The following is a 106,317-nucleotide window of genomic DNA, read 5'->3' as shown; positions in this document are numbered from 1 at the left end:
CTTAAAGCTCTTTTAAAAGATATAAAAACTACTTATTTTAACACAAAATACAAGCAAGCAAATAACATGGGAATTCCTATACACGCAAGCAAATAATTGAGTTATTTTTACGTCACACTGTTTCTACTTAAAAACATTCTAATTATAGAATCACATTTCTAATAATTTAATTACATGTTACTCTTTATTAACAATAGGAATTTTAAAATCACAGGTAATTATTCAACTGTGTCTCTCAAACACTTAAATCTCTATTAAAAGATATAATATCTACTTATTTTAACACAAAATACAAGCAAGCAAATCACCTGGGAAGTCCTATACACGCAAGCAAATAACTGAGTTATTTTTACGTCACAATGTTTCAACTTAAAATCATTCTAATTATAGCATCCCGTTTCTCATACTTTAATTACCTGTTACGCTTTCTTAACCATCAGAAGTTTAACCAACGTAAATTAAGTTATAGACAATACTGGTTTAATCTCTTGGCAAAGAGTGTGATGACCTGTTTACCTACCAGAAAAAAACCTGTTTGTACGGGGGCCTTGGCAAAATAGTACTTCCTTCTCTACTAACATGGGGTAAAGTTCATAACTTTCAGCCCTCCCCCCGGGAAGTTCGGGGGATTAAGTCATCCTAAAAGACATACTTATTATATTTTCGAACATGCTGAACAAAATGGCTATCTCAAAATTTTGATCAGGTGACTTTGGGAAAAAAATGAGCGTGGGAGGGGGCCTAGTTGCCCTCCATTTTTTTTGGTCACTTAAAAAGGGCACTAGAACTTTCAATTTTCATTCCAATGAGCCCTTCCACGATATTCTAGGACAATTGGTTCAATACGATCACCCCTGGGGAAAAAAAAAAAAAAAAAACAAACAAACAAATAAACACGCACCCGTGATCTTTATTCTGGCAAAAAATGCAAAATTCCACATTTTTGTAGATGGGAGCTTTAAACCTCTTCAGTAGGGTTCTGTGATACGCTGAATATGATGGTGTGATTTTCATTAAGGTTCTATAACTTTTAGGGGGTCTTTCCCCCCTTTTTTGAAAATCAGCCAAATTTTCTCAGGCACCTAACTTTTGATGGGTAGGATTAAACTTGATGAAACTTATATGTTTGAAATCAGCATTAAAATGTGATTCTTTTGATGTGTCTATTTGTATCAAAATACCGTTTTCTAGAGTTTCGGTTACCATTGAGCCGGGTCGCTCCTTACTTACAGTTCGTTACCACGAACTGTTTGATAATCTTTACGATTTTTCTTCTGAGTAGGTCTGGATTTTCAACCTTACCATGAGAGCTATAAATAGTAGACTCCATACCTGTAATAATTTCTTATGTATTTACATGTTCTTACACGAGCGTTCCCCTCGTTTACGAGGGGAACGTTTACATGAACGAAAAATTTCAATAGATAAGTTCCTGAAATTCGAAAAAAAAGACCACTTTGATTCTACTTTGGCCCTCCATATCTTTGAAAATCCCAAACATTTAGTTCTTTTTGAGGAGACAACTTTTGTATCAACTGTAAACGGCCTACCGCAATCTTTTAAAGAGGTATTTTGCATTAAAAAAATATATAAACAGGAAATTGGATATAAACAGGGACAAAGGAAATATTTCCTTAAGCCTAATTTATAACAGCTGTATTTAAAAAGACTCAATCAATATTTTCACCCAGTCTAGTTTAAGACAACCTGTCCTCATATCTAATGAAAATCAAAGTTGCAGAATGGTTAAGTCTATTACCAGGCAAAGAATTCTTATTCAATCCTATTGGTGAATTTTCTTGCCTTTATTTCTGACTGTTTTTTTTATTCAGTATTTATTCTGCTCTTGTTTGGTTCATTTCAAAAGGTTATATTTTTTTTTTTTTTTTTTTTTTTTTTTTTAGCACTGAGGACGACTTAGCGGAGGTCCTTTTCGAAATATTTGTTTGTTCTTCGTCTTCATAATTTGCCACTGGCTGATAAAATCCTCATTTTATAACCTATTTGATTTGATTTTTCATTTATTATATCCTTTCCTCTTTTGGTTTCATACGACTTGTATAAAGGATACAATAAACTTCAATCTGTAATTGAATCAGCCCTCTCTGAAATTTTAACGAATATCAATTCTACATTAAGTGGCCAAGGATAAAAAAATTCTTAGAAGGCATACGGTTCTTTACTCAGGCGAGCAAAGACCTTGATCACCCATATAAAATATAAAAATTCATTTCTGTATAAGAGTTTAATTTTTCAAAGCTATTGGTAAAATTTTTCCAGCATCCAAAGTTTATGTATGACCACTTTTTCTAAGAGAAAAAAAAAACTAAAAACTAACATTCTTTAATTTGAAACATTAAAAATGTATCCTTCAAAAATTGCAAAACTCTAGCAATTGTCAGCAAAAGAAAGCACTGGTTACAATCTTGAACTTGAAAGAGAAATTTTATTAGAAACAGGTTTATCTTCAGAGGCGAGAATTATATACTTGTGCGAATTATTCTATCTTTTAATTCGTTTCCGACAAATTTATGATAAGAAAAGTTGTCTTCATGCAAGTTATTACACAATAATCATAACTAATAATAGAACACGTTGACGAAGGTTCACAATTATCGGCAAAGTGTTTATGTGACAAAGCCATTCTATTCAAAATAGTCTAAATATCATATAACAAGGCTTTTGGGGTTGAAACAAACCCCAGAGAATAGGGGCAAGGGTTTTAAGTTGTGCCCAGGGGGTATTAACCCTTGACGGGCCACTATAGGAACGAATGCCAGGAAAAATCTCCAACGCTTCCCATGTAATCTCTAGGTCTGACTACTGACGAAAAAATTTTTTTTTTAATGATTTATTCAAAATTGTCAATTTTAGACCATGTTGTAAAAATACGACATTAGCCTCTCGAGTATATAAAAATGGGGCATTTTCACTTGGTGTGGAAGGCTTTAAAACAATTGTTTTTGGCAGTAAGGCACAGTGGATGGTCACATTTTTCTCATTCAAAAGTGGTATATCCCAATTTGCACTCTTTGTAGCAGCTCTACTTTTCGGTCTTTTTTGGCCAGTGATCAAGTTCATTGGCTTGAGCAGATCTTGCCGGTCGGATTCGATTGCAACTTCGAATGGGGCTGGGACTTGCTTCAACATCTGTGGATGGTCTAGCATGTTTACGTTGGGGCATCACACGCGCCGAGGCAAACAACCCTGCAGCAACTTCAGACCTGAAGGCTCCCAAGATCATCGGTTCGTCTGTCCTTGAAGTCAGCGCTTTGACGACTGACCTGAAAAGAAGCCAGCTATTGCAGACTGCTGTGTCAATAAGCCACCAGAAGATTCTCATATACCATTTTCGTGTCCGAAGATGAGTTCGGCACATCTCCACCAGCATGTCTGCTAAATCTACGCCACCCATATGACGGTTGTACTCATAAACAATGGCTGGCCTTGAAACTTCAACCCTCGATTTATCCTTAACTTTCCAGCGTCTGCACGTATCCTGTGGCGTTATTCCTGCATACGTTGAAGCCAAGCAAACCGTGTTGTTATCTAACCATTTCACTACAATAACGCCCGAATGAATGTCAGTCCTGTAATCTGACGTTCCTCTCTCTCGTTTCTTCATTTCACCATCTGTGAGGAGCGGGCAGCCCTTCAGTCGCGCTTTGTTCAACGTACCAATACAAGGGAATCCTTTAGTTTTGAGAAAACTCATTAGTTTCAAGCTCGAAAACCAGTTGTCAAAGTAAATTTTGTAGTTCATTGTCTCTGGCAAGGTACTCATCAGACGTAAAACTATGTTGCCTCCGACTCCAAGATCTGGCTCTATGACGGCCATCTATATTTTTCTTGGACTTTCGATTTCTTCTTTGATTTTCCAGTACTTGCTGTTACCGGTTGCTGTTGCTGACTAAAGGGTGGAGTTTCCCCCGAGTCATCGTCACTGGGTTCAGTGTTAGCCTCCACGTCATCCTTTTCCAAGAAGAAGTGGAGATTGCCCAGTATAGGCAACAAGTCTGCATCAGCATCATCGGTAAGATCTTCTGGAGACAGGAAGTCTGGATCATCGTCATCATCATCGTCGGACAAGTCAGAAAAAATGTCTTCTCGAATGTCAAAAATATACTTGGCCGCGTCTTCTGCGTCAATTCGGCAATTTTGAGCTCGTTTTTTTAGTCTGTCGTAAGATTCCGCCATCTAAAGAGAAAACAAAAATTAGTTATTCGTTTCACAATTTTGAGCCACGATCGTCCGATGTTGTATTTTTACAACAGGAGGAACTCTATCTTGCTACTGATCCAAATTCTTGCACATTTTGTGAATTTCAACTACAGTAATTCTAAACGGTATATATTTTATACGCATAAGACATGCAAGGAATCTCCCGCCTTTTCTTTTTATTTCCAGTTTCTAGCTTAGAAATTGTATACCTTTTTATTCGTTTTTCTTACCCCTTGGTTTGGTCACTCACTGCTTAGGCCACATGTCACACAACAGCTCCCCAAAGGCATCAATCGACTGCCATCTTTCAGCCCCATCGAAAGATGTTGATAAAAGCAGTATTTTTTTTACAGCAAGATGGCAGTCCAAGCTCGAAAAGTACAGTGTTGTTTTTTTACAACAATTGCCTCTATAGGGTTAAAGATTTTAATGGAAGGGATAGTTTCTTAACTTCAGAAGAGGCTCAGTCTTTCTCCCTGAAAAAGACTATGTCAGCATAAAATGAAGAGAAATTAATCAAAAAAAACTTTTTGCACAAAATATGTTTTTCAAAAAAAAGTAAAGAACTCCATTAAAAAAAAAAAAAAGAATCAAATAATCTACAAGGCATACAACTACCACAAATCAGTATCAATAAATAAATGAAACCCAAAACAAACAGAAATTAAAATAAGTCAAACTCAAAATGCGTAGAAATTAATTTGAGTAGGTTTCTAAACCCTATGCATTTTAAAAGCCGGAATATGATTTTTACTGTAATGAAAAAATACTTTTAGATGTTTTCATTTTTATAACTTTAAGAAATAAAAAATTAATTAAGATTTAAAGGAATAAATTTCAGCATATGTATATTAAACTGACAGTGCACATTTTTTTCAGTAAATTCATTTAATTTTTCTTCAGTAAAGTACAAATTATACTCAGGATTTTAGAAAGCGTTGGGCTTAGAACCCTACTCAGATTAATTTCTGCTCGTTCTGAGTTTGACTTATTTTAATTTCTGCTTTTTTTGGGTTTCATATATTTATTGATACTGATTTTTGGTAGTTGCATGCTTGGTAGATTATTGGATTCTATTTTTGTTCATTTTAGTTTACTGGAGTTCTTTAGAAAGCATATGGTATAGAACCCTACTCAAATTAATTTCTGCTCGTTTTGAGTTTGACTTAGTGTAATTTCTGTTGTTTTGGATTTTATTTATTTATTGATACTGATTTTTGGTAGTTGTATGCTTGGTAGATTATTTGATTCTATTTTTGTTCATTTTAGTTTCGTGGAGTTCTTTATTTTTTTTTTTGAAAAACTTACTTTGTCTAAAAAGTTTTTTTTGATTAATCCATTAAAAGGGTATTTATTTTCATTTGATAATCTACAGAACCCCATAATACAATTGTGTTTCTTATGTCCCCTCTTGTAATTACTGTGTTTTTATCTCTTTTCAAGTTTCGGAGGATTTTAATTTCTTCCTTTGATTGAGTTGAAAATGACAATGATGGCTTATAATCAAGAATACTCTTTACGATTTTTCTTCTGAGTAGGTCTGGATTTTCAACCTTACCATGAGAGCTATAAATAGCGGACTCAATACCTGTAACAATTTCTAATGTATTTACATGTGCTTACACGAGTGTTCCCCTCGTTTACGAGGGGAACGTTTACATGAACGCAAAATTTCAATAGATAAGTTCCTGAAATTCAAAAAAAGACCCCTTTGATTCTACTTTGGCCCTCCATATCTTTGAAAATCCCAAACATTTAGTTCTTTTTGAGGAGACAACTTTTGTATCAACTGTAAACCACCTACCGCAATCTTTTAAAGAGGTATTTAAGATTAAAAAAATATATAAACAGGAATTTGGATATAAACAGGGACAAAGGAAATGTTTCCTTAAGCCTAATTTATAACAGCTGTATTTAAAAAGACATCATCAATATTTTCACCCAGTCTAATTTAAGACAACCTGTCCTCATATCTAATGAAAATCGAAGTTGCAGAATGGTTAAGTCTATTGGCAGGCAAAGAACTCTTATTCAATCCTATTGGTGAATTTTCTTGCCTTTATTTCTGACTGTTTTTTTTATTCAGTATTTATTCTGCTCTTGTTTGGTTCATTTCGAAAGGTTAGATTTTTTTTTTTTTTTTTTTTTTTTTTTTTTGCATTGAGGATGACTTAGCGGAGGTCCTTTTCGAAATATTTGTTTGTTCTTCGTCTTCATAATTTGCCACTGGCTGATAAAATCCTCATTTTTTCACCTATTTGATTTGATTTTTCATTTATTATATCCTTTCCTCTTTTGGTTTCATACGACTTGTATAAAGGATACAATAAACTTCAATTTGTAATTGAATCAGCCCTCTTTGAAATTTTAACGAATATCAATTCTACATTAAGTGGCCAAAGAGAAAAAAAAATTCTTAGAAGGCATACGGTTCTTTACTCAGGCGAGCAAAGCCCTTGATCACCCATATAAAATATAAAAATTCATTTCTGTATAAGAGTTTAATTTTTCAAAGCTATTGGTAAAATTTTTCCAGCATCCAAAGTTTATGCATGACCACTTTTTTCTAAGAGAAAAAAAAAACTAAAAACTAACATTCTTTAATTTGAAACATTCAAAATGTATCCTTCAAAAATTGCAAAACTCTAGCAATTGTCAGCAAAAGAAAGCACTGGTTACAATCTTGAACTTGAAAGAGAAATTTTATTAGAAGCATGTTTATCTTCAGAGGCGAGAATTATATACTTGTGCGAATTATTCTATCTTTTAATTCGTTTCCGACAAATTTATGGTAAGAAAAGTTTTCTTCATGCAAGTTATTACACAATAATCATAGCTAATATAAGAACACGTTGACGAAGGTTCACAATTATCGGCAAAGTGTTTATGTGACAAAGCCATTCTATTCAAAATAGTCTAAATATCATATAACAAGGCTTTTGGGGTTGAAACAAACCCCAGAGAATAGGGGCAAGGGTTTTAAGTTGTGCCCAGGGGGTATTAAAGATTTTAATGGAAGGGATGGTTTCTTAACTTCAGAAGAGGCTCAGTCTTTCTCCCTGAAAAAGACTATGTCAATATAAAATAAACAGAAATTAATCAAAAAAAACTTTTTGCACAAAATAGGTTTTTCAAAAAAAAGTAAAGAACTCCATTAAAAAAAAAAAAAAGAATCAAATAATCTACCAAGCATACAACTACCACAAATCAGTATCAATAAATAAATGAAACCCAAAACAAACAGAAATTAAAATAAGTCAAACTCAAAATGGGCAGAAATTAATCTGAGTAGGTTTCTAAACCCTATGCATTTTAAAAGCCGGAATATGATTTTTACTGTAATGAAAAAATACTTTTAGATGTTTTCATTTTTATAACCTTAAGAAATCAAAGACTAATTAAGATTTTAAGGAATAAATATCAGCATATGTATATTAAACAGACAATGCACATTTTTTTCAGTAAATTCATTTAATTTTTTTTCAGTAAAGTACAAATTATATTCTGGCTTATAGAAAGCATAGAGTTTAGAACCCTACTCAAATTAATTTCTGCTCGTTTCGAGTTTGACTTAGTTTAATTTCTGTTTGTTTTGGGTTTTATTTATTTATTGATACTGATTTTTTGTAGTTGTATGCTTGGTAGATTATTGGATTCTATTTTTGTTCATTTTAGTTTCATGGAGTTCTTTAGAAAGCATAGGGTTTAGAACCTTACTCAAATTAATTTCTGCTCGTTTTGAGTTTGACTTAGTGTAATTTCTGTTTGTTTTGGGTTTTATTTATTTATTGATACTGATTTTTGGTAGTTGTAGGCTTGGTAGATTATTTGATTCTATTTTTGTTCATTTTAGTTTCATGGAGTTCTTTATTTTTTTTTTTGAAAAACTTACTTTGTCTAAAAAGTTTTTTTGATTAATCAATTAAAAGGGTATTTATTTTCATTTTATAATCTGAAGAATCCATAATACAATTGTGTTTCTTATGTCCCCTCTTGTAATTACTGTGTTTTTATCTCTTTTCAAGTTTCGGAGGATTTTAATTTCTTCCTTTGATTGAGTTGAAAACGACAATGATGGCTTATAATCAAGAATACTCTTTACGATTTTTCTTCTGAGTAGGTCTGGATTTTCAACCTTACCATGAGAGCTATAAATAGCGGACTCAGTACCTGGAACAATTTCTAATGTATTTACATGTGCTTACACGAGCGTTCCCCTCGTTTACGAGGGGAACGTTTACATGAACGCAAAATTTCAATAGATAAGTTCCTGAAATTCGAAAAAAAAGACCACTTTGATTCTACTTTGGCCCTCCATATCTTTGAAAATCCCAAACATTTAGTTCTTTTTGAGGCGAAAACTTTTGTATCAACTGTAAACGGCCTACCGCAATCTTTTAAAGAGGTATTTAAGATTAAAAAAATATATAAACAGGAACTTCGATATAGACAGGGACAAAGGAAATATTTCCTTAAGCCTAATTTATAACAGCTGTATTTAAAAAGACTCAATCAATATTTTCACCCAGTCTAATTTAAGACAACCTGTCCTCATATCTAATGAAAATCGAAGTTGCAGAATGGTTAAGTCTATTGCCAGGCAAAGAATTCTTATTCAATCCTATTGGTGAATTTTCCTGCCTTTATTTCTGACTGTTTTTTTTTATTCAGTATTTATTCTGCTCTTGTTTGGTTCATTTCGAAAGGTTAGATTTTGTTTGTTTGTTTTTTTTTTTGTTTTTTTAGCACTGAGGACGATTTATTATATCCTTTCCTCTTTTGGTTTCATACGACTTGTATAAAGCATACAATAAACTTCAATCTGTAATTGAATCAGCCATCTCTGAAATTTTAACGAATATCAATTCTACATTAAGTGGCCAAGGATAAAAAAAATTCTTAGAAGGCATACGGTTCTTTACTCAGACGAGCGAAGCCTTTGATCACCCATATAAAATATAAAAGTTCATTTCTGTTTAAGAGTTCAATTTTTCAAAGCTATTAGTAAAATTTTTCCAGCATCCAAAGGTTATGTATGACCACTTTTTTCTAAGAGAAAAAAAAAACTCAAAACTAACATTTTTTAATTTGAAACATTAAAAATGTATCCTTCAAAAATTGCAAAACTCTAGCAATTGTCAGCAAAAGAAAGCACTGGTTACAATCTTGAACTTGAAGGAGAAATTTTATTAGAAGCATGTTTATCTTCAGAAGCGAGAATTATATACTTGTGCGAATTATTCTATCTTTTAATTCGTTTCCGACAAATTTATGGTAAGAAAAGTTGTCTTCACGCAAGTTATTACACAATAATCATAACTAATAATCGAACACGTGGACGAAAGTTCACAATTATCGGCAAAGTGTTTATATGACAATCATTTGATGGCACAGGTAGGGTCAAAAGTAGTGATCTATATAAAGGCGCTACGGAGGATTGCATAATACGGACAAACACTCTATATTATGGACCTATAAAGCGAGCAAACACGGTATATTATTGGACCTATAATGTGACCAAACAGGTTTCTGTGTCAACACCCATTTTCTGGGCCAATCAGAGAGAGCGGATACAGAGGGTACTTAATATACGGTAACTTGATTATCATAGCTATAGCAATCAGATTTAATACATGCCAGACGGGTTTCTGAGGTTAACAGCATAGCTGGTTAACAGCCGAGCTTTCGGCTATTAGTATTCAACAAAAGGTTGAATAATTGCATACGGTATTATATACCAAAAAATTGTATTATTTGCGTAAAACTAACTCAATTTGTGAAAAAGGTACTCCATTGGCATAACTCTGCTCTGAATGATCCTAATACTTGTTGAATGCTACTGAGAACTTGTATCATTTGCGTAAAACTAATTCAATTTGCGAAAAAAGGTATTCCATTGGCATCACTCTGCTCTGAATGATCTTAATTGGTGATTGAAGAATAGGGGTGAAACAGAGCTCGATATTTATTTTAATTGTATTGTAAGAAAGTGGTAAAAAAGGGTTAAAGTGCTTTCCAATTAAGGTAAGTCCGAAGGGGGTGCTAACCCTTACACAATTTAATATAAATTTACAATAACATCATTGGTATCAATCTACGGAAACGATTACTGTTGACAAGGTGATCATGGGACTTAACTTGGCTGAACTTCTTGGCTTCCATAACTAAAAGCTCTTGTGAACTAGGTTGGGTTTAAAAAAAGTCTGGATGGTCCTGATGGTTTGGGAGATGTGGTCTCCCCATCAGGTTAGTCTATTCTTCCGTCCCTAGTTAAACATAGGAGAAATCCTACTCCGGTTTCCTCATCCTGGTAGTCAGGTGGAAACGGCCGGAATTGCCTATCCCAATTCTTGCTAGGCCAAACCGCAGAGGGTGCCATTAGGAAGTGGAGACCTGCTTGGTTAAATATATCTCCACGCAACGTCCAAATGCAAGTCAATACAAAGAGTCCAACCCATACTACGGCATCCCCGGCAATCATTGCGTTGAAGGTTTCATCAGTGCCTTCTCCGAGAAAGAGACGCACCAACCAGAGACGCGCCGGAGAGCGAAGCAGACTTTTTTACCAAGTTCTAGATTGTACGCTTAAGAAAGTCCCAAAACGAGACCTCATCTTTATTGGAGGCGACTTTAACGCCAGAATTGGGAGAAAAGTATCCTATGCTGAGTCTGCCATTGGCAACTTCGGTCTTGGAGCTATATGTAGCAGGGGATCAAGACTTCTTCACTTTGCCATGACGAATGATTTGGTCATTACAAATACCTTATTCAAACACAAGCCCAGCCACAGAGCCACATGGCACTCAAGAGATGGTAGAGCAAACAGCCAGATTGATTACATCCTCATATCCTGCTGTTGGGAATCAATGGGAACGAATAGTAGGTTGTATATTGGAGCAGATTCCGGCTAGAAGCATGGATCGGATCATCTTCTAGTCAAGTTAGATCTAAAGTTACGACTTGCAGCACGCCCCAAGAGGAAACCTCCACGAAGATTTGATACCAATCGCTTCGATGATCCTAACATACGACAGGCATTGTGCTTAGAGTTGTCTAACCGCTTTAAAGCTCTCCAAGTGCAAGCGAACGACGAGCAAACTCAAAGTTTGGATGAAAAGTGTTTGACCATACGCAATACAATCCACAAGGCTGCAGAAGCTACGATAAGAAACCGTAAAATACTATCCAAAAAATGGATGTCAAAACGCACAATTCAGTTGACTGAACAAAAGCAACAGATATCGGACAGAAAATCGGAGTTTTTCAAACCCTTGAGAAGAGAATACCACCAGTCGGCTAAGAATGATAAGAGCCAGTATTGGGAGAAAAATCGCTGAGGACATGGAAGTCGCTGCCTCTAGATCTGACACCAGGAAGATGTATCAGCTCCTAAAATCAATCAGGAGTAAATCAAATAAGCCTACTAGTACATCTGTCGAAGAGGAAAACGACAAGTCACTCTCGAATAATACCGAAATAATAAATCGCTGGAAGAAGCACTTTGACAAACTACTTAACCAGCACCAACTCTCCACAGCAATAGATGATAATCAATGCTGCCATAATCCAAGTCGTAGCCCTAATGGCCTGCAGGAACCAAACTCTCCCAGCAGTATTTAGAATGACGTGAATGTGGCTATCCCCACGTAAAATGAAGTTCAACAAGCAATCAATTGCCTTAAAAGCAGTAAAGCCCCTGGTCCTAATGTCCTTCCGGCTGAACTTTACAAGTATGGAGGGGCAGCACTCGTCAGCAGGATTCATAAACTAACTTGTCGTATATCGGAAGAAGAGATGGTTCCACAGAATTGGGCAGGCTCTATCATCCTTCCAGTCTTCAAAAAGGGCTAAAGACCAAATTCAGTAATTATCGCGGGATCTGTTTCATCTGCATTGCTGCAAAAGTATATGCCATAGTGTTACATAATCATTTTTGTATCCAGCGCAGCGTAAAGACAAGGCCCAATCAAGCGGGATTCCGCCCAGGCATGGGAACAATTGACCAACTATTCCTTTTAATACAAACCCTTGAACACAGGGAAAAACACCAGAAACCAACAGTGTCTCAATTCATAGATTTTATTACAGCTTTTGATTCGGTTCTAAGGGATGGAATAAGGAAAGCCATGACAGAGGATGGAGTACCAGGAAAGATAGTCAGGCTTATCCAAGCATACTACCAGCATACACGAGCCCAAACTCAAATCGGTGGAGAACTCTCCTAGATGTTCCAAATTGATTTTGGTGTCCGACAGGGATGTATATTGTCTCCCGTCTTATTTAATTTCGTGATCGACTAGATTATGACCAGAGCAATGACGATTTTTTCAGACGTTGAAGTAAGTCCCAATGTTGTGATCACCAATCTGGAATACGCCGACGATATTTGCTTGTTAGCTGAATATCGTCCAGAAGCCCAATCTATGCTATCGAAGTTGGCTGAAGAATCCTCTCTGGTCGGCCTGAGAATAAGCTCCCTGAAGACAAAAGTCATGGCGTCCGGTATATCATCTCAAGACCCCCCAATTTTACTAGAACAGTCGCCCATAGACGAGATACATGAATTTAAAGATCCTAGGCTCTCTGGTAGACCCAATAGGAAGTTGTACATCAGAATTAGAGTCAAAAATCACTTTAGCAGCCGGAGTCTTTACCCAGCTAAATCACTCTCTCTATGCAACCAGCAAAATTTTCGTCTGGACACAAGAATAAGGATTTACCAGGCCCTTGTTCGGTTTCTCTTACTATACGGCGGTCAGACATGGACTATAAAAGCATCCGACATTCAAGCCCTCAACGTATTTGACAATTCATGTTTAAGGAGAATCATTGGCACTAAACTCCGTGATCGTGTCAGCAATGTCGAACTCCGCAAAATCTGCTATCAGCGTTCTCATTTGGCAACTATAATTAAACAAAGAAGACTCCGATGGTTCGGCCATACACTTCGCCGCCCACACCACGCCTTTGTCAAAAAAGCCCTCAGATATACACCTCTTTCGGGATGGAAAAAGCGAAATGGGGGACAAAAGAAAACGTGGCTTGCCTGTATCAAGGCTGACCTAGACCCAATCGGTGGCTTCAAGAAGTATGGACAAAGATGGGAAAAGTCCTGGCTCGATTTGATTGAGCAAATCGCAAACGACCGAGACTCTTGGCTTACTACAATGACGAAGCTACTGGACGCCAGGGAGAGTGGAGATACTTGACTCCTGCTACAAGTACAAGTAAGTAAGTACTTTTTGGCTGTGTTCTGTATAGATTATTTCGGAGACCACACTGCCTTTCCATGACGATAAAATAAAAGTTCAAAATAGGGATAAAATCCTTTTCAATAGACAGTGTACAGAAAATTCACAAAAAATACCAGATATTTCGGTCACATATACAGTGACCGTCATCATTAGTAAAACTGTACCGTATATTAAGTACCCTCTGTATCCGCTCTCTCTCTGATTGGCCCAGAAAATGGGTGTTGACACAGAAACCTGTTTGGTCGTATTATAGGTCCAATAATATACCGTGTTTGCTCGCTTTATAGGTCCATAATATAGAGTGTTTGTCCGTATTATGCAATCCCCCGTAGCGCCTTTATATAGATCACTACTTTTGACCCTACCTGTGCCATCAAATGATTGTCACATAAACACTTTGCCGATAATTGTGAACCTTCGTCAACGTGTTCGATTATTGGTTATGATTATTGTGTAATAACTTGCATGAAGACAACTTTTCTTACCATAAATTTGTCGGAAACGAATTAAAAGATAGAATAATTCGCACAAGTATATAATTCTCGCTTCTGAAGATAAACATGCTTCTAATAAAATTTCTCTTTCAAGGTCAAGATTTTAACCAGTGCTTTCTTTTGCTGACAATTGCTAGAGTTTTGCAATTTTTGAAGGATACATTTTTAATGTTTCAAATTAAAAAATGTTAGTTTTTAGCTTTTTTCTCTCTTAGAAAAAAGTGGTCATACATAAACTTTGGATGCTGGAAAGATTTTACCAATAGCTTTGAAAAATTAAACTCTTATACACAAATGAATTTTTATATTTTATATGGGTGATCAAGGGCTTCGCTTTCCTGAGTAAAGAACCGTATGCCTTCTAAGAATTTTTGTTTATCCTTGGCCACTTAATGTAGAATTGATATTCGTTAAAATTTCAGAGAGGGCTGATTCAATTACAGATTGAAGTTTATTGTATCCTTTATACAAGTCATATGAAACCAAAAGAGGAAAGGATATAATAAATGAAAAATCAAATCAAATAGGTGAAAAAACGAGGATTTTCTCAGCCAGTGGCAAATTATGAAGACGAAGAACAAACAAATATTTCGAAAAGGACCTCCGCTAAGTCGTCCTCAGTGCTAAAAAAAAAAAAAAAAAAAAAAAAAAAAAAAAAAAATCTAGCCTTTCGAAATGAACCAAATAAGAACACAATAAATACTGAATAAAAAAAAAAACAGTCAGAAATAAAGGCAAGAAAATTCACCAATAGGATTGAATAAGAATTCTTTGCCTGGTAATAGACTTAACCATTCTGCAACTTCGATTTTCATTAGATATGAGGACAGGTTGTCTTAAACTAGACTGGGTGAAAATATTGATTGAGTCTTTTTAAATACAGCTGTTATAAATTAGGCTTAAGGAAATAATTCCTTTGTCCCTGTCTATATCGAAGTTCCTGTTTATATATTTTTTTAATCTTAAATACCTCTTTAAAAGATTGCGGTAGGCCGTTTACAGTTGATTAAAAAAAAAACAACAAGTTTTTTAAACTGAAAGTAAGGAGCGACATTAAACTTAAAACGAACAGAAATTATTCCGTATATGAAAGGGCTGTCCCTCCTCAACGCCTCGCTCTTTACGCTAAAGTTTTTTATTGTTTTAAAAAATAAAGTTGTGAGACAGAGTCAAACTTTAGCGTAAAGAGCGAGGCGTTGAGGAGGGGACAGCCCCTTTCATATACGGAATAATTTTTGTTCGTTTTAAGTTTTAATGTCGCTCCTTACTTTCAGTTTAAAAAACTTGTTTTTTTTTTAATTTAATTTCTGATCGTTTTTTATTTAATGCAGCTTTTATTTGCATAAAAATTTTACTTTTCTTTTGCTAAATGGATGTCTTTACAAATTAACTTACGTAACTAACTTCTATATTCGTATATTTTTCTTCTGGCAAAAAATACAAAGTTGCAGATTTTTGCATATATGAGCTTGAAACCTATGTAATAGGGTTTTCTGATACGCTGAATCTGACGGTGTGATTTTCATTAAAATTCTTTAACTTGTAGGGGATATTTCCCCCCTCTTTAAAAAATCGAGTAAATTTTCTCAGGTTCGTAGCCTTTGATGAGTAATACTAAACTTAATAAAATTTATATATTTAGAATCAGCATTATAAACACATTCTTTTAATACATTTATTGACATCAAAATTCCGTTTTTAAAAGTTTCGACTACTATTGAGCCGTATCGCTTGTTTTTTTATTGTTTTTCTTTTGTTACGTATATGTTATTACGTATATGAGGGGGTTCTCCCCTTAGTCAATACCACGCTCTTTACGTTAAAAGTTAAAAAAAAAGTTTTGATTCACAAACCCCTGAATCACAAAGGCCGTTTAATTAGAATAGATAGCTCTTTTGAAAGCACTAAAAAAAACTGTAGCGTAAAGAGCGAGGTATTGACTTGGGGGAGAACCCCCTCACTTACGTTATAATTTCTGTTCGTTTTAAGTTCTAATATTCCTTCTTACATTTCAGTTGAAAAAACTTGAATTTTTTTATTTAATTTCTGATCGTTTTTTAAATAATGCTTTGAAATCCGGCGCCCCCTTCATAAAAATGTCCCTTACCCCAAAGAAACATCCTCCACGGAAACTTCCCCCATGAAAATTCCTTCATGAACAGATCCTCCAGCATAACCCCCGACCCACCCTTCCCTCCCACTACCAGAAAAAAAAACCTCCTGAAAACATCTTCATACTTACTAATAACCAATACTATATGTTAACATTGGGTAAAGTTCATAAATATTAGCCATTCCTCTGGGAACTTCGGGAGGTCAAGTCACCTTAAAAGACATAGTTATCATATTTTCGATCATGCTGAACAAAATTGCTATCTCAAAATTTTGATCGGGTGACTTTAGGAAAAAAATAACCGTGAGAGGGGGCCTAGTTACCCTCCATTTTTTTTGGTCACTTAAAAAGGGCACTAGAACTTTTAATTTCTGTTCCAATGAGCCCCCTCACGATATTCTAGGACCACTGGGTCGATATGATTACCCCTGGGGAAAAAAAAACAACAAACAAACAAACAAATAAACACGCATCCGTGATCTTTCTTCTGGCAAAAAATGTAAAATTCCACATTTTTGTAGATAGGAGCTTGAAACCTCTACAGTAGGGTTCTCTGATACGCTGAATATGATGGTGTGATTTTCATTAAGGTTCTATAACTTTTAGGGGGTCTTTTCCCCCTTTTTTGAAAATCAGCCAAATTTTCTCAGGCGTTTAACTTTTGATGGGTAGCACTAAACTTGATGAAAGTTATATATTTGAAATCAACATTGAAATCTGATTCTTTTCATATATCTATTGGTATCAAAAACCCGTTTTCTAGAGTTTCGGTTACCATTGAGCCGGGTCGCTCCTTACTTACAGTTCGTTACCACGAACTGTTTGATACAAAAGTTTTCGCCTCAAAAAGAACTAAATGTTTGGGATTTTCAAAGATATGGAGGGTCAAAGTAGAATCAAAGTGGTCTTTTTTTTCAAATCTCAGGAACTTATCTATTGAAATTTTGCGTTCATGTAAACGTTCCCCTCGTAAACGAGGGGAATGCTCGTGTAGGCACATGTAAATACATAAGAAATTATTACAGGTATGGAGTCCGCTATTTATAGCTCTCATGGTAAGGTTGAAAATCCAGAAAACTCAGAGGAAAAATCGTAAAGAGTATTCTTGATTATAAGCCATCATTGTCGTTTTCAACTCAATCAAAGGAAGAAATTAAAATCCTCCGAAACTTGAAAAGAGATAAAAACACAGTAATTACAAGAGGAGACAAAGGAAACACAATTGTATTATGGATTATGCAGATTATCAAATGAAAATAAATACCCTTTTAATGGATTATTCAAAAAAACTTTTTAGACAAAGTAAGTTTAAAAAAAAAAAAATAAATAAAGAACTCCATGAAACTAAAATGAACAAAAATACAATCAAATAATCTACCAAGCATACAACTACCAAAAATCAGTATCAATAAATAAATGAAACCCAAAACAAACAGAAATTAAACTAAGTCAAACTCAAAACGAGCAGAAATTAATTTGAGTAGGGTTCTAAACCCTATGCTTTCTAAAAGCCAGAATATAATTTGTACTTTATTAAACAAAATGTGCATTGTCTGTTTAATATACATATGCTGATATTTATTCCTTAAAATCTTAATTAGTTTTTGATTTCTTAAAGTTATAAAAATGAAAACATTTAAAATAATTTTTTCATTACAGTAAGAATCATATTCCGGCTTTTAGAATGCATAGGGTTTAAAACCTTACTCAAACTAATTTCTGCTCGTTTTGAGTTTGACTTATTTTAATTTCTGTTCGTTTTGGGTTTCATTTATTCTTGATGCTGATTTGTGGTAGTTGTATGCTTGGTAGATTATTTGATTCTATTTTTGTTAATTTTTTGTTTAATGGAGTTCTTTACTTTTTTTTGAAAGACCTATTTTGTGTAAATAGTTTTTTTTGATTAATTTCTTTTCATTTTATATTGACATAGTCTTTTTCAGGGAGAAAGACTGAGCCTCTTCTGAAGCTAAGAAACCATCCCTTCCATTAAAATCTTTAATACCCCCTGGGCACAACTTAAAACCCTTGCCCCTAATCTCTGGGGTTTGTTTCAACCTCAAAAGCCTTGTTATATGATATTTAGACTATTTTGAATAGAATGGCTATCTCAAAATTTCTATTAGTCACATTTCGGGACAATATGAAGTGCGTGTAGGGGGGAGTGGGTAGCTGCCCTCTGATCCCTTTGACTCTCAAAAAGAGCACTAGAGCACCTGATTACCAAATTCAATGAGCCCCCTTTGAAGTTTATATGACAAAACTCTCCATAAGAAACCTATATGTCCCCAGGGCATAACTTACAACCCTTGCCCCGAGGGCTGGGGGGATTTTCTTATCCTCAAAGACATAATCTCCCGACCTTTCTGATAGGCTTAACCAAATGGGTATATCAAAATTTTGATTGGAAGTGTTTGGGGAAATGACAGGTGTGGAGGGAGACATTTGCCCTCTGATCACTTTCGACTAATAAAAAAGGCACTAGTCCTCTCAATTTCCAATCGAATGAATCCTTTTTGAAGCTTCTACAACAAAACTTTCTATAAAAACGATAAATACCCCAAAGGCATAACTTATGACCCTTGTCCTGAGGGCTATGGGGGGGAGGGTTGTCATCGTCAAATACATAATTTCCTGACCTTTCAACTACGTTGAACAAAATAGCCATATCAAAATATTGATCGGAAATCTTAGGGGAAATGATGGGCGTGGGGGGATTAAGGGATGAATTCCTCTGATTAATTTCGACTATTAAAAACGGCAATAGCCCTCTCAATTTCAAGTCGAAAGAGCCCTTTTTAAAGTTTTTACGATAACACTTTCTATATGACATTATATGCCCCCAGGGCATGACTTACAACCTTAACCCTGAGGGCTGTGGGGGGTTTTCATAGTCAAAAAAATAATATCCAGACCCTTCAAATATGTTAAATAAAATTCCTATATCAAAATGTCAATCGGAAGTGTTTTGGGAAATGATGGGTATGGGCGGAGGGACATTCGCCCTCCGATCGCTTTCAACTACTAATAAGGGCACTAGCCCTCTCAATTCCCAATTGAATGAGTCCTATTTGAAGCTTCTACGACAACGGTGGCAAAGACCTATTTTCCAGAAATTTAAACTACGTTGAAAAAAATGTCCATCTCAAAATTTTTATTGAATGTGTTTAGGGAAATGGTGGGCGTAAGAGGGGCGTTAGTTGCCCTCCAATCACTGTCAAATATTAAAAAGGGCACTAGCCCTTTGAATTTCCAACCGAATGAGCTCTTTTTGAAGTTTCTACGACAAAGCTTTCTATAAAAAACCTTATATGCCCCCAGGGCATAACTTACAACCCTTGCGAACAGGGCTTTGGGGGGAGTGTCATCCTCAAAGACATAATTTCTGGACTTTTAAACTATGTTGAACAAAATGGCTGTCTCAAAATTATTATTGTTTTTTTTTGGGGAAATGGTGGGCCTGGGAGGGGTGTTAGTTTTCCTAAAATCAATTTTGACCATTAAAAAGGGCACTAGCTCTTCGAAGTTTTGAAGTTTTCGAAGTTTCTATGACTCTCTATGCCCCAGGGCATAAATTATCACTTTTTTCCTGTGGGGTGTGGGGGGGGGGGTTATATATTCTCAAACACATAATATCCAGAACTTTCAACTACGTTGAAAAAATCGTTATCTCAAACTTTTGATTGGATGTGTTTGGGGAAATGATGAGCTTGAGAAGGGGGCTAGTTGCCCTCCATTCACTTTCGACTATTAAAAATGGCACTAGTCCCTTCAATTTCCAATTGGATGAGCCTTTTTGAAGTTTCTACGACAAAATTTTCTATAAGAAACCTTATATGCCCCTAGGGCATACCTTAAAACCATTGACTTTAAGGATGTGGGTGGAGGGGTTGTCATCCTCAAAAACTTAATTTCCAGAACTTTCAACTATGTTGAACAGAATGGCTATCTCAAAATTTTGATTGGATGTGTTTAAGGAAATGGTGGGTGTGAGAGGGGGGTTAGTGGCCCTTCAATCACTTTTTACTATTAAAAAGGGCACTAGCCCTTTCAATTTCGAATCGAAAGAGCCCTTTTTGAAGTGTACAAAAATACCTTCTATAAAAACTTTATATGCCCCCAGGGCATAGCTTAAAACTCTTGCCCTGGGGGGTTTGTGGGGGTTTGCCATCCTCAAAATCATAATTTCCAGAACTTTCAACTACGTTGAAGAAAATGCCTATCTCAAATTTTTAATTGGATATGTTTGGGGAAATAGTGGGCGTGAGAGGGTTGTTAGTTGCTCTCCAGTCACTTTCGACTATTGAAAAGGGCACTAGCCCTTTCAATTTCCAATCAAGTGTGCTTTTTTTGAAGTTTTTACAACAACACTTTCTATAAAAACCTTATATGTCCCCAGAGTACAACTTAAAACACTTGTCCTGAGGGCTCTGAGGGGGTTATTATCCTAAGAGACCTAATTTCCAGAACTTTTAACTACGTTGAACAAAATGAATATCTCAAAATTTTGATTGCTTGTGTTTGGGGAAATGGTGGTCGTGAGAGGGGGTTTAGTTGCCCTCCAACTACTTTCAACTATTAAAAAGGGCACTAGCCCTTTTAATTTCCAATCGAGTGAGCCCTTTCTGAAGTCTTAGGACAACGCTTTCTATAAGAACCTGATATGCTCCCAGGGCATAACGTACAAACCTTGCCCTGAGGGCTGTGGGGGGAGTTTCATCCTCAAAGACACAATTTCCGGACCTTTAAACTATGTTGAACAATCATTTCAAATCATTTTCAACTCCGTACAATCATTTTCAACTATTAAAAGGGCACTATCCCTTTCAATATCCAATCGAATGAGGTTCCTTTGTAAAGTTTCTACGAGAACGCGTTCTATAAAAACCTTATATCCCCTAGAGCATAACTTACAACCCTTGCCCTGAGGGGCTTGGGGTGGTTGTCATCCTCAAAGACCTAATTTCCAGAACCTTCAACTACGTTGAACAAAACGTCTATCTCAAAATTTTGATTGTATATGTTTGGGGAAACAGTGATCGTGAAAGGGGGGTTAGTTGCCCTCCAATCACTGTCGACTGATAAAAATGGCACTAGCCCTTTGAAATTTCCTATCGAATGAGCCCTTTTTCAAGTTTCTACTACAGAGCTTTCAATAAAAAACCTTATATGCCCCCAGAGCATAACTTATAACCCTTTTCCTAAAGACTGTGGGGGTAGTATCCTGCTCAAAGAAATAATTTCCAGAACTTGAAAAAAATGGCTATCTGAAAATTTTGATTGGATGTGTTTGGGGAAATGGCGGACCTCCGCTAAGTCGTCCTCAGTGCTAAAAAAAAAAAAAAAAAAAAAAAAAAAAAAAAAAAAAATCTAACCTTCCAAAATGAACCAAACAAGAGCAGAATAAATACTGAATAAAAAAAACAGTCAGAAATAAAGGCAAGAAAATTCACCAATAGGATTGAATAAGAATTCTTCGCCTGGTAATAGACTTAACCATTCTGCAACTTTGATTTTCATTAGATTAAATAAACAAAACAAGTTTTTTTAACTGAAAGTAAGGAGCGACATTAAAACTTAAAACGAACAGAAATTATTCCGTATATGAAAGGGGCTGTCCCCTCCTCAACGCCTCGCTCTTTACGCTAAAGTTTTTCATTGTTTAAAAAAAAATTGAGTTGTGAGAAAGTAGATTTTCTCAATTTTATCAGGCATATCTGAAAAAGTTCGATGATAGAGAATTCATTCAATCTGATACTTAGAATTCTTTAATGTTATCTGATATATCCGACGAAAGAAGTTGATAGAAAAAGTTTATTCACTCTGATAGTCAGATTTTATCAATGTTATCCCAATTTTATCCCATGTATCTGACAATAGATGTTGATACAGAATCTAATCACTCTGACACTTAGGTTTTGATAATGTTAACTGAAATTTCCGACAAAGGATGTTGATAAAGAATCTATTTGCTCTGATACTTAGATTTTATCAATTTTATCCCGACCTATCCGAAAAAGGATGGTAATAAAGAATTTATTCACTCTGATTCTTAGATTTTCTCAATTTTATCAAACATATCTGACAAAGTACGATGATAAAGAATTCATTTAATCTGACACTTAGATTTCGTGAATGTTATCTGACGTATCCGACGAAAGAAGTTGATAGAAAAAATTTATACACTCTGATGGTTAGATTTGGTCGGTTTTATCAAATGCATCTGTCAAAAGACATTGATAAAGAATTTATTCACTCTGATAGAATTTGTTAGTGTTAAGGAAAACCTGCTACTTCTGACAGAAAACTTGTTATCATAAACGAAAAATTGTTACTTCTATGACGAAAAAATAGGTACCATTAGAAAAAATTTGCTACTGTTAAGAAAACAACTATCAATTCCAAGATAAATTTGAGTTTGTTAAATAAAAGTTTGTTAGTATTAATGGAAAATGTTTATTCTTTGAAGAGAAAATTTGTTAGTCATAAGGAAAACTTGTTACTTCTGACAGAAAACTTGTTATCATAACGACAAAATTGTTACTTGTAAGAAAAATATGGTATCATTGACAGAAAACTTGTTACTTCTAACACATAACTTGGTATAAGTGACGAAAAGTTGTTGCTTCTATGACAAATTTGTTATCTTTGATGGAAAACTTGGTGTTATTAGAAGAAACTTGCTACTGTTAAGAAAATACCATTACTTCCAAGAGAAATTTGAGTGTGTTAGGTAAATGTTCGTTACTACTAAGGAAAAAGTTGTTACTCCGATGAGAAAATTTGTTAGTGTTCAGGAAAATTTGCTACTTCTGACAGAAAACCTGTTATCATAAATGAAAAAAATTGTTACTTCTATAAAAATTTGGTATCTTTGAGATAAAACCTTCTACTTTTAACAGAAAAGTTGTTATCATTAAAAATTGTCACTTTTAAGAGAAATTTGTTATCTTTGATGGAAAACTTGGTGCTATTAGAAGAAATTTGTTACTGCTAAGAAAAAAAGCAAAAGAAAACTATTACTTCTAAGGGAAATTTAAGTTTGTTAAGTAGAAGTTTATTAGTATTAAGGAATAAGATGTTACTTCGATGGAGAAAATTGATTAATGATAAGAAGAACTTGCTACTTCTGACAGAAAACTTGTTATCATAACGAAAAAATTGTTACTTGTAAGAAAAATATGGTATCATTGAAAGAAAACTTGTTACTTCTAACAGATAACTTGTTATTAGTGACGAAAAATTGTTACTTCTATGAGAAATTTGTTATCTTTTACGGAAAACTTGGTGTTGTTAGAAGAAAATAGTTACTGTTAAGAAAATACCTATTACTTCCAAGAGAAATTTGAGTGTGTTAAGTAAACGTTTGTTAGTATTAAAGAAAAAGTTATTACTCCGATGAGAAAATTTGTTAGTGTTGAGTACAACTTGCTACTTCTGACAGAAAACTTGTTATAATATATGAAAAAATTCTTACTTCTATCAAAAATTTGGTATCTGTGATAGATAACCTTCTATTTCTAACAGAAAAGATGTTATCATTGACAAAATTTGTCACTTTTAAGAGAAATTAGTTATATTTGATGGCAAACTTGGTGCTATTAGAAAGAAACTTGTTACTGCTAAGAAAAAAACTGTTACTTCTAGGGGAAATTTAAGTGTGTTAAGTAAAAGTTTATTAGTATTAAGGAACAAGTTGTTACTTCGATGAAGAAAATTGGCTAGTGATAAGGAAAACTTGCTACTTCTGACAAAAAACTTGTTATCATAACAAAAAAATTGTTACTTGTGAGAAAAATATGGTATCATTGACAGAAAACTTGTTACTTCTAACTGATAACTAGTTCTCATAGTCAAAACATTGTTATTTCAATGAGAAATGTGTTATCTTTGACAGGAAGCATTGTGCTATTAGAAGAAATTTGTTACTGTTAAGAAAATGCCCGTTACTTCTTAGAGAAATTTGAGTATGTTAAGTAAAAACAAGAAGAAAACAAGTTGAATAATTTCTGTTCAAAAAAACTCAGTCCAAAAAAAGTGCTACTACAAACAATATTTTTCTAATAGTAAAAGTCCCGACTAACATTTCTATATCATTCTCATTTTAACTTTAGAAAATATTAAATGTGAGTTTTTTATGTTTTAAGTATGTTTCATGTCATTCTGACATGTAAAAAAAATTGAAAAAATATATTAAAACAAATTATAAAAAATGTTAAAAAAAACTTCAAAAAAAGTATAAGAAAAATGGGGGGAGGGGGCCCCTTGGAGGTTGGGGCCCCGGAGGTTGGGAGGAGGCCCTTGGACGTTGAGGTCCTTGGTGTTTAGGGTCGTTGGTGGTTAATGTCCTTGATGGTTCAAAGCCATAATCATCTCACAAGTTGATTTCTAAAGATTTCTAAGGATTGTTCTGAATTTCTCTATTAAAATTCTTTTCTTGGCATCTACATCTTTATTAGTTTGAACTTCTTAGCATATCCCAATCCTAAACCGCATGTTATATTGGCAACACTGCTCATATTGTAGTTGTGTATTATACAGGACACAGCCAAGAATTACAGCTAAGTCAAGTGCCATGATCACCTTATCAACAGTAATCGTTTCTTTAGATTGATATCAATGATGCTATTCCAAATTTATATTAAATTGCGTAAGAGTTAGCACCTCCTTCGGGCTTACCTTAACTGGTAAGCATTTTAACCCTTTTTTACCACTTTCATACAATCTGATTAAAATAAATCTCGAGCTCTGTTTCACCCCTATTCTTTAATCACCAATTAAGATCATTCAGAGCAGAGTTATGCCAATGGAATACCTTTTTTCGCAAATTGAATTAGTTTTACACAAATGATACAAGTTTTTGGTATATAATACCGTATGCAATAATTAAACCTTCCGTTGAATGCTAATAGCCGAAAGCTTGGCTGTTGACCTCAGAAACCCGTCTGGCATGTATTAAATCTGATTGCTATAGCTATGATAATCAAGTTACCGTATATTAAGTACCCTCTGTATTCGTTCTCTCTGATTGGCCCAGAAAATGGGTGTTGACACAGAAACCTGTTTGGTCGCATTATAGGTCCAATAATATACCGTGTTTGCTCGCTTTATAGGTCCATGATATAGAGTGTTTGTCCGTATTATGCAATCCCCCGTAGCACCTTTATATAGATCACTACTGTCAAATTCTTTCATTTTTACATACATCGGAAACAAATTAAAGGTCTTATTTTTACAGGCAAAGCAGCATAATGTTACTTGGGCATGCTACAATTTTTGAACTCACAACGTAGACTAGGTTCGAGTTTATGTTTTAGAGCAAAGTAATGGAGGATTAGCTTGCATACATGGTGGATTTTAAAAGTAACAAGTGGCTGGTTCTTAGAAATAGAAGAAATAACGTTATTTTTACTGTTTCTTTTTTAAGGCAAAATTCGGCTTGGGACACACCAGTTAAATTTTTGAGGGGTTGACAAATACGGTGTTGAAGCCAAAAAAACAAAATCAACAAGTTGCATGAATTTTTATATCATTTCTTTTGGCAAATCTGACCAAAGATTGCTGCAATGCGTAAAAATATCCAAGGAAATTCTATGTCTAAGCTAGACCAAATTATTTCGTTGGGGTGGGTTTCACAGTTTTTTAGATTATGAAAATCTTCCTAGATTAAGAACTTCTGAAGGGTTACGCTAAACTTCAAATTTTTCACACGTTTGAAATCAACATAAAAAATCATCACTCATCATACACTGTGTAATAAATGAGAGTGTAAAATTTTTTAGTTTCACAACAAAAAATGTCACGATGCTTTTTTTTTTTTCATAGTTTGTTTTATCAAGAAGCAATAGCGTTGGATTAAGCTGAGTGTTCACATATCTACTTTTGGCATAATCTAAGACAGAAAAAATAAAAGAAAAAATAATTTAAGACACAGAATAATCTCAGACACTAATAAGGACTCAGAATAAATAAAAGAAGAAAAGACCTGTTCTAAATCTGCTTCGACGTAAAATTCAGTATCATTTTCCGTGGTTTCATCAGGGTCTTCAGTCATATCTTCAGCGTCAAGGTCAGAAGCATCATTCCAACTTTCAACTTCTAAATCATCCTCGGTAGAATCTGCTGTAAAACCATCTGCAGGGGGTATGTTAGAACAGTCTAATGTCGAATTCACGCCAAGCACAGCATTAAAAGCATATGCCCAAATGTTGAAATATATGTGTTTTTCCATTGCTTTTCGACGACAACGCCGTAGCTAAAATGAAATCGTACAAATTTATAAAAGTGAACCAGGCGTTGGCCGCATTATACTTTGTGAGAAAGAGCAGTTAAGATCTATGAAGGAAGAAGATCCAATTTTGGTGAAAGTTTCAGAAATGATATTGACGTCGTACCTTCAATGATTCAAAAATGTACAACGTGTTGGGCAGAGTGAAGAAAACATTCAATTATTGTACTTTCTGTTCTTCATGAAAATGAAGAAAATGGAAAAATATAGATATATAAAACAGAATTAAGCCCCAAAAATTGACAATTTATATTACTAAATGTCAAACTTTTAATTAAAAAAAGCGAAGTTTCATCTTTTAGAATACGTTTTTGACAAAATTCTAGCTAATACTTCGGGTTCCACCAGTGTCAGCGGTTTAAAATATTATGAAAACCTTACCTACATTTTGCAAAAATTTTCAAAAACAAGACTTGCACAAGAACCACGATGTCCCAAGCTGAACTTAAAGGAAGAACAAAAAGACCAACATATTCAATGGGGTCACAAAGGCTTTGGAATGAGTGTGTCTATCTTAAACATTCTCATCGGATTAGTCAAAACTGTTTTCAATTAAAACGCTTGAACAACCTACGAAATCTATTTATAGCAAGAGGTTGCCTGATACAAATTTTTCAAGTACTAATCCATTTTCCCCTTATGTTTCAGTGGAAACCAAATTAATGGATATGCAACAGTCGGCAGTCCTTGGCCCTTTCTACTGTCATTGTCAAGTATATCTGTATCCAGTTCAGTTGCTGTCAGTGCTCAAGTGCAGGTTTAAAGAAGCTATAACAATAAGTCGTTCAAAAATGAAGTCAGTTATGATTTTTGCTTATAGTGGTTTAGCTTAAAAAAAAATTCTTTAACAAGCATCAAAAAAAGAAAAGAAATAAGATGAACAAGTAAAATATTCTGATTGATAAACACCGAAACAATTTTATAAGGGCCAAATTGATGAAAATGTAATAAACCTTTTCTTTTCTGGTTACCAATATAGTTGACAATTTGTAACACATATACTAGGCCTACTTAATGTACTATCACTTTCGTTGCTATTTCGTTGTGCAGTCTTCATACTACACACATATACGGTTCTTCATTTAGTATTTTTATGTAGGGATTTATAGGGCGTCAAAAGAAAAATTATCCTGACAGCTAGACAGCTAGATATTCAAACGTATTCAAAATATTGTATTCATACATATTATGATTGTAAACAAGGATATTTAAACACTAAAATAACCTGCAATTTAGGCTTCTGGGATTTAGTGACTATTAAAAATTGCAGGGCAATTTTATTTTCGAAAATTATCTGCAGCGAGACTAAAAAAAAGAAAAAAAAAATTAACTTCGACCACTATTGTGAACACTGGATAATAAAGGCCGTGAATGGTGGTACTTAAAAAAAAATTAGATTCTCTATAAATTTCGTTTAAAGGGTGTAAAACTACAGAAACTTTCGCACAGCCTGGATTCACGCCTTCATTCACGGCTTCATTTATATGATGTTTTCCTTTCGGGTTCTACTAATAACCTTTTAGGAATGATAGATATTGTGTGTTTTCTATGGCATGGAGAGTGAGAGCAGCATGTATACGGTATTTCCATTAGAGCCGTGACGAGGATATGCTGCGCATAAAGGTTGTCAGATAGTTTGGAGTCTCCACTCTGCCATAAGCTCCTTCCTCCGCTCCTATCTCCGATTGAAAGGAACTTGCAAATAAAACATGTTCGAATCTGTCAAACAAGATTTTTGACCTGAAAAAATGACGTAGATAGGTCGTGACTTAGGGAAAATTCGTTTAGGGCCTTAGTTTTTGAAAAAAAATCGCATAAATGATGTCACATTTATATGCATTTAAAGAGCAGCCTACTCATCATTATATCATCATTTTTTGTATCTATGAGGCAAGCAAAATTACAAAAGATGGCGAATGATTCTGAGCAGTTAAACCAAAAAGTATGGAAAAAGCGACAGCGAGAATCACATTAAATTGTAAAAGAAAATGTGGCACAGCGAAACTTGCGGTTAGAAGACACATAAAAATTCTAATGTAATGAAGGAACGTGTTATTTTAGTGTGTGTGAAGGATAAGCAGGAAGGAGTGAAAGACGTCAAAGATGCCATGCGAAATTATATAAGGTGATGAATTAATCCAAATAGCTAAAACAAAGGCACGGGAGAATGCCTAAGGTAATGTTGGACGATAAGAAGCAAATAAAGAATCACATTAAATTGCAAACAATAACGTTGCACAACAAAACTGTGTATAGAAGACAAATCAAAATTAAAATGAAATGAAGGAAGGTTTTACTTTAGCGTCTATGAATCATAAATAGGAAGGAGATATGGGAAAACATGGAATCGATTGAAAAGATAAAACTCTCCTATACTAAGGTTATGCAGATGATTTGTGTGTCCTAGTTAAATATTTTAGGAACATAAATGATGTTTGAGGGTTTTTAAGAGTTCATGGTGTAAAAATAAGTTTGAAAATTAATGATAAGGACACTAAGGCGCCTGGACTAGGAATAAATAAAGTTGACATGATAATATTGCGTTAAGAAAACATTGATCAACTGGACATCTTCCCTTTCCGTGGGTAATATTATGAGTAAAGATGGTGGATGCACTGAGGATGTTAAAAGTAGAATAGCCAAGGCCTAAGGCGTTCTTTCACAGTTGAAAAAACAATTCCCTACACATGCGTTTTGGGTACCCGTTTAACCGACAGTATTTCGAACAGTAAGCTATAGAAAACAAACGATTCTATCCAATTTTAAGGGCTGGATTGGTTCGATGGCTGTAATGGTTGGTATGCCTAGGACACGCTTTGACGATGAAGGATGACAGATTGCCAAAGATCATCCTTTTCCACAGTCCCTCTAGGGTCAAAAGAGGGTAAAGAGGGAAGCTTTAAATAGATTGGGATGGAGAACAAGTGTGAACAGCTGTATTGGCCTCAGGCGGCTTCGTGCTGCAGTAAATATTCAGTAATAGTAGTAGTAATAGCAGTAGTAATAATGAATCTATTTGGATTTGCATCATATACAAATTTTAAATGTGAAATAAACCCTTTAGATACTAATATCTTTGCGTTTTGTCGACAGAGAAGATGGCCAAAGAGATAATGACAAATTCAACAAAGCCAAACCACAACTTCAAGCGTTCTCAGAGACCTATACTAATTACAACGGCACTGAAGAACCCATGCAGTAGATGAAACACCTTTCAAGGAAAAGTTGCAAAAGACACACTACATAAAATCCAAGCTAAAGCCTCGCCCAAAAAGATTCAAATTTGGGAGCGAGATGGTAAATCGGGCAAATTCAGCCAAATTGTTATGTTCAAAGGATCTATTATTTATAGATATTAAAGAATTTTTTGTTGCTAATGCAATCATGGGCGCTCATATGGAAGAGAGAGGGGGCAGAGGGAGGCTCCATCCCCCCTCCCCTGGTTGAATGATGCTGCCTTATATTTTATATTTTTGTTGTGAGGTTTCTATTATACAGCATTAGAATTGTCGATTTGACTAGCTAAGCCCCCCCCTAAAATCCAGCTTATGGGCGCCAATGAATGCAATTATAAAAAATTTAAAACTTTTGCACGGCCAAGGTATATAAAGTTTACGCCAAAAATGGTTTTTCAGCATGCACCATATGGCGAAGTAATCAAATTTTACGTCTACGATTTCCTTAGATCATACAGTTTGCATTGGAATCCTCATCAAGCATAACATTCATATTGTTGAAAAACCTTGGATAACAGTTAAATAACGTGAAGACATGACAGTAAGAAGAAACGGAAGAAATTAAACGATACAATAGTTAAAAAAACACTAGTGCTACCCATGATTGGACAACGAAATTGGAAATACTATCTCTAATTATGGGCAATTATGTAGCAAAAATTATTCGTTAATTACCTATTTGCGGAGCAGGTTTATGTGGGAAGTTTAATCAGGCATATACACATACATGTATTTCGAAGGAGGGGGGGGGTAAGTTTAAAATAGAAATTAATTTATATTAAATATTTAAGGAGCTACAGGAAACAATCTATTGATATTGAGATACGGGCAGGGGTACAAAGGTTAGGCAATTGGAGGAGATTTCCCAGACCGATGAGTCTATACTTATTTTTGTCATTCAAAACGAAAAAGAAAAAAAATGCAGCCAAATTTTTTCGCGAAGTTTATCAGGATTATTATAATGAAACAAGAGATTACATAAGAAAAGTTGTGGAGGGGTTCAAGTTCCAGCTAAGCCCTAGCAACCAGATCCTAGCAGACCCTAGCAACCATCATGTATTATTGGTCATTGATCTATTATGTAAACCTGAATGTTACGTAATACTATAGGAGATGTTATTGTTTACCTAAGCAACTTTATTGAGGATGACGTAATTTTGCGTATCCACGACACTTGTTTTGTTAGAGCTTACGCAATATTTGGTGTACTTACCTCAGTATTGGAAAAGAGTTCAGAGTGTCAACATCATGAATATTGATTTTTGTTCTTAGCGTATTTTTTAGTAATGGATACCTATACTTTGTTGGAAGTTGAAGGTGCTAGCAGCGGTGAAATGAAATCAAGAGTACCCAATGTTGCAGTTGAAATTACAAGGGGTTTTCGGGTAACCCTTGAATGGAATGAGAGGTTTGCTAGATATTTGATACCATTGAGCAAATTCAAGTTGGAAGAACAATTATGTTTTGCAGCAAAAGTGAATATAATGCATATATAGATACTACAAGATGGATTAATATCATCTGTGGAATATATTGAAGGCAACGATTTGATTCAGTATGTGAAAAAGGAGTGACATCATTACTATTCAATTTTTTAAAATAAAAATGTTTCAAAATTGAAAATATTTTTCTTGTTTGATACTTTAGATGGTTACCGGTCATCTCTATAGGGAACCAATAGGCAACGAGAGAGTACTCGAGATAGAAATAATCTTCATTCTTTGGCTTTGTTAGTCTATAATCACCAGTGAGAGTGTCAGGATTAAAAGATAGATGGATTTGAGAAAAAAATCATGCGGAATCTTTTGACTTTGGAAAAATGTTTGAATCTAAATTATCCTTTTCAAGAATTATCAGTGCAAAGGAAAATATTCTCGCAAAGTATACTTAACGATACAATGAAAGACACGTCTCCATCTTTGGGTTATTGTGTGCGAATTATACGTTGCGGACACAATGCATTTACTAAATTTATTGACATACTAATCGGAACAAAACAAAATGGTATTGTGGATTTTCTTTTCAACACTATCTAGAAATTCTTTTAATACAGTCATTTTTTTTATTGAGTTGCAACAACAAAGAAGTCGAAAAATTTCAACCAAACAGGTTTTGTGATTTCACTCGATTACTCTTCCAATTTCTCTAGAAATAAAAAGAACATTCCTTTTATCGTTCGCAAGTCAGTTTCTTTTTGGAATGTGAAAAAGGAGTGACATCATTACTATTCGATTTTTGAAAATAAAACTGTTTCGAAATTGAAAATGTTTTTCTTGTTTGATATTTTAGATGGTTACCGGTCATCTCTATAGGGAACCAATAGGCAACGAGAGAGTACTCGAGATAGAAATAATCTTCATTCTTTGGCTTTGTTAGTCTATAATCACCGGTGAGAGTGTCAGGATTAAAAAATGGATGGATTTGAGGAAACAATCATGCGGAATCTTTTGACTTTGGAAAAATGTTTGAATCTAAATTATCCTTTTGAAGAGTTATCAGTGCAAAGGAAAATATTCTCGCAAAGTATGCTTAACGATACAATGAAAGACACGTCTCCATCTTTGGATTATTGTATGTGACTTATACGTCGCGGACAAAATGCATTTACTAAATTTATTGACATACTAATCGAAACAAAACAAAATTGTATTGTGGATTTGCTTTTCAACACTATCTCGAAATTCTTTTAATACAGTCATTTTTTTAATGAGTTGCAACAACAAAGAAGTCGAAAAATTTCGACCAAACAGGTTTTGTGACTTCACTCGATTACTCTTCCAATTTCTCTAGAAATAAAAAGAACATTCCTTTTATCGTTCGCAAGTCAGTTTCTTTTTGGAAGTGAGACAGTCAACAGTATAAAATGCTCTACACATGTCCACTATGTTTGTATTCATTGTGTAACTGGATGCTCTGGGAGAGCTGCACTATTATGGATGAATATGACGAAAAGTGTAGATTACGTAATCCATGTAAATTGCATAGAGGATATACAGTGCAAATTAAAGACAGTAATTCCTGCTTGGGAGATGTTTGTGACTCTCAAACTAGAAGTTTGCTAAGCTCCAATTGTCACTATAATAAATGTGATCAATGAGAAAATACTTACCTTGTCATGATTGGAAAAAATGCTAAACGTGATTTCAGTTTATTTTTAGGAGACTGGTATTGCCTTGGTTTTAAATTGTTTTGGGAGGAACAACCAGGTCTATGCTTCAATTGCTGGAATAATAAGAAAGTCTGGTTTTTACGGCATTGCTGTGAAGACAATGGCTATTATGATTATAAACCTACTGAATTCTCTGTGGCTGTTACAGAAATTGATTCTTCATATGGGGATGTCGTGTGTGACATTACTTCAAATAATTAAATTGAAACATGTGAATTTTATAATATGAACCAGAATAGTATCATTGACTTTACCAAGAGATATAGTAAAAGTGAAGTTTCATTATATTGTAGAAAATGCGACCCTGAATTTGCATGCCAAGATCAGAACAAGTTGAAGCCCAAACAAGATCTGACCAAGTTGAATGAGATACCGCTTCTTATCTTTGTCGATGACCACCTACACGTGGAAAAATAAATCTAAAATACGAAGACAATTATTGTACATATATATTTTATTAATAAACAAATTCACAAACATTCTTAAAACAATTTATTCTTAGGGCACTAAAACCAATATTATACATGTAGGAAAGGATATTTTCTACTATGTAGTCATTCAATCGAGGATTGTTTATATAAATGCTGAGAATTCACTGCAATTATATCCACGAAATCAAAAAATGAAAATAGTAGTGCATAATCGTGTATTCGCATCCTAGTAGTCCCCCTCTTCAAATTCTGTATCGTACTGCAAAATTGAAACACCAATCTTTAAATGTTCATTAGTCCTGTCAAAAATATATATTGCTTTAAGTGTAAAAGGATATTGCCCCTTTAAAAAGTTAAAATCTAATTTAGAAAACTGTGCCCCCTCCCCACCTCCATTAACCGCCAAATTGTCCAAAAGTGTCTTACTGATGCCATTTTGTAGGGGTTTATGGCCTACGACAAGGATCGCATACTTGAAGCACTCTAGGACCGTATTGAAAAAAAAAGTGTTGTACACATTTACAACCCCTCAAATCTGCATTATAATTTACAACCCCCTTCCCCTACCACCTCTTAAAACAAATCCATTTTTAAATTTGGTTACATTTACATCTTAAATTTCAATAAATAAAACCACTTAACCACTCTATTTTTCATTATAAATATCTATTTCATTTAAAATGCTACCCTCCCACTGTGAAAAAGACATCCTCTAAATTATGTGAATCTGAATGAAGTTTTTGTATTTCCATTTGCATATAATGCGGGTACACTTCACCCAGACTTTTCATTTAAATAAATAAAAAATCGTGCGGAGGATGCTTTACTGCTATTCTTCCCCCCTCCCTGCCTCCCTAATTTGTCTTTAAAGAAGGGCTCGAATCTTGCCTACATATGAGTGCAATATGTTTATTGGATCCGAATAGATACTACCAGCTTTAAGGGTGTTGAATGGGTCGCCAAATTCAGCCCTAAGGATATAAACATTGCAAAAAGCGGAATTACACAGATAAAAATCAAGCAATATAGGGGGTGAGCCGCTTCCACATTGTCCTACTCCCTCCTAATCGTCTAGTAGCCTCTCAACGTTGCTGGGTGGAACTTGCTCAAGCACAAGATCTAAAAATTCGGCGTCAATGCCGGGATTTGCTACAAATGCATCTAGATCAAAGTTGGGGAACCTAAACTATCTGGGTTCACCCCCTCACAAAATAAATTTACCCCGCCTGTTCATTTTCCTTGGTGCCCTTACTGACATAGAGACTGTCACAGAATACTGGTGGAAATGACAGGACAAGAGTCTTCATGCCATTGTTGTAGGTCCTTTGCACTGGTGGTGGTGATAATGTCGCGAGCTGAGCCTAAAAAATAATAACAACTTATTTTCACTTTGAAAAAGTTACAATTTTAACCTTTAAGTAAAGGAATATATAATTAGTTTGCAACTTTTTGAGGGTCAAAGCCCCTCCGAGAATTATCCACTTATTAGCCCGAAAACAAAACCGATAGCTCTATTTTTTAGGGCCAGGGGAAACAACTTCCCACTCCCGGCACTATCGACTTATTAAGCTGAAAACATAGCCTATAGCTCTATTTTTAAGAAGCAACCCCCTCCAAGAACTATCCACGTATTAGCCTAAAAAACCTATAGCTCTATTTAATAGGACAAGAAGAGACCCTTCCCCTCTTCCAGGAGTATCCATTTATTAATCCAAAAAAAAATCTGTATCTCTATTTTTGAGGACAAACCTCTTCACAATAGCATTGAATAAGGTTTTACTCTCTTTTGAAATTTTGTTATGAGTCTTAAATAATTGTACTTATGGGGGGGTCCATTTTCAGGGTAGTCGCTCCTTCACCAAGGAAATCTTTCAGAAATTGGTCAGCCCTGTCCATTTGCGTTGGTTCTTCGCCAAAGAGATCGTTCAATAATTGGCCAATCCAACCAAAATCATTTTCGGAAACTTGTAAAAAAGAATAAAATTTATTTTCCCTTGAAACATATATGATTTCATCCATTTGCATGGATGTAAATGGATACATATATATGTGTCCATTTGCAGGGTAGTCTCTCCTTCACCAAGGAAATCTTTCAAAAATTGGTCCACCCTGTCCATTTCTTCGCCAAAGAAATCGTTCAATAATTGGCCAATCCAACGAAAATCATTTTCGGAAACCTGTAAAAAAGAATAACATTTATTTTCCATTGAAACACATATGATATCATCCATTTGCATGGATGGAAATGGATGCATATATATGTATCCATTTGCAGGGTAGTCACTCCTTTGCCAAGGAAATTTTTCAAAAATTGGTCAGCCCTGTCTATTTGCGTTGGTTCTTCGCCAAAGAATTCGTTCAATAATTGGCCAATCCAACCAAAATCATTTTTGGAAACTTATAAAAAGAAATACAATTTATTTTCCCTTGAAACACATATGATTTCATCCTTTAAAAAGAATAATATTAATCTGAGGCACAAAGCTCTCGCCCTTGAGTTGACGAAAATATTAACATCCATTTTTCTCTTGAACTGGTATATTTAACCGAAAAAGGAATGTATTATTTTCATTGTGATGAAAAACCTATCACTATAGGATGGGCAACGCCCTCTAACCCCCTCTCAAAGGCAGCCAACAATAGTTCTTCCGATATCCCACTATTTTGGCACTCCACCTTGCTTGAAACATATAAAAAAAAGACTTTTTTGTAGGCATAATTCGTAGGCATAATTTTTTCTTACGGTAGGATTCACCCTCTGCGCAATTTTACCGTGCGTGATGGGTAATGAAGGCCCAGCATCTTAGCCATGGGTCTGGGGGGCGCAGAAGTGGGTGTATTCTCGCCTTGCAATGATGGTGGTGAAGTGGTCACATCCTCAACTTGTAGTGTTGCCAGTGAAGCCCCCGCGAGTTCACGGCTTTGTCGAGGGAACACAGAAGTGCCAATATTATCATTCACCTTCGCCTTCTTGGTGGGGAACCCCTTCCTGGCTAGGCATTTACTGAAATAAGGAATAAATTTTTGTTCTCAATAACTTGACTCTAGTTTAAACATGTTCCCAGTAAATTTGACGCGAATAAGCCTTTTAATTTTCCAAATAATTGCCCTCAAAATTCATAGTTTCAATATGTATTATGTCCCCCTTAAATTTAAGTCGAATAACTGTTTAATTTTTTCAAATAAATGCCCTCAAAGTCTTGGTTTCAACATGCATTATGTTCCTCTTAAATTTAACTCGAACAACTGTTTTAGTTTTCCAAATAATTACCGTCAAAAATCATAGTTTCAACAAATTCTCAACTAAATTCGCTTCTAATAGTCAACGCAGGGCCACCCACGTCCTTAACACATCATCAAACTTCCTGATTCCCCATTACATTCACTTCTAATATCCCACGCAGAGCCAAAAATATAGTACTTATATACCAACAAAATGAGCGCATATCCCCTCTTGTTTACGGTATATAACCTTACTCTACAATTCATTATTATACTCAAAAAGACTCTTGTTTAGCTAATTGTATTTAGCATTAAAAAAAAATATTATCCACCCCTTGCATAAATAAGTTACATTTATGTGAGCATTTTACGCTAGTTATTAAAACCGTCAAAAGCCGAAATGTAATTGGTCAAAAACCGACTAATCTAGTTCACGATAGCAGATGCCAAACACACCCTTATTCAAAAACTATTAATGGGTAAGATTTGCTATGCAGAATAGGTCCCAAATTACGCAATTCAGTAATACTAGGGTGACTGTGGAACCTTTTGACGCGCGCGATAATTTAGCTTGAAGCTAAATACCTCTAGATTATTTTACCAGCTGCATCTGACATTACATTACTGTGATTTTGGTAGTAAAGCATATTTGACGTGGTTATTATATAGCCCACAGAGCTATGAAATGGCGGGAGGGGTTACGTTTTTACTTGTTAATTTTATATGGAATTTTATATCAGCTCCACTTTAAGTATGCTCACCATATTTTTTGGGAGAAGAGAGAGGGGTAACCTCTAGTCTTAGTGTGCAAAGAATCTTACCTGTAATTAGGCTCGGATAATTTTCTTCTTAGAAAATCTTCTGTCACAACTTATTTCGAAAGCTAGACCGATGAATTTTTACGCTTGCATGCAAAGTTTATACTCTAATGGGACAAAAGAATTACCCAGGACCACTACCCGGTAAGGGAACAGACATGACTGAGTATCGAAAAATATCAGGTGTTCGTTACATATTTGAAGATCAATACATGATTACATAACGGAACCCTTTGCTGCAAACACAGAAAATCAATAAAAGATCATATAACGGGGAACCTTCGTGTGTTAGCAGCAATGAAAATAAATTTGAAGATCATCGTAATTTTCAAATAAATTTGAAAATAGTCTCGTGTAAGCCCCACGAAAAAACCTGTCATCTAAATAAGCAGACACTGGAGTAAGGAGTACCATGATCAGTTTTTTAGATATGGGGGGGGGGGGTTCTACACCTGATTAGCGTTTTGAGGGGAAAACGTCTCGAAAACAAGGAATCTCGAAGAAAAAAATCTCCTGTAGTAATAGAAATCAATAGATCAGGCGTAGATAATAGATCTGTTAATGCCTCACAGGATCTTTTTACTAGGGCTATGCATAAGTAAACAGTTAACTATTATGTAACAACCAGTGTACGCGATAGATCAAAAATCAATAACACCTTCCGGTTGCTAGGGCCTATTTGGATCTGGTTACTAGGCCCCGTCCAGAACTGGAACCCCTCCACTACTAAGAAAAGACACTCTGTCAATGTACAACAGCCATCGCTGTTTGTAGGGAATATAAACTACAATTACTTTAATATTTCGATACGTAGCCTGAAAAAAAACACACAGCCACAAAATAATCAATAACAATTAAAATTTTATTTACAATTACATTTCTTACTAATTTCCAATAATCTAGACAGTGCTTTACCTTCATTGTGCAGACATAGCTGAAATACAGGAGTGATAATATGATTTCATAAACTTTTCTGTTGGACAAAATCTTCCCTAAAGTAAAATTTGAAAACTAAAGAGTTCCGTTAGATTCAAAAGAACTGAAAAACCTGCATATCTTTTTAACCAAATGAATGATATGTTAAAATCAAAATCCTCAATGTATCTACTTTTCAATTTCCACAGCTGTTTGTTTTAAAGACTTAACCAATTGGGCTTCTGAACAAATTAAATTGGCTTCATAAACAATTATCAATCACAGACTATTGCTAAATCCTGCAGATAATGACCAATTTCCAAATCAACGCCTGTTTATTAAAAAGTCCAACCATTTTCAATTAATAATAAATGGGACGCCTTGATGTTTATATAAGACAAGCTCTTCATTCACTTCACTGAATAATAATAATTATGTATCATGCATTTTCTACGATATAAAAAAAGCATTTGACACTCTAAATCATTCCATTTTGTTTGGAAAACTGAATAAATCTGGGATTCGTGGAAAGGCATTGGATTTAATAAAGTCATATCTACGTAATCGCGGATTCCAGGTAGACCTACGAGGCCATCTGTCTAAGACTAACTCCCTGGATGATATTTGAGTGCCCCAGGGGTCTATACTTGGACCGTTACTATTTTGATATATATAAATGATCTCCCTAACCGTCTATCCTATAAGGATAGCCTAGAACTTATTTTTGCAGATGACACAGTGGTATCTGTTGAATCTAAAACCCTTTCATTTTTGATCGAGAACCTGGGGTCTGAAATGAATTCAGTTATCCAGTGGTTTTCTTGTAATCGTCTAGTTCTCAATTTGTCTAAGACAGAATTTATGGTTTTTGGGAGATCTAAGCAACGAGTTTCTAAGGTTGGGATTGATGAGTTAGTTGTTTCTGGGTGTAGAATTAGACGGGTTAAGACATATAGATATTTGGGGATTATTCTTGATGAGCTTTTATGTTTCCGTAGTCATTCTGACCATCCCCGTATAAAATTAGCCCAAAATTTAGGATGTTTACTTTGATTAAAGTATGTTTTTTCCTTTTTCAATTATTAAAATTCTTTATCATTCTTTAATAGAATCATACCTTAGATATTGTCCCATTATTTACCTAAATGCATTTCCTAATCATTTTAAACACCTCCAGACATTGCAAAATAAATCCGTAAGAATCCTTGGTACTTTCTTTCATCGTCCTGCACGACTTCAAAATCTTTGTGAAACAAAAACTTTATTTTTATTTCTTCATATATTAAACCTTAATCAACTTAGGGAATTACAAATATCGCTCTGGCATTATGATATTCATTCTCCGGGGAGTTATTTTTATGAATCACAAATTCTTGTTACCCCTATTCGCTCACTCGCTTCTTCGTCGGCTCGTTTTGGAGCGTATGGAATCCCTTGGGTTATTTAGGAAAGAGATCAGTTTTCAGTAAGATATCTAATCCTTTATATAGTAAATAGGCTTAAATCGAATAGTAAGTTTAAAAATCTTAATAGCCGATCATTGTTAAAGACTAACTACGTAGAATATATTATTAACCTTTGATGACGGGGTGATTCTTCTTGATAATTTGTTTCTTAGTATTATTTTTAGATTGTGCCGTGCTGGGGTAGCCTCCTTTGTCCTTATCCTTCTATATGTTATGATGTTTTTTGGTTTATCTTCCTTATCTTTATTTTTGGTGTATTTGAACTCATTGTAATAATTGTTGGCCTCCCATTCGAGTTTAGCTCCCTGTTGGCTTTATTTAATTATTTGTGTTGTTTATATTTGTATCAAATACAATTTATCTATCTATCTTCATTCCTGATTGAATAAATATGAAGGAAAAAAGACATAACGCTAGTTTTATAAGTTGTTGGCAATTATCAGCAAATGAAATAAACTATGCATAGCATAAAATATTTTTTTTATGCTCAAAACAGGAGGGAATACCTCACATTTCTTGAACAGATTTATAAAGTGAGAATGATTTCTAATTTACTGTTTATTCACTAGCTACTTATGCTGTGGTATATTTCCTTTAAAGAAGGTAGGGGAAACCTGACATAACTGAAAAAATATTTTTGTATATGTTACTCGACGACTAACTAACATAGCTAAATGTAAACTACCTTACCAAATTAAGCTGAATTATTCGGCTACACATCGCAGTTCTTACAATTTTCTTATCATTTAAGTCCTTGAAAAAAAAACTGCTCCTATAAAACTATTGAAGGTCTTAATATAAAAATCTTAAACTCACTCTTTTCTTTTAGGCATAACAAAATGTCTTTTGCAGTAATGTATATTGTCTAAAAAGCTAATACCTTACCTCAACAGTAACATTCCATGCTTGAGCACCATCGTCTCGCAGGCAAGACAAGGTACGGTTATGTTTTGCAGCCTTTTTCATCATACGCCTTGTACATTGCCGGGCAGTATTTCTAACAATCAGGGGCCAGGGTGCGTTGTGAATTATCCCGTTTTTGTTAGTTACCATAGACTGGAAAAGAAGATTGAAACATCAAATGAGATGGATATTTTATTATATTAAACTCTCTAGATGCATGATTTTCCTGAGGCAATTTTTGCAGAATGAGAGATATTATTACCATATCTAAACTTAGCATACGAGTCAATACGGTAAATTTATGACAGGTACTACATAAACCTTCAGAGAAATTATATTTTGATATGTTTTTGCAATAAATATATCTTTAATTTCCCCTCCAGAGCACAATTAATAAACTTCAAAACGACGTGAATAAGGTGTTGACTATAATTTCTTTAAGCTACTTTTTCTTATATTTAAGCTCGAAACACAAGTTTTCACGATTGTTTTTTATGAATATCTCGTTTTCTTCAGGTGAAGAGGACATGTGTGCTCTCCATGCGTGCATTTCATACTTTATTTTAACATTCTTTCATGTGGTCCGTTGAGAGACTTGGTAGGGTGTTGACGAATTGAAGCTGTAGGGTTAGTAGAACAAGTTAAAACTTCTGTAGTGTTTCATTGACGGTGGAAAATAAAAGTAACTAGGGTGCTACATTTTTCTGTGTGCTTTTAACGTTGACATTTTGTCTAAAATTAAGCAGGAAAAATAAAATACTGCAAGTTACCCTAGACATTCCAGAGTATATTCTGGCTGAGTTGCGTTAATTTTTTTCCCTCGTTTTGGCTATTTTTTTGGAAAAATATACTTTGGCTTTACCTCAATTTTGCCGGCTACTTTTTCGCCAAACGAGATATAACTTCTTCCAAACACAAGTAATTCAATATTTGGCACTGCTCTAAAAATTCTCTTTGATGTGAACGTTTTCTTCGAAAATGAAATTCCAACGAGTAGCTGAAAAAGAAATTAAAATTTTAATGTAAAGGAATTTATGTATATGAAAGGAAATAGAAATGAAACTTTAATCTCACAATTAGTGTCTCTAACTTAGCATTACATTTAAGACACATGTCACGTGAGTGGCAATGAAAATTGAATAATAATCAAATTGAAGCATATGTCTATGGTATTAACCAGTGTACTTAGGGGTTTCAGTTTTTGGTACCGGCACAGATTGATTGACCACTATCATTGGCGTGTCCAGCTTGTATAATTATCCTTTCACCCATAAGCTCATAAATTTTCAAAATAGGTCAGTACTAGAAGATGTTAAGAAAGACACTTCAAAATATGAGGTAAAAGAGGTTCTTCTACTATTTTGTCCTTCCTCTGGGAAAAATAAAGTTTCTTTCACCCTCCCTCCCCAAAAAAATCCCGACATTGTTAACGACAAAGATGGTATTAAATAGTAGGACTTTTTTTCGCCCAATGACTGGTAAAGATGAACTTCGTTCTGCGGATTTATGGAAAAGAAGCGAAAAATTACTGAAACAAGGTCCTTACCTTAGACCTTGGATCCTGCAGAGCCAGGAATGGCTCATAGGGCGTCTACGAAGCCTCGCCAGACATCTCGGAACTGAGCTGCAGCCGTGATATCCTCCCACCGTGATTGAAGAGACAGCTCCGCACTTCTCAGGTCCCGGTTGTACTGCCGTCGTAGGGTGTGTCTTTGTCGACCTCTTTTCTGCCTCCCCTCGGGGCACCACTCACATATTGTTTTTGGGAGTCGATCCTCTGGCATACGAAGGACGTGACCAAGATACGTCCATCTCCTACGCATCAAAAGGTCAGTAACTAATGGCTGACCGGTTCGCCGACAGACTTCTATGTTGGTGACCTTTTCCTGCCACGATATGTTCAGGATCCTTCTAAGGCACATGTTCTCAGAAGCTAGGACATGTTTCTCCAGTTGAATGTTTAATTTCCAGCATTCGCTAGCATAGAGGAGAATGGACATCAAATTGTTATTTAGGAGTCTTAGCTTTAAGCGCAGAGAGTATTTACTACTGCGCCAAACTAGTTTCAAATTATTAAAAACCGATGTCGTCTGTCCAATTCTCCTCTTAATTTCATTAGCTATTTCACCATCATATTCAATCCAGCTCCTAAGATACTTAAATTCTTTGACCTGGTCAATTGCTTTACCTTTGCATTTTTAGTATCAGCGGGGTGTCCGATGTGGCCATGCTCTTTGTCTTACTGACATTCACCGGAAGTCCCCCTTTCTCGGCCTTTCATCTATGGCGTGGAGTAGCCATTGCAGTCGCTGTTTCGCTTCTTCGAGAAGAACAACGTCATCTGCGAAGTCCAGATCCGAGATCTGCCGGCTGCTAATCTTCACTCCACAGCCTAAAGACTGCAGTAGAATATAGTCCATTACAATGACAAACAGGAACAGGGATAGTACACAACCTTGTTTGACTCTAGACATTATCTTGAAGAAACGCGTGTCCCCATTTTCTGTGCGAACGCAGCATTCTCTATCTTCATAAAGTGTCATTATCATTTTGACTAGTTTATGAGGTACTCCGTAATAATTTAGAATCTTCCATAAAGTATCTCGGTAGAGCAGGTACTTCTTTTTGTTCCATTCTCTTGACTCTTCCATCATCAGGCTTAGAATGAAAGTAAGGTCAGAGCAAGACCTACCAGGTTGAAACCCGTGTTGCTCTTCTCTGAGGTGTGAATCTAGGGCTGTTCTTAGGCGTTCTAGTATGACTGTGGCTAGTATTTTGCTAGGCACAGACGTTAGGTTGATGCCCCTCATGGTGTCACAGACTAGCGCATCGCCTTTCTTGAAGAGTTTTACTAGTATACCTTTGGTCTAGTCTTTTGGAGCTTTTTCACTATTCCAGATGGCCACTAGCAGAGCAGTCCAAACGGTTATGCAGGCACGAAGGGACACCTTCAGTATCTCTGCCGTGATCCCATCTACTCCAGGTGCCTGTCCGTTTTTCAGCTTTTTCACAGCTGTCGTGACTTCTTCAGTGCTTGGGGGGTCAGCACTTACGTTAATTTGTAAAAACTGTTTGTCAGATACTACTTCTGGATCGTCAGGTCTCGGTCTATTTAAGACTTTCTCAAAATGCGAGGCCCATCTCTCGTCAGATTCCAGTGGGTCCGAGATTACGCCCTCATTTTCATCTTTTAGAAGGGATGTTCAGATTGTTTTCTTTTCGACTATCTCATTCGTTAGTCGATACACCATTTTCGAGTCTCCTTTCTTAGCAGCTTCTTCTGCAAGTGCTGCTTTTTCCTCGATAACTTTTCTTTTCTCTTTCCTTGCACTCCTTTTAACCGCCTTATCCACTTCTTTGTAACAGAGCTGTAACTGGGCTTTTTGTTCATGGCTCAACGTGTTTAGGATAAGCGTCCGGGTCTCCTTGCGTTTACGGATACATTTCCAGGTGTCATCCGATATCCATTTTTCTTTCTTTCTTTTCTTGAAGCCAAGACTGGCCTTCGCGAATTCATGGTATGCACTTTTCACTGAGGTCCATATGTTTTCAACACTAGAGTCTTCAGCTTCATCGAGCCGGTTTAACGCTTTAAATTTGTTATGTAGTGATATGCAGAAGCTTCTGCGGATATCACGATCTTTCAACTTATCAGTGTCGAACTGTTTGTGTGTTGTGGCGTCGGTTTTCGGCTTCTGAGCTTTCAGTTTAATTGTTACTTCGGCTATCATCAAGATGTGATCTGAATTCACGTCCGTTCCTTGAAATCCCCTCACGTCGAGCAGGCTACTTCTCCAGCGCCTTGATATGAGGAAATGATCGATTTGGTTTTTTGTCCGTTCGTCGAGGGACACCCACGAGTACTTGGGAATCATTTTATGTTCGAACATACTGCCGCCTATCACCAAGTCGTTGCTTAGGGCATAGTCAATTAGGACTGCACCGTTTTCATTCATGTCTCCGATGCCATGTGGGCCCAGAGCTTCAGGGGAGTACTGACGATCTGCACCGACTTTAGCATTTAGATCACCAAAAACACAGATTAAATCGTGTATGGGAACGTCTTTGGTGACCAATTGTAGCATGTTGTAGAAAGCATCTTTTTCATCATCATCAGCTTCGTTGGTCGGAGCATAGCAGGCGATGATAGTCATTTTGTATCATTAGATACGAAACAAGCTATCAATATACGTTCGCTAACTGGTGTCCAGTTCGCCATTGCTTTGAGTGCAAGTGGTGACATCATAATTCCTACACCAGCGTGGTGGACGGAAGGGTGACCGCTAAATGCCATTGCATACCTATCATCAAATTTCTTTAATCCATTTCCCGTCCACCTTATTTCGGTGAGAACGAGTATATCGGTGAGGTATTGTCTCATCTCTTTGATAACTTGTTCTGTCTTGGATATCTGGTTCATCGTTCTCACATTCCAAAAACCCATCTTTAGCTGTTGTTTCGCAGTCAAAAATTGGTGCCGGGGGCATGCAGGGGTCGTTATCTGGGGGGGGGGGTGATCCATCCAAGGCTGTTGTAGGCGTTTCAGTTGCTGGTGTTTTTCCTCTGAGGGTTGCCCCTCAGGGTCCCGGGTGTGGTTTGAAAACCCACAGCCCAACCCACCTCATTTAACAGACTTGGGACCGTCATATTCCCCCAACCTCAGTGACGCAAGGTTCTTTACATGGTACTGGGAAATAAGTTTTAAAGACGCAAACAATAGTCCAGTAAAAGTACGATTTTAGCGGGAAAAATTGCAACAAAAGGATTTTTACACCGAAATGTTCAGAAAAAATTGCTGAACAACATACCCTAGATCCACTAAAATCGCCCGCCGGGAAAACCTTCTGGGGCTGCTTAAAGAGGGTGGAAGGGAGCAAAAAAATAGTTTTTTCCAGTTTTGACATTTAGGAAGGTTTTTTTTACACTAAAATATTTATAAGAAATCGCTGAACAACATATCCAAAATCTGCTAAAACTCATTCGCAAATATAAAGGAAATAGCTTCTCTTACGAAGTGTTAGAAAGATCAGATCAATGGAAGCCTGAAATACTTCAAACAGCAATACAGGAAAATCTCGAACGGCAATTTAAAGGAGCAGAGAAGTACCCCACTCGTTTTTGCTTCGCTAATCGTTGGAAACCTGGTTATTCGATGAGAATCAACCGTGTGAAGACCAGACCGCAGAAAAAGGGAAACTATAGGCAAAGACGCATAGAAACTTGAAAAATCATTCTTATTGTCGGCTTCTTTTACAGTTGCAAAACAAAACTTTAACAAGTCTATATGTAAATCAGAGTTTTGATAATCATCATTTTTAGACTACATAATATTGAGAATCATCATTTCATTAATGAGCACTACAAAAGAGCACAACCCCCGTTATTGCAAAACACTAAAATTCTTCTTCTTCTAGACATGCTGGTTCAGAGTTATTACAGCTTGTTCCCATGCACTCTCCGCAAGCAAGTGTGTAGGGTATGCAATTCTTACAGCAAGTGCATCTGGCCATATCGTAACCTGATTTACATTTGCAGCGGGTAATTTGAAGAAGACTCTGGGGAGCTGGTTTCTTCTCTGTCAATACTGGGATGTAACTATCAGCGGACAATCACCATCCCCAGTTCTCCAGTTTCATCGCAGCAGCCTCACTTTTATATTCCATTACCTGCAAATACACGCGAAAAGAATGGAACTTCGTAGCTGAGGGTGTGGGAGGCATTTTATCAGGGCAAACAAATGCGGAAGAGGAAGCGAGCTTGGCCATGAACAGACGATGTCTCAAGGACAAGAGAGTTTCTTCAGGCCTTCCTTCATAAATTCTTAAAAGAGCTTGTTCACCAGCTACAACGAGCTCGTCTTTCGTAGCCTTCGAGTCCAAAAAGACCTTAGCGGCCTCACGGAAAGACGGATCTTACCGGTACAATGACAGTCCGACAGATTTAGCCATTCCTCGTAATCTCGAAGTGGTGTCACAGCCTAGGAACGCGTGCAGAAATAGAATTGTACCACATATGTCCCTTAGTTTTTCTTTGATGGAGCAAATATTCTATAGCTTATGTTCGTTTGAAGCTTTCGTCTCGGATATGAAATACAGGCCTTTGTGGGTGGCAGTGACATGATAGAGGAAAAGGATAAGGAGGTCAGTGTCGTTGCCTATGAGACACGTTAACTGAGTTCTTGCACTATGAATGGCTGTGGTTGCAATCAGAACATCCGCGTCAGCAGAGGCATGTTGTACCGAACAACCTGCTGAGGACAATTTTTCTTCTATTGCTAGAATTATCCCCTGCTTGTTTGTGCAGTTTTGCAAGAACTCTTCCTTCATTCTTGTTAACTTCGTTGTACATGTGAATTCTACCACTGGGCACTGTTTACTCTTGGTGAGTCATACCTTTCGTCCAAGAGCCATTGTCATATCCATCAAAAACTACCGAAGCTTTTCCAGATCTAGTGGTGACATACTTGACGTAACTTTCGCAACCTGCGTTTTCGAAACCTAACTGTACCTAGTCTTTAACGGGCTGTACAGACTAGAATATTCAAGTTTCTATGCGTCTATTCTTAGTCTCTCTTTTTCTAAAGTCTAGTTTTCACAAGTTTGATTCTCATCAGATAATCAGAGTAGGGAGGGGGGTCCATCTCCGACTGGGACAAGACCACAAGCCTCTTTCTAGGCCAATCAGAGGGCTAAAATACGACCAGTACAAGACCACGAGCCCTTTGAATCCGACCGAGAATGACATTCCTTGATTTCTGGGAATATCTATTGTTTCAGGGCGAACAACAGGGCGAATAAGATCACACGCCTATTTCTAGGACAATCAGAGAGATACAATACGACCAGTACAATACCACACATCTTTTGAATCCGACCGGGAGTGACATCACTTGACCTCCAGTGAATTTACCCTGAATTTATGCAACAGGATGTTGTCGAAATCAACGTACGCATTATCTGTTTTGTCACAATTCCACCTTGGGACATTGTTTATATTGTGATTGCATTATTAGCGGTATCTAATAATGATAAAAAGTTATGTCATTTTCATAGGTGTGAAACAAAGCTCGATAGTATTCATATTTTTAATTGGATCGTATGAAGGGGATAAAAGAGTTAAAAGTACGTACCAGTTAAGGTAAGTCTGAGAGGATGATAAGTCTTAGGCAACTTGACATAAATGTTAGAATAACATCACTGGTATGAATCAATGAAAACGATTAGAGATGTCAAGAATATTTTATGACATAACTTGGCTTTAGTTCTTAGGTGACTTATGAAAACTTTAATATTCTTAGGGAGATGGTGACGATTCCAGGGCTCATTGGCTACATTCTTATGCCCTTCTTTTGAAAATTAGCTAGTGAAATATTAAACAATGTAGGTGACTTATGAAAACTTTAATATTTTTTAGGGGGGTGGCTCATTGGGTACATTTTTGCATCTCGTCCAGAATTGATTGCATTATTAGCGGTATCTATTAATAATACAAAAGTTATATCATTTTCATAGGGGTGAAACAAAGCTCGTTATTATTCATATTTTTATTGGGATTGTATGAAGGGAATCAAAGATTTATAAGGGCGCACCGTTTAAGGTAAGTTAGAGAAGATGATAAGTCTTAGGCAACTTGACATAAATGTTAGAATAACATCACTGGTATCAATCTATGGAAACAGTTAGCGATGTCAAGAAGATTTTTTGACTTAACTTGGCTTTACTTCTTAGGTGACCTATGAAAACTTTAATAGTTTTAGGGAGGTGAGGGAAGATTCATGGGCTCATTGAGTACATTCTTATGCCCTTCTTTTTCAAAATTAGCTAGTGAAAATATTAAACAATATAGGCGACTTATGAAAACTAATTTTTTTTTAAAGAGGTGGGGAATGTTTCAAGGGCTCATTAGGTACATTTTTTCATCTCGTCCATAATTGATTACATTTTTAGTGACATCTAATAATGATAAAAAAGGTATATCCTTTTCAAAGATTTGAAAAAAAGCATGTAATTAATTATGTTTTGAATTGGATCATTTGAAGAGGATAAAAGTTTTAAAAATGTGTACTAATAGAGGCGAGTCTAGAAGAATGATATGTCGTAGGTAACATGACATAAATGTTAGTAGAACATCACTGATATCAATTAAACAAATTGGTTCGCGATGCCAAGAAGATTTTGTGACTTAAATTGGCTTTTCTTCTTAGGTGACGTACGAAAACTTAATATTTTTAGGGGGGAGGGGAACGATTCAAGGGCTCATTGGGTACATTCTTATGCCCTTTCTTTTTCAAAATTAGCTAGTGAAAATATTAAACAATTTAGGTGACTTATGAAAACTTTAATATTTTTAGGGAGGTGGGGGATGCTCCAAGGGCTCATTGGGTACGTTCCTATGTCTTTTTTTTTTTCAAAATTAGCAAGTGGAAATATTAAACAATGTAGGTGACTTATGAAAACTTTAATTTTTTTAAAGGGTGGTGAGGGATGATTCAAGGGCTCATAGGGTACATTCTTGTGCCATTCTTTTTCAAAACATTAACTTTTTTGGAATTGAATTTTTTTTTAATGAATCTTAAAATGACATGAAATATGCTTGCGGCTTTACCAATCGTACTTTATGCTTGCTCGTAGACACGACATGGCTTTCCCAGTGGTACTCTATGGCAGGTTATCGACACTACCTAGTTTATTGCATGTTTAGAGGTCATTAATCATTGTACAGTGGAAGAATAAACACATAAGTCGTATCATTAAAAAATCGAAGATGGAGCATTTTAAGATAGTGTGTTCACATGAGAGTGTTATTGTAGCATTGAATGCTGACAAAGAGAAGTGTTTGAACTATGAAACAAGTGATAGCACTATTGGAAATGTATGCGTGCATTGTCATGACAGTAACGAATTAAATTTCTTTGGAGTACCAACAAAATTCAACTCTTATGATGGTGGATATGCGAGATTGAGATCTCCAGAGATGATTGAACTCAAAGAGAATGCCAACATAAAAATAATAGTTGATGAAGAGGGGCATCTTCTTGCTAGTGCTTTTGGTAACATTTTACCCAGTGTTACACCCCATCGTCAGCTTTCGGGTATTAGCATTTGACAGAAGATCACAAGAAGACAGGCATACTCTTCTACTAATATCTTAAACCAAATCTTGTCTACGTGCAGGAACTGTTACCTGTGTAAAAATAATGTGGTAATAGACAGCAAAATTGCCGAAAAAATAAAAAGGGTATTGGCAGAAAATATCACTAAGAATTATAAAGATCAATCGATTACCAACAAATTGTCAGAAAACGTTGCTACAACTACTTATTATATAGGCAATGACCCTAATAATACCAAAGACGACATGGATATTGAATATTTAGGTGACACCCCAGCAAAAATAGTGCATGACACAAAATGGAATAATGATTATTCTACTGATTACGAACTAAGAGAATAGAGTAGCAACAGCATCAAGAGAGAACATGATGAAGTATTTTATGGAACAGATACAAAATGTCCAGAGTTGTTCAATGACATTAATAATGTATGCAACATATTTTTTATGGTAATATTATACATGTTATTATTCCAATAAAAATATTTTATGCATTACTTTGACAGATTCCCATTATTTTTAGGGTATGCTAGAACGTCAAACGTTTAGAATATCTATTAAAAAGTTGGAGATGTAATAAAAGGAATTTTCAGTAATATAGATACTACTACTATTAACAGGCTCATAGTGGATATATTAGAAAATGAGATTTTACTAAAGTCTGAGAGAGAGAGATGAGCTGAATATTTTAACTCAAAAATCTCCACCGACAAGCAAACACCCCGTCCTTACGCACAGCCAGAAAGAGTTTTCAGTTTTCAGAAACAGGAACATCCACGTTTAAAATACATCTGATTTTATTAATAGTATTTGATTTTTAATAAAGCCATAAAAAACTTTTTCTTCAATTTGCTTACTGAATGCACAATACGGACATTTCATTCATGAAATTAAGAAAAATTGTAAGTAAGTAACAAAATCTTACTTGAGTTCACTACCTAGATGCACAATACAGAAAATTCATTCAAGATATTATGAAAAAATCGCAAGTAAGTAACAAACTCTTTCGTGAATATACAATACAGGAATTTCATTCAAGAAAAAAAAATTGTAAGTAAGTAACAAACACTATTGAATTTGCCTATTGGATACACAATACAGACATTTCATTCAAGAAATTATGAAAAAATTGTAAGTAGCTAACAAACTCTTTCTTGAGTTCGCTTCTTGGATACACAATACAGAAATTTCATTCAAAAAATTATGAAAAATTGTAAGTAAGTAACAAACTCTTTCTTGAATTCACCGCTTGGATACACAATACCGTAATTTCATTCAAGAAATTAAAAAAATTGTAAGTAACTAATAAACTCTTTCCTGAATTTGCCTCTTGGATATACACTACAGAAATTTCATTGAAGAAATTATTAAAAAGTTGTAAGGAAGCAACAAACTCTTTCTTGAATTCACCTCATGGATACACAATACAGAACTTCTACTCAAAAATTATGAAAAATTTTTAAGTAATTATCAAACTCTTCTTGAATTCGCCTCTTGGATAAACAATACAGACGTTTCATTCAAGATATTATGAAAAAATTTTAAGTAAGCAACAAACTCTTTCTCGAATTCACTTCTTGGATTCACAATACAGAAATTTCACTCAAGAAATTATGAAAAAATTGTAATTAACTAACAAACTCTTTCTTGAATTCGCCTCTTGGATACTAAATATAAGTAAGTAACAAACTCTTTATTTCGCCTCTTGGATACACAATACAGAAATTTCAGTTAAGAAATTAGGAAAAATTGTAAGTAAGTAACAAATTCCTTCTTCAATTCGCCTCTTGGATACACGACACGTAAATTTCATCCAGGAAATTATGAGAGAATTGTAAGTAAGTAACAAGCTCTTTCTGGAATTCACCACTTGGATATACAATACCGAAATTTAATTCAAGAAATTATATAAAATTGTAAGTAAGTAACAAACTCTTTCTTAAATTCACCACTTGGATGCTCAATACCGAACTTTTATTCAATAAATTATGAAATAATTGTAAGTAACTAACAAACTCTTTCCTGAATTTGCCTGTTGGATATACAATACCGAAATTTCATTCAAGAAATTATGAAAAAATTGTAAATAAGTAACAAATTCTATCCTGAATTCACCACACGGATACACAATACGGAAATTTTAATCAAAATTATGAAAAAATTGTAAGTAAGTATCAAACTCTTTCTTATATCCCCCTCTACGATACACAATACAGACATTTCATTAGAAAATTTATGAAAAAATGTAAGTAAGTAGCAAACTCCTTCTTGAATTCACCTCTTTGATACACAATACAGAAATTTCATTTAAGAAATGACAAAAAAATTTTAAGTGATCAACCAATCGTTTTCTAAATTCCCCTCTGGAACGCACAAAACAGCGATTTTCAATCAAGAAACTATGAAAAAATTGTAAGTAAGTAACAAACTCTTTCTTGTATTCACTTCTTGGATACACAATGAAGAACTTTCATTCAAGAAATCGTAAGTAGGTTGCAAGAAAAATTGTAAGTAAGTAATGAACTCTTTTTTGAATTCACAAATTTCATTCGAGAAACTGTGAAAAATTGAAAGTAAGTAACAATCTCTTTTTTGAATTCACTTCTTGGATACATAATACAGAAATTTCATTCAATAAATTATGAAAAAATTGTTAGTAAGTAACAAACTCCTTCTTGAATTCGCCTCTTGGATACAGAATACAGAGATTTCATTGAAGAAACCATGAAAAAATTGTAAGCAAGAAACAAACTCTTTCTTGAATTAACCTCTTGGATACACAATACAGAAATTTCATTCAAGAAATTATGAAAAATTGTAAGTAAGTAACAAATTCCTTCTTGAATTCGCCTCTTGGATAAACAATACAGAAATGTCATTCCAGAAATTATGAAAAAATTGTAAGTACGTAACAAATTCTTTCTTGAATTCACTTCTTGGATACACAATACAGAAATTTCATTTAACAAATTATGAAAAAATTGTAAGTTAGTTACAAACTCATTCTTGAATTCGACTCTTGGATACACAATACACAAATTTCATTCAACAAATTATGAAAAATTGTAAGTAAGTAGCGCACGAAGCCTAGTGTTAATTAACCCTAAAATGTCAAAGAATCTCCATGAAAATTACACTTTCAGATTCAGCATATTGGAGAAGAATTTTCTGCATTGTGTATCCAAGAGACAAATTCAAAAAAGAGTTTTCTACCTTCTTATAATTTTCCATAATTTCTTGACTGACATTTATATTGCGCTTTTGCAAAAGTTAAGATCTGGAAAGAGTTGTTAATTAATTATAATTTTTCATTATCTCTCGTATGAAATATCTGTATTGCGCTTACAAGAGGTGAATTCAAAAAACAGTTGGTTACTTACTTACAATTTTTTCATAATTTTTCGAATGAAATGTCTTTATTGTCCGTCCAAGAGACTAATTCAAGAAAGAGTCTGTTACTTACTTACAGTTTTTTCATAATTTCTCGAATGAAATGTCTGTATTGTGTATCCAAGAGGCGAATTCAAGGACGAGTTTGTTACTTACTTACAATTTTTCATTATTTCTCGAATGAAATTTCTATATTGTTCATCAAAGAGGTAATTTCAGGAAAGAGTTTGTTACTTACTTACAATTTTTTTATAGTTTCTTGATTGAAATTTCTTTATTGTGTATCCAAGAGGTGAATTCAAGAGACAGTTGGTTACTTACTTAATTTTTTTTTGTTATTTCTTGAATGAAATTTGTGTATTGTGTATCCAAGAGATGAATTCAAGAAGGAGTTTGCTACTTACTTACAATTTTTTAATAATTTCTTGAATGAAATTTCTGTATTGTGTATCCAAAAGGCAAATTCAAGAAAGAGTTTGATACTTACTTACAATTTTTTTATAATTTCTTGAATGAAATTTCTGTATTGTGTATCCATGGGGTGAATTCAAGAAAGAGTTTGCTACTATCTTACCATTTTTTCATAATTTCTTGAATGAAATTTCTGTATTGTATGTCCAAGAGGCAAATTCAGGAAAGAGTTTGTTAGTTACTTATAATTTTTTCTTTATTTCTTGAATGAAATTTATTTATTGTGTATCCAAGTGGTGAATTCAAGAAAGAGTTTGTTACTTGCTTACCATTTTTCATAATTTCATGAATGAAATTTCCGTGTTGTCTACCCAATAGGTGAATTCAAGAAAGAGTATGTTACTTACAGTTTTCTCATAATTTCCTGGATGAAACTTCCGTGTTGTGTGTCCAAGAGGTGAATTCAAGAAAGAGTTTGTTACTTACTTACAATTTTTCATAATTTCTTGAGTGAGATTTCTGTATGGTGTAACCCAGAGGCGAATTCAAGAAAGAGTTTGTTAGTTACTTAAAATTTTTTCATAATTTCTTGAATGAAATTTCTGTATTGTGAATCCAAGAGGTGAATATAAGAAAGATTTTCTTACTTACTTATAATTTTTTCATAATTTCTTGAATGAAATGTCTGTATTCTGTATCCAAGAGGCAAATTCAAGAAAGAGTTTGTTAGTTACATACACTTTTTTCATAATTTCTTGAATGAAATTTCTGTATTGTGAATCCAAGAGGTGAATTCAAGAAGAGTTTATTACTTACTTACAATTTTATCATAATTTCTTGAATAAAATTTCTGTATTTTGAATCCAAGAGTTGAATTCAAGAAGGAGTTGGTTACTTACTTACAATTTTTTCATAATTTTTTGAATGAAATGTCTGTATTGTGTATCCAAGAGGCGAAATCAAGAAATAGTTTGTTAGTTACTTACACTTTTTTCATAATTTCTTGAATGAAATTTCTATATTGTAAATCCAAGGGGTGAATTCAAGAAAGAGTTTGTTACTTACTTACAATTTTTCATAATATCTTGAATGAAATGTCTGTACTGTGTATCCAAGAGGCAAATTCAAGAGAGTTTGATACTTATTTACAATTTTTCATAATTTTTTGAATAGAATTTCTGTATTGTGTATCCATGAGGTGAATTCAAGAAAGAGTTTGCTACCAACTTACAAATTTTTCATAATTTCTTGAATGAAATTTTTGTATTGTATATCCAATAGGGAAATTCCGGACTGAGTCTGTTAGTAAATTACAATTTTTTCATGATTTCTTGGACGAAGTTTCAGTATTTTTTATCCAAGTGGTGAATTCAAGAAACAGTTGGTTACTTACTTACAATTGTTTCGTTATTTCTTGAATGAAATTTGTGTATTGTGTATCCTAGAGATGAATTCAAGAAAGAGTTTGTTACTTAATTACAATTTTCTCATAATTTCCTGGATGAAATATCCGTGTTGTGAGTCCAAGAATCGAATTCAAGAAAGAATTTGTTACTTACTTACAACTTTCTTAGTTTCTTGAATGAAATTTCTGTATTGGGTATCCAAGAGGCGAATTCAAGAAAGAGTCTGTTAGTTACTTACAATTTTTTTTATAATTTCTTGAATTAAATTTCTGTATTGTGAATCCAAGAGGTGAAGTCAGTAAAAAGTTTGCTACTTACTTACAATTTTTTCATAATTTCTTGAATGAAATGTCTGTATTGTGTATCCAATAGGCAAATTCAAAAAAGAGTGTTACTTACTTACAATTTTTTCATAATTTCTTCAATGAAATGTCTGTATTGTGTATCCAAGAGGGAAATTCAATAAAGAGTTTGTTACTTGCTTACAATTTTTTCATAATTTCTTGACTGAAATTTCTGGATTGTATATCCAAGAAGCAAATTCATGAAATAGTTTGTTAGTTATTTACAATTTTCTCATAATATCTTGAATGAAATTTCGGTATTGTGCATCCAGGAGGTGAATTCAAGAAAGAGTTTGTTACTTACTTACAATTTTTCTTAAGTTCTTGAATGAAATTTCTGTATTGTGTATCCAAGTAGTTAATTGAAGAAACAATTTATTACGACTTGACTAGACATAAAACACTTCTAATAAAATCAGTTGTACCTTCAACGTGGAAGTTACTGTTTCTGAAAACTGAAAACTCACTTTATGTATGTGTCTGGTCCGGATGTTTGCGTGTTATTGGAGATTTTCGAGTTAAAAAATTCAGCTCATCCCTCTCTCAGACTTTGTTAAAAATTCTTTTAACCTATCTCATATTCTAATATATCCGCTATGAACCTGTTAGTAGTAGTTTTATATATGTTTCTGAAAATTCCTTTTCTTACATCTCCAACTTTTAAATAGATATTCTAAGCGTTTGACGTTCTAGTATACCCTAAAAATAATGGGAATCTGTCAAAATAATGCATAAAATATTTTACCGAAATAATGACATGTAGAATATTAACATAAAAATGTTGCATACATAATTATACATTATTAATTTCATTGAACAATTTTTGACATTTTGGATCTGTTCTATAAAATACTCATCATGTTCTCTCTTTATGCTGTAGCTATTGTCTTGTCTTAGTTCGTAATCAGTAGAATAATCATTATTCCGTTTTGTGTCCTACACTATTTTACTGGGGTGTCATCAAAATGTTCAATATACATTTCGTCTTTGCTATTATTAGGTTCATTGACTATATTTTCAATAGTAGTAATAATGTTTGTTGGTTCTTTGTTTTTCATCGATTCCTCTTTATATTCATTATTGATATTTTCTGCCAATACCCTTTTTATTTTTCCAGCAATTTCACTGTCTATTACCACATTATTTTTACACAGGTAACAGTTTCTGCACGTAGACAAGATATGGTTTATGATATTAGTTGAAGAGTATGCCTGTCTTCTTTTGATCTTCCGTTAAATTCCAATACCTGAAAGCTGACAATGGGGTGTAACACTGGGTAACATGTTACCACAAGCCATAGCAAGAAGATGCCCCTCTTCATCAACTATTATTTTTATGTTGGCATTCTCTTTGAATGCAATCATCTCCGGAGATCTCAATCTCGCATATCCCCCATCATAAGAGTAGAATTTTTTTGGTACTCCAAAGAAATTTAATTTCTTGCTGTCATGACAATGCACGCATACATTTCCAATAGTGCTACCACTTGTATTTGTTTTATAGTTCAAATACATCTTCTTGTCAGCATTCAATGCTACAATAAAACTATCATGTGAACACACTTTCTTAAAATGCTCCATATTCACTTTTTGAAAGATACGACTTATGTGTTTATCCTTCCACTGAACAATGTAATGACAAAAAAACATGCAATAAACTAGGTAGTGGCGATAACCTGCCATACAGTACCACTGGGAAAGCTGTGTTGTGTCTAAGAGCAAGCATAAAGTACGATTGGTACAGCCGCAAGCATACTTCATGTCATATTAAGATTCATGAAAAAGAGTAAAAAAAATCAGTATTTTGAAAAAAAAGGGCATAAGAATGTACCCAATGAGCCCATGCATCATACCCCCTCCCTAAGAAAATATTAAAGTTTTCATAAGTCACCTACATTTTTTAATATTTCCACTTGCTAATTTTGAAAAAGAAGGACATATGAATGTACCCAGTGAGCCTTTGGATCATCCTCCCACCTCCCTAAAAATATTAAAGTTTTCATAAGTCACATATATTTTTTAATATTTTCACTAGCTAATTTTGAAAAAGAAGTGCATAGGAATGTATCCCAATGAGCCCTTGAATCGTCCCCCACCTCCCTAAAAATATTAAAGTTTTCAAAAGTCAGCTAAGAAGAAAAGTCTAGTCAAAAAATCTTCTTCACATCGCTAACCGTTTCCATAGATTAATACCAGTGATGTTATTCTAACATTTAAGTCAAGTTACCTATAACTAATCCTCCTTTCAGACTTACCTTAACTGGTACGCACTTTTAGCTCTTTTATCCCTTTCATACAATCCAATTAAAAATAAAAATAATAACGAGCTTTGTTTCACCCCTATGAAAATCATATTACTTTTGATCATTAGATACTGCTAATAATGCAATCAATTCTGGACAAGATGCAAAAATGTACCCAAAGAGACCTTGAAACATCCCCCACCTCCCTAAAAAATAAAGTTGTCATAAATCGCCTACATTGTTAATATTTTCACTAGGTAATTTTGAAAAAAAAGGGCATAAGAATGTACCCAATGAGCCCTTGAATCATTCCCACCTCCCTAAAAATATTAAAGTTTTCATAAGTCCCCTAATAAGTAAAGCCGAGTTAAGTCACGAAATCTTCATGACATCGCTAACCGCTTCCATAGATTGATACCAGTGATGTTGTTCTAACATTTATGTCAAGTTGCCGAAGACTTATCATCTTCTCAGACTTACCTTAACTGGTACGCACTTTTAACTCTTTTATCCCATTCATACAATCCAATTAAAAATTTGAATAATAATGAGCTTTTTTTCACCCCTATGAAAATTATATACCCTTCTATCATTATTAGATACCGCTAATATTGCAATCAATTCTGGACGAGATGCAAAAATGTACCCAATGAGCCCTTGAATCATCCCCCACCCCCTACAAAAATATTAAATGTTTCATGTCACCTAAATTGTTTAATATTTCACTAGCTAATTTTGAAAAGAAGGGCTAAGAATGTACCCAATGAGCCATTGAATCTTCCCCCACCTCCCTAAAAATATTAAAGTTTTCATTAATCCCCTAACAAGTAAAGTCAAGTTAAGTCACAAAATCTTCCTGACATCGCTAACTGTTTCCATAGATTGATACCAGTGATGTTATTCTAGCATTCATGTCAAGTTGCCTAAGACTTATCATTTTCTCAGACTTACCTTAAATGGTACGCACTTTTAACTCTTTTATCCCCTTCATACAATCCAATTAAAAATATGAATAAAATGGAGCTTTGTTTCACCCCTATTAAAATTATATAACTTTTTATCATTATTAGATATCGCTAATATTACAATTAATTCTGGACGAGATGCAAAATGTACCCAATGAGCCCTTGAATCATCCCCCACCCCCCTAAAAAATATTAAATTTTTCATAAGTCACCTACATTGTTTAATATTTCACTAGCTAATTTTGAAAAGAAGGGCATAAGAAAGTACCCGATGAGCCCTTGAATCGTCTCCTACCTCGCTAGAAAATATTAAAGTTTTCATAAGTCACCTAAGAACGACAGCCAATTTAAGTCATAAAATCTTCTCGGCATCTCTATTCATTTTCTTTGGTGGATATCTATGATGTTCTTTTAAGCTTTACGTGAAGTTCCCTAAGACTTATCATCCTATGAGACTAGCCCTAACTAGTACGTGCTTTTACTTCTTTTATCCCCTTTATACAATCCAATTAAAATATGAATAATAACGAGCTTTGTTTCACCCCTATGAAAATGAGGTAACTTTTTATCATTATTAGATAACGCTAATAATGCAATCCCAATATGAACAATGTCCCATGGTGGAATGGTGACAAAACAGATAATGCGTACGTTGATTTCAACAACATTCTGTTACGTAAATTCAGGGTAAATTCATTGAAGGTCAAGTGATGTCACTCCCGGTCAGATTCAAAAGGCGTTTGGTCTTGTACTGGTCATATTGTAGCCTTCTGATTGGCCTAGAAATAGGCGTGTGATCTTGTTCGCCCTGTTGTTTGCCCTGAAACTATAGATATTCCCAGGAATCAAGGGATGCCACTCTCTTTCGGATTCAAAGGGCTTGTGGTCTTGTACTGGTCGTATTGTAGCCCTCTGATTGAACTAGAAATAGGCTTGTTGTCTTGTCCCGGTCGGAGTCGGACCCCCCTCCCTACTAACCAGGTTTCCGACGACTAGCGAAGCAAAAAAGAGTGAGGTACTTCTCTGCATCTTTAAGTTCGAGTTTTCCTGTATTGCTTTTCGCAGACTGTTCGAAGTATTTCAGGCGTCCATTGATCTGATCTTTCTGTAAAACTTCGGAAGAAAAGCTTCTTCCTTTATTTTGGCAATGGAGTTATTGAAATCTTATTTTTGTAGTTTATTATGAGTTAGAGAAGCGTTACAATAAAATTAATATCATTTTCAGTTTCAGCGAGTTGATTTATACCAGAATCGAGTCTCCGAACGTACCGAATTAACAAAAATCGAAAAAAACGATTTTCACCCCTTTTACCCCATTTAAGCAGCCCCAGAAGGTTTTTCCGGCGGGCGATTTTAGCGGATTTTGGATATGTTGTTCAGATATTTTTTCTAAAAATTTTAGTTTAAAAAAAGCTTCCTAATTATCAAAAATGAAAAAACCTATTTTTGCCCCCTTCCACCCCCTTTAAGCAGCCCCTGAAGGTTTCCTCGGCAGGTGATTTTAGTGGATTTTGGATATGTGGCTCAGCCATTTCTTCTGAACATTTTGGTGTTAAAACCTTTTGTTGTAATTTTGTTCGGGTCGACCCACTTTTCGCCGTACTTTTACTGGACTATAATGGCAATACCCATATATATACGGCATACCCTTGTAAGAACATCACATAAGCTACCGGTAAAGATGGAAAAGTATTACCGTGCGACAAATAGTAATAACAAACAAATTTTTATTATTATTACAAACAATTTATTATTAGAATTACAAAAAATATAATAATTGCTAAACTCATTACTAGAAGAGTTATCCTTTATTATTATTTTCTGATAATTAAACACTATCAGCTCAGCTAGAAACTAAAATAGTTCACATCATGGGAAGCAACCATGCATTCAAATTAGGGTTGGGGATTTAGTAAGGCTCAAATGACTTTGTAGCATTTTGGTGGGTATAAGGGATGGCAATACGACAATTATTTGTAGTAGTTATTCATAAACTTATTTTCTGTGGCATAGATGTACACTGCAGGTAGGGATCTAGCAGAGCTCTTACAGGTTGTTTGAGGTTTGGCATCTTCATGCATATCATTTGTAATTTCCGTTCATTTTCGACTATGGATGCAGTGTTGATTGTAATATAAATTTGGCTAGATTCCCACTCCTTCATTCATAATAGTTTGCTTTTGTTTTAGGTTTAATATTTGCATCAGCTAATCTTTGCTAGTTTTAATTTCATGCTTTTCATCGAAGCAGTTCGGTCTTTGAATTTGATTTCCGTTCGTTGTTTAATTCACATAAAACTTCTATACATTAAAGCAATCATGGTCATTAGAGCAAAACTTTATTAATATTATGAAAAGTTGTAAGTCATAGGAGAATCATCGTAGTGGTAGTGAAGGTGAGAGGAGTCGGGGTAGGCATAGCTGTTGTAGAAGGAGCAGTCATAAGTAAGAACCTATCAAGAGCTCGTGACGGGCATCACTGCTGCCATCTACAATTGAGTCTAACGCTGACGGGACATAATTTATTCAAGGATTATCGATCTAGTCTAATGGATGGTGTCAAGGTCGATTGATTCGTTGTTGATGTTGTTTGGCCAAGTGTAATGACACGATGGGGTGATTTATATAATCACTAGGGGAATGTATTGATCTAGGGGAAGTGAAGTTCAGAGAACTTGATTTACATAATCGGTGGGGAGAATGTTTTGACCCAGGAATAGGAAACAGGAAGTACATGCCTCCTTCTAAGTCAATCAGAGAGTCGGTTATATCTCATTCTAAGCCAATCAGAGAGTCACTTACATATGTTTTCCCATTACATCGCAATTCGCCCTTGAGATTTCATATATAGCGGACATGCGTTGTGATTAAATTATCATATAGTTCCAAGACATAGTGGATAAAACAACGAATACTATTGATGAGCTAGAAGCATTGGCTACAGCTATTTACAATGTGAGTTCTGTTTAGTACATTTTCATACTTTATTTTCAAATAAAATTATTTTCCTTGGTCACCCTCCAGTATATTCAAATTCAGGTAACCCCCCCCCCACACAATACAAACTCCACTATATATTGTTTATACTCGCTAGAAAGCGTAACATACGCTTTTTTTACCATGTAAACCCCCAACTGTTTACGACTTTAATTCTTTAATTGGAAATAATTCTCTTTTTCGATAAATTCATGCTTTCTCTATTTCTAGCTAAAAGTGACAGGCAACTTCCGTCAACTCTTAGGCATGCTAATTTCCTTTAAGCCGTTAACCTAACTTTATCAGTTCCGTAAAGATTTAAATAGGGGTAATTATCACATACTGTCAACGCTCATCCGGTATGTAGGGAACCATGGCATTACAATGGTTTCATGAAAAAGACGCTTTTTTCAGTCAATTAAGTGGCGTATCTTTAAGTGGTTTATAAATTGTGAGGGGGGGGGCTGGTGACAGTTATGATAAATATTTTAATTTAGAAAATTTGTCTTCCATTTTGAGTACTCAGTGTTTATATGGGGGAGGGGGGAAGGGGCAGTGCCTCGCTTCTAGCAGCTTCGCTTCAAGATGAAAACAAACTGTTTCCCCCCGTGAACTGCAAGGGTATGGATTCATCGTGCAGACATGTACACCCTTTGACAAGAAAACTAATGTAGGCATTCCTATATATATATATAACCCTAAAATTTAGTGTTTGGTTAGCTTTTAATTATACCATATTTATGGCTGGCTATTTTGAGATCTAGATTTTAAATCATTGGCTTGGATTTGATGCAGCTGCTGGCCCTAAGAAATAATAATAGCTTTTTTTAATTTATTTTCTAAATGGTAAAAATAGGATTTCCATGCTTTTCGGGTTTATTTCTCACAAGTTGTGTATTTAATTTTTTCTCTAAATGGTAAAAATAGGAGCTACTGACTGTCGCAAATTTTACCTTTTGTTTTACTTAAAAGAGGGGAGGGGCTTCTTTGTGATAAATACTTTCTAGACAAATTTATTGCTAGGTTAGATTAGGGGGTACTAATTTTTATTCTGTAAAAAAGGGGAAAATTATTTCAATACTAACTTTTTTCTCTTCTTTTAAGGCAAATTATGAAGAATGTATGGCCCCTCCACCTAAGAGAGCAAGAGAGGATGAGGCTACTCCTTTAAGACCATTAATTATCAAATACACTGGCCCATCCAACCCCCATATCGGTTATTCAAGACCGACGCTGCCTGCACAAGCCGCAGCCCAATCTGTACAAAATATAACGCCGCCGGACCGTCTACCCTCCATCATGCGTTGCCTGGGCCTTCAAGAGCTGCCCCACCTACACAAGGTCAGGAGGTGGCCCTCCAGCATGCTTCGCCAGGGCCTTCAGGCACTCAACTGCACCCGGGATATAAAAAGGTGAGCATTTTTTAACCTAACTTATAGAAAGACCTAAACAACAAACCCATTTTTCATCGCTTTAAAAGTGTGTGTGTCTGAGATATTAAAATATTAACCCGCCCGCCCCAACCAGTGTTTTAAATTTCTCTGCATCCCCCTCAGAGATATCTAAATATAATGTAATTTATTTTTTGTCTTGCTTGTCAAAGAAACCGCTCTTTTTTTCTAATCATTCCTATTTTCTCTGCCCACTGTAGGCATTTTCAACCTCCTAATAAAAATATTTTTCGTTAATTTCTAGTCAATTACTGATAGAACTAGATTCTCTTATCAAAGCAGAATGCTATTTTTTGCTAGAATATTATAGTTTTAAGGATTGTCTTCCAACAATCGATTCATTTCATCAGTCAGTCAGTCAAAGCGTCCATTAAAACCAAGACATTAAAACCAACTTTAGACATTAAAACCAACAAAAACAAATTCTTTGACTTGTGAATATCAACCCAGACATGCAAGCAAATAGAATCAAACACACAAACAGAGAAAGACAGACACTTTAGACATTCAAATCATCAGAGACAAATACTTGGACTTGTAAACACCAACCCAGACATGCAAACAAATAGAATCAGACACACAAAACCCAGACATGCAAACAAATTGAATAAGACACATAAACAGAGAAAGATAGACACTTTAGACATTCAAACCAACAAAGACAAATAGTTGGACTTGCAATCAGACACACAAACAGAGAAAGAGAGACACTTTAAATATTCAAACCAACAAAGACAAATTCTTAGACTTACAAACACCAACCCATACATGCAAACAAATAGAATCAGACACACAAAACCCAGACATGCAACCAAATTGAATCAGACACATAAACAGAGAAAGATAGACACTTTAGACATTCAAACCAACAAAGACAAATAGTTGGACTTGCAAACACCGACCCAGATATGCAAACAAATAGGATAAGACACACAAACAGAGAAAGATAGACACTTTAGGCATTCAAACCAACAAAGACAAATTCTCTGACTTGCAAACACCAACCCAGACATGCAAACAGATAGAATCAGACACACAAACAGAGAAAGGCAGACACTTTAGACATTCAAGTCAACAATGACAAATTCTTGGAGTTGCAAACACCAACCCAGACATGCAAACAGATAGAATCAGACACACAAACAGAGAAAGACAGACACTTTAAACATTCAAACCAACAAAGACAAATTCTTGGACTTGCAAACACCAACCCAGATATGCAAACAAATAGAATCAGACACAAAAGAAAGATAGACACATAAACAGAGAAAGATAGACACTTTAGACATTCAAACCAACAAAGACAAATTCTTGGACTTGACAAGCAAACAACAACCCAGACATGCAAACAAATAGAATCAGACACACAGACAGAGAAAGAAAGACACTTTAGACATTCAAACCAACAAAGACAGATACTTGGACTTGCAAACACCAACCCAGACATGCAAACAAATAGAATCAGACACACAAAACCCAGACATGCAACCAAATTGAATCAGACACATAAACAGAGAAAGATAGACACTTTAGACATTCAAACCAACAAAGATAAATAGTTGGACTTGCAAACACCGACCCAGACATGCAAACAAATAGAATAAGACACACAAACAGAGAAAGATATACACTTTAGGCATTCAAACCAACAAAGACAAATTCTCGGACTTGCAAACACCAACCCAGACATGCAAACAGATAGAATCAGACACACAAACAGAGAAAGGCAGACACTTTAGACATTCAAGACAACAATGACAAATTCTTGGACTTGTAAACAACATCCCAGACATGCAAACAAAAAGAAACAGACAAACAAACAGAGAAAGACAGACACTTTAGACATTCAAACCAACAAAGACAAATTCTTGGACTTGCAAACACCAACCCAGATATGCAAGCAAATAGAATCAGACACAAAAGAAAGATAGACACATAAACAAAGAAAAATTCTTGGACTTTCAAACACCAACCCATACATGCAAACAAATAGAATCAGACACGCAAACAGTGAAAGACAGACACTTTAGACACACAAACCAACAAAGACAAATTCTTGGACTTGCAAACACCAACCCAGACATGTAAACAAATAGAATCAGACACACAAAACCCAGACATGCAACCAAATTGAATCAGACACATACAAATAGATTGAGACATAAAACAGAAAAAGACAGACACTTTAGACATTCAAATCAACAAAGAAAAATATTTGGACTTGCAAAAACCAACCCAGACATGAAAACGAATAGAATCAGACACACAAACAGAGAAAGACACAAACTTTAGACATTCAAACAAACAAAGACAAATACTCTGACATGCAAACCACAACCTAAACAAGTGAACAAAATAGAATCAGACACACAAACAGAGAAAGACAGACACTTTAGACATTCAAACAAACAAAGACAAATATTTGGACTTGCAAACATCAACCCAGACATGCAAACAAATAGATTGAGACATAAAACAGAAAAAGACAGACACTTTAGACATTCAAATCAACAAAGACAAACATTTGGACTTGCAAATACCAACCCAGACACGAAAACAAATAGAATCAGACACACAAACAGAGAATGACAGACACTTTAGACATTCAAACCAACAAAGACAAATACTTGGACTTGCAAACACCAACCCAGACATGCAAACAAATAGAATCAGACACACAAACAGAGAAAGACAGACACTTTAGACATTCAAAACAACAAACACAAATACTTGGACTTGCAAACATCAACCCAGACATGCAAACAAATAGAATCAGACACACAAACAGAGAAAGACAGACACTTTAGACATTCAAACCAACGACGACAAATTCTTGGATTTGCAAACACCAACCCAGACATGCAAACAAATAGAATCAGACACAAACACAGAGAATGACAGACACACTAGAAATTCAAACCAACAAAGACAAATTCTTTGACTTGCAAACAACAACCCAGAAATGCAAACACCAACCCAGACATGCAAACAAATAGAATCAGAAACACAAACAGAGAAGGACAGACACTTTAGGCATTCAAACCAACAAAGACAGATACTTAGACTTGCAAAAACCAACCCAGACATGCAAACAAATAGAATCAGACACACAAAACCCAGAAATGCAACCAAATTGAATCAGAAACATAAACAGAGAAAGAAAGACACTTTAGACATTCAAACCAACAAATACAAATAGTTGGACTTGCAAACACCGACCCAGATATGCAAACAAATAGAATCAGACACACAAACAGAGAAAGATAGACACTTTAGTCATTCAAACCAACAAAGACAAATTCTCGGACTTGCAAACACCAACCCAGACATGCAAACAGATAGAATCAGACACACAAACAGAGAAAGTCAGACACTTTAGACATTCAAGTCAAAAATGACAAATTCTTGGACTTGCAAACACCAACCCAGACATGCAAACAGATAGAATCAGACACACAAACAGAGACACTCAGACACTTTATACATTCAAATCAACAAAGACAAATTCTTGGACTTGCAAACACCAACCCAGATATGCAAACAAATAGAATCAGACACAAAAGAAATATAGACACATAAACAGAGAAAGATAGACACTTTAGACATTCAAACCAACAAAGACAAATTCTTGGACTTGCAAACACCAACCCAGACATGCAAACAAATAGAATCAGACACACAAACAGAGAAAGAAAGACACTTTAGACATTCAAACCAACAAAGACACATACTTTGAATTGCAAAAACCAACCCAGACATGCAAACAAATAGAATCAGACACACAAAACCCAGACATGCAACCAAATTGAATCAGACACATAAACAGAGAAAGAAAGACACTTTAGACATTCAAACCAACAAAGACAAATAGTTGGACTTGCAAACACCGACCCAGATATGCAAACAAATAGAATCAGACACACAAACAGAGAAAGATAGACACTTTAGTCATTCAAACCAACAAAGACAAATTCTCGGACTTGCAAACACCAACCCAGACATGCAAACAGATAGAATCAGACAAACAAACAGAGAAAGTCAGACACTTTAGTCATTCAATTCAACAATGACAAATTCTTGGACTTGAAAACACCAACCCAGACATGCAAACAGATAGAATCAGACACACAAACAGAGAAAGGCAGACACTTTAGACATTCAAACCAACAAAGACAAATATTTGGACTTGCAAACATCAACCCAAACATGCAAACAGATAGATTGAGACATAAAACAGAAAAAGACAGACACTTTAGACATTCAAATCAACAAAGACAAATATTTGGACTTGCAAAAACCAACCCAGACATGAAAACGAATAGAATCAGACACACAAACAGAGAATGACAGACACTTTAGACATTCAAACCAACAAAGACAAATACTTGGACTTGCAAACCCCAACCCAAACATGCGAACAAATAGAAACAGACACACAAACAGAGAAAGACAGACACTTTAGACATTCAAACCAACAAAGACAAATATTTGGACTTGCCAACATCAACCCAGATATGCAAACAAATAGATTGACACATACAAACAGAAAAAGACAAACAATTTAGACAATCAAATCAACAAAGAAACACACTTTGACTTAAAGACAACGACAAATACATTCACACAAATAGAATCATAAATACAAACAGAGCAATATATAGCCATTGGACATTCAAACCAACAAAGATAAGTTCTTAGAGATGTTAAAAACAAACCAGACCAGAAAACAAATAGAGTCGGATAAACAAACATAGAAAGACAGACACTTTAGACATTTAAACCAACAAAGACAAATAGTTGGACTTGCAAACACCAACTCATACATGCAAACAAATAGAATGAGACATAGAAACAGAAAAAGACAGACACTTTAGACATTCAAATCAACAAAGACAAATATTTGGACTTGCAAAAACCAACCCAAACATGAAAACAAATAGAATCAGACACACAAACAGAGCATGACAGACACTTTAGACATTCAAACCAACAAAGACAAATACTTGGACATGCAAACACCAACCTAGACAAGCGAACAAATAGAATCAGACACACAAACAGAGAAAGACAGACACTTTAGACATTCAAATCACCAAAAACTAATAGTTGGACTTGCAAACATCAACCCAGACATGCAAACAAATAGAATCAGACACACAAACAGAGAAAGACAGACACTTTAGACATTCAAACCAACGAAGACAAATTGTTGGATTTGCAAACACCAACCCAGAAATGCAAACACATGGACTCAGACACACAGACAGAGAAAGACAGACACTTTAGAAATTCAAACCAACAAAGACAAATACTTGGACTTGCAAACACCAACCCAGACATGCAAACACCAACCCAGACATGCAAACAAATAGAATCAGAAACACAAACAGAGAAAGAAAGACACTTTAGACATTCAAACCAACAAAGACAGATACTTAGACTTGCAAACACCAACCCAGACATGCAAACAAATAGAATCAGACACACAAAACCCAGAAATGCAACCAAATTGAATCAGAAACATAAACAGAGAAAGATAGACACTTTAGACATTCAAACCAACAAAGACAAATAGTTGGACTTGCAAACACCGACCCAGATATGCAAACAAATAGAATAAGACACACAAACAGAGAAAGATAGACACTTTAGGCATTCAAACCAACAAAGACAAATTCTCGGACTTGCAAACACCAACCCAGACATGCAAACAAATAGAATCAGACACACAAACAGAGAAAGTCAGACACTTTAGACATTCAAGTCAACAATGACATATTCTTGGACTTGCAAACACCAACCCAGACATGCAAACAGATAGAATCAGACACACAAACAGAGAAAGACAGACACTTTAAACATTCAAACCAACAAAGACAAATTCTTGGACTTGCAAACACCAACCCAGATATGCAAACAAATAGAATCAGACACAAAAGAAAGATAGACACATAAACAGAGAAAGACATACACTTTAGACATTCAAGCCAAAGCAGTGGAATAGTTGGACGTGCAAACACCAACCCTGACATTCAAAAAAATTAAATAAAGTCAATACATCAAATAATATTATAACTGTATACCTACAAACAAGAAAAGACACATTTAAAGGAATGCACGCGTCAGCTCTGGCAAGTACACAAATAGAATCGAACACACAAAACCCAGACATGCAACCAAATTGAATCAGACACATAAACAGAGAAAGACAGACACTTTAGACATTCAAACCAGCAAAGATAAATAGTCGGACTTGCAAACAGCAACCCAGACATGCAAACAGATAGAATAAGACACACAAACAGAGACAGACAGACACTTTAGGCATTCAAACCAACAAAGACAAATTCTCGGACTTGCAAACACCAACCCAGACATGCAAACAGATAGAATCAGACACACAAACAGAGAAAGGCAGACACTTTAGACATTCAATTCAACAATGACAAATTCTTGGACTTGCAAACACCAACCCAGACATGCAAACAGATAGAATCAGACACACAAACAGAGAAAGGCAGACACTTTAGACATTCAAACCAACAAAGACAAATATTTGGACTTGCAAACATCAACCCAAACATGCAAACAGATAGATTGAGACATAAAACAGAAAAAGACAGACACTTTAGACATTCAAATCAACAAAGACAAATATTTGGACTTGCAAACACCAGCCCAGACATTAAAACGAATAGAATCAGACACACAAACAGAGAAAGACAGACACTTTAGACATTCAAACAAACAAATACAAATACTTGGACTTGCAAACCCCAACCCAAACATGCGAACAAATAGAAACAGACACACAAACAGAGAAAGACAGACACTTTAGACATTCAAACCAACAAAGACAAATATTTGGACTTGCCAACATCAACCCAGATATGCAAACAAATAGATTGAGACATAAAACAGAAAAAGACGAACGCTTTAGACAATCAAATCAACAAAGACAAATACTTGTACTTGCAAACATCAACCCAGACATGCAAACAAATATAATCAGACACACAAACTGGACATGACAGACACTTTAGATATTCACCAACAAAGACAAATTCTTTAACTTGCAAACACTAACTTGGACATACAAACAAATAGAGTCAGACACACAAACAAAGAAAGTTAGACACTTTAGTCATTCAAACCAACAAAGACAAATACTTTGACTTGCAAACACCAATCTGGACATTAAAAAACATTGAATTAGACACCAACACATATGTGGACAAACCGCTTCGAACTCGAAGAAAAAGAATGAAAATACATGGTTATGCACAAACCAAACCTGAAACGAAAAAAGATAAAATCAGACACAAAACCAAGTATGCAAAAACTCTAGGCACACGAAAAAAAAAATAAAAATTGTTGGACTTGGTAAAATAGATCCAGACATTCAAACAAACATAATCAGACGCACAAACCCCAGACATGCAACCAAATAGAATCAGACACATAAACAGAAAAAGATAGACACTTTAGACATTCAAACCAACAAAGACAAATTCTTGGACTTGCAAACACCAACCCAGACATGCAAACAAATAGAATCAGACACACAAACAGAGAAAGAAAGACACTTTGGGCATTCAAACCAACAAAGACAAATAGTTGGACTTGCAAACACCGACCCAGACATGCAAACAAATAGAATCAGACACACAAACAGAGAAAGATAGACACTTTAGTCATTCAAACCAACAAAGACAAATTCTCGGACTTGCAAACACCAACCCAGACATGCAAACAGATAGAATCAGACACACAAACAGAGAAAGGCAGACACTTTAGACATTCAAGACAACAAAGACAAATACTTGGAGTTGCAAACACCAACCCAGACATGCAAACAGATAGAATCAGACACACAAATAGAGAAAGGCAGACACTTTAGACATTCAAACCAGCAAAGACAAATTTTTGGACTTGCAAACACCAACCCAGATATGCAAACAAATAGAATCAGACACACAAACAGAGAAAGAAAGACACTTTAGACATTCAGACCAACAAAGACAAATACTTGGACTTGCAAACACCAACCCAGACATGCAAACAAATAGATTGACACATAAAACAGAAAAAGAAAGACACTTTAGACATTCAAAACAAAAAAGACAAATATTTGGACTTGCAAAAACCAGCCCAGACATGAAAACGAATAGAATCAGACACACAAACAGAGAATGACAGACACTTTAGACATTCAAACCAACAAAGACAAATGCTTTGACTTGCAAACACCAACCCCAACATGCGAACAAATAAAATCAGACGCACAAACAGAGAAAGACAGACACTTTAGACATTCAAATCAACAAACACAAATACTTGGACTTGCAAACATCAACCCAGACATGCAAACAAATAGAATCAGACACACAAACAGAGAAAGAAAACACTTTAGACATTCAAACCAACGACGACACATTCTTGGACTTACAAACACCTACCCAGACATGCAAACAAATAGAATCAGACACACAAACAGAGAAAGACAGACACTTTAGACATTCAAACTAACAAAGACAAATATTTGTACTTGCAAACATCAACCCAGACATTCAAACAAATAGATTCAGACATACAAACAGCAAAAGACAGGCACTTTAGACAATCAAATCAACAAAGATAAATATTTGGACTTGCAAACACCAACCCAGACATGTAAACAACTAAAATCAGACACATAAACAGAGACAGACAGACACTTTAAACATTCAAACCAACAAAGACAAATACTTGGACTTGCAAAGACCAACCCAGACTTGTAAACAAATAGAATCAGACAAACAAACAGGGAAAGACTGACACCTTAGACATTTAAAGCACCAAAGACAAATGCAAACAAATATAATCAGACACACAAACAGATAAAGACAGACACTTTGGACATTCAAACCAACAACGACAAAATTCTTGGGCTTGCAAACACCAACCCAGACATGCAAAAAAATAGAACCAGAGACACAAACAGAGAAAGACAGACACTTTAGACGTTCAAACCAATAAAGACAAATTCTTGGACTTGCCAACCCCAACCCAGACATGCAAACACATGGAATCAGACACACAAACAGAGAAGAAAAGACACTTTCGACATTCAAACCAACAAAGAATTACTTGGACATGCAAACACCAAGCAAGACATGTAAACAAATAGAATCAGACACACAAACAGAGAAAGATAGACACTTTAGACATTCAAACCAAAAGAGACAAATACTTGGACTTGCAAAAACAACCCAGACATGAAAACAAATAGAATCAGACACACAAACAGAGAAAGACAGACACTTTAGACATTCAAACCAACATAGACAAATACTTGGACTTTCAAAATCAAACCCAGAAATTAAAACAAGTAGAATCAGAACACAAACAGAGAAAGACAGACACTTTAGACATTCAAACCAACAAAGACACATGCAAACAAAAATAATCAGACACACAAACAGAGAAAGACAGACACTTTGGACATTCAAACCAACAACGACAAAATTCTTGGGCTTGCAAACACCAACCCAGACATGCAAAAAAAATAGAACCAGAGACACAAACAGAGAAAGACAGACACTTTAGACGTTCAAACCAATAAAGACAAATTCTTGGACTTGCCAACACCAACCCAGACATGCAAACACATGGAATCAGACACACAAACAGAGAAGGAAAGACACTTTCGACATTCAAACCAACAAAGAAATACTTGGACATGCAAACACCAAGCAAGACATGTAAACAAATAGAATCAAACACACAAACAGAGAAAGATAGACACTTTAGACATTCAAACCAACAAAGACAAATACTTGGACTTGCAAACATCAACCCAGACATGAAAACAAATAGAATCAGACACACAAACAGAGAAAGACAGACACTCTAGACATTCAAACCAACAAAGACAAATTATTGGACTTGCAAACACTAAGCCAGACATGCAAACAAATAGAATCAAACACATAAACAGAGAAAGACAGACACTTTAGACATTCAAACCAACAAAGACAAATAGTTGGACTTGCAAACACCGACCCAGACATGAGAACAAATAGAATCAGACACACAAACAGAGAAAGACAGACACTTTAGGCATTCAAACCAATAAAGACAAATTCTTGGACTTGCAAACACAAAACCATAAATTCAAACAAATAGAATCAGACACACAAACAGTGAATGACAGACACTATAGACATTCAAACCATCAAAGACAAATTCTTGGACTTGCAAACATCAACCCAGACATGAAAACAAATGGAATCAGACACACAAACAGAGAAAGACAGACACTCTAGACATTCAAACCAACAAAGACAAATTATTGGACTTGCAAACACTAAGCCAGACATGCAAACAAATAGAATCAAACACATAAACAGAGAAAGACAGACACTTTAGACATTCAAACCAACAAAGACAAATAGTTGGACATGCAAACACCAACCCAGACATGTGAACAAATAGAATCAGACACACAAACAGAGAAAGACAAACACTTTAGTCATTCAAACCAATAAAGACAAATTCTTGGACTTGCAAACACCAACCCAGACATGAAAACAAATAGAATCAGACACAAAAACAGTGAAAGATAGACACTTTAGACATCCAAACCATCAAAGACAAATTCTTGGTCTTGCAAACACCATCCCAGACATGCAAACAAATAGAATCAGACACACAAACAGAGAAAGACAGACATTTTATACATTCAAACCATCAAAGACAAATACTTGGACTTGCAAAATCCATTCCAGACATGCAAACAAATAGAATCTGACACACAAACGGAGAAAGACAGACACTTTGGAAATTCAAACCAAAAGAGACATATTCACGGTCTTGCAAACATCATCCCAGACATGCATACAAATATAATCTAACAAGCAAACAAAGAAAGACAGACCCTTTAGACAATAAAACAATCAAAGACATATTCTTGGACTTGCAAACACCAACCCAGACATGCAAACAAATAGAATCAGACACACAAAACCCAGACATGCAACCAAATTGAATCAGACACATAAACAGAGAAAGATAGACACTTTAGACATTCAAACAAACAAAGACAAATAGTTGGACTTGCAAACACCGACCCAGATATGCAAACAAATAGAATCAGACACACAAACAGAGAAAGATAGACACTTTAGTCATTCAAACCAACAAAGACAAATTCTAGGACTTGCAAACACCAACCCAGACATGCAAACAGATAGAATCAGACACACAAACAGAGAAAGGCAGACACTTTAGACATTCAAGTCAACAATGACAAATTCTTGGACTTGCAAACACCAACCCAGACATGCAAACAGATAGAATCAGACACACAAACAGAGAAAGGCAGACACTTTAGACATTCAAACCAACAAAGACAAATTCTTGGACTTGCAAACACCAACCCAGATATTCAAACAAATAGAATCAGACACACAAACAGAGAAAGAAAGACACTTTAGACATTCAAACCAACAAAGACAAATATTTGGACTTGCAAACATCAACCCAGACATGCAAACAGATAGATTTAGACATAAAACAGAAAAAGACAGACACTTTAGACATTCAAATCAACAAAGACAAATATTTGGACTTGCAAACACGAACCCAGACATGAAAACGAATAGAATCAGACACACAAACAGAGAATGACAGACTCTTTAGACATTCAAACCAACAAAGACAAATACTTGGACTTGCAAACACCAACCCAGACATGCAAACAAATAGAATCAGACACACAAACAGAGAAAGACAGACACGTTAGACATTCAAATCCACGAACACAAATTCTTGGACTTGCAAACATCAACCCAGACATGCAAACAAATAGAATCAGATACACAAACAGAGAAAGACACACACTCTAGACATTCAAACCAACAAAGACACATTCTTGGACTTTCAAACACCAACCCAGACATGCAAACAAATAGAATCAGACACACAAACAGAGAAAGACAGACACTTTAGACATTCAAACTAACAAAGACAAATATTTGTACTTGCAAACAACAACCCAGACATTCAAACAAATAGATTCAGACAAACAAACAGCAAAAGACAGTCACTTTAGACAATCAAATCAACAAAGATAAATATTTGGACTTGCAAAAACAACCCAGACATGAAAACAAATAGAATAAGACACATAAACAGAGAAAGACAGAAACTTTAGAAATTCAAAAAAACAAAGACAAATACTTATACTTGCAAACACCAACCCAGATATGCAAACAAATAGAATCAGACACACAAACAGAGAAAGACAGACACTTTAGACATTCAAACCAACAAAGACACATGCAAACAAAAATAATCAGACACACAAACAGAGAAAGACAGACACTTTGGACATTCAAACCAACAACGACAAATTTCTTGGTCTTGCAAACACCAACCCAGACATGCAAAAAAATAGAACCAGAGACACAAACAGAGAAAGACAGACACTTTAGACGTTCAAACCAATAAAGACAAATTCTTGGACTTGCCAACCCCAACCCAGACATGCAAACACATGGAATCAGACACACAAACAGAGAAGGAAAGACACTTTAGACATTCAAACCAACAAAGAAATACTTGGACATGCAAACACCAAGCAAGACATGTAAACAAATAGAATCAGACACACAAACAGAGAAAGATAGACACTTTAGACATTCAAACCAAAAAAGACAAATACTTGGACTTGCAAACATCAACCCAGACATGAAAACAAATGGAATCAGACATACAAACAGAGAAGGACAGACACTCTAGACATTCAAACCAACAAAGACAAATTATTGGACTTGCAAACAATAAGCCAGACAGGCAAACAAATAGAATCAAACACATAAACAGAGAAAGACAGACACTTTAGACATTCAAACCAACAAAGACAAATAGTTGGACATGCAAACACCAACCCAGACATGTGAACAAATAGAATCAGACACACAAACAGAGAAAGACAAACACTTTAGGCATTCAAACCAATAAAGACAAATTCTAGGACTTGCAAACACCAAACCAGACATGCAAACAAATAGAATCAGACACACAAACATTGAAAGACAGACACTTTAGACATTCAAACCAACAAAGACAAATACTTGGACTTGCAAACATCAACCCAGACATGAAAACAAATGGAATCAGACACACAAACAGAGAAAGACAGACACTCTAGACATTCAAACCAACAAAGACAAATTATTGGACTTGCAAACACTAAGCCAGACATGCAAACAAATAGAATCAAACACATAAACAGAGAAAGACAGACACTTTAGACATTCAAACCAACAAAGACAAATAGTTGGACATGCAAACACCAACCCAGACATGTGAACAAATAGAATCAGACACACAAACAGAGAAAGACAAACACTTTAGGCATTCAAACCAATAAAGACAAATTCTTGGACTTGCAAACACCAACCCAGACATGCAAACAAATAGAATCAGACACAAAAACAGTGAAAGATAGACACTTTAGACATCCAAACCATCAAAGACAAATTCTTGGGCTTGCAAACACCATCCCAGACATGCAAACAAATAGAATCAGACACACAAACAGAGAAAGACAGACATTTTATACATTCAAACCAACAAAGACAAATTCTTGGACTTTCAAACACCATTCCAGACATGCAAACAAATAGAATCAGACACACAAACAGAGAAAGACAGACACTTTAGACATTCAAACCAGCAAGGAAAAATACTTGGACTTGAAAACACCAACCCAGAAATACAAAAAAATAGAATCAGAAACAAAGACAGAGAATGACAAACACTTTAGACATTCAAACCAACAATGGCAAATTCTTGAACATGCAAACACCAACACAGAATAACAAACAAATAGAATCATACTCACAAACAGAGAAAGACATACACTTTAGACATTCAAACCAACAAAGACAAATTCTTGGACTTGCAAACACCAACCCAGACATGCAAACAAATAGAATCAGACACATAAACAGAGAAAGACAGACACTTTAGAAATTCAAACCAACAAAGACAAATAGTTGGACTTGCAAACACCAACCCAGACATGTGAAGAAATAGAACCAGACACACAAACAGAGAAAGACAGACACATTAGTCATTCAAACCAACAAAGATAAATTATAGGACTTGCAAACACCAAACCAGACATGCAAACAAATAGAATCAGACACACAAACAGAGAAAGACAGACACTTTAGACATTCAAACCAACAAAGACAAACTCTTGGACTTGCAAACATCAGCCCAGACATGAAAACAAATAGAATCAGACACACAAACAGAGAAAGACAGACACTTTAGACATTCAAACCAACAAAGACAAATTCTTGGACTTGTAAACATCAACCCAACCATGCAAACAAATAGAATCAAACACCCAAACAGAGAAAGACAGACACTTTACCGCGGGAGTCGGATAGTGGTGTAGCCAATAAGTTTCCCGTTATCTAATCAATACATTCTCCCCACCGATTAAGTAATCAATTTCTCAGAAATCCATTTGTCCTAGTCGATTACGCAATCAATTTCTCGGAAATCTAGTTCCTAGTCGATTACGCAATCAATTTCTCGGAAATTCACTTGTCTTAGATCAATACATTCCACACTGATTATGTAAATCAACCCAGTGTCATTACAGCTGGACAAACAACAACAAATCAATTGACCTTGACCTCATTAGACTCGATCGATAATGCTTGAATAAATTATGTCCCGTCAGCGTTAGACTAAATTGTAGATGGCAGCACACGTTCCCGTCAGTATTCTATACCCACATATGGACTCCCGTCACGAATAGTATTGTCTTTTGATATTTTTTCTGTGACGTCACTATGCCCATATATGGACTCCCGTCACGAATTGTATTGTCTATCGAATATTTTTCTGTGACGTCACTATGCCCATATATAGACTCCCGTCACGACCTCCTGATAGGGTTCTATGCCCATATATGGACTCTCGTCACGAAAAGTATTGTCTATTAAAATTTTTTCTTTGACGGCACTATGCCCTTGTATGGACACCCGTCACGACTTGTCTTGTCTATCGATATTTTTGCTGTGACGTCACTATGCCCATATATGGACTCCCGTCACGACCTCTTGATAGGGTTCTATGCCCATATACGGGCTCCCGACATGAATTGTATTGTATATTGATATTTTTTTTGTGACGTCTCTATGCTTTCATTGAGATTCCCGACACGACTAGTTTTGTCTATTGAAATTTTTTTTCTGTGACGTGATTATGCTCATATTTGGATACACCACACAACGTGTTTTGTCTATTACTATTTTTTCTGTGACGTCACTATGCTTATATATAGGCTCACCTCACGAATTGTATTGTCTACTGATATTTTTTCTGTGATGTCACTATGCCCATATATGGACTCCCGTCACGAATTGATCAATTTCTCAGAAATTCACTTCGCCTTCGATTACGCAATCAATTTCTCCGAAATCATCTCCCCTAGTCGATTACGCAATCAATTTCTCGGCAATCGTCTCCCCTCGAGGGATTCTAGGCCCATATATCGACTCCCGTTCGGACCTCCTGATTGGGTTCTATGCCCATATTCGGGCTCTCGTCACGAAATTTATTGTCTCTTGATAATTTTTTTCTGATGGCAGTAGGCCCTTATTTGGATACCCGTCACGAATTGTATTGTATATTGATATTTTTTCTGCGACGTCATTATGCCCATATATGGACTCCCGTAACGAATTGTATTGTCTATTGCTATTTTTTCTGTGACGTCACTATGCCCATATATGGACTCCCGTCACGAATTGATCAATTTCTCAGAAATTCACTTCCCCTTCGATTACGCAATTAATTTCTCGGAAATCCTCTCCCCACCGATTACGCAATCGATTTCTCGGAAATCCATTTCCCCTAGGGAGTCTATGCCCATATATGGTGTGGGGTCACGAACTCATGAGGTTAGGTTAGGTTACGCAATCAATTTCTCGGAAATCCATTTCCCCTAGGGAGTCTATGCCCATATATGGAGCCCCGTCGGCATTAAACTAAATTGTAGATGGCAGCACATATTTTCTCTTGGGATTACTTGGGTCATCCCTACTGAGGTATTTTCTGTGGGGGGGGGCATTTTCCGAGGGGCTATTTTCTTGGGGGGGGGGGTAAACATCTATAACCGTAGCATTACACTAGTTTGGGGCAATTTTAGCTCTTTTTTTAGCTTGACTTAACTGCTCAATATAATCCTTTTGTCAGTTAAACTTAATTTTCTAGGTTTCATTACTGGGTGTGGGGGTTGTCAGACGCCAACCTTTCTAAGACCAAAATTTAACTAACACCTGAAAATATCCTACTATTCCGAAACATGTGGCACTTTTCTGGTCATTTCTTTTTTCAAACCTCCCCACCCCATTGAAAAAAAAATCCTGGATACACTCCCTCATACCTAAAAAGTATCCGTGGGTACTCTTTGGTCAACCTAAATCTTTTTTGTCAGTATACTATTACGGCAAAAACGCACAGTATCCAGGGTCGTATCCAGGATTTTTTTTCGGGGGGGATACAAACACAAATTTGGGAAGGGGTGGGTTTCCAAAAACTTCTAAACGCATCACAAATTTGTTTATATTCATTTTTGTTCCGTTTTTACAAGTCGGGCAGACATTTTTGGGGGGGGGGGAGTCAAACCCCTTAACGCCCCCCCCCCCGGATACGGCCTTGACAGTATCTATTTTAAATCAGCTTTTTCCGTGAGATATAGCAAAACTAGAAATACTTAAACAAATTCCATAGAAAAGAAACTTACCCTGACTCTAGACTCCATTAAAAAGTCAGCTATTTTCGTATTTGTAAGTTTTGTTGCTAAATGCTTCTGGCTAAGTTTTCTCGTGCTAATAAAATCACCAGTGCTGCATCTTAAGCCTGAACGTGAAAGTCGTCTATGTATGAAGGCCTAAAATTAATTCACCAGACAGAATATATGTTTTACTCGTAATATAATTCAGTGGATAAAGTACATTAGACCTACCAATTACACAAGTTAATTCCACAGGGAAGATAAAGAGTTAATTGCCAGTTCCATTACTAGGTTTTATGCACCAATTTCATTTCTATGTAATATAAAACGTTTAAGACGGGAGATCCTTCTCAAGTAACATTTCAGAGGCAACGCTATAGCGGTGCCTATAGTAAAGGCCACGCGGCTCAAATGTTTTATTATTATTTTTTTTTAACAGAGGCACTTCATATGGAAGGGGTGGTCGTATAAACTTCAAAGAGGGCTCATTTGATTGGAAATTTAAAGTTCTAGTTCACTTTTTAAGAGTTAAAAGAGTTCGGAGGGCAAATAGCCCCCCCCCACATCCTTTCTTTCCCCAAATGCATCTGGTGAAAATTTTGAGATAGCAATTTTGTTAAAAATAGTTCAAAGGTCAGATAATAAGAAACCGGTGTCGCCACAACATCCAAGGGCCCAAGGACAGGCGTTGTAAGCTATGCTCTTGGGGCACATATGGTTCTTATCGAAGAGATGCTCGTATAAACTAAAGATAGGGCTCATTTGATTGGAAATTCAAATTTCTAGTTCACTTTTTAAGAATCAAAGAAGATCTGGGGGGAACTAGCACCCCACACCCTTTTCCCCCAAACCCATCCGATACAAATTTTGAGATAGCCATTTTTTTAAAGTAGTTCAAAGATCAGATAACAAAACTCCCGTGTCGACACAATCCCCCAGAGCCCGGGGGCAGGCATTGTAAGGTATGTCCTGGGGCCGTATATGGTTCTTATGAAAGGGATGCTCGTATAAACTTCAGAGAGGGCTCATTGAAATGGAAATTAAAAGTTCTAGTTCAATTTCTCATAGTAAATCTGATAAAAATGCTAGATAGTCATTTTGTTAAAAATAGTTCAAAGGTCAGATAACAAAAACTCCAGAGTCGACAGAAGTTATGCCCTGGGGGCATATATTATTCTTATGGAAGGGATGCTCTTATAAGCTTCAGAGAGGGCTCATTTGACTGAACATTGACACTTCTAGTTCACATTTTCAGAGTCAAAAGACATCCGAGTGTAACTAGCCCCCCTCCTCACGCCAAAAGGCTTCAATGTTTTATTATTTGTTATTATTTTTTCCACAGGAGTAGTGATAGGTCAATCTATGGTAGCAGAGAGTCCCCCCGCCATAAAAGCAGACAGTACTCCCTTTCTGTGTTAATCTAAGATATCAGACAGATAGAAATCACCATGCCTTAAAAATTCATATCTTAGGTTGTTTTTTTATGTTGTAATTAGAATCAGCCTACCATGAAAATTCGTGCTATTCACGAAACCATGGTTTTGGTGTTAAATATCATGTTTTATGATAGAGTCATGGCCGTTCACATATCTAATGTTAAACATGATTCTTCATTATTGTATGATTATGGGCGTTGACAGAAATGAAAATGGTAAACCATCTGAGGGAATGCTAACTCCTATTCAGAGATACATTTTTTTTTTATTTGGGCAATTCTCAACTGTGTTTGGTATAATACACAATTAACATTTGAACAGTGTTGTAAGGTCCCCTAACCCAATCACAAGGACCCCCTCCCCCCAACTTTTTGCCCCCCTCCAAACACCTGCCTCTAACCCCCTCCCCAACCCACTGCTAACCCCCTCCCCCTCCAACTCCCTCCCTCAGCCCCCGCCCCCCCCCACACTTTTTTTTACCCTTTTTTTTAACTTTTTTTTATAAATCTCTTAGAATGACATGTAACATAAAAACAACAAAAAAATCACATTTAATATTTTCCAATTTCAAAATAAAATGATATAGAAATGTTAGTCGTGACTTTTACTCTTACAAAAATACTGTTTGTAGTAGCACTTTTAAAAAAAAAAATTTTTTTTTTGACTTTTTTTTATAATTTTTGTTTTTTTTTATCAAGTAGAACAGAATATTTTTTGTGCTCTATTTTGATAGCAGTTTCATGAGGATAAAAATCAGTTTAAATGTTTCACGAAGAGAAAAAACCAAAATGAACTTTGGAACCTATTCCGAATGTAACATTGAAAAGGTAATCAATGACAAAATACTATTGAAATACTACAACTTTTACATTTTAACGAAAAAAATCGAAAATTAACTTTTAAACATCATCAAAACGTAACAGTGACAAGGTAATCCACGACAAAACACTACTGAAATATTCCAAATCTTATATTTCAACGAAAAAAAATCCAAAATGAACTTTGAAACATCAAAAGAGTTTAACAGTGACAAGTTACACCATGACAGAACACTACTGAAATATTCCAACTCTTACATTTCAACGAAAAAAATCCAAAATAAACTTTGAAACATTTTCAGAATGTAACAGTGACAAGGTAAACCACGAGAAAACACTACTGAAATATTTCAAATCTTACATTTCAACTAAAAAAATAAAAATGAACTTTGAAACATCTTCAGAATGTAACAGTGACATCGTAAACCATGACAAAACACTACTGAAATATTCCAACTCTTACATTTCAACGAAAAAAAGTCCAAAATGAACTATGAAACATCTTCAGAATGATACAGTGACAAGGTAAACCACGAAAAAAAAATAATTAAATAATCCAACTCTTAAACTTCAACTAAAAAAAAAAATCCAAAATGAACTTTGAAACATCAAGAAATTGTAACAATCACAAGGTAAACCAAGACAAAACGCTACTGAAATATTCCAAATCTTATATTTCAATGAAAAAAAAATCCAAAATGAACTTTGAAACATCAAGAGAGTTTAACAGTGACAAGGTAAACCACGACAGAACACTACTGAAATATACCAACTCTTACATTTCAACAAAAAACAAAAAATCCAAATTGAACTTTGAAACATCAAGATAATGTAACAGTGACAAGGTAAACCACGACAAAACACTATTGAAATATTCCAACTCTTATATTTCAATGAAAATAAAATCCAAAATGAACTTTGAAACATCAAGTGAGTTTAACAGTGACAAAGTAAACCATGACAGAACACTACTGAAAAATACCAACTCTTACATTTCAATGAAATACATCCAAAATTAACTTTGAAATATCTTAAGAATGAAACAGAGACAAGGTAAACCACGACAAAACTCTATGAAAATATTCCAACTCTTGCATTTCAACGAAAAAAAAAATTCCACATGAATTTTGAAACATCTTCAGAATGTAACAGTGACGTTGTAAACCATGACAAAACAATACTGAAATTTTCCAACTCTGAAATTTCAAAGAAAGAAAGTCCAAAATGAACTTTAAAATATCTTGAGAATGTAACTGTTACAATGTAAACAACAACACTACAACGCCTATATAATTCAACTTAGGAATTTCGACTAAAAAACACATCCAAACTGGAATTTGAAACATCAATAGGATGCAAGAAACGCAATCTAATAATCAACAAAACAATAATGAGATATTCCAACTCTTAAATTTAAACGATAAAAAAAAAAATCCAAAATTAACTTTGAAACATCAAGATAATGTAACAGTGACAAGGTAAACCACGACAAAACACTACTGAAATATTCCAACTCTTACATTTCAACAAAAAAAAAAAATCTAAAATGAACTTTGAAACATCTTCAGAATGTCACACACAAACACACACACACAAACACACACACACAAACACATAAACACATAAACACACAAACACAAACACACACACACAAAAAAAAACAAACACACAAAAAAACACACACAAAAACAAACACAAACAAAAACAAAAAAAAACACACACAAACTTAGCAATAAACACAAAAAGAACAAGAAGCACACAAACACATACACAAAAAAATAAACAAACACAAACACACACACAAACACACACACACACACAAACACACACACAAACACACACACAAACACAAACACAGACATACAAAAACACACAAACACAAAAAAACACAAACTAACACAAAAACACAAAAAAAAACACACACAAAAAAACAAAAAACAAAACAAACACACACACAAACACACACACACACACACAAACACACACAAGCACAGACAAACACAAACACACAAACACACACACGCACAAACACCACGACAAAACACTACTGAAATATTCCAACTCTTATATTTCAATGAAAAAAAAAATCCAAAATGAACTTTGAAACATCAAGAGAGTTTAACAGTGACAAGGTAAACCATGACAGAACACTACTGAAATATACCAACTCTTATATTTCAATGGAAAACATCCAAAATGAACTTTGAAACATCTTAATAATGAAACAGAGACTAGGTAAACCGCGACAAAACACTATTGAAATATTCCAACTCTTGCATTTCAACGGAAAAAAAAAATCCAAAATGAATTTTGAAACATCTTCAGAATGTAACAGTGACATGGGAAACCATGACAAAACACTAGTGAAATATTCCAACTCTTAAATTTCAACGAAAAAAGTCCAAAATGAACTATGAAACATCTTCAGAATGTAACAGTGACAAGGTAAACCACGAAAAAACAGTACTGAAATATTTCAACTCTTACATTTCAACCAAAAAAAAAATCCAAAATTAACTTTGGAACATCAAGAGAATGTAACAGTGAAAAGGTAAATCACGACAAAACACTACTTAAATAATCCAACTCTTACATTTCAACTAAAAAAAAAAAAAATCAAAAATGAACTTTGAAACATCAAAAGAATGTAACAGTGACAAGGTAAACCACGACAAAACACTACTGAAATATTCCAACTCTTACATTTCAACAAAAAAAAAATCTAAAATGAACTTTGAAACATCTTCAGAATGTCACACACAAACACAAACACACACAAACACACACAAAAACACAAACATACACACACACACATACATACACAAACATATACACAAAAATACACACCAACACATACGCACACACAAACATAATACCACATACACAAACACACACACACAAGCACACGCACTCACAAACACACACGCACAAAATCACACAAACGCACAAACAAAAACACAAACTCCCAAAAACAAACTCAAACAAACAAACAAAAACACAAACACACACAAACAAACACACACACACAAACACACAAACACAAACACACACACACAATCAAACACACAAAACAAAAAAACACAATCACACAAAACAGACACAACACACATACATACATATATACACAAACACACACAAAAAAAAAAAAACACACAAACACACACACAAACAAACAAACAAACACAAAAAAAAAAAAGCAAAAAAAAAAATACAAACACAAACACAAAAAAAAAAACAAACAAACAAAAAAAAACAAACAAACATACCCACACACAAAAAAACACACACAAACACACACACACACACGTAAACACACACACACACACACAAACACACACACACAAACAAAAACATACACACACACACACCACGACAAAACACTATTGAAATATTCCAACTCTTATATTTCAATGAAAAAAAAAATCCAAAATGAACTTTGAAACATCAAGAGAGTTTAACAGTGACAAGGTAAACCATGCCAGAACACTACTGAAATATTCCGAATCTTACATTTCAACGAAAAAAAAACGAAATGAACTTTGAAACATCTTAAGAATGAAACAGTGATAAGGTATACCACGACAAAACACTACTGCAAGATTCCAACTCTTGCATTTCAACTAAAAAAATCCAAAATGAACTTTGAAACATCTTCAGAATGTAACAGTGACATGGTAAACCATGACAAAACGCTACTGAAATATTCCAACTCTTACATTTCAACGAAAAGAGTCCAGAATGATCTATGAAACATCTTCAGCATGTAACAGTGACAAGGTAAACCTCGAAAAAACACTACTTACATATTCCAATTCTTAAATTCAAACGAAAAAAAAAAATCCAAAATGAACTTTGAAACATCATCAAAATGTAACAATGAGATGATAAAACACGACAAAACAATACTGAAATATTCCAACTCTTACACTTCAACAAAAAAAAAATAATCAAAAATGAACTTTGAAACATCAAGAGAATGTAACAGTGACAAGGTAAACCACGAAAAAACACTTCTGAAATATTCCAACTCTTACATTTCAACGAAAAAAAAAATCTAAAATGAACTTTAAAACATCTTCAGAATGTCACACACAAAGATACACAAACACACACACACAGAGAAACACACACACCTACAAACACAAACACAAACACACACAAACACACATAAAAAAAAAACACACACACACACAAACACACACACACACACAAAAACACACACACACAAACACACAAAAACAAAAAAACACAAACACACACAAAAAAAAACACACACACACAAAAACAAACAAAAACACAAAAACAAGCACATACACAAAAAAACACACACACAAACACACACACACACAAACACCACGACAAAACACTTCTGAAAGATTCCAACTCATATATTTCAATGAAAAAAAAATCCAAAAGGAACTTTGAAACATCAAGAGAGTTTAACAGTGACAAGTTAAACCACGACAAAACACTACTGAAATATTCCAACTCTTACATTTCAATGAAAAAAATCCAAAATGAACTTTGAAACATCTTAAGAATGTAACGGAGACAAGGTAAACCACGACAAAACACTATTGAAATATTCCAACTCTTGCGTTTCAACGAAAAAAAAAATTCAAAATGAACTTTGAAACATCTTCAGAATGTAACAGTGACATGGCAAACCATGACAAAACACTAGTGAAATATTCCAACTCTTACATTTCAACGAAAAAAGTCCAAAATGAACTATGAAACATCTTCAGAATGTAACAGTGACAAGGTAAACCACGAAAAAACAGTACTGAAATATTTCAACTCTTACATTTCAACGAAAAAAAAAATCTAAAATGAACTTTGAACCATCAAGAGAATGTAACAATGACATGGTAAACCACGACAAAACACTACTGAAATAATCCAAATCTTACATTTCAACGAAAAAAAAAATCAAAAATGAACTTTTAAACATCAAGAGAATGTAACAGTGACAAGGTAAACCACGACAAAACACTACTGAAATATTCCAACTCTTACATTTCAACAAAAAAAAAAATCTAAAATGAACTTTGAAACATCTTCAGAATGTCACACACAAACACAAACACACACAAACAAACACACACACACACATACTAACAAAAAAACACACACACAAAAACACACACATACAAACACACACACAAACACAAACACACACACACACACACAAACTCAAACACACACAAACACACACACACTAACACACACACACACATCCACACACACACAAAAACACAAAAAAACACAAACAAACAAACAAATACACATCCAGACACACAAACACACACATAAACACCCACAAACAAACACCCAAATAAACACACAAAAACACAAACACAAAAACAAACACAAACATACAGACGAACACAAAAAAACAAAAACAAACACACACACACAAAAACACATCCACACACACAAACACCACGTCAAAACACTACTGAAATATTCCAACTCTTATATTTCAATTAAAAAAAAAATCCAAAATGAACTTTGAAACATCAACAGAGTTTAACAGTGACAAGGTAAACCATGCCAGAACACTACTGAAATATTCCGAATCTTACATTTCAACGAAAAAAGAACGAAATGAACTTTGAAACATCTTAAGAATGAAACAGTGATAAGGTAAACCACGACAAAACACTACTGAAAGATTCCAACTCTTGTATTTCAACTAAAAAAATCCAAAATGAACTTTGAGACATCTTAAGAATGAAACAGAGAAAAGGTAAACCCTGACAAAACACTAATGAAATATTCCAACTCTGAAAATTCAACGAAAAAAAGTCCAAAATAAACTTAGAAATATCTTCAGAATGTCACAATAAAAATGTAGACCACGACAAAACACTACTGAAATATTCCAACTCTTACATTTCAACGAAAAAAAAAAATCCAAAATGAACTTTTAAACATCAAGAGAATGTAACAGTGACATGGTAAACCACAACAAAACACTACTGAAATAATCCAACTCTTACATTTCAACAAAAAAAAAATAATCCAAAATGAACTTTGAAACATTAAGAGAATGTAACGGTGACATGGTAAAGCACGACAAAACACTACTTAAATATTCCCCCCCTTAAATTCCAACGAAAAAAAAAATATAAAATGAACTTTAAAACATCTTCAGAATTTCAAACACAAAAATACACACAAAAACACACACACACAATGAAAAACACACAAAAACACAAACACAAACACACACACATAAACACACATAAACACAAACACACAGACACTAACACACACACACACAAACACAAAAACAAACACAAAAACAAAAAAAATCACACAAAAAAAACACACAAACACAAACACACACTTTCAAACACACACACACACACACACACACAAAACCACACACACAAACAGACGCACAAACACACACACCCACACACACAAACATACAAACACAAACACACACACACGAACAAACAAACACAAACACACACACACAGAAAAAAAAAAAAATAACACACACAAAAAAAAAACAACAAAAAAACAAACAAAAACACACACACACACAAAAATACACACACACACAAAAAAACAAACACACAAACACACAAAAACACAAACACAAAAACACAAAAAAAAACAAACACAAACAAACACTCACACAAAGACAAAAACAAAAACACAGGAACACACACACACAAAAAAACACAAAAAAACCCAAAGCAAAACGAACAAAAACACAAACAAAAAAAAACAGGCATACAAAAACAAAAACACACACAAACAAACACACACACAAACACACAAAAACAAACACACACACAAACAAACACACGCAAACAACGTGTTTGTGTGTGTTTGTTTGTGTGTGTGTTTGTGTTTGTGTGTTTGTGTGTGAGTGTGTGTTTGTGTTTTTGTGTGTGCTGGTTTGTGTGTGTGTTTTTGTGTGTGTGTGTGTGTGTTTGTGTTTGTGTGTGTGTGTTTTTGTGTGTGTGTTTGTGTTTGTGTGTTTGTGTGTGTTTGTTTGTTCGTTCTTTTTTGTGTGTGAGTTTTTGTGTGTGTGTTTGTGTGTGTATGTGAGTGCGTGACATTCTGAAGATGTTTCAAAATTCATTTTGATTTTTTTTTTTCATTGAAGTGTAAGAGTTGGATTATTTCAGTAGTGTTTTGTTGTGGTTTACCTTGTCACTGTTACATTTTCTTGATGTTTCAAAGTTCATTTTGGATTTTTTTTTTGTTGAAATGTAAGAGTTGGAATATTTCAGTAGTGTTTTGTTATGGTTTACCTTGTCACTTTTACATTCTGAAGATGTTTCAAAGTTCATTTTTGACTTTTTTTCGTTGAAATGTAAGAGTTGGGAAATTTCATTAGTGTTTTGTCGTGGTTTATCATGTCACTGTTACATTCTGAAGATGTTTCAAAATTCATTTTGGATTTTTTTCGTTGAAATGCAAGAGTTGGAATCTTTCAGTAGTGTTTTGTCGTGGTTTACCTTATCACTGTTTCATTCTTAAGATGTTTCAAAGTTCATTTTGTACTTTTTTCGTTGAAATGTAAGATTCGGAATATTTCAGTAGTGTTCTGGCATGGTTTATCTTGTCACTGTTAAACTCTCTTGATGTTTCAAAGTTCATTTTGGATTTTTTTTTTCATTGAAATATAAGAGTTGGAATATTTCAATAGTGTTTTGTCGTGGTGTTTGTGTTTGTGTGTGTGTTTGTGTGTTTGTGTTTGTTTTTTTTTTTGTGTGTGTGTGTGTGTGTGTTTGTGTGTGTGTGTTTGTGTTTGTGTTACATTATCTTGACGTTACAAAGTTCAATTTGGATTTTTTTTCGTTGAAATGTAAGAGTTGGAATATTTCTGTATTGTTCTGTCATGGGTTACCTTGTCACTGTTAAACTCGCTTGATCTTTCAAAGTTCATTTTGGATTTTTTTTTTCATTAAAATATAAGAGTTGGAATCTTTCAATAGTGTTTCGTCGGGGTTCACCTTGTCACTGTTACATTGTCTTGATGTTTCAAATTTCATTTTGGATTTTTTTATTTCGTTGAAATGTAAGAGATGGACTATTTCAGTAGTGTTTTGTCGTGGTTTACCTTGTCACTGTTACATTCTGAAGATGTTTCAAAGTTCATTTTGTTTTTTTGTTGAAATGTAAGAGTTGGAATATTTCAGTAATGTTTTGTCGTGGATTACTTTGTCACTGTTACATTCTGAAAATGTTTCAAAGTTCATATTGGATATTTTTCGTTGAAATGTAAGAGTTGGAATATTTCAATAGTGTTCTGTCATGGTTTACCTTGTCACTGTTAAACTCTCTTTATGTTTCATAGTTCATTTTGGATTTTTTTTTTATTGAAATACAAGAGTGGAATAGAAATGTAAGAGTTGGAATATTTCAGTAGTGTTTTGTCGTGGTTTACCTTATCACTGTTACATTCTGAAGATGTTTCAAAGGTCATTTTGTATTTTTTCCGCTGAAATATAAGATTTGGAATATTTCAGTAGTGTTTTGTGGTGAATTACCTTGTCACTGTTACATTCTGAAGATGTTTCAAAGTTCATTTTGGATTTTATTTTTTGAAATGTAAAAGTTGGAATATTTCAGTAGTGTTTTGTCGTGGTTTACCTTGTCACAGTTACATTCTGAAGATGTTTCAAAGTATCATTTTGGTTTTTTCTCTTCGTGAAACATTTAAACTGATTTTTCTCCTCATGAAACTGCTAGCAAAATAGCGCACAAAAATCTTCGTTTCTACTTTATCAAAAAACAAAAAAAATAAAGTTGAATAATTTCAAAGTCCAAAAAAATTTAGTTTAAAAAAAAAGTACTACTACAAACAGTATTTTTGTAATAGTAAAAGTCACGACTAACATTTCTATATCATTCTCATTTTGAATTTGGAAAATATTAAATGTGTTTTTTTTGTTGTATTTATGTTACATGTCACTCTAAGAGATGTAAAAAAAAGTTGAAAAAAGGGTAAAAAAAGTTCGGAGGGGGGGGGTGGGGGTCGGAGGGAGGAGGGTTGGAGGGGGGGGGGTTAGCAGTGGTTTGAAGAGGGGGTTAGGGGGAGTCGGGGAGGGCAAAAAGTTGGGGGGGGGGGTTCTTGTGGTTGGGGTAGGGGACCTTACAACACTGTTCAAATGGTAGTTGTGTATTATACCAAACACAGTTGAGAATTGCCCAAATAAAAAAAAATATGTATCTCTGAATAGGAGTTAGCATTCCCTCAGATGGTTTACCATTTTCGTTTCTGTCAACGCCTATAATCATACCATAATGAAGAATCATGTTTAACATTAGATATGTAAACGGCCATGACTCTATCAGAAAACCTGATATTTAACACCAAAACCATGGTTTCGTGAACAGCACGAATTTTCATGGTAGGCTGATTCTGGTTACAACATAACAAAAAAACAACCAAAGATATGAATTTTTAAAACATGGTGATTTCTATCTGTCTGATATCTTAGATTAACACAGAAAGAGAGTACTGTCTGCTCGTATGGCGGGGGGACTCTCTGCTACCTTAGATTAACCTTTCACTACTCACAGGCACTGGAACGGGTCGTCGTATAAACTTTTGAGGGGGCTCATTCAATTGGAAATACGAAGTTCTAGAGCCCTTTAAGAGTCAAAAGTGATCAAAGGGCAAATAGCCCCCCACCTCGCGCTTTTTTCCCCAAATACATCCGAAAAATTTTTGACATAGCCATTTTGTCAAAAATTAATTAAAAAAATTTTTTCCACAAAATAAGTTTTTCAAAGAAAAGTAAAGAACTTCACTTAACAAAAAATGAGCAAAAATAAAATGAAATAATCTACCAAGTGTGAAACTACCAGAAATCAGCATCGATAAATAAATTTAACCCAAAACGAACAGAAATTACAATAATTAACCGAGTCAAACTCAAAACGAGCAGAAATTAACATAAGTTGGGCGCAAAACCCATATGCCTTCCCAAGGCCAGAACCAAATTTGCACTTTACTGAAAAAATATAAATGTTTTTACTTTTATAACTTTAATAAATCAAATAATATTAACATTTTGATGACTAAATTTCAGTATATGTATATTAAACTGACAATGCACATTCATTTGTATTTTTTAAGTAAAGTGCGAATTTTGTTCTGGCCTTGGGAAGGCATAGGGGTTTTGCGCCAAACTTATGTTATTTTCTGCTCGTTTTGAGTTTGATTCAGTTAATTATTGTAATTTCTGCTCGTTTAGGGTTTCATTTATTTATCGATGCTGATTTGTGGTAGTTTCACGCTTGGTAGATAATTTTATTTTATTTTTGCTCATTTTTTGTTTAAAGGAGTTCTTTACTTTTCTTTGAAAAACTTATTTTGTGGAAAAAGTTTTTCTAATTAGTTTCTGTTCGTTTTATATTGACATAGTTTTTTCAGGGAAATAGAAAATAATACTTTAAATCTTTTTGTTTTTTAAGACTTTATAGTTTGGCCTGCTATTTATATGCTGGAGAAAAATTTTCATTAATTTTTAGCAACATACACCCTTTTATAAATCTGGACAAAAATAGTACTGTTTAATTTAGTTTCATACCTCCTCTAGTTGACCTGAAATGGAAAACTTGATACCATTCGCAAAAAAGTCTGTTTACTTTCTTTATAGCTTGGATACACTTACACTATTTTGACATGGTTAAGTTTTAAGAGCAGAAATAGCCCCGACAGTTTGAACATAATACCATCAGTCGTTCATGGGATACTGCTTAGATGCCTTATTGGATATTAACATTATCACTGTTCATTTTGATTTAATCTGAAGGCAACATTTAGTTTTTAAACATAATGGGCAAATGAGAGGGTGGGCGTGGGAGGTTGGGAGTGGAAGGGGGATTAGTTGCCCTCCAATCACTATTGACTATTAAAAAGGGCATCAGCCCTTTCTATTTTCAATTGAATAAGCCCTTTTCGAAGTTCCCAGTAGTATCCATATACACAGTATCACGAACACATTCACGAACACATTCACGAATACATTCAAGCGTACATGGAATTGCGCAAGAAAAACCCATGCTTGAGACACTGTATTTACACGTGAACATTTTAAAAAGATAATCTGCCTTGGAAACAGTTTGATGTGTTCGGGGACATTACGTTCCTTGGTGCTGATTGACATTTGCAAAAAAGGGGTAATTAGTGAGAGGATAATTTTTTAACATGAAATATCTGAATAAAATATTTTCAGAGCATGTACTTATGGATACCTTTCCAAGCAAGATGGTTAAACATGCTTTTACAATCGGAAATGTTTGATTAACATTTGCAAAAACGGGGTAATGGGATTTGCGAATTGGAGGAGATGGGGTGATTGTGTACTGTATAATACAAAAGTGATGTTTTGGAGAGTATTGTCAATTTAAATAAGTTCAGAAATAAAAAAAAAATTAACAAAGAAATGGCTTAAAAGTGTTTTTAGGGAGATTGGTTGCATGGAGGGTTGAGGTGCACGAGGGGTCAGTTAAATGAGGTACAGTTACACGGGGGTTTAGTTAAATGGGGTCGAGTTGCACGAGGGTTCAGTAGCACGAGGGTTCCGTAGCACGGGGGTTCAGTTGTACGGGGTTTCGATTATACAGGGGTTCAGTTACATGGGGGGTTCAGTTGCACGGGGGTTTAGTTAAATGGGGCTTGAGTTGCACAGGAGTTGAGTTACACGAGGGTTCAGTTGCACGGGGGGTTCAGTTAAATGCGGATTCAGTTACACGGGGATTAGTTAAATGCGGTTGAGTTGCATAGTCTCGTTGGAAAAAATTGGAGTTCATACTTAAACAGTTCTATTAAGAGCTATTTTTATGGAAATGCTTTTTACAATCGGAAATGTTTGATTAACATTTGCAAAAAGAGAGTAATGGGATTTGCGAATTGGAGGAGATTTGATGATTGTGTACTGTATAATACACAAGTGATGTTTTGGAGAGTATTGTCAATTTAAAATAGTTTAGAAATAAAAAAAAATTTAACAAGAAATGGCTGAAAAGTGTTTTGAGGGAGATGAGTTGCATGGAGGGTTGAGTTGCATGAGGTTTCAGTTAAAGGGGGTACACTTACAAGGGGGTTGAGTTAAATGGGGTCGATTTGCACGAGGGTTTAGTAGTACGAGGGTTCAGTAGCACGAGGGTTCAGTAGCACGGAGGTTCAGTTGTATGGGGTTTCGGTTATACAGGGGTTCAGTTACATGGGGGGTTCAGTTGCACGGGGGGTTAGTTAAATGGGGCTTGAGTTGCACGGGAGTTGAGTTGCACGAGGGTTCAGTTGCTCGGGGGTTCAGTTACATGCGGATTTAGTTACACGGGGATTAGTTAAATGCGGTTGAGTTGCATAGTCTCGTTGGAAAAAATGGGAGTTCATACTTAAACAGTTCTATTAAGAGCTATTTTTATGGAAAGGCTCTTACAATCGGAAATGTTTGATTAACATTTGCAAAAAGGGGGTAATGGGATTTGCGAATTGGAGGATATGGGGTGATTGTGTACTGTATAATACACAAGTGATGTCTTAGAGAGTATTGTCAATTTAAAAGTTTAGAAATAAAAAAAAATTAACAAGAAATGGCTGAAAACTGTTTTGATGGAAAGGGGTTGCCGGGAGGGGTGAGTAGCACGAGGGTTCGGTTAAAGGGAGTACAGTTACAAGGGGGTTTAGTTAAATGCGGTTGAGTTGCACGTGGGTTCAGGAGCACGGTGGTTAAGTAGTACAGGGGTTCAGTTGAACGGGGTTTCGGTTATACAGGGGTTCAGTTACATGGGGGGTTCAGTTGCATGGGGGTTTAGTTAAATGGGGCTTGAGTTGCACAGGAGTTGAGTTGCACGAGGGTTCAGTTGCAAGGGGGGGGGGGTTCAGTTACATGCAGATTCAGTTACACGGGGATTAGTTAAATGCGGTTGAGTTGCATAGTCTCGTTGGAAAAAATTGGAGTTCATACTTAAACAGTTCTATTAAGAGCTATTTTTATGGAAAGACTCTTACAATCGGAGATGTTTGATTAACATTTGCAAAAAGGGGGTAATGGGATTTGCGAATTGGAGGAGATGAGGTATTTGTGTACAGTATAATACACAAGTGATGTTTCGGAGAGTATTGTCAATTTAAAAAAGTTTAGAAATAAAAAAAATTTAACAAGAAATGACTGAAAAGTGTTTTGAGGGAGAGGGGTTGCATGGAGGGTTGAGTTGCACGAGGGTTCAGTTAAAGGGGGTACAGTTACACGGGGGTTTAGTTAAATGGGGTCGAGTTGCACGAGGGTTTAGTAGTACGAGGGTTCAGTAGCAGAGATTGGATGTCTCAGACTAGTGATAGTGCTGTACTGTGGTACGAATTGCTTGTGAAAAACCCAAACGAATTAGTTGAAAATAAAGTTTTAACAAGAAACGTCTGAAAAGTATTTTTTTGGGGGGTGGGGGCGATGACAGAGTGGATGTCTTGGACTAGTTATAGTGCTGTACTCTGGCATGAATTGTTTTCAAAAACCCGGATGAATTAGTTGAAAATAAAGTTTTAACAAGAAATGTCTGAAAAGCATTTTTTTGGGGGGGATCTGAGCTAATTAGGGTTTTTGACCGTAAACTTTAGTTTTTTGCAAGAAAATTATGGAAAATACGATTCTCTGGTTCAAATGTGAAACTTAAGTCCTTTTTAGGATCGAAAAAATAAAACTATTTCTGTAAAATCTGAACTAATAATTCAATTTTTTTTTTACTTCAGCCTTTTATTAATATCAATGATTAACTTTGGACATTTTGAATTGTTCCATAAAATAGTTCACCATATTCTTTCTTGATATAGTAGTTATTGTTTTCTCTTAGTTCGTAATCAGTAGAATAATAATTATTCCATTTTGAATCATATACAATTTTTACTGGTGTCTCATGAACAGGCTCAATATGCTTTTCGTCTTTGCTATTATTTGATTCATTGACTGGTTGATCAATGCCAGTAATGTTCGCTGGTGCTTTGTTCTTCATCGTTTCATCTTTATATTCCGTAGTGATATTTTTTGACAATGCCATTTTTATTTTTCTGGCAATTTCACTGTCTATTAACACATTATTTTTACACAGGTAACAGTTTCGGCAGGTAAACAAGATATGGTTTACGATATTAGTAGCAGAGTAGACCTTTCTTTTATTAGCCTTCCGTTGAATGCTAATACCCGAAAGCTGATGATTGGATGTATCCGTAGGTAATGTGTTACCTGCAGCAGTAGCAAGGAGTTGTTCTCTATCATCAACAATTATTTTTATGTTAGCATTCTCTTTGAGTGCAATCATCTCTGAAAATCTCAATCTCGCATAACCACCATCATAAGAGTTGAATTTTTTCGGTATCCCAAAGAAATTTAATTCCTTACTGTCATGACAATGCATGCATACATTTACAATAGTGCTACCACTTGTACTTGTTTCATAGTTTAAATAATTCTCCTTGTCGGCATTCAATGCTACAATAACCTTGTTATGTGAACACACTCTATTAAAATGTTCCATCTTCACTTTTTTTAAAAAAAGATATGACTTATGTGTTTATCGTTCCACTGTGTAAAAAATACGGATTTAATACATACAGTAGACTAGGTAGTGTCGATGACCGCTCATAGAATACCAGTGGGAAAGCCACATCGTATCTCTGACCAATCATAGAGCACAATTGTTAGAACCGTAAGCATATTTTGACATTTTAAGATACATACAAAAAGAAAAAAAAATAAATAAAGTTGAAAAATTTCGAATTTTTAAAAAAAAAATAGTTTTTTTTTATGAAAAAAAATTGAATTATTAGTTCAGATTTTACAGAAATAGTTTTATTTTTTCAATCCTAAAAAGGACTTAAGTTTCACATTTGAACCAGAGAATTGTATTTTCCATAATTTTCTTGTAAAAAACTAGAGTTTACGGTCAAAAACCCTAATTAGCTCAGATCCCCCCCAAAAAATACTTTTCAGACATTTCTTGTTAAAACTTTATTTTCAACTAATTCATCCGGGTTTTCGAAAGCAATTCATGCCAGAGTACAGCACTATATCTAGTCTAAGACATCCACTCTGTCATCGCCCCCACCCCCCAAAAAAATACGTTTCAGACGTTTCTTGTTAAAACTTTATTTTCAAATAATTCATTTGGGTTTTTAACAAGCAATTCGTACCACAGTACAGCACTATCACTAGTCTGAGACATCCAATCTCTGCTACTGAACCCTCGTGCTACTAAACCCTCGTGCAACTCGACCCAATTTAACTAAACCCCCGTGTAACTTGACCCCCTACACCTGACCCCTCATGCACCTCAAACCTCCCAACAACCCCTATCCCTCAAAACACTTTTAAGCCCTTTCTTGTTAATTTTTTTTATTTCTAAACTATTTTAAATTGACAATGCTCTCCAAAACATCACTTGTGTGTATTATACAGTACACAATCACCCCATCTCCTCCAATTCGCAAATCCCATTACCCCCTTTTTGCAAATGTTAATCAAACATTTCCGATTGTAAAAGCATTTCCATAAAAATAGCTCTTAATAGAACTGTTTAAGCATGAACTCCAATTTTTTCCAACGAGACTATGCAACTCAACCGCATTTAACTAATCCCCATGTAACTTAATCCGCATGTAACTGACCCCCCCCCCGTGCAACTGAACCCTCGTGCAACTCAACTCCCGTGCAACTCAAGCCCCATTTAACTAAACCCCCGTGCAACTGGACCCCCCATGTAACTGAACCCCTGTATATCCGAAACCCCATACAACTGAACCCCAGTGCTACTAAACCATCGTACTACTAAACCCTCGTGCAACTCGACCCCATTTAACTAAATCCCCGTGTAACTGTACCCCCTTTAACTTACCCCCCGTGCAAATCAACCCTCCATGTACCCCATCTCCCTCAAAACCCTTTTCAGCCATTTCTTTTTAAATTTTTTTTATTTCTAAACTATTTTAAATTGGGAATACTTTCCAAGACCTCACGTGTGTATTATACAGTACACAATCACCCCATCTCCTCCAATTTGCAAATCCCATTACCCCCTTTTTGCAAATGTTAAGCAAACATTTCCGATTGTAAAAGCCTTTCCATAAAAATAGCTCTTAATAGAACTGTTTAAGTATGAACTCCCATTTTTTCCAACGAGACTATGCAACTCAACCGCATTTAACTAATCCCGGTGTAACTGAATCGGCATGTAACTGAACACCCGTGCAACTGAACCCTTGTGCAACTCAACGCCCGTGCAACTCAACCCCATTTAACTACACCCCCGGGCCCCAGAGCCCCCCGTCGACCGGACCCCCGGTATCCCCGCCACCCCAGCCCACTGGACCCTCGGGCTACTGAACCCTCGGGCTCCTAAACCCTCTTGCAACTCGATCCCATTTAACTAAACCCCCTTGTAACTGTACCTCCTTTAACTGAACCCTCATGCAACTAAACCTTCCATGCAACCCATCTACCTCAAAACACTTTTCAGCCATTTCTTGTTTAATTTTTTTTATTTCTAAACTATTTTAAATTGACAATACACTCCAAAACATCACTTGCGTATTATACAGTACACAATCACCCCATCTCCTCCAATTCGCAAATCCCATTACCCCCTTTTTTGCAAATGTTAATCAAACATTTCCGATTGTAAAAGCATTTCCATAAAAATAGCTCTTGATAGAACTGTTTAAGTATGAACTCCAATTTTTTCCAATGAGACTATGCAACTCAACCGCATTTAACTAATCCCCATGTAACTGACTCAGCATTTAACTGCACCCCCCGTGCAACTGAACCCTCGTGCAACTCAACTCCCGTGCACCTCAAGCCCCATTTAACTAAACCCCCATGCAACTGAACCCCCCCCCCCCCATGTAACTGAACCCCTGTATAACCGAAACCCCGTACTACTGAACCTCCGTGCTACTGAACCCTCGTGCTACTGAACCCTCGTGCAACTCGACCCCATTTAACTAAACCCCCGTGTAACTTTACCCCCTTTAACTGAACCCTCGTGTGACTCAACCCTCCATGCAACCCATCTCCCTCAAAACACTTTTCAGCCATTTCTTGTTAATTTTTTTTTATTTTTAAACTATTTTAAATTGACAATACTCTCCAAAACATCACTTGTGTATTATACAGTACACAATCACCCCATCTCTTCCAATTCGCAAATCCCATTACCCCGTTTTTGCAAATGTTAATCAAACATTTCCGATTGTAAAAGCATTTTCATAAAAATAGCTCTTAATAGAACTGTTTAAGTATGAACTCCAATTTTTTCCAACGAGACTATGCAACTCAACCGCATTTAACTAATCCCCGTGTAACTGAATCTGCATGTAACTGAACCCCCGTGCAACTGAACCCTCGTGTAACTCAACTCCCGTGCAACTCAAGCCCCATTTAACTAAACCCCCGTGCAACTGACCCCCCCATGTCACTGCACCCCTGTATAATCGAAACCCCGTACAACTGAACCTCCGTGCTACTGAACCCTCGTGCTACTAAACCCTTGTGCAACTCGACCCCATTTAACTAAACCCCCGTGTAACTGTACCCCCTTTAACTGAACCTTCGTGCAACTCAACCCTCCATGCAACCCATCTCCCTCAAAACACTTTTCAGCCATTTCTTGTTAAATTTTTTTTATTTCTAAACTATTTTAAATCGACAATACTCTCCAAAACATCACTTGTGTAGTATACAGTACACAATCACCCCATCTCCTCCAATTCGCAAATCCCATTACCCCGTTTTTGCAAATGTTAATCAAACATTTCTGATTGTAAAAGCATTTTTAACCATATTGCTTGGTAAGGTATCCATAAGTACATGCTCTGAAAATATTTTATTCAGAGATTTCATGTTAAAAAATTATCCTATCACTAATTACCCCTTTTTTGCAAATGTCAATCAACACCAAGGAACGTAATTTCCCCGAACACATCAAACTGTTTCCAAGGCAGATTATCTTTTTAAAATGTTCACGTGTAAATACAGTGTCTCAAGCATGGGTTTTTCTTGCGCAATTCAATGTATGCTTGAATGTATTCGTGAATGTGTTCGTGAATGTGTTCGTGATACTGTGTATATGGATACTACTGTTCCCACGACAACTCCTTCGATACGAAGGGCCCTGGTCTAAACAACAAAAACAACAAAAAATAATACATTATACCCATATCGATCTTTACGATAAAAATGTCAAGCCTTCCAATCACTTTCAACTATTAAAAAAGGTACTAGGCCTTTCAATTTCCAATCGAATGAGCCCTTTTGGAAACGACAGCGCTTTCTATAATAGCCTTATATGCCCCAAGGGCATAAATTATAACCCTTACCTTAAGATCTGTTTGGGTGGTTGTCATCCTCTAAGACCAAATTTCCAGAACTTTCAACTACGTTAAACAAAAGGGCTATCTCAAAATTTTGATTGGATGTGTTTGGGAAATGGTGGGCGTGAGAGGGGCGGCAATCGCTCTCCAATCACTTTCAACTATTGAAAATGGCCCTAGCCCTTTTAATTTCCAATCAAATGAGCCCTTTTGAAGTTTCTACGACAAAACGTTCAATAAAAATCTTATATACCCCCAGGTTATAACTTAAAACCCTTTCCCTGAGTGCGGAGGAAGGTGTAATTCTCAAAGATCTAATTTCCACAACTTTCAACTACGTTGAACAAAATGGATATCTGAAAATTTTGATTGGATGCGCTTGGAGGAGTGGTGGGCGTGAGAGGGGGGCAAGTTACCCTCCAATCACTTTCGACTATTACAAAGGGCACTAGCCCTCTCAATTTCAAATTGAATAAGCCCCTTTGGAAGGTTTACGACAACTCTATCTATACAAACCTTATATGCCCCCAGGGCAGAACTTACAACCTTTGCCCTTCGGGGTCTGGGGGGTTTGTCATCCTTAAATACATAATTTCCAGAACTTTAAACTGCGTTGAACAAAATGGCTATCTCTAAACTTTGATTGAATTTTTTGGGGAAACGGTGGGCGTAAGAGGGGGGTTAATTACTCTCCACTCACTTTCGACTATTAAAAAGGGCAATTTCAATTTCCAATCAAATTGCCGTTTTTGAAATTTCTATAACAACTTTCTATATAAACTTTATTTGCCCCCAGGGCATAACTTATAGCCCTTGCACTGAGGGCTCTGAGGAGGTTATAATCCTAAAAGACCTAATTTCAAGAACTTTCAACTACGTTGAACAAAATGGATATCTCACAATTTTGATTGGATGTGTTTGGGAAAATGGTGGGCGTGAGAGCGTTAGTCCCTCTCCAATCACTTTCGACTATTAAAGAGGCACTAGCCCTTTCAATTTCCAATTGAATGACCCCTTTTGAAGTTTCTACTCTTTCAATAAAAACCTTATATGCCCCTAGGACATAACTTACAACCCTTGCCCTGAGGGTTGTGGGGGGAGGGGGTTGTCATCCTTAAAGATATAATTTCCAAAACATTCAACTACGTTGAATAAAAGGGCTATCTAAGATATTGATTGGATGTGTTTGGAGAAAAGATGGACGTGAGAGGGGGGTTAGTTGCCCTCAAATCACTTTCGACTATTAAAAAGGGCACTAGGCCTTTGAATTTCCAATTGAATTAGCCCTTTTTTCAAGTTTCTACGACAAAGATTTCAATAAAACCTTATATTTTTAACTTATAACCCTTGCCCTGAAGACTGTGGGGGGAGTGTCCTACTCAAAGGTATAATTTCCTGAACTTTAAACTGAGTGGAACAAAATGGCTGTCTCAAAATCTTTATTGGATGTGTTTGGGGAAATGGTTGGCGTGGAAGGGGTGTAGGTTGCTTTCCAATTACTTTCGACTATTAAAAAGGGCACTAGCCATTTCAATTTCCAATCGAAAGCACCCTTTTTGAAGTTTCTATGACAATGCGTTATATAAAAACCTTATATTCCCCCTGGGCATAATTTACAACCCTTGCCCTGGGGGCTGTAGGGGGTTGTCATCCTCAAAGACCTAATTACCAGAACTTAAAATTACGTTGAATAAAATGGCTATCTCAAAGTTTTGATTAGATGTGTTTGGGGAAAAGGTTAGCGTGAGAGGCGGGTTAGTTGCCCTCTAATCACTTTTGACTATTAAAAAGGGCGCTAGCCCTTTGAATTTCAAATTGAATGAGCCTTTTTTGAAGTTTCTACGACAACACTTTCTATAAAAAAAAACCATACATGCCCCCAGGGCATAACTTACAACCCTTGCCCTAAGGGCTGTAAGGGAATGTCGTCAAAAACGTCATTTCTATCTGGAAATGAACTACGCTGAACAAAATGACTATCTCAAAGTTTTGATTGGATGTGTTTCGGGAAATGGTGGGTGTGAAGGGGTGTTAGTCGTCTTCCAATCACTTTCGACTATTAAAAAAGGCACAAGGCACTCCAATTTCCAATTGAATGATCTCTTTTCGAAGTTTCTAAGACAACTTCTTCGATACGATGCGCCCTGCTTTAAAGGTTAAAATTAATAAATAATACATTGTGCCAACATCGTTCTTATATGCCCCCTGGGCATTACTTAAAACCCTTGCCCTGAGGGCTTTGGAGGATTGTCCTCCTCTTTACTTAGTCCCCGTTTCTTGTCTCGGTTTCAAGTGTCCCTGTTCTTTACTTAGGCAGCGCGATCACGCTGCCTATGATTTATACAACACCTTTCTATATAAACCTTATATACCCCCAGGGCATAACTTACAACCCTTGCACTGAGGGCATTGAGGGGGTTATAATTCTAAAAGACCTAATTTCCAGAACGTTCAACTACGTTGAACAAAATGGATATCTCAAAATTTTGATTGGATAATTTTTGGAAAATGATGGGCGTGAGAGGGGCGTTAGTCGCTATCCAATCACGTTCAACTATTAAAAAGGCACTAACCCTTTCAATTTTAAATTGAATTAGCCCTTTTGAAGTGTCTACTACAACACTATCCATAAAACTTGATGTTCCACCAGGGCATAGCCCAAAAGCCTATGCCAGGGGACTCAGAGGGGTTTATTATTCTAAAATACCTGAATTCCAGAACCGTCGTCAGCGTTAAACAGCCTAAATGCCTCAAAATTTTAAGGGGACACATTTGGGAACATGGTGGGCGTAAGAGGGGCGTTAGTTGCTATCCAATCACTTTCAACTATTAAAAAAGGCACTAGCCCTTTCCATTTCCAATTGAAGTTTCTACGACAACACTTTCAATAAAAACTTTATATGCCCCCAGGGCATAACTTACAACCCTTGCCATGAGGGCTTTGGGTGTGGGGGGGGGGGGGTTGTCATCCTTAAAGATGTAATTTCCAAAGCTTTCAACTACGTTGAATAAAATGGCTATCTAAAAATTTTGACTGGATGTGTTTGGGGAAAAGTTGGGCGTGAGAGGGGGGTCAGTTGCCTCAAATAACTTTCGACTATTAAAATGGGTGCTAGCTCTTTGAACTTCAAATCAAATGAGCCCTTTTTCAAGTTTCTACGACAAAGATTTCAATAAAAACCTTATATGCCCCCAGGGCATGACTTAGAGTGCTTGCCGACGGGGTTTTGGGGAAGTTACTTACTCAAAAATTTATTTGCTATCCGGAAATTAAATACGCTCAACAAAACTGCTATGCCAAAGTTTTGATTTGATATGCTTGAGGGAATGATGGGCGGGGGGGGGGGCTAGTTGCCCTCCAATCACTTTCCACTATTAAAAGGGCCCTAGCCCTTTGAATTTCCAATCGAATGAGCTTTTTTTGAAGTTTTTACGACAACTTCTTCTTTAAAAACCTTATATGCCCCCAGGGCATAACTTAAAACCCATGCCCTGAGGGCTGTGGGGGGTGTCCTCCTCGAAAACATATTTTCTATCTGGAAATCAACTACGCTGAAAAAAATCATTTTCTCGAAATTTTGATTGGATGTGTTTGGGGGAAGGATTGACGGGGAGGGGCTAGTTGCCCTCCAATCACTTTCGACTATTAAAAAGGGCACTAGCCCTTTGAATTCCCAATCGAATGAGCCTTTTTTGAAGTTTTTACGACAATGCCTTCTATAAAAACCTTATATGCCCCCAGGGCATAACCTAAAACCCTTGCCCTGAAGGTTGTGGGGGAGTGTCCTCCTCAAAAACATATTTTCTATTTGGAAATCAACTACGCTGAACAAAATGGCTATCTCAACATTTTGATTGGATGTGTTCGGGGGAATAATTGAGGTGGGGGGGGGGGCTAGTTGCCCTCCAATCACTTTCGACTATTAAAAAGGGCACTAGCCCTTTGAATTTTCAATCGAATGAGCCTTTTAGAAGTTTCTACGACAATGCCTTCTTTAAAAACCTTATATGCCCCCAGGACATAATCTAAAACCCTTGCCCTGAGGGTTGTGGGGGAGTGTCCTCCTCAAAAACATATTTTCTATCCGGACATCAACTACGCTGAACAAAATGGCTATCTTGAAATTTTGATTGGATGTGTTTGGGGGAATGATGGACGTGGGGGGGGGGGCTAGTTGCCCTCTAATCACTTTCGACTACTAAAAAGGGCACTAGAACTCTCAATTTCCAATCGAATGAGCCCCTTTTGAAGTATATACGACGACCTCTTTCATATGAAGTGCCCTGCTCAACAGGATAAAAATAATAAATGATACATTGTGCCAACATCGTTCTTATATACCCTCAGTGCATAACTTAAAACCCTTTCCCCGAGGGTTGTGGGGGAGTGTCCTCCTCAAAAACATATTTTCTATCCGGAAATCAACTACGCTGAATAAAATGGCTATCTGAAAATTTTGATTGGATGTGTTTGGGGGAATGATAGGCGTGGGGGGGGGGGCTAGTTGCCCTCTCATCACTTTCGAGTATTAAAAAGGGCACTATCCACTCCAATTTCCAATCGAATGAGCCTTTTTCGAAGTTTCTACGACAACTCCTTCGATATGAAGTGCCCGGGTATGGAGAAAAAAAAACATTGCGCCCACATCATTCTTTACTTAGGCAGCGCTAGCGCGCTGCCTATGATAGTTCAAAAGTCGGATAACAAAAACTCCACGGTCAACACAACCCCCCCAGGGCCCCGGGGCAGGCGTTGTAAGTTATGCCCTTGGGGTATATATGGTTATTATGGAGGGGGTGCCCGTATAAACTTCAGAGGGGGCTCGTTTGGTTGGAAATAAATATTCTAATAAACAAAGATCGGAGGGAAACTATCCCCCCCCGTGCCCTTTTTCCTCAAACCCATCCCATTAAACTTTGAGGTAGTCATTTTGTTTAAAATAGTTCAAAAGTCAGATAATAAAAACTCTGGAGTCGATACAACCCCCAGAGCCCTGGGGCAAGTGTTTCAAGTTATGCCCTGGGGTATATAAGTTTTTATGTAAGAGGTGGTCGTACAAACTTCAGAAGTGGCTCATTTGATTGGAAATCGAAATTTCTAGTTATCTTTTTATGAGTCAAAAGTAATCAGAGGGCATCTATCCCCCCCCCCCACACACCGTCTTTTCCCCAAATGCGTCCGATCAAAATTTTGAGATAGCCAGTTTCTTTAAAATAGTCCAACAATCATATAACAAAACTTTGGGGTCAACATACACCCCTCCCCCCCAATCCCGGGGAAAGGGTTTTTAACTTATGCCCTGGTGGCATATAGAGTTTTTATGGAAGAGTTGGTCGTAAGTGATCTTTTGACTCTTTTACTCAAATACGTCCGATCGAATTTTTTATACATGCATTTTGTTCAAAATAAACCAAAGATCATACAACAAAAACTGCAGGGATAACACATCCCCCCAGAATCCAGGGGTAAGTGTTGTAAATAACTATGCCCCAGGGCATATAAACCTTTTATGGAAAGATAAGAGCCCCCAGAGTCCGGTAGCAATTGTTTTGACTTTTTCCCCTGGGGCATATAAGGTTTAATGTAAGAGGTGGTCGTATAAACTTCAGAGATAGCTCATTTGATTGGAAATTAAAAGTTCTTGTTACATTCGAGAGTCATCAAAAGTGATTGGAGGATATATCTCCCTCCACACCCTCTTTTCCTAAAATGTATCTGATCAAAATTGTCAGATAGCCACTAAGTTTGAAATAGTCCAACTATCAGATGACAAACTGCTCGGGTTCAACATATACCCCCCCCCCCAGCCCGGGGGAAGGGTTTTAACTTATGCCCAGGGGGAAAAAGGTTTTTATGGAAGAGGTGGTCGTATACACTTCAGAGGGGACTCAAATGATTAGAAATTGAAAGTTCTAGTTTCCTTTTTTAAGGTTATTTATTAAGAAAAGAGGGCATGTTTGATTCTGGATCTCCTAGATGCGTTGCTAGTTGTGCACTCAGATTAGTGAAAACAGGGCCACCGATGGAAGGTTGTGTAGAGCCATCCCCGTCCACCCCCTAGGATCAAACCTGACCCTGAATATC

The 106,317-nt window shown here is 35.5% G+C and overlaps 1 protein-coding gene across 1 annotated transcript; it reads right to left on the bottom strand.

The window, feature by feature from the left end:
* Positions 1–16,285: 16,285 nt before the first annotated feature.
* On the bottom strand, positions 16,286–79,788 carry LOC148938514 (uncharacterized; the record flags this gene model as incomplete). The annotated part of the gene is made up of 5 exons (XM_089107736.1): positions 16,286–16,294; positions 26,068–26,337; positions 40,513–40,683; positions 41,393–41,527; positions 79,642–79,788. Coding segments are annotated over 5 exons (732 nt in total), but the record flags the coding sequence as incomplete, so codon positions are not given.
* Between the last annotated feature and the right edge of the window lie 26,529 nt (positions 79,789–106,317).

The sequence above is a fragment of the Artemia sp. Qi Xiang Cuo genome, unplaced genomic scaffold, assembly GCF_049724085.1.
Source record: "Artemia sp. Qi Xiang Cuo unplaced genomic scaffold, ASM4972408v1 HiC_scaffold_3193, whole genome shotgun sequence".
NCBI classification, from domain to species: Eukaryota; Metazoa; Arthropoda; class Branchiopoda; order Anostraca; family Artemiidae; genus Artemia; species Artemia sp. Qi Xiang Cuo.
This window is presented reverse-complemented; position numbering and strand designations above follow the sequence as displayed.